Source organism: Balaenoptera acutorostrata, chromosome 4 (genome assembly GCF_949987535.1).
Source record: "Balaenoptera acutorostrata chromosome 4, mBalAcu1.1, whole genome shotgun sequence".
NCBI classification, from domain to species: Eukaryota; Metazoa; Chordata; class Mammalia; order Artiodactyla; family Balaenopteridae; genus Balaenoptera; species Balaenoptera acutorostrata.
In genome coordinates this window covers 70,403,813-70,547,164 of record NC_080067.1, presented here as the reverse complement: position 1 = coordinate 70,547,164, position 143,352 = coordinate 70,403,813, and the positions used below count along the sequence as shown (strand labels likewise).

The 143,352-nt window shown below is 44.1% G+C and overlaps 4 protein-coding genes and 1 pseudogene across 11 annotated transcripts; 4 read left to right on the top strand and 1 right to left on the bottom strand.

Moving 5' to 3' along the window:
- The first annotated feature begins 37,793 nt into the window (after positions 1-37,793).
- MASP1 (MBL associated serine protease 1) lies at positions 37,794-85,839 on the top strand. 4 transcript variants are annotated; one of them, XM_007195238.3, is made up of 11 exons: positions 38,018-38,154; positions 43,923-44,154; positions 63,245-63,422; positions 65,061-65,192; positions 67,367-67,563; positions 69,962-70,109; positions 71,426-71,544; positions 72,522-72,600; positions 78,819-78,956; positions 79,751-79,825; positions 83,357-85,839. In XM_007195238.3, exons 1-11 carry the CDS (start codon positions 38,150-38,152, stop codon positions 84,238-84,240), a joined length of 2,187 nt encoding a protein of 728 aa, XP_007195300.1. In that variant the 5' UTR covers positions 38,018-38,149; the 3' UTR covers positions 84,241-85,839. The 4 variants fall into 4 exon arrangements, with proteins under 4 accessions (XP_057401136.1, XP_007195300.1, XP_028017906.1 ...); XM_057545153.1 differs by lacking the exon at positions 43,923-44,154 and having other exon boundaries at positions 37,794-38,154; XM_057545152.1 differs by lacking the exon at positions 38,018-38,154 and having other exon boundaries at positions 43,912-44,154.
- A 2,976-nt stretch (positions 85,840-88,815) lies between these two features.
- Positions 88,816-93,777, top strand: LOC130708092 (mannan-binding lectin serine protease 1-like). Its single transcript, XM_057545155.1, has 4 exons — positions 88,816-88,863; positions 89,074-89,211; positions 92,347-92,460; positions 93,332-93,777. Exons 2-4 carry the CDS (start codon positions 89,106-89,108, stop codon positions 93,610-93,612), a joined length of 501 nt encoding a protein of 166 aa, XP_057401138.1. The 5' UTR covers positions 88,816-88,863; positions 89,074-89,105; the 3' UTR covers positions 93,613-93,777.
- Positions 93,778-95,294: 1,517 nt separating this feature from the next.
- On the top strand, positions 95,295-100,803 carry LOC103011323 (mannan-binding lectin serine protease 1-like). The gene is made up of 4 exons (XM_007195237.2): positions 95,295-95,349; positions 96,568-96,762; positions 97,360-97,459; positions 97,919-100,803. The coding sequence occupies exons 2-4, from the start codon at positions 96,709-96,711 to the stop codon at positions 98,107-98,109; spliced, it is 345 nt and encodes a 114-aa protein (XP_007195299.1). The 5' UTR covers positions 95,295-95,349; positions 96,568-96,708; the 3' UTR covers positions 98,110-100,803.
- A 6,470-nt stretch (positions 100,804-107,273) lies between these two features.
- LOC103005428 (elongation factor 1-alpha 1-like) lies at positions 107,274-108,925 on the top strand (annotated as a pseudogene).
- A 3,008-nt stretch (positions 108,926-111,933) lies between these two features.
- RTP1 (receptor transporter protein 1) lies at positions 111,934-128,032 on the bottom strand. 5 transcript variants are annotated; one of them, XM_057545702.1, is made up of 5 exons: positions 127,470-128,032; positions 127,146-127,199; positions 116,536-116,674; positions 115,655-115,980; positions 111,934-113,844 (listed from the first exon to the last, which is right to left on the bottom strand). In XM_057545702.1, exons 3-5 carry the CDS (start codon positions 116,668-116,670, stop codon positions 113,325-113,327), a joined length of 981 nt encoding a protein of 326 aa, XP_057401685.1. In that variant the 5' UTR covers positions 116,671-116,674; positions 127,146-127,199; positions 127,470-128,032; the 3' UTR covers positions 111,934-113,324. The 5 variants fall into 5 exon arrangements, with proteins under 5 accessions (XP_057401685.1, XP_057401686.1, XP_057401684.1 ...); XM_057545703.1 differs by having other exon boundaries at positions 127,879-128,032; XM_057545701.1 differs by having other exon boundaries at positions 127,594-127,647.
- Between the last annotated feature and the right edge of the window lie 15,320 nt (positions 128,033-143,352).

Genomic DNA, 143,352 nt, shown 5'->3' with positions numbered 1-143,352 from the left:
TGTGTCCTGAATAGGCAGGGAGGAGAGAGAAGGTATTTCAGGCTGGGCAAGGCTTGGCACTGGGTCCAGCAGCACTTCTCAGCAAGGGCACTAACCATTATCATAGACCAAGAAGGTCTTGATAGGTTTTTTTACCTGTAGCTGTGGGCAAGCTCCTAATGAGAAGGGGTCATGTTTGGCCACAACAGTGCAAATGGAGCAACAGTGTGGTGCTGGCTCTGAGGACCAGGTGGGGGTGAGCCCTATACTCATACTGGTCCCATGTGGTACATTTTAAAAGGGAGGAAACACATTCTCTTCTTTCTGAGACTGGTCTTATAGAATCAGAGTTCCTCAGCTCTGGGGGGCCCATAGAGCTCCTGCATACCAACTCTTACAAGTCAGAGAATGTCTGAGGGTGCAAGGACCTGCCCAGAGTCACTCTGCCATCTAATCCCACCTGAAGTGTGACCTTTTCCCTAACAGTACCCTCCTCTATTCCCTGATTAGTACACTCAGCGGCACATTGGAATAACCTGGAAAGTTTTAAAAATATTTATGCCTGGGTCCCACCCCCAGCGATACTGACTTAATTAATGTGGAGTGAGGCCTGGGTGTTGAGAGTTATCAACACTACCCAGGTAATTCTAATGTGCAGCAAAGCGTGAGACTCACAGCTCCATTCTTACCTTTAAACAGTCAACCAGTAAGTATTAGAAGGAAATGAGTGATTCAGTAATTGAGGTGTTAGCTAAGAATGCTATTCTCATTTTGATGAAGGATTCTTATTTTTCTTTTATACATATCTTGCTGATTTTCCTTTCAAACTCTGAAAGCAATCCACTTATTGCTGCAGTCCAAACAACACAATAAATATATTTTTCTATGATCTAAAACTAAACCATGCCTATATTTTCCCCTATTTATAATGATAAAAATGGTAACCTGCTCTTCGCCACATCATACATAGGAATCATTTTGCATTTGGGATCTAGCATAATATTGATTTATTTTTTATAGTCAACAATTATTAAGATATAATTAAAAATTGTCTCTCTGCAATAATTTTCTCTTGTATTCATTTTTCATTTTGCTGGACTATAGCTTTCAGAAATTCTTACAATAAGAGTTGTTGTACAGACTTTGTATTCTAAAATCCTTTTATTTTGACCTTACATTTTAATGATTATTTGGGTTGTTAAAGAATTCTAGGCTCAAAATTATTTCCTCTCCTAATATTGAAGATATTATTCCATTATCTTTTGTAGCCATTATTGGTCATCAGAAACTTGTTGTTTATCTGATTCTTCCTTCTTTGTAGGTAATTTTTTCTGAAACTTTTAGATTGTTTTTCCATTTGTTGTCCAAAATTTCACTAGGATGTGTCTAAGGTTGAATTTTTGTTTTGTTTCATTTACTCAGAAGCAAGGTGTCCTTTTTAAGTCTAAAAACATCTTTCTCCAGGACTGGGGTATTTTTTTCTACTATATTTTTTATTTTCTCTCTTTTGTTTTATCTGTTCTCTCCATCTTCAACTCGTATTCAATAAATAGATATTGGACTTTTGACTCTGTCTTCCACATGTCTTAACTTTCTCTGCATGTTTTGTCTCTTGGTCCTTCTGTCCTAAAAACTGGTGGAATTGCTCAGCTCCAGCTTACAACACATTCATTTTCTCTTCAACTATGTCCAGTGTGCTCTGCACTCATTGATTCACTTTTTCTTTCCAACAAGCGTATTTTATCATTTCTGAAATCTCTAATTGGTACTTTTTCATAACATCTTGTTCTTGTTTCATAAATGTAAATATTAACTACATTTTCCCCCATTTTTATCTATTCCACTTTCTCTTTCCTAGAGAGCTAATTTTTCTGTTTGTTGAGTTTTATTCCCTTCTTATACAATGTTTGTTATCCTTAAATCTTTAGCAATTCTTAGTAACGTGCTCAACTTTTATTAGAGATTGCCTTTAATGCCACCTGAGGTTGCATTTTCTTTACCAAAATCTGACTCTAGCCCTGTGGTGGAGGGGTGGGATGTGCTGTAGGCAATGAGTTGTGCCTGTGGCCAGACTTCTGGATGTGGGAGCACCCATTTGCTCCTGGTTGTCACAGGTACTGCCCTTCTTTGCAGCCCCAGCACTCAGAGGCTCCATCCTGATCTAAGGGTACTCACCCATGCAGCTTGCTGTTGGCTCACTGAAGGGAGGAAGTGGGGATGGTTAGCACTAGCAGTGGGTCTTGAGACCGTCGGGACCTGGGGAAGTATACGGCTGATGCTCACATAAAGAGGAAGTGTGTCTCTCTTTGAATTTTATTAGAACTGGGCTCAGAGACAGATGAGGAATATATAGACCCAGCCAGAACTTAACTCCAAGTCAAAAGGACCCCAAACACTTCACTGTATTTCTTCTCCTTATTCTAGGAATATATCTATATCTATATATAGATATCTATCTAGAGATATATAGATAGATATATATAGATATCTATCTGAATATCTATATAAGGTATATGCTATGTCTACAGATATATAGCTAGCTAGACATATATACTAAATATTTCTACGTATATATTTAAATATGTACATAAAGTGTTTTACATAAGACTTGGCACTCAATAAATGAGAGCTACTATAAAGAAGCATCATCAACATAATGTATTACTGCCACCAAAAGTCAATACTATCTGCTTATTTTCTCTATCTCTACTCGTCCTTTAAAATCCGATTTTGAGTTGGAATTGGTCTCAGAAGCCATTTACTTCAATCTCTTCATTTTTAAAGATTAATAAATACATTAACATTTTAAGGTTAATTAAAACGTTCTCATTGCAGAAAATATAGAAAATACAGAAAAAGTAAAATAATTTAAAGAAAAAACTTTTATCCATAAGCCCATCCCAGTTAGCACTATCAGCTCCATAATTTATGGACTGTGGCCCATGGAGGAGAAATGGTCAGCCAACAATCTGACCTGTCAACAGGTCATTGGCCGCGTGTCCTCCATACCCTCCTCTGTCCTTCTCCCTGAGACAGGAAGACTGTGCTTTGTTCTATTGGTTAGAGGAACACACAACTGACTACCTGCCTGGGTAGAGTTACTGTCCCACACAAGAACCCTCAGTTCTGCCTGCCCATGCCCTCTTTCCTGCCCATAATCACGTTGGTCACAGCAATGTCTTCCTCTTGAATTCCATGACCTCGAGGAGCTGAAGAAATCATTCGGCTCTTCGCTTGTCTTAAACTATTAGTGTGGCATATGTTTTGTTAGTACAGGTGTAGAGGTCATGCTAAGACCAGTCTGGGGGAGAGGAATGGAGAGAGCTGTGGGACTGTGCAGTTTTTCCCCTGCACCGCCTGGGAAACTCCTCTAAGAAGCTCCAATGTCACCTCCAACTTGAAGTCCTCCTTCCTCTGCCCAGGCAATTGGTCAGTCTCAGCTCTGCTCCTTAGCCGTTAGTTCATTTCTCCCTACAGCATTTATAGGGTATGTGTCTATAGGTCTGTATCACCTGATGGATTATGAATTTCCTAAAGACAAGGATCCAACACCTAGCACAATTCCAGGCTCATAGCAAGGGCTTCATAAAAGTCTGATGAATGAATGATTGAATGTTTGAGTGAATAAACTTCACTGAGGAGCTTTAGCAAATATTCCAGAAGCATTTTGAAATATTTGAAGAATATTTTGTTGAAATACAAAGAATGTCCCAAGAACAAGTAAGACAGCTTCACCTACCTTATTTAACATGATATTACCAATAGTGTACCATAACTAAACCATTTAACTAGCCTTCCTTCTATTAACATAGGCGTTTATTCCCTGACTTACCACCGAGTCAAGGGTGGAAAATGTGAGTGGCATGTACTCTAACACCATAATTATTGCGTGATTTTGTTCTACAGAATCCTAGAAGAGTACTAATCTATGTTCCTGAACTTCTCCAGTGTCAGGGATACACCTGCCCTCCAATTCACCCTATTTCAAAATCAGAAAAATCATCGTTTTTAAAGAAAGTATCCTAGGAGATAGAAAGAGATTTGAATTTTAAATTAAAGGTTTAGATTTGAGGCCCAGGTCTACTATTAACTGGCTGTTGTGTTCATCTCTTTACTATTCAAAGCCTCATTTCCTTATCTTGAAAATAATAATAACTGCCAGAGCAGGGTAGCGGTGAACACAAAGTGTGAAATGAATACAAAAGTATTTTGTGAACAATGAAACAGTGTACATGTTTAAGGGTGGAAAGGAAGGGAGGATGAGAGGTTAGTAGAGACACGGATATCTGTCTTAAATGAAAGAGAATATCTGTCAGAACAAAAGAGAAAAGATTCTTCTCCAAAGAGGAGGAAATCACTGGAATCATGGAATGCTGTGTTACAGGGGATGGGAATGCCTTGTTTACAGTCACATGGGGTCAGTGGAGAGAACAGTTTCATAACTACTGATGCCCCATCCTTCCTGCCTCCTTGCTCCCACCTTTCTGGTCTTGTCTCGAAGAACACAGGCTCTGAGATGCACTGCCTAGATTTGGGTTCTGACTCTGCCACCGAATGAACCCCCAAAAGTACTTCACTTCTCTATCGGTCACTTTCTTCATCTGTGAAATCAGAGTGATCATAATATCTCCACATAGGATCCTCCCTTCCCTGTTACCCAATTTTATTTCCACAGTCTATCATTACAACTTCCTTGTATTTACTGTCAACTCCCTTGCTGCTCCATCTCCTCTGTGTGCTGTACTCACTTTGCAAGATCACACCCTAGTGGATCGTAACTCTCCCCACACTCTCTGCCTGCCCTTCTGCAGCTGAGTGGAGCTTGAGAAAAATTCAGGACCACACTGACTGACCTGCCTTAGATGCAGGACCAAGGACCACAGGTGTGCCCTTAAGACTACCCAGCTGCTGCATTGTATCCCCTTAGACCACCCGCTCTCCCACCCTGCTAGAAACAACTTCACCACATCCTCCTCCTCAGTCTGCCTTTGCCCACACTCTCAGCTAATGGCCTTGCTTTTCACATCACTGAGAAAATAGAAGCAATCAGAAGAGTATTTGCATGGACTCCCACAAATCTATCTGTAAATCTGCCAGCATTTTCAGTGTTCTACCTTCCATTCTGTTACTAAAGATAAATTGTCCACCTCTTATCGAAAGCTATTATGGTTGAACTGTGCCTTCCAAAACTGTGTATTGAAATCTTAACCCTCAGCACCTCAGTGAGCTTATTTAGAAATAGGGTCATTGCAGATGTAATTAGTTAAGATGAGGTCATACTGGAGTAGGGTGAGCCTCTAATTCAGTACCACTGGTGTCCTGATGTGAAGGGGAAATTTGTTCACAGACACACACAGGAAGAATGCCAAGTGAAAAGGAAGGTAAGACCAGGGTGATGTCCCTACAAGCCAGGAAATGACAGATCTCCAGCAAACCACCAGAAGCTAGGGGAGAGCTTGCAAACAGATCCTCCTTCATAGAGCTCAGAAGGAACCAACCCTGCTGACACCTTAACCTTGGGTTTCTAGCCTCCAGGACTGTGAGAAAATTAATTTCCACTGTTGAAGCCACTCAGCTTGTGGTACTTTGTTCTGGCAGCTCTAGAAAACTACAACAAAAGCCAACCCTTCAGTCACCTAAAGTGACTAGATTCTACCCCGTTTAGAGTACCCTGAGACATTGGTCCAAAAGCATTTTTCTCCTATAGCGTTAGTTTTTTCCTCTCTACTGTATCATTCTCATCGGCTCCACACAGGCTGTTATTTGTCTGATTTCAAAAAAAAAAAAAAAATTGTGTTTTAACTTCCCTTGACCGTGCTTCCTCTGCCTTCTACCACTTCTTTTCTCTGCAACACTTTGCAGCAAAACTTCTTATGTTGATATACTCATTGTCTCCGATTCCTCTCTTATCTTTTCTTAAACACACTCAAACTAGGCTCTCATGCCCTTTACTCCGTATAAAGCGTTCTTGTCAAAGTCACCAACGGCTTGCACATTGCTACGCCCACTGACCAACTCAGTCCTGCTCCTACCTGAGCCACCAGTGACATTGGACACAGCAGATCATTGCTGCCCCCTCAAGGCACTTCTTCCCTTGGCTTCTGGGACTACACACTCTTGCCTTTGTCCTCGCTTTCTGACTGTTCCTGTTCATTCTCCCTGGGTGGTTCCTCATCTTCTCCCAGACTCAGGGCCCTGTCCTTGGTCCTCCTCTCTATCTACTACAACATACAGCCCCTCAGTGAGCTCATCCAAGCTCAAGGTTTAATTACCATCTATGTACCAAAGACTTTTAAATGTATACTTCCAGATGAGCCACTCCCCTGAACTCCAGGCTCACGTAGCCAACTGCCCACTCCAATAGCTATACCACAAATGTAACATGTCCCAAACTGAACTCCCAATCTTCCTCTGAAAGCCTGTTCACCTGCATTCTTCTCCATCTCGGCTGAGGGTAACTCCATTCTTCCAGGTGCTCAGGCCAAAACCTGGTATTCATTTTTTGTTTTTTGCTTTTTAAAATTTTTATTGGAGTATAATTGCTTTACAGTGTTGTGTTGGTTTCTACTGTACAGCAAAGTGAATCAGCTATACGTATACATATATCCCCTCTTTTTTGGAGTTCCTTCCCATTTAGGTCACCAGAGCATTTGTATTCTTTTTTAACTCCTTACTTTCTCTCCCGCCACAGATCCAAGAAGTCCTACTGACTCCACATTTAAAACATATCTGGAATCTAAACCTTTCTCATCCTCTCTGCTAAGCTATCATCATCCTTCACCAAGATTATTGCAACCGCCACCTAACTGGTCTCCCTACTTCTTCCCTTGCATCCTACACTCTATTCTCAACACAGCAGTCAGGTCCTGTAAAACATAGCTCACCTTAAGTCAAGTCCTCCCATGGCTTCCCACTTGATAAGAGAGAAAGCTGGGCCCTTCCAGTGGCCTCCTGGTCCCTTCATGGCCTCTGACCTCATCGCCCTCCCTCTGCTCCAGCCACAACAGTCCTTGCTGGTCCCAGAGTATCCAGGTTGTTCTCACTGAAGGGTCTTTGCACTGGAACACTGGTCCGCCAGGTGACCACATGGATAACTTCATTACCATCTCCATCTCCTCTCAAATGTCACTTCCTCAATGAGACCTACCTGGACCAACTATAAAATTGTGATTCCTGCTCTCAGATGTTCCCTTTCCCTCCCCCTGCCCCATCACTTCCTAGTATACAATATAATTTACTTATTCCTTATGGTCCTATATTTTCTGTCTCCCTGTACCAGAATGCAAGCTCTGGAAGGTAGGGGTTTATTTTTCTGTTTTGTTTATTTATAGATTTATTAAGTGCCCAATAAATATTTGTTGAATGAGTGAATAAATGAAAGGATGAATATAAAGTGTCTAGAATAGTGTCTGGTGCAAAACATGTGCTTAAGAATTATTAGCCATCAGTAATATTACCTTGCATTATTGAATGGGAAATCAGATTTTGCAGCAGGAAGATCTAGGAACTTGGCTGGCAGAGTGCCCCTTAAAGGAAAGACACTGGGTGAGGGGGGAAAACTTGCCAGTTAATGAAGCTTATCCAAGGCTCATTTATTTCCAGTTGACTTTGCATGGACTCTTTTGGTTTTCCTCTGACTGCTCTCTTGTGCCAAACTTGGATGAATCCCTTGGATCTCCCCTGGCAGGGCTCTGCTAGAATCACTGCTCTGTGCTTCTCAGGAGAACCTCAGGCCCAATTTAGCTAGCGGGAAACAAAAATTAATAACCTCAGAGAAATCTCAGCCTATCTTTGCTGCTACCTCATTTCCAGGATTTTTCAGTCTTTAAGAGGCTATAGGAGAATTAGGTCCAAACCCAACAGCTGGTAGTAGTTAATACTACTGAACAAAGGACACATAGATTCTGCCCAGCCCGTCAGACATTCCCATGGTCAGTAGAGAACACAAATGGTTTATAATTTTTTTTCGATGGAAGAGTTTGCCAGGGAACTGATTGAATGTGACTTAGGTTTTATAGGACCACTCTGGCTGTAATTTTTTTGAATAGAGTGTAGGGAGGAAGTAGGGAGAGCAAGTAGGAGGCTATTGCACTAATCCTCCTGAGAGCTCAGATCACAGTAGAGAAGTAAGGAATGGTTGGATTCTGGATATGTTTTGAAAGTAGAGTCCATAGGATTTCCTGACTGGTTGGATCTATGGTATGAGAGAAAGAGAGGGGTCACAAAGACAGCATGGTTTTGGGGCTTAGCCCCTGGAGAGATGGGAGCTGTCATAGCACGTCATGTGACCCACAGGACACTCTTGGTATTGAGAAGATGTATATGGCTGGGGGGCAGGCAGAGAAAGGGTTGCATTGAATTGTTTTATACACAAACACTGCAAATATGTCTTCTTTAAAGCAGACAGACAAATGTTCTTCAGTTTTTCCTAGAAAGAAGAGAGAAGGTTTTGTCCTCAGTATTCCTAATAATTAATTCCTCCTTTCCCTACTCTTTTTTTTTTTTTTAACTCTGTCCGGGAAAATTCATTTTCTGAATAATTTGCACAGAATAGAATAGCTCAAGTCTAACATATTGTTTAATAAAAATGCAACTTTAACAATGTCCACACATTCACACCCCTTCCTGAGTGAACTCAGACCCTCGACATGCAGGTCTTGTCTGAAAGCATCAGTGTTGATTTAAAGCCCACCCAGTGAGAGCAGTGGGTATTCAAATGACTGAGAGGGCTACTGGGGAGAGAGAGGGGCTATACTCTACATTTCTCAGCATTTGGGGTGAGGACGAGCCCCATTTTCTCGTCCAGAGTCCCCTGGGCTGTCGGACTTCTGCCACTACACAGTGTCAGCCTGCCCACTGACAACATCTCGCTCAGACGGAGCCTAACCCGGAGGAAAGGGCCTTGTTGGAGACGAAAGGGGAAAAGAGTGGAAATGAGGATCAAGGGTCTCCCAGCTCCCCATTACTAATATTAAACTATTTTGTGTATGTAACATATGACGTGGAAATTTGGGATCACATGGAACAGTAAGATCAAACGGAAACTTTCAACTGGTTGTCTTAGGAATCAGTTTGCCTGGGAGGCCCAGGGCACTGTGGGGAAGGACACATACAGACGAGGTACATGAGACTCGGGGGTGTCCTGGGGTGCTGCCCTGGCCAGCAGCGTCCCACCTACATTCTCCACAAGATGGCGCTTGTCTGCCCAAAGCTCAGTGGAGGACTTTGGATTTTGTTTGAATAATGGAGGCTGCAGTCCCATCCACTTATCTTCTAGGAGAAAGACTAAGAAGAAGGAATGCGGATGGGCAGGGCCAGCCTGGTTGCAATTTCCCACCAAGCAGGACTGAGGTCCGTCAACTCTGCTTGAAGGTAATTTCCTCATATTTGTGATGTTTGGAACCCTGAGTCTGTGTCTCCTGCCACAATAGGCCGCAAAACCATTCAAACAAAAACAGAAGGAAGACTGTATGTCAGCAGAGCACTTTGTAGTTAACACAAGGTGTTCGGGTATGTTTTATGATTTGATTTTCAAACTAGCCTGCACTGGGAATCCACATCTGTCTCATTCATTGTATCCACAGTGTTTGGAGCAGGGAGTGGCACATAGGCTCTAATGCATATTTGTCAAATAAATAAACCCTGTGAGGCCAGAAAAGGAATCATTATCCGCATTATATATCTGAGGCCCAGAGACTCACAGTTAATAAATGGCAGAGCCAGGACCAGACGGAGACTCCCACCCCAAGGTCATTGCTAGTTATTCTGTCCTCTGATGCTTCTAGGTCACTAGCCTCAGGAAACAAAGAACCCCAAAGCCGTGAGTGTGTGGAGCCGCTGTACAGTGCACAGAAAAGCAGGCAGCGGGGGTTTTCTAGCAAAGAGAAAGATATTCAAAGAAAACTCAGGACCAAGGTGTGGACACATAGCTGGCAAAAAGCTCCATGTCCTCCCTATGCAGCCAAGGTGTGTTCCAGCAGGCAGGCACTGGCTGGAAACGCGCAGCTCTTCAGCGCCCCCTGGAGCAGAGCTTGAGAATGCAGCCTTTTGCACGGCTGAAGTGCTCACAGGAAACCCAGATCCAAAAGCATTACGGTTATATCTAACTGATCCTTCATGGTCCGCTATTTAGTTATTAGCCATGGTAAGACTCAGGATTCATCACTCCTGCTACTTCTTCTCTGGGGGAAATAACCAAGAGTTTAGTCTTACCACAGATTAGAAAGCTAATGTGCGTAGCTGGCCACTGAGAGTGAATACACGACATTAGGTTCTTAAGGCTGAGAAGAACTCTGAGTGGTCCATAGTCTGGGTGCCTAGACACAAGGTCTGAGAAGCTGCTGAAATAACATGTATATTACGTGTGTTCTGGAGGACAGGGTCTATGGCTTCCATCAGATCCTCACAAGGGTCTCTGCTCCAAATCCAGCCACTGAGGATCAGAAGTTACCTCCTTAGCCCCCCAGCTGCCCAGCTTTGCTGAAAGCCCCAGGGATAGGGCATAGATACCTTGCAAGGCAGCCCATCCATTCCCTGTGATCAGTACCTACCCCCACAGAGAGTGAGGGGTGGGCAGGTTGTCCCACTAGGACCTGAATAAAACACCTCCCTCCATGTGTCCAGCACACGGGATCAGAACCAGAGCTGCAGCATAGCAATGCTGGGACGGCCTCGGAAGTATATCAGTAGGCATCACAGGGGCTGCTTTTCAAATATGCATATTTAAAGACAACTAATGACTAGTTCCCCCAAAGTGAGGGAGAATTCTTTTTAATAAGAATTGCTGCTCATATGTCTCAGAAGAGCCTCCTATATAGAAGCCAGGTCTGGAGCTGGTGGCGTCCATCAGCCCCGATTCTAATGGACCACCCCCAAGGTGAGGTTTCAGTGATGGAGGTAAAGCCCTAAGTTTGTGCAAAAATAGATCCTCTCCTGCCATCTGGTGTCTAACACTATTAATGCACCTTTCACAACATGCATTTGTATCAAGTTCCCATCTCTGATCTTTTCAAGGGTTTCAGAACGGAACTTAGTTTAAACTCCACCCTTTACTTACATGAAGTCTGGGCTCAGGAATTGTATAAGCATGTGTCACACAGCTTATCAGTGGCAGAGCTCAGATTGAGGCTTAAGCCTTTTCGCTGTCCTTCAGGAGCTCTTTCCCATCCTGCGCAATGTTCCGTGTTTAACCTTCCCTGTCACTTTGCCCTTTTCCTAGGACAGGAACTTTCCATCTGGAACCAAGGTCCGGGCTGACTGTTCTCCTCCACGCTCCCACAGCTCCCCACACTTCCCTCTGTAACAGCATTCTGCACCCAGATGATCCCCACCAACTTTTCTGTGTCCTTCACTCAACAAGAGGCCCTTGAGAGCAGAGACAGTTCACATTCCGAACACAGGGCCCAGCCTGGAGCCTAGCGCAGGTGAACTGATGAGAGAAGTCGCCCCTCACCCAGGTAAGCAGCACCCTTGCTGTACCTGTCATCACGACCATTGTCTTCCTGTTCTGTGCTACGGAACCCCATGCTCCTGGGGTCCTGAAGAGAAAGGACATGGGTCCCCTCGTGCAGAGCTCTGGTGGGTAGGAGGCCCATCCAGGACAATACTGAGTGAGGAATCTTACAGATGGGTGCCCTAAGGGCAAAAAGAGAACATGGTGAGGCTGTCAAGCTCAGGGCAGTTTCGGAGAATAATGTTCAAGGCAGTTTCTGAGACCTGAAGGTGAATTCAGGAGAACCTTGGTGGAGAGCACTTGGGCAGCAGGAACGGCCAGGCCCAGAGGTGTGAGCAGGCAGGTGTGTTAAGGGTATACCTGGAGTGCAGAGAAATTTGAGAGTTGTGGGGAGAAAAAGCCTAACCCAAGAGCTTCACAAGGGCCAAGTGACAAAGGTCTTTAATGCCAGGATCTGGGAGCTTAGCCTCAGTTTCCAGGGACGAGATGCCTGTGTAAAAGATTTTAAGGAGTAGAACAATGAGATGGGGTCTGGGCAGCAGTGGGATGGATGAATCAGGAAACATTAGATTAAAGAGTGTGGCCCAGGGGAAGTCTGTAGAGCTGCTGTTCTCACACTTCAGTGTGCTTTAGAATTTCTAGGAGAGACAGCTTGAATGCAGATTCCTAGGTGCCCTCCAGAGATTCTGATTCAGTAGATCTGGGCTAGGGCCCTGGAATTTGCACTTTCAGCAAGAAGCAAACTCTTTGGGTGCTTCTGATACAGATGGCTTAAGGGCACACTTGAGAAACCACTGGAGGAGAATGAGAGGAGGAGAGAGCAGAGGTCGGAGGTCAACATGTAGGGGATGGGAAGTGAAGGATATGAGATGCCTCCCAGTGGTCCTTGAGGAAAAACAGTTGGGGGACGGGAAAGGGAAGGGAGAAGCAGCGCCTGAAAAACCAAAGGAAGATTGCTTTCAGAAGGAGAGACCAGTTCCCCAAAACAAACTCAATGAGACAGTTAAATTAGGTATGAACAGAAAACAGGGTTGGTCAGATTTGGGCAACTATACGATCCTTAACGACTCCATCCAGCAGTGGTTTATGGAACAATGTGGGGAAAAAGCCAGACAACAGAGGGTAGGGATTCCCTGCAGAAGAGAAACACTGACACTCAGGAGATTTTCCTCCCTCCCTCCAGAAGCTTGACAAGGAAAGAAAATGAGAAAGGGGATGGAGAGTGGATGAGAAGCGACTGATCGTGCAGAAGTGTTTTGGTTTCAGATGGGAAAGACTGGGATACCTTTCAATGCCCTGGAGGAGGAGTGGGCTGACATCACGGCAGAGGGTTCCAGAGAGAGGAGTGGTTGGAGAAGGGGGCTCCCAGAGAGCAAGCAGCAGGTGAGGAGCCGTCCTGAGCCCCCAGAGGCAGGAAGAGAGGCCCTTCTTTCCTGAGGCAGGTGACGAGAGGAAGGGGAAAAGCGTGAGTGAAAATATGTTTGCAGGTCGATTAAGGGACAAAGGAAAACAAATCCCATAAATATGTAAACTCACCTTGTCAAAATCTGAGTTGATATATAAATCTGGGAGAAATAGTGAGTTTATTAAGTAACTGGATTAAGAGTCCAAAAGATGTTAAGAGTCTCGAGTGAAGAGCTTGAAACTAACTTCAACTGTGCAAATGTAAATTCTGCAGTTGGTTTAAAAATTAGCTTCCAAAAATACAAGAGGGCAACATGACCTAACAGCAGCCAACAATTTCAAAAAATTAAAATTGGTGATATTCTCCATTTAACTAAGAAGGATTATGAGGCTTTTAAAAGCTAAGAATTTGAAGTTATCACTGTGGAATCCCAGGGGTTTGCAGAGTTCTAGCCTGCCAACTCTTACTCCACCCCTTTCTAAAGGTATGAAGACAAGGAAGAGTGGGTGGTATGATTGTTGAGACAACTTAATCTATACTCTGCTTTATATATTTTTTGAAGTCATTCATTTGCAAACCTTGATATTTTAACTATAATTGGAAACCAATCTTCATATTCTATCTCAAATCTGATTACACTGATTTCACCAAGTGAAACTCATAAACCTCCCTTACCACCTGGGAGATCTTTGCAAGACTAAAGAATCCTAAAACTTCACCCCCTCGGAGGTCTTGAGGGTGAGGTGGGAAGCTGTCCATGAATCATCCTCATGAGCAGTTAGGTTTGGAAATCTTTGGATGTGTCTGATTCCCATCCTAAACTACTAAGGAGAGACAGAACGTTTTTCCTTGTGCTTCACGATCATTCAGAACTATCAGATTATGCCTTTGGTGAATATGACAAACTACATGCTTGAAAATATGGCTAATTATGGTCTACTAATGGCATTTGTTGGTGTTGAATAATGTTGGAAGACTTGCTTAGATTTATAAACTCCTTTTCTTAAAAAAGTTTAGTTTTCAGTATAAATCTAATCACTATATATCTATTCTTTCTAATCTTTTCAAATGACTAGTAATTATGAGTAGTATATCTATGTGCAATGATGCTGTGCATGTTATGAAGAGAGACAAATAAGACAGTAAGAGGTGGTTTGGAACTAACTCATCATACCCAAAGAACACATCACAAATGAACAAATCACGTACCATCTTTATCCTTCAAGTTTAATTTTATTAGTTGTCATGTCTCTTTGAGTTATAATTTACATATTATAAAGTTCACCCATTGTAAGTGTACAATCTGATGATTTTTAGTTAATTTATAGGGTTGTGTAACCATCACCACAGTTTCAGAACACTGCTGTCACTCCACAAAGTTCCCCCATGCCTGTTAGCAGCCCTACAGCCCAAATAAACCTCCGAGCTGCTTTCTGTCTCTAATGTTTTGCCTTTTCTAGAAATTTCATGTAAATGGAAACACAAAGTATTTAGTCTTTCACATTCGTCTTCTTTCATTTAACATAATGTTCATGAGGATCGTCCTTGTGGTTAACAAGTACACATAGTTCGCTCCTTTTAGCGCTTACATTTCAATCTAAGATCCATTTTTAATTCATTTTTGTGTATCACGTGAAGTAAGGGTGTAAGTGTATACATGTATGTATGTATGTCTGGATGGATGGATGGATGGATGGATGGATGGATGGACTTTTGCATGTGGATATTCAGTTGTGCCACCACCACGTAAAAAGGCTATCTTTCCTCACTGAATTGCCTTGGCACCTTGGTTGGAAATCACTTGACCATAAATGCGTAGGTTTATTTCTGGACTCTTTTCTGCTGTTCCATTAATCTACATGTCTATCCTTGTAGGAAGGGTAAGCATTGATTTGTGAAAACTTTGTTTCAGTTTTATATATTTATGTATATACATACATATATATATATATATATATACACACACACACACACACACACACACACACACACACTAGATTACTGTGTAAAATGTATTTCTTACTAAGGATTGTGGTAAAGATATTTTCTTGAAAAATATTTATCTAGGCATTGCCAGGTAATATTCACAACAAGATATAAAAAAGGGGTCCTAGAATAGTCTATCGGGATGCATAAGGATGGTGGAGCATGAGTGCAGCCTCACACTTCGCAGAAGGGGAAACTGAGGCCCAGGGGCGGTGGGAAGGAAGTAATTTACCCAAAGTTCCACCAGAATGTGACCCAGGTGCCCTTCCTGGAAGCCCCCATCTTCCCAATGCACCAGCTGTTCCTCCCTGTTCTTTGGCAACTGCTTAAGCCATTTCCACCCCGCCCTCCACCGAAGTCGTGCTGGCAGCAGCTGGCAGAGCCCTCGTGGCCACGCAGCTTGGCAGGAGTCTCCCTCTTTGCTCAGCCTCCCCTATGAGACTCACTAAAAACAGTCTCCCCAGACACTGCGCTGCCGGCAGGGCTGCCCCAGATGACTGTTCCCTGTGCTCCTGCCCCTCCCTTTCCAGGGACAGTGGGATTGGCTTTTCTTCAGGGACTCTTCTTAGAATGGAAAAAAGAAAGCCGGGCCATCGATGTCAAATGGCTCTTATGCAACGGCGGCATCTTGATGAGAATTGTGTAAATAACCCCAGAACAACATATGGATTGTATTTCCCTCGATTTACCCGGGAATGTAATAAGTCATGGCCATGGAGTAAGGCTGCTACCCGGCCCTGGCACTCGGAACACTGGAAAGAGTAGTCTCCCCACCCCAGGGACCTCTTAGCCGGGAACTCTCCTATCCACCTCAAGTTGCAAGGGCACCTGCCCTCAGCAAGGCACAGAGTGTGCTGAGTCACGCTGACAGCATCCCAGGCAGACCCTGATGCCCTCCTTCAGAGGAAGATTGTGCTTCCAACCACACAGACTGGGCAGAAGATCTGCTCATTAGCTCATTCATTCCTCCATCCATTCAGCTAGTATTTATTGAGCACTGTTGTGGGGGGCGGGCGGGGGGAGTAGGAATATCACAGCGAACAAGACATCACAGCCCTGCTCTCACGTCCAGTGAAAGGACTTTCTAGCACTCCAAGTTATCAAAGCTTTTGAATAGGGGCGAGTTCCCAGCAGAGGTTGATAGAGACTCAAGCATCAAATGAAGATTTGGGTGGCTGATTTCCAAGATTCCTCCCAAGCGCAAGGTTTCATGAGGTTTTAAGTTCTTGGAACACTGCCACTGCTCCCCTGCTGCCTGCGCAGGTATCTTTGGACGGCACCTGCAGAAGCTTAGACCCGGAGGTTTTTGTTGGAAGGCCTGGGTGGTTGCTGGAGAAGAAACAGTGGGTCCAGGAAAAGCAGATGCCCATCTTTCCTGCTGAGAAAACCCTTTCCATTCTTATTTTTATATCCTGTCTTCTCTGTTTCTTCAGAAGAGATCTGAGAACTTTCTCCTGAGTGAGGAGGATGAATCTGAAGAGTAAAACAAAAACACACAAGCATAAAAGTTCTGGACAAAATGTTTCCATTGGGGGAAACTCCATAAAGGATGCATAGGATGCTCTGCATTATTTCCTATAACTGAGTGTAAATCTACAATTACTTCAAAGTAAAAAGTGTAATTAACTCCCCCAAAACTTTTTGATTACTATACTACGCATATGTAAGATGTTACCTTTAGGGGAAAAGCAGTGAGGGATGTAAGGATATCTATACTTTTTTCCAACTTTTCTGTAAATCTGAAATTAATTCAAAGTAAAAAGTTTGAAAACAAGTTTTAAAATGCAAGAAAATGCTTTTGATTTTCTTGCATTTTAAAGGGTTGCGGACAGAGCACGGGGTTAGGAATTAGTAGACACTGACTTTCTGTGTGACCCTGGGCAAGTCCTTTCTCCTCTCTGGCCCTCAGTTTCCCCATCTGTACAGTGCAGGTGTTCCACAAGATGATAATGTCCTATCCTATCTATGGTCGTACATTTATGGTCCTGAATTGGTATCACTCTCACCCTATTCTCTTTACCCTTTCCCAGCCCAACCTCTCAGAGTCTCCATCCGTAATGCAGGGATAAATAACATTTACTTTTTAAAAAAATTTTAAATTAAAAGTGAAAGGAAACAGTGGATGCCAGGTACCTGCTTAATAGTAAGTACTCAGTAAATGTGGGGTTCCTACTCCTTGCCCCTTCCTTTCCCACAGAACAGAGCTCAGTCTCTGAGCTCCTCCCCCTTCCCCCATCCACCTCCACAAACCCCTCCCTCTCTATCTCCCACTCCCCACCCCATCTGCATTCCACTCTCCAGCCGTCTGCCTGTACCCACCCCCATCCTCCTCCGCACTCCTTCCTTCTCCCCCTCCTCCTCCCCGTCCTCCTCCTCTTCCCCCTCCCCACCATCTGTGCCTGGAACTAGCACATAGCCTTTAACCACACCCTGGGGGGCTCTCACTGTGCTTGTCAAGAAGCAGAGCTGAATACTCAGGTCCTCAGCTTCCTTTTGCGTTGTTTTCCTAGAACAGTGTTTTTCACACTTTGGGTACATCAGAATTACCTGGGAAGCTTCTTAAAACACAGATTGCTGGGGCCTGCCCCTGGAGTTCCCGTTCAGTAGGCCTGGTGCCAGACTTCAGAGAATGTGGGTCTCCAGCAAGTTCTCAGGTGATAGTGCTGCTAGCAGGGGTTCCCTGCAAACCCAGAGGAGAGCTAGAGGCCCCATGTTCCAGAGGAAAAGCAGACTTTGCCAGGGAGCTTGGCCCTAGGGGCTGAAGCCAAGGAGGAGAAGGAGATGCAGGCCTGACAGATGGGACGGGGTCTGATAGGAGATCAGGGCAGGGACCGCCCCCCCAGGAGAGGGGTTTCTCCAGCTTTTCCTCTTTTTTCTCCCTTCCCACCTGAAACGAAGCACTGCCCCCACTCCCTCACTCCCACCCCTGGGAAGTCTCCAGAGCCAGGTGAGGACGGGCCCAAGCTGAAGTGCTGACTGCCAGGGCAAAGGGAGGGAAAGGGAGCAGTGCGGGAACATCTCCAAAGCCCAGGACTCACAAGCTGGGAGGGGAGTGGAATGGAGTCCATTTCAGACAGGTTTGTTGGGGACGTGTTCCTGGTGGTTGGGGAACTGCGTAAGTAGAAGTTTGCCTGTGGCTGTATTTGTCAAGACGCCTGTGTGCTCTAGTGGAAAGTGAGGTGGGAGATGAAGAAGGAGAAGAATAGCTAACTTTTATTAAGTATTTAAGTAAGTGCCAGGGCCTGAGTAAGCACATTTTAGTCTCCACGAAGTAGGTATTATCCCCGTTCTCACATAGTAACTGTTCCTCAGTTATGCAGGTACCCACCCCAGCTGACGCCTGTCATGTCACAGTCAAACTGTGCTCTCTGCACTGACATGACCTCTTCGGCTCTGCACCCCCTACAAGCGGTGAGACTTTGACCAAATCAATTTTTCTGAGCCCCAGTGTCTCTGCCAGTAAAAAAAAAAAAAAAAAAGTCAATATTGAGTGCTCCCAAAAGAATTTTGAGGCACAGATAAAACATCGAGGTGAAATGATGGGGTGGAATGCAGGTAGCTGTGCTGTGTGTATCTCAGCCCCCCACCTAAAGGTTAGTAGCAATGACCCTGGCCTCTGACCTTCACGGGATAGCCACTTAGAGGTCTTACATTTGGTTCTGGGCACCACTGGGTTAACATTTCATCCTGTTTAAATAAACTATTACTCACCAGTGTAACTAATGTTTTATTATTACTAATTCCAAACCCATTACACTGTGGAGCCAGAGTTTAAAAGGAATTTAATTGAAGACCAAAACATGCCCAGTAGCACTGCCTATTTTATAAATAATTTCTGTTCCAAATTCTAACTTGGTGCAGCCTTTTTGGTATATTTCATTTTTCAGTGTGTGATATAAAATGTTTTCATTGTATCCCTGTGCAGAATCCTGAAACATTCATAAAAATAAGAACAAAAATAATAATCCTTCTCATTTTTATAGCATCAAATGGTAGGCTGAATGACCACTCATGTCCTCTTGTTACAGATGAGGAAACGGGCCCAGGCAAGTAACATAGGACGCTCAAGTTCTTAATGCTAAATCCATCCATCCAGGTAGCATGGGTGCAGACCCAGTGCTCTTTGTTTTGTCCATGCTACTTCCACAGAACATTTGAGAAAAGAGCATGCCACCCTACCCAGCACTATCAATGCAGCTCTCTTTTCATATGAGTGTGTATAGCCATCCACTGGGAAATGCTCCCTTAGAACCAACACCCATCCCAACCCCCAGCTGCTAATTTTATAGAGCCATTTCTCAGGCTCTGGGAATGACTTTGGGTGGCCTTGACCAACCAGCTGTGTTGTGGAGCTTTGTTGATTGTATTCTCTATAAGCGTGTCTCTGAGGAGTTGTATGGTTTCACAGGGCTCCAGGAGTTTCCTGTTAAGACCATTGTCCCAGAAAGAGTCTGGAATGACTTTCAAGTGACTTAATTTTTTTTTCTCAGAAATGTAAGTATGAGGCATTTCCTGGAGTGTGTACTTATATGTCCTCTATTTTCTTGATAGACAGCAGAATGTTGTGGTTAACATTAGAGACTCTAGAGAAATGTGAATGTCACTTTGTCACTTGTTGGGTGTATGACACTGGAAAACTTAAATATTTCTGATCCTCAGTCTCCAAGTCTGTATAATGCAAATAATAATAATGCTTAACTCAGAAGGTTGCTGGCATAAACTAAGTGCTTGATATATGTGAACTGTCATCTTAATTATGCCTTTCTTCACACTCAAAATAATATAGACCCTTCTGCTTCCATGAGAATATCTTTTTAAAACAAAGGCAAGGTGAAGAATTTTCCAGATATGTAGTTTTAAAGAATTCATCACCAGCAGACCCACACTAAAAGAAATAGTAAAGGAACTCCTTCAGGCAGAAGGAAAATAATGCCAAATGGAAATATGAATCTACACAAAGAAATGAGAGCACCAGAAATGACAACTACCTGGGTAAATACAGAAGATTTTTAAAATTATTTATATCTATTTTAAAGATAATTATCTGTTTAAATAAAATAATACCAATGTACCAAGGGTCTCAAGACACATGTATAAGGAAAATTAATGACAGCAATCATATAGTGACATGAAGGGGAAAGTGGAAGTACATTATTTAAGGTTCTTATAATACACATTAAGTTGTGTAATGTCATTCGAAAGTAGACTGTAATAAGTTAAAACCCCAAGCAACAGTAAAATAACAAAACAAAGAATTATAGCTAATAAGCCAACAAAGTAGATAAAATGAAATAAAAACAAATATACGAATTCTAGTCTAAATTAATCTGAAAGGGAAAAAAAAACAAAGAACAGATGGGACAAATAGGATACAAAGAGCTGTATGATAAACTCAAACTCAACCAAATAATAATCACATTAAATGTAAATGGTCTAAATTGGACAAAATTGAAAGGCAGAGGTTTTCAGATTAAATAAAGAAGCAAGACCCAACTATACGCTTTGTACAAGAAATGCATTTTAAATATAAAGATAGAAATAGATTAAAAGTAAAAAGGTAAGAAAAGATATACCATGCTAACACTAATTAAAGGAAAGTTGGAGTGGCTATATTAATGTCAGACAAGTAGATTTCAGAACAAAGAACATTACCAGGGATAAAGAAGATCATAATGGTAAACAAAAGAATTAATTCACAAAGAGGATATAACAATCTTAAGTTTACACATCTAATTACAGAACTCCAAAATATATGAAACAAAACCTGACAGAACTGCAATGAGAAGTAGAAAAATTGACAATATAGTTAGAAATTTTAACATTCCTCCCTAAATAGTTAATAGAACAGGCAGAAAGAAAATCAGTAACTATACTGACCACTTAAATAACATGATCAGCCAATCTGTCATTTGAAGACAACTCCATCCAACCACAGCAGAATATACATGCCTTTCAAGTGCATGTGAAATATTTACCAAGATGACAGATCATATTTCAGGGCTAAAACCAATCTCAGTAAATTTAAAATGATTCAAGTCATACAAAGTAGGTTCTCTGACCAAAATGGAATTAAATTTAAAATCAATAACAGAATAATTTCTGGAAAATTACCAAATATTTGGAAACCAAATAGCACATTTTTAAATAACCAGAAGTCAAAAAAATAAAGAGAAAATGTTAAATGAGTAAAAACAAAAACACAGCATATAGATATGTGTGGGATGCTGCTGAAGCAGAACTTATGGGGAAATTTATAGCACTAAAGATCAAACCAAAATTAAACTCAGAGTAAACAGAAGAAAGAAAATACTAAAGATTTGGGAATAAATCCACAAAATACCCAACACAGATATGTTGGGAAAAAATCAATGAAATCAAGAGCAGCCTCTCTGAGGAGGTAATAAAGTTGACAAACTTCTATATAAACTGGTCAGCACAAAAAGAGAGAAGATACAAATACCAAATTCAGGAATAAAAGAAGTGACATTACTAAAGATTTTACAAATATTAAAAGTACAATAAAGGAATACTACGATGAACAATGTTATATTCATAAATTTGACAACATAGATAAAATGGACAAATTCCTTGAAAAACACAAAAGTTTACTCCAGATGAAACAGATAACTTGTATAGCCTTTTATCTATTAAAGAAATTGAATTTGTAGTTAAAAATCTTCCCACAGAGGAGACGGAGGGGGGAAACTCAGGCCTACATAACTTCACTGTATTAAGAAACACTTAAGAAAGAAATAATACCAATTCTACGCAAACTCTTCTAGAAAATTGAAGAGAAGGGAATACTTCTCAGCTCATTCTATGAAGCCAGTGTTTTCCTGATACCAAAATCAGATTAAAATGTTATAAGAAAACTTCATACCACTGTCCCTCAAAATCATATATAAAAAAATTATTAACAAAATTTTATCAAATCAAATTCAACAATATACAAAAGGATAATATATCATGACCAAGTGGAGTTAATGCAAGATTAACTTTCTGGAAAAGTCAAGAAAATAAACCAATGTAATTTACCATATTCTTAATATGGTAAATTTTTAACATTGACATTTTAAATATTAAAAATTAAAAATCATATGATCGTGTCAATAAAGGCAGAAAAGGGAATTCCCTGGATGTCCAGTGGTTAGGACTCCATGCTTCCATTTCCCGGGCCTGGGGCTCTATCCCTGGTCAGCAACTAAGATCCCACAAGCCACGCAGCGTGGCCAAAAAAATTAATAAATAAAGACAGAAAAAACAATTGATAAAATCCAACAGCTATTCCTGGTACAAATTTTCAGCAAACTAGGAATAGACTGGAACTTCCTCAATCTGATAAAGAACAACTACAAAAAACCTATAGTTAACAACTAAATGTTGAAAGACTGAATGCTTTCTCCACAAGATCAAGAATAAAACATTTATGTTCACACTCTCCACCTCTATACCATATTGTACTTTTGGTTCTAGTCAGTGCAACAAAATAAGGAAAAGAAAAGATAGGAAGAAGTAAAACTATCTTTATTCTTTTGATGATATGATCATATATGAAAAAAATCTGATGAGATCTTAAAAAAAGCTATTAGAACTAAAATATGAATTCAGCAAGGTTGCAGCAGACAAAACCAATTTACAAAATCAATTGTATTTCTATATATTAGTACTAAGCAATCAGAAATCATAATAAAAATGTCAGATACAATGAAATCAAAATTTATGAAAGACTTAGAGATAAATATGACAATAGGTAGACAAGAACTATTTGCTGAAAACACATCATTATTGAGAGAAATTTTTAAAGACTTATATAAATGAAGAGATATACTGTGTTCATTTAATATGAACACTCAATATTCTTAAGATGTCAATTCTCCTCCAAACTGATGTATGGATTCAACATAATCCCAATCAGAATCATAGCAGGTTTTCTGGTAGAAATTGACAAACTCTTACTAAAACAACTTTGAAAAAGAACAATGTTGGAGAGCTAACACTACATATTTCAAAATTTTTCTAAAGCTACTGTAATTAAGACAATGCGGTATTGGTATAAAGATTGACAAATAGATGAATGGAACAGACTGAGAAACCAGATATAAATCCACACTTATAAGGACAACTGAGAAAGATGTAAAGGCAAATCAGTGGAGAAAGGATAGTCCTTTTAACAAGTGATGCTGGAACAACTGGATATCTATATGTAAAAAAATGAACTTCAATTCATATCTGTGCCATATGTGAAAATCAACTCCATATGGATCATAGACCTAAATGGAAATCATAAGATCATAGACCTAATGTAAATCTAAATCTAAAATTTCTAGAAGAAAATACAAGAAAAAGTATTGAGACCTTGGTGTTATGGACTGAACGTTTGTATCCCCCAAATTTCATATGTTGAAGCCCTACCCCCCAATGTGATAGTATTTGGAGGTGGAGCCTTTGGGCAGTAATTAAGCTTAGACGAGATCATGAGGGTGGGACCAATGATTAGATTAGTGTCTTTATAAGAAGAGACACCCTCTCTTTCTCCCATGTGAGGACAAAACATGAAGGCAGTCTGCAAACCAGGAAAAGGGCTCTCACCAGAAACCAAATCTGCTGGCTCCTTGCTCTTGGTCTTCCCAGCCTTCAAAACTGTGAAAAATAAATGTCTGTTGTTTAAACCCCCCAGTATATGGTATTTTATTACGGTGGACACTTGGGTTAAGAAAAGATTTCTTTGATACAATACCAAAAGCATGATATATAGAAGAAAACATTGATAAATTGTACTTTATCAAAATTAAAAACTTTTCCTCTGCAAAAAACATTAAGATAATGAAAAGACAAGCCATGGACTAGGGGAAAATATTTGCAAATCATGCATCTGATAATGGACTTGTATATATAATGGACTCATATATAGATAACTCAATAATTAGAAAAAATTATTTCCCATTAATGGCTTCCCATTAAGCCATCCTGTGGTATAAAAATTGTAGGGAGTGGGAGACTTTTTAAATGTTTTATTATGGAAAATTTCAAACATACACAGAATTAAAAAGAATTGCATAAAGAACAGAAATAGAGACTTTTAAGGTAAGATCCTGCCTCTACTCTTGCCTCCCTCTTGACCCCCCCTAATTCTCAGTTTCCTTATCTCTAAAGTGGGGCTAACAATACCTTACTTGTGAAGACTGACTGAGATCATGCATGTAATGTCTGGCACATAGCTAAGGCTCAGCAAATGGTCAGTATTATTACTCATTAGGCATAATCCCTCCATCACTGATTCTCACTTCACTTTTTGCCATTACTGTAGCTCTTGTTCTTCCTTCAACCTATTGAAATCCTACTCATCTTTTTAGTCCCATCCTGAAGGCCACTTTCTACGTATACATTTCATGATCCTCCTACCCTTACTGTCTAATTATATTAATAATAATTACTATCAGTTGAGTCTCCACAAAGGGCCAGGAGCTTTGCAGGTGATTTATAACATTACCAAGGATTAATTACCAGTCCTATAAATACCCAGATACATGTATATTTTATACTTTACTCCAGAGAATATCAACTTTCATTAGATTCTCAAAGGTATTACTCATTCAAAAGACTTTAAGAACAACTGTGTCCTTGAAACAATATGTAAAAAAAAGTGCTATCATTTCTCCCGTCTTATGGGGAAAACAAAACAAAATAACTCAGGCCCCAAGAGTTGCCATAGCTTACCCAAATACCCTCACTGTCCTGGTGAGTATAAGCGTTGAGTATCGTGATCTCCTGCTCAACTATCAGGGTCTGCTGGCATGTCTCCAGAAGAGTCACCCTTATTCACAGTCAGATATGGGTAAGGACAGATGGTCCATAGAGCTCTGTTCCCCTTCCCTCTTCAGCCCCTTCATCGGGGGGCTGAAAATATTTTGAGGCCCACCTTTTAAAACAATTGTCCCAAAGATACCCAGCTTTCCTGACATGCTTTTTGTGAAGTATTTCGGGTTTTAAAATCCTGCTTTGAGAAAACAACTGTGTTTCTCTTTAGTCAAAGGTGGCAGTCTTCAGAGTGCGATATACAAGATAATCTACTAGGATGTAGGAAGGAAATAATTAGGAAAAAAATTTTTGGACATTTCTCCAGCTGTTCTTCTATCTTCTTTTTTAGCAGCTTTATTAAGATATAATTCACACACCATCAGCTCACCCATTGAGAGTATATGATTCAATCGTTTTAATTATATTCACCCCCAACCCTAGGAGACCACTACTCTACTTTCTGTCTCTATAGATTTGCCTGTTCTAGGCATCTCATATACATGGAATCATACAACATGTGGTCTTCTGCGTCTGGCTTCTTTCACTCAGCATAATGTTTTCAAGGTCCATCCATGTAACTGTACTCCATTCCTTTTATTACCTAATAATATTCCATTGTATGGATGTACCATATTTTGTCTATCCATTCACCAGTTCATGGACATTAGGGTTGTTTCCACTTATATACTATTGTGAATAATGCTGCTATGAACAGTTGCATACAAGTTTCTTGGTGGACATATATTTTCATTTCTCTTGGATATTACTGTGTTCTTTGATCAATATAAATGTTATGTGTTCAATTTTGAGAAAAGAAAACAATAGAAAAGTAAACATGATTCTTTAAGGGAATTAAATTTTTATTTCTTCTTTGGCTTTCCATGTTATCCCTCTCACTCTCTCGCATTTTATTGACTTTTATTTAGCTCTTTACATGTCTTCCTGACCGCTGCTTACTCCTGTCAGGGATGCTGTGAGGAGAGATGAAACATTTATTATTGAGTAACATTGAAGTGCTAAGCACTTCACGTTTAACTTCATAAAAACCTATGTAAGGTTGGTGCTGTTAAACCCATTTAAGGATAAGGAAACTAAGGCTCTGAGATTATAACTTGTTCAAAATCACCTAGTGATTAAGAGGCAGATGTGAGATGAGCCCACTTCTATTGGATTCCAAAGCCCATGCTCTTTCCATAGATCGTCTACCAGATGAATATTTATTGAGGTTTAGAGGACAGATCTTGCTTCTCACTGAAGACACCAAAATGGATGTATGGAGTGAGAAAAATAAGAAGTGAGGGATTATGCCAAGATTTTGATGAGAATACATGAATGGGGTATGTGGGAGGTGGAAGGGATGGTAGAGGAATATAGAAGTAGAACCTAGTTTGTGGAAGAAAGGTGTTGGTGAGTGTTCAGTTTGGGACATATGGAATTTGAGGGCATCATTCATTCAGGTGATACTTAATTTGAGTGGCTTGTCTGTGCCTGGCATAGTTCAGGATGCTGGAGATACATTGAAAAAAGGCCTAGCCATGGTTCCTGCCCTAATGGAGATTGTGGGCTTAGTAGGGCAGACAGACAAAAACAATTATAACTAAGTGTAATGGGTGTCTTGATAGAAGTGAGGAGAAGGATTTAATTCAGGTGCCTGGAGAAAGTGATTCTATGAGGCTCTGGGGTTAGTAGAAAGAAGTTTAAATTGGCTGTAGCTTGGATAAACAATAAGGTCCTACTGTATAGCACAGGGAACTATATTCAATATCCTGTGATAAACCATAATGGAAAAGAATATGAAAAAGAATGTGTGTGTATGTGTGTATGTATGTGTATATATATATATGTATGTATAACTGAATCACTTTGCTGTACAGTAGAAATTAACACAACATTGTGAATCAACTATACTTCAATAAAACAAATTAAAAAATAATAATAATAAAATAAAATAAAAAGCAATTGTGGTTCAGGTTTGTTGTCTTGTGACAACTGAACATTTAAATTAGCACTGTGGTTTGGCCAGAGAGAATGTTGATGGCCCCAAGGCCCATGTGCTTCAAATGCCCCTGGCCTTCAGCCAAGCTGTGCTCTGTACTGGGTCTGGCTGGGAGGTCTTTTCAGCTTTTTTCCAGACTTCTTTAGTTCCATTAAAGTTTTCTGAGCCTGGGGGTGGCCTGAGAATCGGGCGGCCTGGGTTCATTAGGTATTGTAGCTCCTGGTTATCCTCCAGTCTCTTGCCAACTCGTTTCCAGCTCCCATACTGCTTTCAAATATGAATTTGTTTAAAAACGCTATCTGATCATGTCATTCTCTGTTTAAAAATCTTTTCTGTCTCCCTGTGGTGTAAAAATTCAGCACTCCGCAACCCTTTCAAGACTCTGGGTGGGATCTGGTCTGGGAGTTGTTGCAAAAATTTGAATTTTTCAAGCTCCCATGTGACTCTGTCATCCATCCAGAGTTGAGAATCCCTGGCCTGCCTAGTAGATTTTCCACATCTAGTCCGGCACGCAAGGCTCCTTACACCCTGACCCCTGCTCACCTTCCACCTCTCTTCCCCATCTCAGTAAATGGCACCAACACCGTCTTGAGTCAGAATTCTGGGAGTTTTCTTTGCTGTCTTTCTCTCCCTCAATTCCTCACTCTCAATTTATGGCCAGGTTCAGGCTTTTCTTCTTACAAAATATATTTTGTCTTTATCCTCTTGGCTCCATGTTTGCTTGCTACCACTCTGATCCATCCAAGCATTCTCTCTCCTAATCTGGGCTTTATTCATAAAATAAATAAATAAATAAATAAAAATTGTATTTTAGTGCTTCATTGCTATAAAAGGATTCTTTATTATATATTCATTATTATCTTAGTTTTTAATTCTGATTTTAAAAGAATTAAAATTAAAACATTTTCATGGGCCCCGGGCTGCGTGCCCACTGTGCCTAATGGTCCTAACTACTGCAACAGCCTCCAAACTGGTCTCCCTGCCTCCTATCCTCCAAATCCATTTTTCTCACAATACCCAGAGTCCTCTTTTTTTTTTTTTTATTTCTCTCCCTGGTCTTCTTTTTATTTATTTATTTATTTATTTTGTGTGTGTGTTAGTTTCTGCTTTATAACAAAGTTAATCAGTTATACATATACATATATCCCCATATCTCTTCCCTCTTGCATCTCCCTCCCACCCACCCTCCCTATCCCACCCCTCTAGGTGATCACAAAGCACTGAGCTGATCTCCCTGTGCTATGCGGCTGCTTCCCACTAGCTATCGGTTTTACATTTGGTAGTGTATATATGTCCATGCCACTCTCTCACTTCGTCCCAGCTTACCCTTCCCCCTCCCAGTGTCCTCAAGTCTATTCTCTAGTAGGTCTGCGTCTTTATTTCTGTCCTGCCCCTAGGTTCTTCATGACCTTTTTTCTTTTAGATTCCATATATATGTGTTAGCATATGGTATTTGTTTTCCTCTTTCTGACTTACTTCACTCTGTATGACAGACTCTAGGTCCATCCACCTCACTACAAATAACTCAATTTCATTTCTTTTTATGGCTGAGTAATATTCCATTGTATCTATGTGCCACATCTTCTTTATCCATTCATCTGTCGATGGACACGTAGGTTGCTTCCATGTCCTGGCTATTGTAAATAGAGCTGCAATGAATATTGTGGTACATGATTCTTTTTGAATTATGGTTTTCTCAGAGTATATGCCCAGTAGTGGGATTGCTGGGTCATATGGTAGTTCCATTTTTAGTTTTTTAAGGAACCTCCATACTGTTCTCCATAGTGGCTGTATCAATGTACATTCCCACCAACAGTGCAAGAGGGTTCCCTTTTCTCCACACCCTCTCCAGCATTTATTGTTTGTAGATTTTTTGATGATGGCCATTCTGACTGGTGTGAGATGATATCTCATTGTAGTTTTGATTTGCATTTCCCAGAGTCCTCTTTTATCCTTAAAATCCCCTACCTAAACAGCTCTGACCAGACACTAAAGGTTTTGCTTATTGCAAATATGAATAAAGCCTCTCACCACATCCTCCATACAAGTAACTAGTTGTGTTTGGTATATTTCCTTCCATGCTTTTTTCAGTGATATATGGAAAATACATGCAAAATATCTATGATATGTGCAAAATATGTATTGCTGGTTGAGCCTATTGCTTTTTCATTAAATAAATGGTATCCTAATGCACATATCATTCTTCAGCCTGCCCTTTTCACTTAATAGTAGACCTTGGAGATAAATCCAGGTTCATGCATAAAGATCTTTCTCATCCCTTCTAACTGGTGCTCTATGTTTCATAGAATGACCATATTATATTTAGCCATTACTTTACTGATACCCATTTTTCACCTTGACAACTTATGCTACAATGAACATGTTTGCAAATGAATGTTTCCCTAGGAAGATATCTTGAGGTAAGATTGTTGGTTTGTAGGATATGCAAATTTTTATTTTATTAATACCCCCAGATTGTACTTCAAGTAGCCAGGCCACTTTATATTCCCACATGCATGGTACAAGTGTGCTTATTTCTCCACAATTTCACCAACACTAACCAGCTCCAACATCATCTAGTAACTCTTTCTGAAAGGGCCTGCGAATGGTAGGCTTTTTAGAGTCTGAAAATGTCTTTATTTCAGCTTCATTTACATAATCCTTCAGCTAGTAGAGAATGATAGGTTTAAAAGTATTTTCCTTTTGTACATGGGGGTATTCTCTATTTCCCTTTTGTTTCCAGGTGGCTGGTGAGAATGTCTGAATGATAATCTAATTTCATTCTTTCTCTTTGGTAATTTTTAAGATTTTAATTTTATCCTTAGTACACTGAAATTTTGCTGCAAGAAATCTAGGTCTAATTTTATGTATCTCACTTGGGCCTTGGTAGATCTTTTCAGTCTGAGAATTCTTGTCTTTTCTCAATTCTTACAAAACTGAGGCCAATATTTCTTCAAAGGTTACTTCCCATACCCCCTCTTTATTCCATTTTTAATGAAAATTCTATTAGACATATGTAGGACCTTCTGAATCCATACCCCCTTTATTTTTTTCATACTTCTGATCTCTTTATCTGGGGGAATTCTTTAGCTTGATTTTCCAAATCATTAATTAATTCTTCATTTTGACCATTCAGCTGTTTATACTTACAATTGCATTTTATTTTTAATTTCAATAAATATATTTAATAAATTATATTTAATAAATGTAAAATTGTTATTTTAATTTCATTAATTATCCAATTGCTTCTTTTTGCATTTCAACCTGTTCTTGTTTCAAATCTTTCTCCTCTTCTTGTATCATAGATGATATCCCCTCCTTTAGCTTTATGGAAACAGCTTATTTTAAAATCCTGTTCTTATGGTTCTATTAACTCTATTTCCTTCCATGAAATCCTTTTCTTATTGAGTTTATTACCCCTTTTCCATACACAGGCTTTGAAAAATATTTGTTGATTCTTGTTTGGCAATTTTTCTGTGGTGGTGATTCTCACTCCTTCCCCAGTGACTTCACATACAGCCCTGTCAGCCCCCAGCTTTCCAGCGGGACTGTGAAGACTTCCCACATGGTCAGGATGGGTTCCCACTGTGGGAAACTCACTGCCATAGCTTCTCATCTACCGCCCTCCTTTTGCAGACTTTCCCACTTCCTCATCCGCAGGAAATAGCTTTTCTTGATTCTGAGTGCAGCTGTTCATTTATTAATCTCATTTCTATATCTTTATTATTTCTATGAACTGGTTTATAAAAATGGGGAATTTCCACATGTGTGGAAGTCCAGGTAGCGTAGTCCATCACTGTGAAATCACCAGCTGTTCACTAGCGAACTTGTACTCATCCTATTCAGCTTAGATACCACTTCACCATGACTTTGCTAACCACTCGGTATAAATTAAGCCCTTCTATTAGCCTCTCTCATAGAACTCTGCTCTCTTTCTACATGGCATTCATCACAACTTATAATTATAGACTTAGTTGTGTGTTTACCTGTCTTGATGCCTTTTTAAAAATTTATTTAGACATCTATGTATTCAATAAACATTTATTGAGCCAAAGGTACAAAAGATATTGTTCAGGCCCTCAAATTATTCTGATGAAAGGATGACACAAGTAGACAAAAATTTGCTCTATAATTTGACACATACAATTTAAAGTATAATTTAAAGTTTAAGTGTAAGGAACAAAGGTAGTGTTTACTTCCATGTTGAGTGATTGGGGAAGATTTTCCAGAGAAGCTGATGTTTAAGCAAGATTTCCTATGATAGATAAGAGGAAATTCTACAGACAAATGAGGAAGAAAATAGCATTAAAGACCAAGAGAACCAAGTATATCAATACATACAGACATGAGAGAGCATGATAAAATCTGGAATATGCAACTAGTTTGGTACCAGTTCTAGACATAAAAGTCTGTATGTGTAAGTGTGCTGGTTGTAGGAGAGAATATAGAGGTGAAAGAGCAATCCCATATAAGAGTATCGTGTCAGTCAGAATAGGCTAAATTATCTGCAGTAACAAATAATACTAAAAGCTCAGTGGCTTCACACAGCAGTTTCTTTCTCACTTATGCAAAGTCTGCTGTGGGTCCAGGCCAGGGTAGCTGTCCTCCACATGTTGGCTCAGCACTGCAGGCTACTTCAGTTTCACTGCATCTCATGTCAACATTAAACTTCAGGGTTCAAATGCTATTCTAAGTTATTTTTATTTTATTCTGTAAGCAAAGGAGTGATCTGAAAGGTTTGACAAAGGGAGACAATTAATGAGACTTGTGTATTTATAAGATTGGTACTAAGGGCAAAGAAACCAATGAGAAGTTGTTGAAATAATCCAGTGAGAACTAATGAATCCCTTCACTAATGCATGGGCAGTGGGGAATTGAAGTTATGCGTAATGATGGATTTGAAAGATACTTATATGTAAACAATAGGAGTTATTGATTGATGGCATATGAGGAGAAAAGGAAAATATAAATCAGGGATGACACTCAAATATCTGGCTTGAATTTCTGAGCTGATGGTAGTTCATGGACATCGTTGGTATGAGAGAATGAGCAAGTCAGGAATAGAAAAATAATGACCTCTGCCCAGTGGAACTTTCAGATGGAGGCGAGAACAGACATTTGATTTGAGGGTGAGGAACTATGGGAAGACATTTAGACTAAAGAAATAGATTTGCTAGTGATCAGTATGTAATGATATTTAAAACTGCAGTGGTGGGATGTATGAGAAATATTCAGGAAGAATGGTTAAAGTTGAGCTTCTGAGCTTCATGGCTTCAGGAGAGCCATCAAGTCCCTGAAATTATATGCCAAAATTCAAGAATATGTGCCTATTTAAATGTTTCTTGGAGGAAGGCTCATTCCACAAATGTTTATTAAGGTCCTACTTTGTGCAAGTCAAAGGCATTATTGTTGGTACTGGGAATAGAGCAGTAAACAAAAAATATAAAAATACTTGTCCACTTGGAGATTGTGTTATTCTAATGGGTGGGGAGCAAGCAACAAACCAATAAAAACTTAAAATAAATACCATCTTAGCTGATGCTTACTGCCATTAAGATAAATAAAACAGGATATGGGGAGAGCAAAGCTGGGTGGAAATAGAAGTAATAGAATAGATTGGCCAGAAAGGACCTCACTGAAAAGGTGACATTTTTAGAAAGAATTGAAGTGAGGGAGTAAATTACGTGGCTTTATGGGGGTATTCCAGACAGAGAATCTAGCTTTCATTAGATTCTCAATGATTCACCGGAAAGATGAAAAATCATTCCTCTGAAGTAAGAAGAGAGTCAAGAAACTGGTAGAGACAGAAGGATCCACACAGGAGTGCTGGTGATTGGTTGTGGGATTCAGAAGATATAAAGCCAAGAGGATCTGATAGACTGGAAATGGAGTGGTGTCAGAGGACTGGATGTCTTGATGAGGTTGAAGTCTAGGGTTATTGAAGGAGTCAAAGACTTAGAAAGATAAGAGATGGTGGTCAGAGAATGGGCTGTTACAAGTTTAAGGTTTCAGAGGTGGATGTGGCTTTAAGTAGAGTAGATGGTTACAATGAAATGGAAGAAGTCATCATTGAAGTGAGGAGAGCAAGCAGTGAGAGTCCAGTGTCACTCAGGATGTCGGGAGGAATTGGGAAGGAGAGATAAGCATGGTGCCACATGCCTAAGTTCCTAATGAAAGGAACAGAGGATGGGACCAAGAGATTGGAAGGTGACAGTAATAGAGATGAGTAGGGTGTGCCAGAATGGTAGAAGAGCAGGGGAGTTTGGAAGGAGGGTGGAAAGTCATGGTCATGGAAACAGCATTAGGGAGTTAGAGAAGTGATAACACTGACTCCCCTGATCTGAATCCTGCCTTTCACATGGTCTAACTTCAGCGGTCCATTTGCTTCTTAAGGCCTAATTAATCCTGTCCTATGGCTGAATCTGCTTGGGCCATGTAGTCTTAGCATCTGAGGAACTTCTGTGGGAGGGGAGACCTAATATGAGTGAATAGCAACAATAATTGGTATCAAATGGATTTAGGTGAGCAAAGGTAAGGGAGATGGGGATGCTGTATTAGCTTCCTAGGGCTGCCGTAACAAAATACCACAGACTGGGTTACTCAAGTAGTAGAAATTTATTTTCTCACAGTTCTGGAGGCTAGAAGTCTAGGTGGTTTCTTTTGAGACCCCTCTCCTGGGCTTGCAGATGGCCAGCTTCTTACTGTATCCCCCACATGGTCTCCCTGCTTTCTGTGGTGTCTGTATCCTAATCTCCTCTTTTTATAATTAGATTAAGCCCATTCTAACAGCCCCATTTTAACTTAATCACCTTTTTAAAGCTCTTATCTTCAAATACAGTCATATTTTGAGATAGTGGGAGTTAAGGCTTCAACATATGAATTTGGGTGGGGGGTATAATTCAGCCCATAACAAATGGTCTATGTCTCAAGTACTTAAGAACCCCTGAATTCTTCCTTACACGTAGCCTAGCTCCTAAGAATGGCAGAACAGAAAAAAAGAAAATGTCCCCAGGCCCACCTACTGCCTCACTTCTTGCTAAGTGAGGAAAATAAACTCTGTTTCAGCTTTAGTCAAGGTGTCTCTTATTACCTACCAAACAGAACCTTAACTGACCCAGTATTTGTTAATTCTGTGCCTGCAGTGCTTGAAATCAGCTTGACACCATGGTGGTATGTGCTCATGCTTTGGGAGAACTTCTGTAAGAGAGCCTGTATTAGTTTGCTAGGGCTGCCGTGACAAAGTACCACAGACTAGGTAGCTTTAACAGCAGAAATGCATTTTCTGACAGTTTAGGAGACTAGAAGTTCAAGCCCAAGGTGTTGGCAGGTATTTTAAGGAAGTTCAAGATCGAGGTTGTTATTCTGAGGTCTCTCTATTTGGGTCACAGGTGGCCACCTTCTTGCTGTCTCCTCACATGGTCTTTCCTCTGATTGTATCTATCTTAATCTCCTCCTCTTATAAAGATATCAGTCATATTGGATTAGGGCCCATCCTAGTAACCTCCTCTTAACTTAATCACCTCTTTAAAGGTCCTGTCTCCAAATAGTCACATTCTGAGGTACCGGGTTTGATATGTGAATTTTGAAGAGGTGCAATTTAGCCCATAAGAGAGCTTAATAATTTACTTTTTGAATGTAAATTATTTTCCCCTTCCCTGAAATCTTGCAGTCACATGACAGCATGGCTCATGGATGCTCAAAGTCCACAGGCAGGATCAAGGGGCTGCAGATGAAAGAGCCCTGGATTGAGGGTCAGGAGTCCTGGGCTCTAGATGTCCATCATCCTCTTGCTGGCACACTTAGTCTCTCTGAACCTCAGTGTCCTCAGCTGTAAACACACGTGAATATTACATGTTATGATGTATATGAAGGTATCTGGCAGATACTAAGACTATATCATCAAATCTAAGATGCCATTAATAATAAGATGCACCATTATAAGTACCCAAAATGACAAAATCGTCCATGGGAGCTTTTAAAATTTCAGATGCAGGAGCCCCACCCGAGATTCACTGAATTTGAATCTTCTGAGATGAAGCTCAGGCACTGTTTTTGTTTTTTGTTTTTTGTTTTTATTTCCCATATTATTCTGATGATCCGATAGGTTCTGAAGCCAGGGTTTCCAGCATACTGTCAGCCAATGTGTTGAATAACCTAAAATTTAATTCTAAGGTGTAATCTTTGGGGCTATTTATCAGTTCTTAGATACTCTATAGGAAGCCTGGATTTCACACTTTGCCAACAAAAACTCATTGCCCAAATATTTTACATTTTCCAGCGCATTCATGGAATTCCAGAAAGTCTGGGCTCAGGAGTTGCATATAATAAATACTTTGGTAGAACATGTAAACCAAGCCCAGTTCTAGTTGTAGGAATGCCGTAGTATTTACTCTCTTAGTAGTAGCTTTCTGATCCCTTTCCCTGACTATAAACGAGATGTTGAGCCCACATCCGTCATTCTACACTTCTATGATTCTAATTGACATACTGTTAGTTCCTTATACTCATATGTTAACCTTTTCGTCAACATTTTAAAAAACGAGTTGAATCTTCTTAAAAATTATCTTTCTGAATACCTGTGATTGAATCCTGAGTAATGTAATGCTATTGTGACCACAGATAAAGCAAGTGTCAAGATCAGAAGGTCACTCTGGACTCCTTGACTCTCTTTACAGATCATTAGCAATTCACCTCCCCACCTCCACTGCAATTTCCTAGTCCTCACCCCCACATTTATATGTGCTCCACGATCTCAACGGACTCCTCTCCCCTGATTTTATAGCGGAGCAAACTGGGGTCACTCCTTCCCCTCCTCCAGCAGAGAAAGTAGGTGACTTGCCCAAGGTCCCATACGAGTTAGCCTACTCATGTTGAGCCTATTCCTAGACCACTGTCTTTTCCATTCCTCCCACTCCCCATGATCTATTCATGGCAGTTTTTATCAAGAGGTCAGGAAGGTGTCACCAGTGCAGCCCAACACAGTGGGAAACTGCCCTGAATCCCACCCAGATCAGTCCGGAGCCACAGAGCTCCCGTTATCATGCAGATTCCATCTGAGCCTTGGCTAACTCCCAGGGAAGCACATATCAGCTCTGCTGTATATTGGCAGAACTTTGGCTCAGAACATATTTCAAATGCCTCCCATTGAGCACTGGCAGCCTTAAAGAAACATGGCCAGGAAATTATTCCAGGAGGCTCAGTGACTCTATGACACTTTGCAAGGAGAAGCTGATGGCTTTCCCTCCCAAGCTCTCCCCTCTGTGCCCAGAACAAATGACTGCATTTCTCTGGATGTGCCCTAAATTAGGAGAGGGTCAGCTCAGCGGCAGTGTTGGTGGAGGGATTGTCTTTAGTGGGCAGGCCCTCTGCAGGGCGCGGGATGCTTCGTGCCAAGTTCTTTCTCCCTTGGTTTTAAAACCCTTGTATACTCCAAGGGAAATGTAGTCCATGTGTTTCTGATTCATTTGCACTTAAATCATTAAAATGTTGTGTGAGAGTTATTTGATGTTTGAGGAGCCTGTGAGTCTTCTTAATGGGTCTTTTAAAGGGATTTTTTCTATCCTGCCTAACACAGAAATTTTTAGGCTGTTTTGCCAGAACGGTGCCTAGGTTCACACATATTCTCTCATCTCATATACTTGCACTCACATTATCAAACACAGCCTCTTAATAATGTCCAGATTAGCAAAGCTGACCTTTAAAAGTGATAAAATAGAGAAACTGGAGAGAAAATGGAGCCAGGAGAATTTCAGCAAGATGCAAGGCACTGTTCCCCAAAATGTGCCAAAGCAGTGTTATCAGAGGGTGGAGAATGCATGTGTTTGCTGCCTTGGTTAGAATGGGTGGGAGCCCTCTCTTGGGTACACTGAACAGCTAAAAAAAGGACAAGGATAATTTCCTTTAAGTCTCAAAGCAACCCCCATTTTCCAGATGAGAAAACAGGATCAGAGATGTTAACAATTGGGCCCAAAGTGCACAGCCAGCTTGGATAGAAAGGGAAGATTATAGCCAACTCTAATTGCTCTTTTCAAAATGCCCCAAACTGAGTTTCTTTGTGAATGTGGTGTGTATTTGAAATGTCGTATGCACTATAATATTCTAGTGAGAAGCAGTACAGTATTGTGGGTAAGAATTCAAATTCTTCCCCTATCACTTTCTAGCTGTGTGATCTTGGGTAACTTACTTAAACTCTCTGGGCAGTTTCCTCATCGGGAAAATGGGGATAATATTACTACCCAGATACACAAAATGTAAAGATGATCAAAAGCAATCAGTACATTACTAGAACAGTACCTGACACACAGTGCTCAGTAAATGTTAACTGTTTGCGTTTACCGTGGTAGCAGTAAGGAGTAATAAAGGGCTGGATAATCCAGGCAAATTGTGTACCTCTCTATGCTTCAGTTTTCTTATTTGTAAAATGAGTATAATAGTATGATCCTCACAGGTTTGTGGGAGTAATTGAGATGATGTTTGCACCTAGCCATGTGCCTAACACAGAAAAGATTCTCAGTAAAATCTACTTTTTATACCCAGATGTCTCTCTGCCTATTCAGGACTGGTGGTCATTGTTGTGAAGAAAGGTATTTTCTTCTAATTCAGCTCAGCTTATATCTGATGCTGCTTTTCTCCACAAACTCCGGATCTAGCCACCTTTACAGGCCCAGATCTCTCTACAGCCATGGGATGCGGGGCTTTCTGTGTGTAGTGGGTCCTCCCCGGGCTGTACCAGGCCTCTGAATGCTCTGAGTTGGTAAACAGCACAAGCCTTGCTTTTAAGTGGCGAAGAACAACTAACCAACTGCAGCACTGACTGCTCCCTCGCATAACGGGCCAGCCGCTCTGTTCACAGGAAAGCCTGTAGTTGTTTGCAGACAGACAAGCTTTGCGATTCGGATCTATTTTCTTGCCTAGTGTAGATGTTAGAATTGCCCTCTTAGTTGATCATCCTGTTTAATTGGTGTCCTTTGCCAGTGTCCTGTACACGAGCAGAAAACTATAGCCATCTGGCAAGGGAGACGGAGAGATCAGACTTTGTCCCCCTCCACCCTCTACATACACACATACACACACACAAACACACACACACACACATACACACACATATACACACACATACACACATACACACACACACACACACACACGGTGATACAAATACCTATTTGAGCTGCTCAGTTATTCTCTCTCAGGAGCTGGAAGCAGCCGTATGGGATGAAGGAGGGACCTGGAGGAGCAGATCTTTTAAGGAAGAAGACAGATTCTGTTCTGTCAGGTTCCTCTGAGTGTGTGTACGAGCAAGTCAGAGAAGAGAGAGAGGAGAGAGAGAGGAAAAGGCAGAGGGAGAGAGGGGGAGAGGGGATCTGTTGCAGGCAGGGGAAGGCGTGACCTGAATGGAGAATGCCAGCCAATTCCAGAGACACACAGGGACCTCAGAACAAAGATAAGGCATCGCTGACACCACACCGGGGACGAGCTCGCAGACAAGTCAGGCCGGGGGGACCAGGCAGCCAGGAGCGCCCAAGGCAGGAAAATGAGGTGAGTGCCAGGGCAGGAGTGGGCACAGGGGGTCCTTCCAGGGACCAGGTGCCAAGTAGCCCTGGAAGGTCTGACCTTGTCTCTGGGCCGACTCACCTGCGTGTCCTGCGGGTGGTTCAGGGGCTTTTCATCACTCCTTGGGGCTCTGAGAAAGGAGACAGGCTGGGGCCTTCCCTGGGACTCCGGAGACATGCAACTTGAAACGGGAGGCTGTGTGCAAATGCCCCTGACGCCGCTGGAACTCAGATTTCTCCCTCTGCCAGCGTAGGGTGCTGTCTGCTGGCCAATGTGACTTTTCATCTGGTGCCCACAAGGCTGAGTTTTTGTTTTCCTCCTTTGTAAAGAGCATTGCTTTATCTCTTCCAACACTTTGTGAGTTAGATATGTGTTTGTGTGTTTATTTGTTCTGACCGGAAAAGAAACCAGATTCCCATAGCTCAGCTCTGTGGCTTCTTAAACCTTCAGAAGTTTGCTAGTTTAAAACCTCAATTTAGAAAACTAAAAACCTGTCCCCGTTTTACATTCCACTATAAATTTCTGCATTTCTTACTGAAATCAGAGGCCGCCAGTGGCATGAATCAGGCTATGAATTGCACCAAATGGCTCTTAAAGGAATATTACAAATTGAAAAAAAAAAAGGTCTTTGGAGTTCTGAAACTAGGACTTTAAATTCTAATTGTTTCCAAGCTCTTCAATATTTCCCATTCCTCAGCCTATACTTAGAGTTACTTGATGCTTGTTACCAGACATTTCTTGTAAGTTTTTCTCTCCAAGTGTCAAAATCCAACCACCATAATTACTTTTACTACTTATAAGTGTTAATACTGTTAAAAATACAAAAAAGAAAAAAAAAACAACACTCTGCAGATGTGTTAAGTCTCTAAACATCTTTTCCCGTTAATTTTCTTCTCAATTGGAAAAGAGTTTCTATTTGTTTCTCTTCTGCAAAGTCACCTAGCAACTTTTCAGGGTCTGGGGCCAATGAGGGGCTTCGGGCTATGTTAACTCTTTGAACTCAGATTACCTGCGGTTTAGAGAGATAATCAGGTCTTTAAGGTTAATCCAATCATTCTGTTCTTTTTAAATCCATTGTAATGTTAAACCTGTTATCTAACTTCATTTTCCTTTCTCCTAAAAGAGAGGAGATTTATGCCCATCTACATGGAATGACAGTTTGATTGATCTGTCCACTATTCAAATCTCACCCTACCACCCAGTGACCCAGCCATACCAAACTACAAGGCAAACTGATGATCAGTTCTGTATCTTTGTGTTTGCTGATCCCTTAAGCCAGAATAGCTCTCCCTCTTATTTCCTCTATTTCTAGAGGACCCGATTGTTCAAGCTGGCTCATACATCACCTCCTCTTCCCTGCCCAGTATCCCCAGAGTCAGCATCTCCTCCTTTGTGATATCTCTGTCCTTGGGAGCTACCTTTCTTAATACCTCTTTGTTGAAATGTCCACCTCCTCTTCCAAGACTGAGTGTTCCTTAAGGAATAGGATCTATGGCATGTTCATCTTTGTACGCCTAGTACCTAGCATAATGTCTGTTTCCTATTAGGCATGCAATAAATATTAGCTGAATTGAATTCAGTTGTTCAATAGCAAAACTACTACTGGAAAAGTGCTCTACTAGAAGTCTATAAAAGGTCTTCCCTCACATAGACACAACACTTCAGAGTTTGCAAAGCCCTTTCATAGGCACTGTCTCATCTGGTCTTCAGATTTTGGATGAGGTAGGATTTATGGAGAAGTGAGGATAAAAGAGTTTAGCAACTTGCCCAAAGCCACACTGATGATCTTGAAAAAGCCCAGACCCAAATTTGGATCTTTAGGCTCCAAGTTCAGGATGTTTTTCTACTATATTTTGCCAGACTCTCAACCAAGTATATTATTCTACACCAGCGGCTCTCAATCCTAGCTGCACGTTAGAACCATCTATGGTGCTTTAAAAAATGTCAGTGACCAGGCCTCACTCCAGACCAATTAAACTAAAATCTGCTGGGGAGGGGCTTTGGTATTAGTTTTTTGTTTTTTTTTTTTTTAATTTTCACATAAAGCTATGGGTTTTTAAATTATTTTTCACAGGATTAATTGCTTTGGCCAGGTGCCTGGGCATGATATGGGCATGGGCCCAGCATCCTCTGTGAGCTTTTGTTATTCCCTTCTTCTGTTGAAGCTAATTCACCATATGGTATTGGGCATGACATGTCACCTCTTGGGGTATCCTTTTCGTAATCTGTCAAGTAATCTGACAACAGTCAAAGGGATCTATATAGTCCGTTTCAACTCTTCTACCCCAAAACAGTCTTGGTGTAGTGTAGGTTGAAGTGAGGAGTGAATGGAAAGGATAGAAAGTGCTACTCATTCCACAACCATGGATATATGCCGGCATTTTTTAAGGCATTCCTGAGAGCTTGCTCCTACAGTAGAGCTTAGGAACTCCTGGCGTTATATATTACTTTTGACATTTCAAGCAAATGTAATTAAACTTTTTGATTAGTTGGAGAATAGATAGCAGGTGTCAGAATTTGTACAGCCGGTGCCTGGTGGATAAGAAGCCAAAAACATTCAGAGAGTGTGATGGGAAATGAAAGCCGCCACTTACATTCTTTAATTTGCAGCCCTGAAAGCAAGCAAGCAAGCATATGCTCAGGCTTATTATGTGAAAAGAGAGATTTGTTTCATATGTTTGAAACTGTTTTGAGATGCAAACAAAATAGAACAGAAAGCTTCACAGGCCTTCCTCCCACGATGACCAGTTGCCTACTACACATGGTCCTAGGCCTCTGAGGATAGATGGAGCCGTTAGCCTGGGCCAGCCCTTGACAGAAGCAGCATTAGGAAGCTCAGAGTCTCCTCCATGTGGTCTGGAAAAAGCAGATGTGGAGAAAGTTGACCATTCAGCCTTACATAATCTGGGTGTTGCTATTGCAGGGAAGTCCAGTTGGGGATCCAAAGCTCATTCCTAACCCCTGCTTTTCGGGAAGCAGCATGATGGAGTAATCATAACTAATGTTTGCCTAGGGCTGGACAGTTAACAAAGTACTTATTTTCCAATCTTCCTTTATTCTGATAGCAGCCCCGGGCGATGTCATTATTATCACCAATTAAAGAATGAAGAAACTGAGAGGGAGACCTTACGTGACTTCCCCAAGATGGGTCAGATAAATAAAGTCAAAGTCTGGACTTGAATCCAGCTCTTCCAACCTAAGACCAATGCTCTCCCCTCCCCAAGCAGAACTGAACCAGAACTCCTAGCCCAGGTACCATCGGTATATTTCCTCACTTGAAAGTGGGGCTGCCTGAGCCCTGCAAGCCATAGTTTCTAGACTCAAGCTTTCCTACTAGTTCACGGGAGAGCTTGGACCTGTGCCTCCCCTTCTCTCTCCTCCACAGATTGGTTTATAAAAATATTGACCCTGGCAATTGGATTAAAACATTTTGTTTCCTTCGTTGCATCTCACATGTTGCTATTGCAGAGGCCTTGGGAAAAATTTAAATAACTCTATTTTTTTTTAATTGAAAAAATAGCACAAGGCCCTTCTAGACACATCTGAACATTTTATATACACAAAAGTAAAATTAAAAACACTCATATTACCACTTCAGAGATAACTACTGTTAATATCCTACTGACACCCTTCTAGGCCATTTTGCACTTACGTATTTACCTTTTATGTAAATATTATATAAGACAGCTAGATAATGTCATTGTAGTTATCTCATTGTGTTTACACACTCAAAAATTCATATGTGTGCATATATAAACATATGTGCATCTGTTTACCGAGCAGGGTGGGGCAGCTTGGGGAGAAACAACTTCCTGATTAGCCAAATTGTAACTTAATCTTAAAACGCTGGTATAATTTCCCAGAAGTTATTTTTTAGGCTATATAAGACTCTGACCCCACTTTCATACTCTTGTTCATTCATTCATCATCTGTTATATACCAGGCTTTATGTTAGGTCCTTCACATACATCATCTCCAATGTTCATGTGAGCTCTGTAAATTAGAGATTATAATCTTCATTTTACATTTGAGGAAACCTGAGCTCAGAGACTAATTACCCAAGGTTTCACAGCCAGTAAGTAAGAGAACTGGGATTTGAACCCAAATACACCTAACTTCAGGGGCTGTACCTAAAGCAGTGCTCTAATTGGAAGCATGTACAGGGAGCTGGAATCTGGAGTGAAGGATACTCTGTGGTATCTTGGGAAGCTTTGAGCTGGATGGTGGGGGATAAATAAGACAACCAGGTGAGGAATGAGCAGGGCATGTACAATGGGACCAAGGCCTGGATGGGCATGGCATGCTTCCAGAATGATCTGCCTCAGCATGGCTGCTATGAGATGAAGCTGGACAGGTAAATCAGCACTAGATCGAAAAGGGCTTATCAGCCATCCCGGTAGCAGATGCTTTGCCCTGCAGGCACAGTGGAGCAGTGTGGACACATCTGTGTTTTAGAAAATCAAATTTGGCGGAAGATTGCTGAATGGCATGAAGTGGTGGCCAGGGAGATCAGTTAGGATGCAATAGCAACAGTCCAGATAAGAACATTTAAATTAATTGACTGGAGAGAAGCGGAGGGGTTCCCAAAACATAGGAAGCAGAACACATAGTATTTAACGGAGACGTTGATGAGCCAGGTTTGGGATGTTTGAGTTCAAGGTCCTTGAGTCTCACAGGGGGAGCAATCTATTAGATGCCTTGGTTGCGTTGCATACTGACCATTAGGTTTTTGACAAGCCTTGGACATTCTGCCTCATTATTGCATCAGCCACTTTGGGTGTATTCTGCAAGTTTTGTTGAATTTCCCGTGCCCCTTATGCAACTCTTTTCACAGTCCATCATCTCTCATTCCTGCAGCTGGAAATAAACTGTATGTTTTTGATCCTTTTATAAAAACACTTGCCAAAAGGAAAAACCTTGTTTTGCTCATTCCTTCTTAATTCAAAATTTTGCATTTCTTGATTGATTTTGTTAAATTTGTTTTAGGTACTACAGATCCCATCATTGAGTATAAGTCTTATCTCAATATTACCATGTTACTATTACTTACTTTTTAGAAAATTGAATCAAGAGTTTATGATTCTTAAATGAAGCTGAGCTAAAGAAATGATATCAGCTTTTACCTAACTATGAAATTTATATTTTCAACCAAAAAATAATATGCCTCAGAGTCCCAAATATGGTATTTTCTGGGAAAGTTTAATACTATTATCAAATCTTTAAAAAGAGCACAACTGGAAGCAACTTTTATTTATTTATTTATTTATTTATTATTTATTTATTTATTTATTTATTTATGGCTGTGTTGGGTCTTCGTTTCTGTGCGAGGGCTTTCTCTAGTTGTGGCAAGCGGGGGCCACTCTTCATCGCGGTGCGCGGGCCTCTCACTATCGCGGCCTCTCCTGTTGCGGACCACAGGCTCCAGATGCGCAGGCTCAGTAGTTGTGGCTCACGGGCCTAGTTGCTCTCTGGCATGTGGGATCTTCCCAGACCAGGGCTCGAACCCATGTCCCCTGCATTGGTGGGCAGATTCTCAACCACTGCGCCACCAGGGAAGCCCCCTGGAAGCAACCTTTAAAATCAAGTTACCCCTCCAGTATTATAGGCTGGGTAAGCAAGACCCATAAGGACAGAGTAATTACAGCAGGTCAGTGGCAGAGACATGCTGGGAACTTGGTCTCCTGGCTATTGATTTAGCTAAATGGCAAGGACCCGTGTCTGTGAATGTAAGTGAATCCATTCATGTCTTTCAGGTGGCTCCTTCTCTCTCATGCTCTGTGCTTCTCCTTGTTGAAGGCTTTGGCCCACGTAGTGGAGCTTAACAATATGTTTGGCCAGATTCAGTCGCCTGGCTATCCAGACTCTTACCCAAGTGATTCAGAGGTGACGTGGAATATCACTGTCCCAGAGGGATTTCGGATCAAGCTTTACTTCATGCACTTCAACTTGGAATCCTCTTACCTTTGTGAATACGACTATGTGAAGGTGAGACCCCTGATGTTCCCTAATTGGGCCAGATTCTCTACGGGAGAATCTGCTGGGAGTTTGAGGTGTTTAGATGAATTAGATGCTGTGTTTACCACCCAGGCTGGCAGTCCAGTGAGGGAGACATACAGTGTTATAACATTATGAAGGAGGGTTGGGGGTGGCATGCTAGGTGCAGGCTGAGTAGGAAGACCTAGAAAAGACCTTGAGGGAAACTGAAACTGGCAAAGTGTGACTCAGCCAGACACAACCTTGCCTTTTCCTTTCTGATCTCAAAGTCTTTAACGTTTCCACTAACCTCTGCTTCCAATGTCACCTTTAATTCAACAAGCAGAAAAGGGCACAGACCCCAGAGTCAGCATTAATCAGAGTAAGCTAGCATTATATCCAAAGCTGAGGCATTAGAAAGCATTGCCCTGTTCCCTAGGTAATGATCAAGTGTTTGGGAAGTGTAGAGTATGCCGCAGCGGAGAGTAGGAGGTGAAGTTGGAAGGTTGGAATGGGGTGAGATTCTGAAGCACCTTGAATATGATGCTAAAGAGTTTGGATTTTATCAACAAAGAGTATGGGCAACAGTGGGGGGTCACTACACAGATGGATGTAAAAAACAAATGGAAGAGGAGCAGAAAATAATTACAACATCAAAACAACATTTCCCAGAATTTAAGGAGAGCCCACAAACAATGCCATGGGTGGGAAGCTGTTCTCTTTTAAAAGTGGAGCTAAGAAATGTTAAAGTACTTCTGAGAGATGACACTTATTAAGGTTGTATCTGGTTCAAAAAGATGTGGAGACCTAAGAACCTACTTTATAAGCTCTCTCTGGCTTCCTGGAAGAAGTTCTCATCAAACCACTCTAGAGTAGGCTTTCTATATTTTTGGTATTAGTATAGTCTCATTTTTCCACAGCCTGTAATTCAACAAGAGTTAACCTTGTATTTACCAGAATGTTTGATCAACAGCAAAGAAGTGAGTTGACAAGGTGATTTACACTTAAAATCTCATTCAACCTTTAAAACAATTCTATGAGACAGGTACTACTATCCCATTTACAGGCAAAGAAACAACCCCAAGAAGGTGAAGCAACTCACCCAACGTTGTACAGCTAGTAAGTGATGGATCAAGATTCCAAACCCATGTCTTGTGACTTTCAATACCATGTTCTTTTGGCTCCACCAAACTGCTCACAAGCTGTACTCCACTGAGCCCTAGGATACTGCAAGGGCTGAAAAGAACAGTGGGATGGGGTGGGGCGGAGGCCTGGTAAGTGGGGCTGTGAACCCCTACCCTGATTAACTCATTTTAAATGGTGGGTGTTGCTAATTATATATGTTGGATATGCATCCAGTATCCCATTTAAAGCACATTTTCTGTGACTGAAAACTTTCTAAAATTGGTGCTCCATGACACAGTTTTTCAATTTTAGCACTATTGACATTTTGAGCCAGACAATTATTTGCTGAAGAAAGCTGTTTTGCGAATTATAGGATCTTTAGCAGCATCTCTGGCTTCTACTCATTAGATGCCAATAGCACTCCCACTCCAGTTGTGACAACCAAAAATGTCTCCAGCAGTTATCAATATCCCCAGGGGAGTAAAATCTCCCCATTTGAGAACCATTGCTCTCTCTATGTGATGCTGCCCATCTTTGAATGTCCTGTGCTAGAAACTGTGAGAATTTAAGGACACAAAAATCTAGTCCCTTAAAAAGAGAGATGAGCCTAGAAAAATAGCCATTGCACAAGATGAAAAAGAGTAACGACAATAAAAGATTGACAAAAAGAATGAGAAAAGGTAAAACTGGTTGCTCTAAGAGATGATGTGGCTTGGTAATCTAGATTGACATACAGTTTCTATAAATTCATTAAAAATGGAGCCAACTTCTCAGACTTGCAAGGATCAAGCAGGGAGTATTCACCAAGATCCTAAGTGTTCATCATCCTAAATTGAAATTTCTAACAAACAGGTTAGTTATGTCTTCTAGGACATAATCTAGCCTTTGGCAGAACCAAACTCCAGGATCCCAGATGCATTATGGGTAGGGGACATTAGGTTAGCAGAGTCCCCCAGCCCATTCCCCTAACTAATGCTCGCCATACAACCATGGTATCCTCAAATATTTAGGTTGGAGAGTGCACTTTAGCAGAAGGAAAATGACCAAACACTGGCTTAATAGAAGAGTAAATTCCATAGATTTAGACAAGGCTAGATGTGAACTTCCTAACTGCTTTTTTCTCTACTTTCAAATATGTCAACCATCTAGAAATTTTGCCAGCGGGAACACTTGCCTTTATTAGTAGCTGAGGCCTCAAGACCACGGAAATTAGAATTTTTTTCTTTAGCTGTGACAATGACTTATTTTCATTATTCCTCCCTGCCTCCACCCTAAGAATTCACTCTCAATTCATATTCAATCATTTCTCACAAGTTTTCCTCTTACTTAGATGGATGCCAGGTTTGACCTTGTTAGGACTCCTTTATCGAGATGATAAACACACAATAGAGGATTTAACTCATTCCTTTGCCCCCAAATAAATTGAGTCTCCTGGCAAGGCAGATTAAAGAGTTGACATCAGCTACATTTTGTAGTGGAAAAAAATGATACTTTTCAAGGGCAACAATAGACTGTGAAGACCTCTTCTGACCCTGAATTAAGGACACTGAAATACATTTCTACCTAAAGTTTGGCCTTTCTGGTTGGAGAATATTTTGGAAATTGATTGATGGTTTCTGTCTAGGGTGGTGAGATACCTTCCTGAAAGCCCAAGGAGATGGGACTGGGCCCTCTGGAAGGGCAGCATCATCCTGGTTTCTTGACTGGGATTCAGGAAATGCCTGTTCTAGTCCCAGATCTGCCACTAACTCCCAAATGATCTGGAGTAGAAAAGACAATCTTTTAGCACTCTCTCTGCTCCAAAATTAGACTTGTGACCTCTGAGCATAGCAAAGAAACAGTCTGTGTGAGGCAACACAGAGACTGAGCTGCCTACCTGAAGTCCCCAACAGTCCTTGCTTCTCTGATTCCAACACATTTTTCCAGTTCCTTTAGAAGAAGAGATTAACATATTGGACAGAGAGGTATTACTTTGCTTGGGCTTGCACAGCTCACTTCCTTCCAGAATGCCATCCCAGCACTAGCATTGGCCTCCCTGCAGAGGTTCTAGCAGCCATGGGGCCTGAGCAGGCCTTCCTTCACAGGATGCTGCACCCTGGTCAGCTGATGACTAGTGCTCACGTGGAGACAGGCCCTGTGTCCTTGCCCACACGTGCCCGGCAGAGTTCCCCTCCTGGACTCAAGAACTCACAAGATGTCAGGCCACAGGGGCCCTCTGGAGACCCACTTAGTCCCATGTCATTGTTGTTTTTCAAATATTTTCTCCCTAGTGGACATTTTCTTCTTACAAATCTTCTAGTAGTCCTGATATAGGAAACAGAAGTGAGGCTGCTAGGGTTGAAGGTGGCTCAGAAGCTCACTCTGCTCGCTCAACCTTCTTGGTCCCCCTGAAGGTCACACCTTGCAGGAATTACAGCTTGAATACTCCTTAAGTTCCCAATTCAGGGACAAGACTAGTACTCTCGCCTGTGAACCCTAAAACCCAGAAGCCTTCAACATAGAGTCGAAACCCGTTGACTTTTTCTAATTGTGTTCTCTCCCTAACCCTCCACCCCCAGAATATGTGGCTTTCCTGGCTATGAATGAGAAGGAGGCTCTTCCCTTTTCATCTGAATGAAGCATGAGCATGCCAGCCTTGTCACCCTTGGATAAGTCAATACCCCTCTAAAAAATTCTGTCTTTTCATCTGTTCCATGAGGAGTAGAATGAGGTAATCCCTAAGGTCTCTTAAATTCCAGAATTTTAATCTTCTTTCTCCTTGCTAGAGCTTTCCAGATGACCCCCCCAAACCCTCATTATCCTAGTTAGGATAATGCCAGAAAACGGTAATAATATGTTACAGCGGCCACTTCTTGAAGTTCCGTGGCCATAAGCACTCCATTAAGAGACTATAGTCTGCTGGAGTTGCCTTAGTGACGTGTCATTTGAAGAGAACTTGTAAATATATCATGCCAGTGCTGTCCTTTTCCAAGGAACTTGGAATATCACTCATTTCCGTCTGATGGGATAATATCCCCTGTTTTGAGGCTCTTTCATTCTGTGACTGAATTCCCCTGGCAGGCCTGGGAGTGGGTTTAAAGGACCGTCCAGTTCACAGGAATCCTTTCAGCCCAGCCCCAGTCCACAGACTGCCCTTCCCACCCTGGCCCATCAGGGCGATGATGACGGAATTGCTGACACTGCACATCAGCAGCTTGAAGAAGGGCAGGACCCCAAGGCTGTGGTCTGGATGCTCTCATTTTATGAAAATTCCTCTCCAGCCTGGCTTCCCGCAGTCTTTGGTCTTCAAGGCACATGCACATCTGCACGACAGGATTTGCTTCCTTGGAATGTGGCTGCAATATGTGGATTCCTACAGTGCACAGATGAGACATACGAATCACAGCTGGTTAATGCTGTAGGCGAGGGGCAGAGCACAGACACTGGCCAGGAAACTGGAGGCCTAGATTCTTGTGGCCATTCTCTACTAACTAAGTAACCCTGGGCAAGTGATTGCTTTTAGAGTGGACTCTTTCCTCCTCTCTCAAATACAGGGAGTTGAACCAGATGTTCTCTAAGGTCAACCTAGCCCTGATTTTCTATGTATCTAAGACCTCAGGAATCATGGTTCAACTTCATGATCATCATGCTCAAGCCCTGGAAAGGGCAATTCATTGGCCAAGGTCACACTGGGACCAGAATTTATATCTCAAAACTCTCAGCCTTTTCTTTTCTTCTTTTAAAAACATTAAGTGACAGTGGAGTCCCCCATCTTATGGATGCTTAGGTTTTTAAGTGTAATGTAAGGCAAATATTGTCTATAGTCAAACTTACTGTCTTAAATATAGTAGAGCACTGTCTTTTAGAATGTCCAGAAGAGACTTTTTTCCCAGAAATGCAACAAATTATATAGTTCCTTTAGTTGAGCATCAGATGAAGTAGTTTGACTTGTGCTGAGAAATGAGCCCTGGAGCTATAGTTACTGAAAAAGGTACTCAGAAACCAGAACCACCAAGGGAACAGCAGATTCACACATCTTATTTTCAAGTTCACTTCATGGTATCTGTTCACTGGAAAAGGAGATAATAAAAACCTTCATTTGGTTTTTTTCTCTTTCTCTCTTTTCCCTTCTTTTATTGAGTGCATATAGCTCAACTGGCATCTGTTAAATGCTCATATGACATAACACCACTTTTCTCCTCTTAACTCTATATTCTTGATACAGTCAACATTTCTTCCATTCTCTCCACTTTAGCCCTTTAGTTCCAGTTCTTATTCCTCTCACCTAGTTTATTGCAATACCATCCTAAATGTCTACCAGCTGTGGGTCTCTCCCCAACCAGTCCACCCTCTACATGTGTCCAGAGAGATCTTCTTAAACATTGCTTTGATTGTGCAACTCTCAAAACCTTTCAATGGTTCTCCACTGTCTATGGAATGAAGTCCAAGAATTTTATTGAATATCTACCATAAGCTGGACACTGCACCAAAGACAGGCCCCATGAAGATGGGTAAGACAGTACCTGCCCTCCGAGAACTCATGATTTCATAGTGTGTCATAAGACAAGTATATAATTAATAAGCTAAAGCTGGGCAGAGTAACACAAGAGTATGGGGCAGTATGTAAGTTGTGGAGTGATCCTTTCTGTGTGTTCAGGAAAAGCTTTGGAAATAGTTAATGTTTGAGATAAGTCTTGAAGGGTGAAGAGGAATTTAACAGTGTAATTCCCTAAACTTCTTGATTTCCCTAAGCTTCTTGATCTCCCTAAACATCGGTTTTGTGATTGGTACCAAAAAAAAAAAAAAAAAAGACTCAATGATACAGTACCTTGCTTGCAGTTTATGCAAGGGTTTAAATGAAATGATGGCTGTGAGTGGAATCAGTACTGCAAAAGGCAAACATGTTCAATGGTTTGGAGTTCAGGCTCTAGAGCCACTCAGACCTAGAGTCAGGTCCTGCCTCCACTATTTATTGTAAAATAGGGATAACAGTAATGCCTATCTCTTGGGCTTATTGTGAATGTCAAGTGAGGTAAATGCTATATTGACTTATGTCCAACACCTATGTAATTAGTTCAGTAAGCATTATTATAGTGGTAATGATGGCAAGGGTGTGAGCACTAAAGTGCCTGCTGGTATCACCAGATGCTCAATGAGTGTCAGTTTTCTCATCTGCTCTGACTTTACCACTAACTGGCTGTCTGTGACCTTGCACATATCACTCAGTTTTACAGGCAATTTATGGAAAAGTACGCTGAAAGGACTAATCAAATGCAAGAGGTTGTTTATTTCTCCTGTGTATTCATTTGTCGTAACCCAAGGTCGTGGCACTTTCTGATCTATTGCCTCCTTTGATTCTCGTGGACTAGGGAGAGCCGGGATTACTGCACCTAATTTACAGGAAAGGACGCTGAGCATCAAGAGCTTAAGTGCATTTATCCAGCGCTTTAGAGCAAATCCAAGTCTCAATCCTTGGTCTCCTTACTCCTAAGTCATGATTGTGTTTCTCCATTTGGCCCTTCTCAGAACAAGTTTTATCCTGGTAGGGATTTCAGGATTTTGATATGCTTCCTGGCTATAAGAGAAATTTAGTAAAATCTTGTAAAACTGAAGGACCTTGAGGGTCCCTGTGTTGTCTAGATTTTGTTAAAGAACTTTCTCTTTTATTCTGACTTTGAGAGAAAAAAAAATTTTACAAAAATAATAAAAATGGAGTCTGAGCTATGAAGGTTGGGAAAGTGCTCAATTTTATCTGTTTGTGGTACACAAGTCTAATGGTAAACTCAAGGACATTGCACTAGACTGTCAGCCCCATGAGTTCAGGGCCTATGTCTGTGTTTATTTCTAGTAGTGAGCACAGCCCTGGGGGCAGAACAGGAAAAAGCAAAAATTTCCTGGTGGTAAGCATAAAGGAAAGGGCTCTGGTCTAGAGATCAGCCACTGACTCCTGTTGAGACATTGGGCAAGTCACCTGTCTGCTCTGGGCCTCAGTTTCTCCATCTGCCCAATGAGGAAATTGGACTGGCTGGCCTCTCTAAGCCCTTCCAGCCCTGATGCTCCCTTCCCAGGCCTCCCTGGGTCAGTCTGCATCCTGCTGTGTAATTGACAGATAAGTCCCTCCCACGGCCCTGCTCCAAGACTGACTCCTCTGACCTCCGGCTCCTAATTTCTGTGCAGTGCTCTGTGTTTACTCTGAACGTGCCGTCGACCTTCAACTACTGCCGAAGCTCTGTTCATTCTCTGGGAGTAGACAGGAGGCCTTGCCCCTGAAGGAAAAGAGGAATGGGTAAATGTTTCTCATGAATTTCAATTGTATTCCCTAGTGGAATTCTTCACTCCAGAGATACCAGGTTTCCAAATCCATTCTAGCTGATTCAGAAGACTCAGGAAGTGAAAATGAACTTCAGAAAAAGTGTGACAAAAGCTTATTTTATGAAGGAAGTACAAACAGCACAGGCTCTGGGGTGATGGAAAACAGAAGGAAGATCCCCAGCGCTGGGGCAGAGCACAGGCTCTGGGGCAAGTGGGGGTGAGTGTGAGATGGGAGTGCTCTGGGGAATAGGTGCCCCGGTGTGCAAATCTGTGTGCTTATGTGTACACAGGCTGCTCTCAGACACACCTTGGTAAAAAGCAGGGCTTGAATTTGCTTTGATGTACTCATAGGAGAAAAAGTAGGGAAGGGGAGGTATTCATTTATTCAACAAATATTCATTGAATGCCTACCATTTACTAGAGCTTGGGGTATAGCGGTAATCAGGACAGAAATGCCCGTCGGCTGGGTGCTTACATGACACTGGGGGGAACAGACAATAAACACTAAACACAATCCACAGGTTAATTATATAATGAGTAGTAAGGTGATAGGCAAAGAAGTGAAACAGAACAGGGTAAAGAGGATCCACATGAGGTGGGGTGCATGTTAACACTGAAATATGTTGATCAAGGTGGTCCTTGTTGAAAGGGTGCCATTTGAGCGAAGACTTGAAGAAGTTGAGAAAGTCAGCCATGTGGCTTTCTGGGGAAAAGCATCCCAACCAGAAAGAACAGCCAAGACCTTAGTGGGAAAGTGCCTGGTGTGTTTGAAGAACAGCAAGGATGGCAGTGTGGCTGGAGCAGGAGGGACAGGGATGGGAGATGAAGACAGAGGTACAGATGGGAGCCCCATCACCAGGGGGCCTGGGCAATAGGGTCCCTGCTAAATGCTCACAGGCAATGGCAGACTTTACAAGCTGCTTTCCCACCCATGTGTCATTTGACCTCCTGACTCTTAGAGGATAGAATTAAGGTCCACCTAGTATGTTTGTGAAAACTGAGGCTGAACCCAGTGGTGCACTTATCAATGATCAACAACCTGGTCTGGACTGGGGGGTGGGTTGGGAGGGCAGAGAAGAGATACCTCGGTAGCTCTCTATTCACCACTCAGATATTCTAGACATTAGTAAACTCAAGTGCCGAGATAATAGTAAAATGATAGAATAGTTAGGAGATGATGAGTTTTTATATAATTTATTTCTTTTTAATATAATTTATTTAATTGTAAATTTATGAAACAGTTTTGCACGATGGCTGTGTTTAACAACAGCATCGCAAAAATCCCTGAAAAGTTGACAACTGGCCCCTGTAAGTTGGTAAGAGCCAGCTCCAGGGCACCAGTGCCTGGGGAGGTTAAAGTGACACATGTGAGTGACAGGGCGGTGACCAGAAGTCAGGTCTTTTGGTCCCTATTCTAGCTGTCTTGAAAATTTTCCAAGATTTGAGGATGTGCATTCGGGCTGGGGCGGGCAGGGTCCTGGGCAGCGGCGGAGGGACATACCGGCTTGCACATTCCTGGAAAGTGCCTGGAGACGCTGGCCCATGGCGGGTCCCTTCTCTCCGCTCAGCACTTACTTAATCACTGCTTTCACCCCAGTGCTGACTGTGACTGACCTGGAGCCAGGCTGCCTCTGCAGGAGAAGAACACAACAAGGCTTTGTTTTTGCCTGTCCCCAGGCTATTTTCCTGTCCTGAACCTTTTGGGGCTCAGCTTCCCGGTCCCACAGGGTATTTGCATGTGAATGGGCCTGGCTCTGAAGTCACAGAAGGGGTGGATGGGGAGTCTAAGCCATTCACGGGCCAATGAGAGTAAAGTCCTTCCTGGCCCCCCTTCCCAACCATGATTCCCAGACGCTCCCACCCACACCCGCCAGCCCTGCCGCACTGAGATGCCAGGCGCCTCCAGTTTCCCACCTGCGGGATGCTTGCTTCCCAAGCTCGCGGACACCCCTCCCCAGCCAGCTCTTTCTTCTCCCTGTGCTCTGCTGCCTAGAGACCATCTCCCTTTCTGCCCGGAGCCCTCCTAGCAACTGGGCAATCCTCCTGGTAGCAGAGGGATGCGGGGACTCTAACACCTGCCAGCTGGGTCTCAGGTCCTCACACTGTTAAAGGCGTCTAGCATTTGCATGTACACAATACATACCTTCCTAGGGGCTTACCCAGCTCTGTTAGGAGGTTTTTACTCTGACTAACAAATGTATAAGAACACTTTGCTAGGACTATCAGTATATCTGGGCCCTGATGGTGGCTCTGCCATTATCTGGCCATGTGACTTTCAACCAGTTACTTCACTTCTCTGAGCCTCAGTTTCCCCAACTAAGAGAGGAAAATGATAGGTAGCCTTTAATGTCCTTTCTATCTCTGACCTTCTGTGGTCTTGTAATTCCAGTTGCTGAACAAGGCTGGAAGTCAGAACATCTGGATTTTTATCTCAGGTCAGCTACTCCTAGGCTATGTGACCTTGGAAATTCATGTCACCTCTCTGGTCGGGGAATCACAATGTCTACCTGAAGTGCATTCATTACAAGACTGATATCAGAAGCAAATAAAATAAAGAAGGTGAAAACACCTTGTCAACTGGAAATTCCACATGGGGGGGGAGTGGGAATTATTACTATTACTACCACTACTACTACAATTATTATTATTGTTATTATTATTATTATCATCATTATTATTTTATGGCGAAACGACTTGATCCAGGACTGAAGCAACAACCTGCAGCCCCTCACAAATGTGGCCAACTTGAGTCTTAACCCCACGAGCTGTGCTAGTTTTACTTACATGGCTTTCAAGAGCTTCTGAAATGCAATACGCACATACACACACACACACACGTCTCCTTTTTTTCTAGACCCAGGTTCTTGTCTGGCATCTGGTACCTTTACTTTGCTCCTTCTCATGATCTTTAACTGCAGTTTGGGCACCTGGATAAAGTAGCAATTTGAGCTGTTAACCCCTGGCCTAGTCCCTGGAGGGTGACAGACTTGCGGTGAAGGCGACCACAGGAGCACAGAGCACTCACTTGTGAGGCAGGGGTCCTGGGCCCAGGGCTGTCACTGAATCATTGGCCTAAATTCACACACCTAGAGAAATCCTTTGAAACACAGGAAAGTAAAGGGATTCCTGGACTTGATATTATTCTCTTGTGGATGGAAGCTTTCAGAGATCCCTTAAATTACTCTGGTCCTCTCTTATAAAATTAGGATACTACCTTTTCCATGTCACCCACCTCCCAGGACTGATAGGAGGCTTGTAAAGTTCAGAGAGCCAAAGGGACCTAAGATGCCACCTGCCAAATGGGGAGGCCAGGTTGCAAGGTCTCCCTAGGTTCCCTGCCTGCCCCATCAGCCTCGGATCTGGGGGACTCATAAAAAGAGATGTCTGTGCTGATGCCCCCAGTGAGATTAGGAATGAAAGAGTGGAACCAGGAAACAAGAGGGTATCCAGGGACGGTTTCAGTCTCTTAATTCTTCTTCAAATATGTGAAATTACCTATGCCCCACTTAGCTGGGAGTCCAGAAAGGTGTCACCTCAGTTGGCTGAATCTCAGTGGTCCTGTTTTTCTCACTGATTTACTGAGTGCTGACTATATTTCAGGTAACTTTCTAAATATTTTACATATATTAACTCATGTCATGTTCACAAAGTCCTATGATTTATAAATACTATTATTTTCACTATTTTACAAGTGAGAAAAACCTATATACAGAGTGTATTCAATTCCTAGGGCTGCCATAACAGATTGCCATTAACCTGGTGGTTTATGACAGCAGTTTCTTCTGTCACAGTTCTGGAGGCCAGAAGTCTGAAATCGAGGTGTCAGTGGGGCCATGCTTCCTCTGAAGGCTCTAGGGAAGGATCCTTCCTTGCCTCTTCTAGCTGCCTGGTGGTTGTTGCCAGTCCCTGGCATTCCTGGCTACGGCCGCATATCTCCAGTCTCTGCCTCTGTCTTCACACTTCCCTCTGTGTATGTCTCTGTGTCCAAGTTTCCCATTTCTTATAAGGACACCAGTCATTGGGTTAGGGTCCACCCTAATCCAGTATGATGTCATCTTAACATAATTTCATAGGCAAAGAACTATTTCCATATAAAGTCAAGTCCAAGAGTTAGGACTTGAACATATCTTTTAGGGAATACAATTTAACCTAAAACACAGAGAATTTAAATAATTTTCCTAACATCTACTAATTGGTGAAGACTCATGTGCAAATTATATAAAGATGAGATTCCCACATGATCCAGTCTCAGTAAAGGGTTACATCCAAAAAAACAGAAAACTTACACAATTGAAAGCAATTCACAGTTTGACTCACTCTCTTGAGAACCAAAAAAGGGCAGAGATGTTCTTACACAAACATTCTTAAATGTTCAATCCTCCATGCCACCTCTCTCCCTCTCCTCTTCTTTCCCCTAAAGTCTTCATGAATTTCACACCAAGGATCTCTTCTATCTCCCCTCATACCTCCACTTACATCCCATCCTCTGGGTCCCTCTTGGACTTGACAATCACAAAAACTGTTCCCTGACATGAGACCCTCCCTGCCATGTACTGCCATATGTGAATTTTAGTTGTTCCGAGTTTCTTGATTGTTTTCTCAGAATTTTATTTTTCACCGTATTGTTTGTGTGGAATTAAAGCAAAAATTTTCACCTCTTTTTCAGCTTTGTTGGGACCCAAGGGCTAGAAAAAAATGAGAGAAGGAAGTGAGAGATTGATGAGGGGTCTCCATACATGACCATGAGGAAGGGAAGACTCAGGTGGTTATAAGAGATGGAGAGACTGGAAACCAACCCTGAATCCAGGCTGGTTCAGCTGCCCCACCTGTGTGCTCCCTTTGTTGGTTGACCTGAACCAACTGATTTTATGCCATTGGGTAGAAGCTAGAGGGAAGTAGCTGTGGGCCCAAATTTCTTTTTAAAATACTTTTAAAATATAAAAACAGGAAAAAGAAAAATTACCTATCATTTCACTAGCCATTGTTGTTCACTCTAATTCCTTCCACTTTTTATTTTCAATGTATACTTTCAACATAGTTATAATTACATCGAATATACAATTTGTCCTGCTTTTTCACTTAGTATAACCTACTAAGAATGTTTCCAGATCACTGAAAATTCTCCATTAATGCAATAATTAATAGCTGCTTAACTAAGCTAATGCTAATGCAACAGTTCCCCTAGAATTGGGTATTTACATTGTTTCCAGTTTTCTATTATTATATATAACTGCTAGAAACATCATTGTTCATAAGTTTTTTCCACAATTGGAATATCTTCCCCTAAATTATATTCCCAGATATGGGGCCAAGGAAGAACTTTCTAAGCCAAAGATAATCCAAAATGGCCTCATCTATCTTGGAAGGTAGTGAGTTTCTCATCTCAGCAACTGATCGTGAAAAGGTGGTGTGAATTTTTCAAGGGTGTGGTAGAAAAATAAGAGGTTAAATGAGGTAACTTTCAAGGCCCTAAGACCCCATGAGACTGTAATTCTCAAAATTTCAGTTCACAAAGGTCAGTGTCTCTCTTTGTCCCAGATTACTTCCTTACTCCCTATAACATGTCTAGTGCTGTGTAACAAACCACTCCAAAATTTAGTAGCCAAAACAATATCCATTTTATTTGCTCATGATTCTGTGGTCAGAAGTTTAGGCTAGACTTGGCAGGATGGTCCTTTTGCTGGATTTGCCTGAGGTCATTCCTGTGGCTCCAGTCTGTATCAGTCAGAGTTCAGTCAGAAAAGCAGAACCTCTGTGAGTATTGTGAGATAACAGCTATTTATGGGCATTAGAACTCATGTAATTATAGGAGAGGCTAGGAAAGTAAAGATCCCAGCTTCTCATAGACAGAGAGTTGGAGGACCACAGACAGTTCACTTACCCATTTTCGTGAAGCCCTGGCATGGGTGGAAATATTGGCATCTGCAGAGAAATCTGAGAATTCAAGCCTATTGAAGAAGCCAAAGTTGGGCCATGAAGGGGGAGCTCATGGAGAGAAGTCTATGAGAAGCTGTTGGCTCTGAGCAGCTACTACATCTGTGGGGACACCTGCAAGCCTCTGGTGGGCCTGGGCCACTGTTAGTCATCAGAGCCAGAAGCGGGAAAGAAGAGCTGGATGCAGAGAGGAGGAGAGTGAAGACAATTAGAACCTATTGGCACATCTACATCTGTCCATCTCTGTATCTGATCATAAAACAACCTCCAGAGAGTAAGGACTATTGCCTTCCAAACTCACACAAGTTCCTCTTTTGGCCAACAGTAACCTGGAACTATAGAGAGAAGGAGATTCTGGGGAACATGGTTCCCAGGTTAACTAAATTGACAGCAGGACAATTCAGCACACTCCCTGAATGTCTGCCTAAATTAAATCTGAAAAGCTCTTCAAGGGCCCAGAGAAGATGTCAGTGGGGCTCCAGGATGAAGCTTGGGGACATCGACAAGCAAAGCTCTCAGGCATTTGGGCTTATAGGACGGCCTCTTTGTTTTTTTTAATTGAGCTATAGTTGATGTACAATATCATATAAGTTACAGGTGTACAACACAGTGATTCACAATTTTTAAAGGTTAAAATCCATTTATAGTTATTGTAAAATATTGGCTATATTCCCTGTGCTGTACATATATCCTTGTAGCTTATTTATTTATACATAATAGTTTGTACCTCTTAATCCCCTACTCCTATGTTGCCCCCCCTTCCCTCTCCCTACTGGTAACCACTAGTTTGTTCTCTGTGTCTGTGAGCCTGTTTCTTTTTTGTTATATTCACTAGTTCATATTATTTTTTAGATTCCTCATATAAGTGATATCATACAGTAGAGGACAGCATTTTTTGTTTGCCTCATGTCTTAAAGAAGCATGAGCATTATTGACTAGGGAATCAGGATGCTGCATTGTGAACCTGAAGCCACCACTCACTAGAAAATGACCTTGCTTGATTCATGTAAATCATCTGGGCTTCAAGTTTCTCATTGGGTGGCTGTCAGTGTATTTGTTAAGCTCTGGTGAGATAACCTTATGGACATGTGGAAAGCAGCCATAGCTGTCCTCCCACAGAAATTTGACCAAGTTTTCTGCTGCTCTGCCTTAGCTTTGCCTAGGAGGTTTGTGCTGTTTCTACTAAGGTAGAAAATTCATAGAAAACAGGCTTTGGCTTCTTTTCCTTAGATCTCTCTCCCCTGCTCCCTGTCCTCAATAGAACCCCTTTTCTGCATCAATAGAACCCCTTTCCTACATCAATAGAACCCCTTTCCTAGGTGGTGGTGGGAAGGGAGGGGCAATTGAGACTCCTAATGCCCCTGGGACTTCGCTATTCCCTCCGCCTAGATGTCCTCCCCTTTGCCCCCCAAACCCTCCACCTACTATTTCTACCTGCCTAAATTCTACTCACCTTTCAGTCCCCAGATCAAAGAACATTTTCTTCTTCTTAAGTGTTCTCTGATTCCTCTCAGCTGGATGCAATATTTTCCCATCTTATAAGCCCAGGGGCTTCCTAGCTTTCATTGCAATAACTACAATCTGGTGATTCCCTAACACATACATATTTGAGTACTTATTCGCCTACAAAATTTTACATTCCCAGAGGCAGGGGACTTCCTTATTAAGCACGTGCAACAAATAAGTAATTTTTGACATCCTTCACATTATAATGCAGACAGAACTTGCTATATAAATATTTGCTGAGTTGAGTTGAAAGAAAGCAAGTTGAGGACATGCATCCATGTGTTGGTGCCCTAAATCACAATAGTCTGAAAGGACATGGCTGCCCATAATAAGAAGTAGAAAAATGAAGAGTCTGTGATCCCCAGCCAGATGGTTCTCTATTATTACGAATTTTGTGTTTTCATTTGATAAGGTATTTCCCTCCATCATGTTAATACGATGACCCTAGAAATGGGATAGTCTGAACAGAAGCCAGAGCTCAATCCTCCATCTGTACTCAGAAGTCAATGGTTTTTGTAGAATTTTACAATCATAGCAAGGGCTGAAGATATTAAGTAGGGCCAGTGACCCCTCTGTTTAGGTTATGGACAGAGCTGTCACTGAGCCACATCCTCTCTGGGCGACAGTCCATGCACCGAAGATAAAGTTTCAAGAGCCCTTGAGCCAGAAAAGTTGTTTGGCAAAGTGCCTATGTCTTTTGCCTTGCACTCTCTGGGTTGGTGGGTTCCTTTCTCCAGGGTCAAAACAGTTCCAAAAACAGAACAGGTATCAGGAAATCATGATTATCTCTCTACTCTTGAGCAAGTCACTGCCCCTCTCTGGACCTCAGTTTCCTCTAGAAGGATGGGGATTGAAACAGCTCTTAAGGGTCCCTCCTTCCACGCTCTGATATTCCAGGACTATTCGGAGCTGCAGGCTGAATTCCCAGGGCCCTTGGGCCTTTTCTTCCCTGCTTCTAAAGGTATATCTGGCTCAGATTTCCCCATGGGTCTCAGCTGGGGCATGCTTACCTGTCCTCTGGAATAGTGAGGCTCTGCAGGTGATGATCGTTTACCTGCCATCATAAATGGTCCTTAAGCCTGGAAGTTACAAGGAGGGAGGTTGTTTATCACAGACTTTCATTAGGTCTCTCCCTAATCCAAATTATATCTGGCTGGTTTCACTTGAAAGTGTCCATGCTACAGGTACTATAGAACCCCAGAGACCTTGGGAATACCGAATTAGGAAGGAGGCTGCTGTGCCTGGAAGTGTTAATGCTCAAGGCATGACTCTTCTTTAGTAATTGATTCTGTATCACATGGTTATAGACCACAAACAAGTTCAAGTTCATCAAGTTCTTCAGCAGGAAGCAATCTGTGTGTTGAAATTCCTGCTCACCATCCTCTAGTTGGTTTATTTAATGTATGGATATGATGACTTGTTAGAATACTAGTATGTCAGGACTGGAAGAGAGTGTAGAGCTCAGCGAGTTGAAACCCCTAGTTTACCAGGTGGATAACTGAGAGCTACAGGAGTCAGCCATATAACAGTTTATGGTGGAGTCAGGAATAGGGCTCAGGACCTCTAAATGCCAGGTCCATACACTCCAAAGCAGAGGTCACCAAGATAGTGCACTCCAGCTCATGCAGTTACTCATGGAAGAAGCCTTCTCCCAGGCCCTCACTCTAAATCTATTTCATCTTATTTTTATTAAGTTTAATGATAGCAGCTTAACTGGTTTCTATTCTACAACATATTTCAGCTAATAAACTGATTTTAAAACAGTGAATAAAACATTACATAAAGAAGACATAAGAATTGCAAAGGCATAATAGTCTGGGGACCTTCAAAGCAGGGCAAGCAACATTACATAACTCAATATCCCTAAGATAGTTGATGTTCATAACAATGTCCCTGGATCACCAAGAAGGATTAGCATGTTTTACCTGACAAAGCAGGGATTTGAATAAAGCACTTAAAAAGCATTACACCCCCCTACCCCCCAAAAAATTTTTTTAATCATAGCTAGGTAAAAACTTCAGCTACCTGGAAAACTCAGATCATCAAAACAGCAAACCAGCTGTGATGTTCAAGGAAGTGACATTTCAGCTGTGTGCAGATAGGCACATTCTATAGCAATAAGGCTGGTGTGAGTTGGGCTAGTATCTGCAGAGAAGAGGAAAAAATAGCAAAGCTATGATCTCATCTTCTGTTTACACTTCAGTTCCCAAAGTTAGTGATTAATTGTCCTAGTGTTTTGTTGCCAGGGCAAATTGTTTTTCTTTAAAACTCCCACTTATTTTAAATAAATAAATCATTAGTTTCAAAACAGAAGTGTCAAATGTTAAGATACTTCTGACATACTAAGATAATGAACAAAACAATGAATTCATTAGAAGCTACTAGAGATAGGCAGCCTTTGAGAACTTTCCTTTGACTTTGAAAGGCAGCAGAAATCATTCTTGGTCAGAGATTTTTCTCATGCATCTTGGTTAAAATACCAATCTAGAGGTTGCAAACAGAAACACTACCTTAAAAGGATCGCGGTAGGTGTAAATGATAGAGTGGTAGGTAGGCCAAGTATTGGTAGTCAAATAAATATACCAACCAGCTCCAGCACTGTGCTTCCCAAACCAAACACACAAATTCTGCTTTAGGCAATCAGTTTAGAATCTCTCCTTGGGTCTCTGAATTTACCCAGGGCCTCAGACTCTTGCAAAGTAGAGAATTCTTTACCAAATAGGCAATATTTGCATCTGAGTCTTAACACAAATGCAACTATTTCTGGGTGACTCCAGTAGTTTCTGTATTATTAAGACTACCTATTAAATACAGTCCTGATTACGTCTTCCCTTTACTCACAGAATTGAGTCACTTGTTATTATGTCATTCAAGGTCAACTGTAATCTAGTTTCAACTTATTCCTCCAAATATATCTCCTCCTACAATCCCCACAGTCACCTTGGCATCTCATTGTTCTCAGAATAGGTCTTGCACTTTTAGTTCTTTTTTTTTTAAAGATTTATTTATTTTTATTGATTAATTGATTGATTGATTGATTGCTATGTTGGGTCTTCGTTTCTGTGCTAGGGCTCTCTCCAGTTGCGGCAAGCGGGGGCCACCCTTCATCACGGTGCGCGGGCCTCTCACCGTCACGGCCTCTCCTGTTGCGGAGCACAGGCTCCAGACGCGCAGGCTCAGCAATTGTGGCTCACGGGCCCAGCCGCTCCGCGGCATGTGGGATCCTCCCAGACCAGGGCTCGAACCCGTGTCCCCCGCATCAGCAGGCAGACTCTCAACCACTGCGCCACCAGGGAAGCCCTTTAGTTCTTAATGACAAATATTTATTGGGTAACTGCTATGTTCTAGGTCCTGCGCCATGCACTGAAGATACATCTATAAAGAAAAGAATCTGAAAAAGAATAGATGCATATATATGTATAACTGAATCACTTTGTTGCACACCTGAAAATAACACGTTATTAAGCAACTGTACTTCAATAAAAATAATAATAAATAAAAAGCATATGCAATTTTTTTAAAACTTCCACTTCTGATACAGATATTGTATCATTTTATAAATAAAGCTCAGATATATCAATAAACGAGTAATTAATTAAAGTCTCACTCTCTTGCAGCATACATTCTAACAGGGATCCTTCACCTCTCTCTGAGCGCATCCGCAATGAGACACTTGTCACACTGTATGATAGCTCTGTCTCTGTCTGTTTTCCTCCCCCTGAACACTGCCTCCCCGTGACAGCTCTGTGTCTTACTCATCTCCCATCATCCCCACCCCACGCTTTGCTCTGTGGCAGGCACACACTGAATGTTCAATGAATGACTTATATTGTGTATAAACTTTCTTTTCCTGGCAATGTAAGTTCCTGTTGCATATAGAATCTATCTGTGAGATTATCTAGCTCTTCTTATTTATTTATTCTATTATCCAATGTTAAAATCTATTTATTTTAACATTGAGTTATTTTTAACAAATAAGCCATTTTGTTGTCAACAGGAATGACAAATGTCAAGCTACTTCTGATGGACCTAAACAAAATGAGTGAAACAGTGGCTGGACGGCCACATTGACTTAACCTGTAATGTGTCTTTCCTCAAATCCCAGAATCCCTAAACCCCTTTCTCTGGCTTTCCCAGGCTGCCTGGTCAACTTGTGGGCAGCCCCTCTGTCTTTTCTCCTGGAGACCAGCAGAGAAGCTAATTTGGGAAGTTGCTCATCTTGTTCCCTTTCTCTTTGACCCTAAAGGTAGAAACTGAAGACCAGGTGCTGGCAACCTTCTGTGGCAGGGAGACCACAGACACAGAACAGACCCCTGGCCAGGAAGTGGTCCTCTCCCCTGGCTCCTTCATGTCTATCACGTTCCGCTCAGATTTCTCCAACGAGGAGCGATTCACAGGCTTTGATGCCCACTACATGGCTGTGGGTAAGTTAGAGAAGTGGGTGGCTCATCCCCAGGTCTCCCTTTCTCTCTCAAGATTAAAAATGACTTGTGCTCCCTTCTTTAAAATGAACACCTTATACTCACCACATAGATTCTACCAGTAATGTCTTACTATATTTGCTCTATCACTTATCTATCCATCTATCTAACCTCTATCCATTAATTCATCTTTTTTGATGCATTTCAAAATAAATTGCAGACATCAATACTCTTCTTCCTAAATACTTTAGCATGCATATTGTTTATCTAATCTATTCACATTTTTTTCTTTTAATGTAAAAATTTACATTCAATGAAATGCACAAATCTTAAGTACATTTAAGTTTTCAAAAATTTATATTTGTGTGTAACACAAACCCCTAAAAAGATGTTGAGCTTTATCATTAACCCAAAAAGTTCCCTTGTGCTCCTTCCCAATTGCAACCTACTCCCACCTCCTTTAGAGACCACAACTGTCCTGATTTTTTTTCCACCATAGATTAGCTTTACCACTTGTAAAACTACATATAAATGAACACATACCGAATATATTTTGTGAGGTGAGGATTCTTTTACTCAGCATAAAGTTTTTGATATTCATTCATGTTGTTGCAATGCATCAGTAATTGTTTCTTTTCCTAGCAGAATAATTTTCTATTGTATGAATACATTGCAATATATTTATCCATTCTCCTATAGATGGACACCTGGGTTCTATCCATTTTTTGGCTCTCATTAATAAAATTTCTATGAATGTTTTTGTACAAGCCATTTTGTAAACATGTTTTCACTTCTGCTGGGTATATATCTAAGAGCAGAATTGCTGAGTCATAGGGTAGGTGTATGTTTAGTTCTATAAGAAATTGTCAAACTTTTTCCAAAATGTTTGCACCATTTTGTATCTCTCCACCAATGTATGAGAGTTCTGGCTGCTCCTTATCCTCACCAACATTTGATGTTATCAATTAAAAAATGTTTAACCATTCCGTGGGGTATGTAGTGGTACTTCATTATGGTTTTAATTTGCGTTTCCCTGGTGCCTAGTGATGCTGAGCATCTTTTCATGTGCTTCGTGGCCATTCCTGTATCTTTTGGGAAGAAATACATGTTCCAATTTTTAAACTGGGTTGAGACCATACATATTTTTATCCTTATATTTCCAATGCCTAGGATAGGGCTTGACCCCCATAGGGACTTAGAAAGAGAGAAGCAGCATGGAGGAGAGGTTAAGAGCCCGGATTCCAGAGCCAGCCCACCTTGATTTGAATGCTGACTCCACCACTTAACTCTTGGTGTGACTTGGAGTAAGTTCTTTAATGGCTCTAAGTCTCAGTTTCATCATCTATAGAAAGGGGATCATAATGGTCCTGCTTGCTATTATCACAACTGTTAGAGAACAGTGGCACCACCACGAGTCAGGTTGCCTGGGTTTGAACCAGGCTCTCTGTGATCTTGGGTAAGTCTCCTCATTTGTAAATGGAGGTGATGGCTACTTATGGGCCTTCGGTGAGGCTTAAATGAGGGAATGCAGGAACCGCCCAACACAGTGAGTGGCCCATACTGAGTGCTCTGTAAATGTTGGCTGTTGTCTTCACCATCACACATGAACTGGTTGACTGAGAGGCTCTACCTGCCCCGCAGATGTGGACGAGTGCACGGAGCGGGAGGACGAGGAGCTGTCCTGCGACCACTACTGCCATAACTACATCGGCGGCTACTACTGCTCCTGCCGCTTCGGCTACATCCTCCACACAGACAACAGGACATGCCGAGGTGGGGCCCAGCAGTGATTCTGTGCATCACCATTATGCGCCGTATTTTCCGATAAGATTAGGGGAGGCTCAGAGGAAGGACAGATATGCAGTAGGAATGATTTAAAATGAAATCAGAGAGCTGTGCCTCAGATACCACAGGGATAAAGATGCTGAAATGCCCACCAGCCTGGAAGTCGGGTTCAGGTTCTCAGAGGACCGCATTTCAGAAGCCCTAGCCTCTAGTCCGTCTTTCTTCCTGGGCAGCAGGAATTTCTGCTCTTTAGTCCCGATTTCCCCTTCTACTGTAAGTAACTGGCCAAGTCAAGGGAAAACCCAGGTTTCCCAGTCCTGAACCATGAACTAGGCTTCACCCACCAGGTCCTTTTTTCCTGCTCTTTCATGGCCCCTCAAGTTCCTCTGTGATAGAGAGAACCTCAGTGCCAGGGAAAGAAGAGGGAAGAGAGAGGCAAAGACAGAGATGGCAAGAAAACGTCTCATTCCTTCTAGCTCCCTTTGCTTTCACCTCTCATCAATGTGCCTTCTCTGCCACAGTCTCCAGGCTGAGGCAGGGGTGGAGAAATAGGAGGACTCAACCACTTTCCATGAGGACCTCCTGGCTAGCAGGTAATAGCCACATAGGAAAATGGTAAAATGTAGTAAGTGCTGTAAAAGAAGTGTGGACATGGTACCATCAGACCTGAGTCTGCACAGAGAAGTGAGCAAGCACTTCTCAGAGATGGTGCCCTTGATGAAGGAGAAAGAACAAGGAAAGGAGGGCACTCCAGGCAGAGAGAACAGCTTCTGCAAACATTCAGAAGCATGACAGAATTTGGAATGTTTGGGGAATTGCCAGTAGATTAGTATGACTGCAGGGTAAGGATCTGTGTTTTAGAAAGATCACTTGGAAGCTGAGTGAGGGATCATTGGAGGAGGGAAAGGCTGGAAACAAGAATTTTTTTCCTTTCTCCTTCAAAAACTTCTACTTACTTCCAAATAAAACCCTATAGGACCCATCAGTACAAAGCAGGCACATACAGGAGTTTTCTTGAAGAAGGTTGTATTTTCCATGGTTTTCATTCAGTAAGTATTTGTTGAGTATCTACTATGTGCTGAGTACAGAGGGGCTAAGAATGAGCAATGTTTCCCAATCCTGCTTTTCATTTTCACTTCTGCCCCCAGGAGCCTTTTTAAACATTCTCTTCCTAATTGCCTCACCCATGAAATTTTAATACTATAGACATACTGTATATATGCTTATGCACTGTATGTCTATCTGTGTATTATGCATAAAAAGAGTAACAACTCCCCCTCCCAAAGAACCAGTTTTGGCCCCCTTAGGGGCGATATTCTCCCCATGAAAGTGGTTGGTGTAGAAAATGAAAGCTTCGTGATTCAGAAACGACTCTAAACCTTGTTCTGCAGCTCATAGCTGTGGGACTTCAGGTTAGTCACGCCCCCTTTCTGGCCACAGTTTTCTCGTTTACAAATAAGCAGGATAAACAAAGGCTTAGGAAGAATTGTCATGCCAGATCCAGGATGGGTTAGCCCAAGGACAATGGTTCGGTGGCAAACAACAGGGCCTTGGCGGGGCTCAGCCATGGCCGGGATCCAGGACCCTGGGTGCTGGGTTGCAGCTGTGGTGAGGAACAGAGCAGAATCCCTGAGCTCAGGGAACTTACAGTCTAGTGGAGACAGGAAAATCAACTGACAAATATATTTCATACTGGCAAGCAGTGGTCAGCAGCATGAAGAGAAACAAAGCAAGACCAGGGCCAGAGAGTGAGGGTACGTGTGAAGGTCCTGTGTTATATGAGGGATCATGGAAGGCTTTGAGCAGAGACCCCATGGAGTCCTGGGCTGAGGGGAGAGCAGGACAAAAGAAGACCAGACTTTCTCCCGGACCACTCCATCTCAGACCCCTCCAGCCCCCCAAGAAGACCAGAGAATTTGACAAGAAAGCTTATCACACTCACTGCCTTTGAGTCTTGACTCTGCAAATTACTGGGTGTGTGACCTTGGTTAAATCACTTCCTCTCACTAAACTTCAGTTTCCCCATCTGTAAAATGGGGATAATGACTCCTTCCCCACTTGCCTCTCAGGACCACTGGGAAACTTGTACAGTAGCAGATAAGAAAGGGGTTGCTGTGCCCGTGGGTGTGGTGTGCCACTTTGCTCCGGTGTGTTTCCCACAGTGGAGTGCAGTGACAACCTCTTCACGCAGAGGACTGGCGAGATCACCAGCCCCGACTTCCCCAGCCCTTACCCTAAGAGCTCCGAATGCCTCTACACCATTGAGCTGGAGGAGGGTTTCATGATCAGCCTGCAGTTTGAGGACATTTTCGACATTGAGGACCATCCTGAGGTGTCCTGCCCCTATGACTACATCAAGGTAAGAAGACAGTGGGCATAAGCCCTGGGAATGCTGGAAAATCTTGGATGAACTGGGAAAATTGACATTCTTGGCCCTCCCTTCTTCCAGGAGAGGGGGCCAAGCAGATTTCTTCCTGAAAATAATTATTTAAAATAACATCTACCAGCTTAATTGGATCCAGTCTAGGAATCTTCCCTGATTCCAAACTAGCCCTTTGCCCACCTGCAAAATCCCTTCTGCCAGGTAACATAACATCATCATGAAGTAACACCAGGGTGAAGGTCATGGGGACCATCTTAGAACTCTGTCTACCACACATCATATCCTGGGAGCTATGCTATGAGCCTTATCCAGGCACATAACCTCTTGGGGCTTCACTTTTCCCCCTTGCCACAGTAAGGCTGGCAAGATGAAGATGTACCCAGGATTATAGAATTCATCAAATGAGGGTTAAAGAGTGCTGGTCCTCAGAGGTGGAAGGAGAAAGAGTTAAAGGCATAGGCAGGACCGGGCCTGGGAGCTGGGAAATCCGGACCAGCCCAGAATGCGTCTTCCCTTCTCTCCATCCCCGATGCCTCCATCTGAGTCCAAACCCTGCTGTCTTCCGGTAAACTGCAAAGCTACCTGGCGGGTTTGCTGGCTTCCACTCTTGCTCTACACGGTCCGCTCTCTCATAGAATCCAGGGTAAACTCTATGAAAGCCAGGTTACATCAAGATTGTATTTGGAGTAAACATAAATTCCTCAACACAATATGGCCCTTGCCTGCCTTTCCTACCTCAAGCTGGGCCATTCCCTCTGTTCCAGCCCCACTGGCTTACTTCCTGTTCTTTTATTTATTTATTTATTTTTCTTTTTTTTTTTTTAACATCTTTATTGGAGTATAATTGCTGTACATTGTTGTGTTAGTTTCTGCCTTATAACAAAGTGAATCATCTATATGTATACATATATCCCCATATCTCCTCCCTCTTGCATCTCCCTCCCACTCTCCCTAACCCACCCCTCTAGGTGGACACAAAGCACCGAGCTGATCTCCCTGTGCTATGTGGCTGCTTCCCACTAGCTATCTATTTTACGTTTGGTAGTGTATATATGTCCACGCCACTCTCTCACTTCGTCCCAGCTTACCCTTCCCCCTCCCAGTGTCCTCAAGTCTATTCTCTAGTAGGTCTGCGTCTTTATCCCTGTCCTGCCCCTAGGTTCTTCATGACCTTTTTTTTTTTAGATTCCATATATATGTGTTAGCATACGGTATTTGTTTTTCTCCTTCTGACTTACTTCACTCTGTATGACAGACTCTAGGTCCATCCACCTCACTACAAATAACTCAATTTCATTTCTTTTTATGGCTGAGTAATATTCCATTGTATATATGTGCCACATCTTTTTTATCCATTCATCTGTTGATGGACACTTAGGTTGCTTCCATGTCCTGGCTATTGTAAATAGAGCTGCAATGAACATTGTGGTACATGACTCTTCTTGAATTATGGTTTTCTCAGGGTATATGCCCAGTAGTGGGATTGCTGGGTCATATGGTAGTTCCATTTTTAGTTTTTTAAGGAACCTCCATACTGTTCTCCATAGTGGCTGTATCAATTTACATTCCCACAAACAGTGCAGGAGGGTTCCCTTTTCTCCACACCCTCTCCAGCATTTATTGTTTGTACAGATGGCCAACAAACACATGAAAGGATGCTCAGCATCACTAATCATTAGAGAAATGCAAATCCTTCCTGTTCTTGATACTTGCCAGGCTCTTTCCCACCTTTGGCCTCAACCTCCATATAAGTTGTTTTTGCCGCCTGGAAAGTATTCTTCCCTCCTCTTCCAATGACAAGCTCCTTCTCATCCTACATATTTCAAATCCAGTGTCACCTCCTCAGAGAGGCCTTCCCTGACTTCCTATTTAAAGTTATTATCTATTATATTAATGATGAATTATACAAACTACATAGATTTTACTACATAAATCATAAACATATAGCATATATTTATATTATATATGTACATCATCCTGATTATTTTTACAATGCTTACCACAGCCTGTAATTATTTTGTTTATTATCTATTAGTCTGCCCCAACTAGGCTGCAGGGTCTTTGCGAGCAGAGGCCTTTTCTGTCCTGTGCACGTGGACAGGGCTGTGCTCCTTTCTGAGCCATAATATATTCATCTATGAGCAGAGGATTATTAGCCTGCCTTGTCCACTTCCAGGGTCATTGTAAATTGTAAATGGGAGAGTGGTGATGGAACCCTTTGGTGAGTGGTAATGCCCACTAAAAATGTGAGTGAACACCATGGGCTCACATCGAAGCTTCCAGAAAACCCCCGGGTGCAGTGTAGAGACAATCCCTGCAGCAGCCACTGCCACTCAGGTGTGACCCTGCTTTTTCTCTGTCTTGCCCCTCACAGATTAAAACCGGTCCAAAAGTTCTGGGACCCTTCTGTGGAGAGAAAGCCCCAGAACCCATCAATACCCAGAGCCACAGTGTCCAGATCCTGTTCCGCAGTGACAACTCAGGCGAGAACCGGGGCTGGAGGCTGTTGTACAGGGCAACAGGTAACATGGCCTCTCCTCTCCTGGGTCACACTTGGCTCCCATGCTCAGACCTCATGGGGCAATGGCCAGGTGGTGAGGGGGAGCAGGCCTGGGGCTCCTCCGGGGATGTGGCAGAACTCCCACCTCTGACAGTGAGCAGCTTGGGACCGAGGCAAATTCTCTTTGCTGACTCAGTTTCCCATCTGTAAAATGGGCGCAAAGATAGCAATGATGGTGGGTTTGGACTAGATGTAGATTTCAAAACTGGCTGCACTTCAGAATCATATGTGGAGATTTAAAGAAAAAAAAAAACTGTTTCCTGAACTTCACTGCTTCACACTGTGATTCATTGGGCGTGGGGAGGACCCCTCCAGTGCCAGCCCTCCTCACGTCTGGGGCAGGAATTTGGGTGAGAGTCTGTAGCTCAAAATGTTTCACCATGGCCGTTTGCCTCCATGTGTCCCCCAGACTGACAAAGCCCGCCGGCCTCATTCCCCAGTACCTCAAGGCACCCAGTCCTGGTCCATACCCTGCTGGAGGTATTTGATCCAACGGGCCTGCAGTAACTCGAGGAAGAAGGGGGTAGACATCAGTGACAAGACCACAGCTGTGTGTGACTAATCCAGTTCAGAGACTATCCTGGCCTTGCCTGCATCATCACATTTAGTGCCTGCTTGTGGGGAGAGGCAGGAAGAGGATATTAACAAAGGAGACTTTGTCCAGGAAAGAGGAATCCTATCCAATTTAGCCTTTTGAAGAGAGGGCTCAGGGGCATATAATCACAGTCTCTCTAACACTTTGAAGAATGGTCTTGGGAAGAAAGAGTGGGGTCATCGTGCGTGGCCCAAAAGAGCAAACTATGCCCACTGAGTAAGAATTACAAGGGTATAAATTTCAGTTGAATATGAAAATTCTGTTCCTTTAATCAGAGGAGGCTAGTATGAAAGATACAGGTTGGGAAGTATCGAGCTCCCTGTCCCTGTAGGAATGCAAATAGATGTCTGAGGTCTACTATAGAAGATGTAAAGGAAACATTAGACAGGAGTTGCACTCAGTGACATTTAATGTCTTTTCCAACCCTGAGTTTTGATGAAATCATCTGGCCAACCACTTCATTTTACAAATGAGGAAATAGAGGTCCATGTTGGAAAGTGACCTGCTCAAGTTTCCAAAGTAAGCGTTCTTCAGGGCCTGGTAGGTCCAGGCCCCCATAGCCTGGGGGTATGTTTTTTGTGTGGCTTTTCCACCTTCATCAGGCCTTGCATTCTAGGGAATGGCCTCTCGTGACCAGACTTTTCTTTGTTTTCTCACCTTCTCCTTTCATTGTTCCCCACCAGGGAATGAGTGCCCCAAGCTGCAGCCTCCTGTCGATGGGAAAATCGAGCCCTTGCAAGCCAAGTACTTTTTCAAAGACCAGGTGCTCGTCAGCTGTGACACAGGCTACCAAGTGCTGAAGGTACAGGGTCCTGCCGGGGGAGGGAGGTCATCCGGGCCAGAGAAAATCTCCAGAGCCTCCCAGGGCAGATGGGCTTCTAGAGCTTGTCCTGGTCCCACCACAGTATTTCCTAGCTTCTCCATAAACCTCCAAACTGCATCAGAATTTCCAGTCTTCTAAAAATTCAAAGTGTGTGTCCCAGACTCTCATTTCTGAAAGTGACACAAAAGTCAGAGCAAAACATCAAATCCATTCAGCCCGATAACCAGTACAAACAACATTAACAAAGTTTGTCAGGCTTTTGGGGGGAACCTGGGATAGAAGTAGAGATTTTAAAGGTGGCAGGTGGGCATTGCTTGCTCTCTGAAACAGTCGTTCTCCTAGGAACCCCATGGTTAACTTAAAAACAACAACAACAACAACAACAACAAAAAATCACCTCCCAACCCCACCTGAGATCAATTCAAGCAGAATCTCTGGGGCGGGGCCCAGTGACTGTTCTCTGTTAAGTTGCCTGGGTGCGTCTGGTGTGAGCCAAGCTAGTGGACCGCTGCTCTCGGGGAACAATAATCCAAGTGAGGACCCCACGGCATCAGCACATCACTTGTTAGAAATGCAAAGCTGTGGTCTCCAGGCCAGACCCACTGATTCAGAAGGGCCCAGGGACCTGTGCAAAAGCCCTCGGGGACTCAGGGGTACTGCTGCTCACTCAGGTGTGAGAGCCGCTGCTCTGAAGGAGTCACGGGTCCAGGTTTCCCTTCAGAGACAGCCTCCCGGACCCCTTCTTGCACGCAGTCCTGGCCTGTCTCCAGCGTAGGAGCGGGGGGATAGGAATTCAGCATCTGTCTTCCCCTTAGCTTCAAGCCCTTGGAGGCCCACGGTAGGGAAACCTCAGGGGAGGGCAGCCACCTTTGCTGTTCGAGCTGCTTTCACTGGGGAAAACCCACAAACCCCACCCCTCCTCCTTCTTCCCATACCTTCTTCATGTTTCTTCCCAGGATAATGTGGAGATGGAAACGTTCCAGATCGAGTGTCTGAAGGATGGGACATGGAGTAACGAGATTCCCACCTGTAAAAGTAAGAACACACCATCGGTTGATTATAAGGATCATGAGCTCCCCAGCACGGGTGGGATCCGAGCAGAGCCCACACAAGGGGGGGAATCCTGGCAGATACACTCTGAGCCCGTTAAGGGGGAATTCCACAGACACATCGGGGTTGGACAAAAGTTTATTAATGTTTCTTTCAGCAATAAGATGTTAGTATTCCAAAAGGACCTGTGGGTCCCAGTTTGTTTTCTAAATACTAATTTTACCTCTGCCTGCATACAGGTTGCCAAATTTGCTAAAGGAATAGCTTGTTTCCAGGTTCGAAACTAGCTCTGGCAATTGCTAACTCAGGAAACTATTTTGGCACTGGTGCCCAGAGCGCAGTGACCTTGCCAGTCTTTACGTGGCCATCAGCTATATCCACTGTCTCCTGGGACAGCTCATGAGCTGGGGCTGTGCAGGAAGGGCTGTGTGGTCAACACAGTGAACCTACGTGAAGCAGGGGGTCCAGTTCTGCACTGGTTCTTGGGACCCGGAGTTCTTGCCTTGGCTCTGCTCCTAACCCACGCTGTGACCAGGGACAAGATCCTTCACCTCAGCTATAAAGATTTTGGATTAGCTTTAACATTCTAGAATATATCCCACTGGCTCGGAAATAATGTAATCCATATAAATCACCTAGTGAGCTTTGTAAAAATACAAATCACCAACCACCACGCCCTCTGCCCCTAACCAGGTGATTTCAATGCAAGACTTGTAAGGACCACAATTTTAGAAAACTTATCTGTGGCAACGGTGATGAGAGGAGGCCTGATGACAGAGAGGGAAGGAGAAAAGAGGGAGGGAGGGAAAGAGGATATATTTTCGAATGGAGAGGTGAGAAGTCAAGAATTAGGGTGGGTCCTGCCCAGCCCCATTTCATGACCTCATATAAACTTTAGAGTGTTGTCCTCTTCCCTTCTACTAAATGGCTCGGGTCCAGTAGGCAGGCAGATCCACTCCCACTGCCCCAAGGGGACACTGTCAGGGTGGTGCTCCCTTGAGGCAAATCCCAGGCATAATTTTGGAGCAGAAAGTGCTTGTTTTCAATTTTCTTTTCTATATGATGAAGAGGCTGGAGCCCAGTGTGGGAAATGGGTGCACTTTATGGCTGCAACAAAAGGTCTCAACAGACATTTACTGGACGCCTGTGCAGAGGTCCACAGGGACTTCAGATGGAAAAGACAAGGCCCAGGCATTGAAGAACTAAATGCCAACACACACGTCTGCCACCTCCTCCAACACGTGGCTCGTGTGTGGTGCTGTGACTAAGTTCTGTGTGAAGCACTTTGCAGAACAGGACAAGGAGGCGCTCTGAAGGACAAGGCAGATGATGAGGGGTAGAGAGGACAGAATGTTGCTTTGGAGACAGGAAGTTCTAGATTCAAATCCAGACTCCACCAGTTAAATAGGCATGAGCAGTTGACTGAGACTCATTTGGCCTGAGTTTCCTGCATTCTTGATTGTTCTGTGGACTGAGTTAATGTACGTATCATACCCATGGAGCACCAGGAATAAGTAAAAGCTCAGTAAAAGCTTGTTTCTTTCCCCTACCCAACCCCCTCATAGGAAGAGGTTTGGTTTCTCTCATTCATACTCTTGGAAAGTAGGAAACGTTGGTAATAATTTTTTGTCCCTGATGAAACACACACTTTTTATTGATAGAGTAAGGCACTAATGTATCTGCTGGTGCTCTTTTATGTGACGTATGCTAGTATACAAAGGTATGCTGTCATTTTGTACTAAAGAAAAGAGGAATTTTTCCTCCCTAATATGACCTGGTTCTCCCAGCATAGCCTGAGTCAGGACTATTAGACTCCCCACTCAGACACACCCGGCATCTCTGCTTGTTCACTGAGTAGGTACTTATTGAGTACTTTTGTCCCAGGCATGTGCTGGGTCCTAGGCGAGATGCAAAAAAGACAAAAAAGACTGAGAAGTTGTGAGTCCCCAGGGACTGTGGGGAAAGGGGTTGGGAACAGACAGGAAGTGTGCATGTGCAGTGAAGAAACTTGCACCAAAACAGGAAGTGGGAATTATGGGCTGTGGTTCTGGCCCTGCTGGGTGACCCCAAACAAGTCCTGCTCCACTCTGATGCCATCTGCCAAATGAGGGTTTGGACCAGATGAATGCAAAGCTTGCTCCACGGGCAGAATGTTATCATTGCCATGAGCCAGGATATATGACTGTGCAAATTCTCAGAATGGTACGCATTCCACAATCCCAAGCTGTCCTTCACACTGGCTGTACCTACACTATGCATTCTTAATCGATTCTGGTGGAGTGATTTCTGTATTTCCCGCAGAAACTGTTTCTGCTTTGCTTGCTAATTTTTCTTTCTCTTCTTTTTCTCTCTCCCTCCTTCTCTCTGCTTCCTTTCTCTTTACCTCCTGACCCCTCTTTGATCTTCATCATGGTGGCAGAAACGGAAATGGATGTGGAGAGCGAACCTGAGTCAGAGCAAGTGGCAGAGTGAATGGCGGGACCCCACACAGTGCAGACATCCAGGAATGGACCACTCACAAGACCCCTGGGTCCCAGAGCTCCTCCATCCCTCCCCATCCTGCCAACACTCCATTTCCCATTTCAGTGCGGATTAGAATGGATGCTGAACAAGGCAACACAGGCCTAAGCAGCTGAAACCGCGGCGTATATAACAACTCTCCTTTTGAGGGTTCACCCATCATACAAACATTATGCTGAAAAGATAATGAAAAGATAATGGGGGATTTTTCTTTTAGCACTTCTATGTGGACTATACTCTTCTCAAAGGAAAAATGGCTTTCATTCTAGAGACATTCACATGGTCTTAGGTGGACCAGGTCAAAGTGGGCCCTGATTTCCACTCCACACTTCAAGTTTAAATGGGCCAGAATGCCTGTGGCTTTATGGCTTTAATATTTGTCCCCATTGCTACTTTCTTAACAACCATGAGTAGGTGAAACTAACAATAACTCATATAGCATGGATTTGTAGGAAACCTAGACCTATTCTCATGCCCAGGAGTTTCTCTTCCACCTATACCTAACACAGGGCTGAAATTCCATCATCAGAAGATCTTTCCTCTGGGGTTTACAAACTTTGCATTTCTGAAAATTCCCTAATTAAAGTTTTTCAAAAGATAGGTATCACGCTTGAAAGCAGCAGTCCTCAGCTCTGGTGCCATGGGACATCAATGGGTCATAAATAATGATAAAGAAAGGGCTGTGGAGGGTGGGAATCTCTGCTTCAGCCTGAACAAAATCTGGGTAGACATATCAGAGCACCCCTGCATTACATTGTGACTGCTCAGTCTATTTGCTGATTGAATGGCCTCTTGATGAAGGCAGAATCCTGCAAAGTCGGACAATGAATGGTCCGGAGACTGCAGCACCATCCTAGGTCAAGGGTACCCTTGAGAGAGGAGATGGGGCAATCACTAAAGATAAGCATCAGTTGAATCAATATTTTTAAGACCACAAAGTATAACAGGTCTTGTACTCAGTGTGAGAGAGGGGATTGTAATTTAGACAGAAGATATGATATAAACCCAAATAATTGCAGTACCAGGCAACTTAAGATACATGCCTCAGAGAGCAGTGAATAAACGGCCATGCAAGGAGAAGTGAGGAAGCAGCCCTATCCAATTAGAAGAATGAGAAAAGCCTTTCAAGAGGCAGCGATGTTCGATCAAGGACTGGAGGGCGGCCAGAGCATGAACCACAGGATTTCCTGTGTAGGGAAAGCAGCAGCACAGTGAGGGGTGTGTGACGCTGGAGTGCAAGAGCACCACAGGAGGGACGAAGATGAAAGTGGGGTGGGGCAGGTCAGGGGCATGCCTGGGACCTGAGGGCCAGGTGAGCTGATTGTGTGTGGTTCCCTAGGAAGCCCCAAGACTGTGTCAATGCATCCTCAGGGCGGCAGGTCAAGAAAGACATGTCTGAAGGAAAGCAAATGGCAGGAAGAGTGACAGTGGAGACAGGGTGTGGGTGGCACAACCCAACCCAGAGACTGATGAGAATGGGAGGCCAAAGGAAAGGGGAAAGAAAGAGCGTTTTGATCCCAGAGTGTGGAAGTGGCCAGACACACTTTAGAGAAGATGATGAGACCCTTTCCCAAGCAAAGAAGATGGACTAACTGAGGAAGCAGGGTCTGGATCTAGCATCTTGGATTGTGGCAGGCAGAACTCAAAGGGCCTTCCGAAAGGGAAGCTGTCTCTAGGTCCCAGAGACACATGGCTCTTTGCCTGCCAGTGTAGACTTGGGGAAAAGGTTCACCTCTTCCCCACTCACTATACCCAAGCTGAAATGACCCTCTATTTTCCACTATCTGTCACACCCTGTGTCTGGTTGTAAAACCAGCTTCATCAGTGGGCAAAGTTACTTCTCTGGAGTAAAGTGAAAGCAGGCCCTCTGTCCAGACAATCTCTCTGCACTGGTGCTGGCTGCGTACAGGCTCTCAACGGCCTGACCACCTAGCCACGTCTACGACTGACCCTGGAATCCTCCACCCAGAAGTAGGTATTAGGTCTTGAGGATAATTTGGGCAAAATAAATTGCTAGACCGAAGTTAAGGGACTCAAGAGTAATACAAAGATCCAGGCACTAATCAATGGTATTTCCTAAAAAAGGAAGAAAAATCTGCTTAGAGACTCTGCAGGAAAATACTTTTAAAATTGTTGATAGCTTTAGATAGTAAATATTATTGCCTCTTGTTATCATAGTGCTGACCCTTACATGCTTTCTCCTCAGAGTAGAAGGGTGTCTCTACCTTTGGGAGATCAAAACAAATGGGAGCGATTTGTCCAGGGGGATTGGAGGCCAGGAAACAACACTAGCCAGTTCTCTTGGCGTTTGCCTTCCTTGTAGACAGGAGGTACCTACCTGCTTTTACTCCCATGCTTCATCCCTCTCCTCCACCCTGAAGGGTCTTAGAATCATCTGTATTTTCAGTTAGATAACTCTCCGTTCAATCAAAAATATAAATTTGGAGTCCTAAATTTAAAAATCACAATTTCTGAATAGCATCTCAGAGGTAAATTGCCCCTATCTCTGTTTCCCGAGGTGACCAGGTAAAATTCAGCAGGAGGGAAACTCTGGCTTTAGAATGTGATCCTCTGAAATTATCAGAAGATGGACAGCTAATGTCCACCATTACCCAGCTAATATTGATTATAGGCCGCTTTCACTAGAAAACAGATCCTAAGGACCTTGAGTCTGGTTTACTTAAAAAAACACTGAGTTCAAGGTCAGGTCTAGTTCTCTGACTGTAACTCACTATGTGACCTTAGACCAGTCAAGTCTCCCCCCTGGGCTCATCTTTAGGTAAAGATGATGTTCTAGGTTGCCTGACTTCAGGTTCCTTTCCACCTGCTAAGTTCTCAGTCCTCTGGGATTCTTCAATTCTGGCAGAGGCTGTTAGAACTAAGATGAGGATTTCCTTAGAAATGAGCACCATCTTCTAACAAAGGCCCCTGAAGAGACATAGACTAATTGGGTCCTCAGCCCCCGACCTGGCTCCTGGCAGACTCGTGCTGGCACCTCCCCTAAGCCTTGGCTGGACTGGCAAGCTCTCCTAAGACCACCTCCGAGGAGCAGGCATCTTTGGTCTTGCCCTACAGCCAGCCCCAACGTCCAGCCACCGACAACCAGAGAAAATGAGTAGGTGAAGACTAAAAGTTGGTCCCTCCTGACCCCCCTTCTGCCTTCTGTGCCTGCAGGGAGCCAGCAGGGTGCGGCTGTGTACTCATGCAGGAGCTGGGTTTCTTTTTGTTTGTTTGTTTTTATGCCAAGCTCCAAAGTGAGCACAATAATTGCTCTTACTCAGCATGTGGTTGGGTCTGGAAGAACTGAAGGTTCTTTGGTTCATGTGAGCCAGAATTTTCTCACTGAGACGTGGGCTTCATGCTTGGACAGAAGAGGATAAGAGGATTGCACAATAGAACTGGAAGTCAAGGAAAGGGCCCTGGTGAGGAGAAGACTGGGATCTGCTTGAATCTCAGCAGACTTGCCCCTGCCCTGGAATTGACACCAGGCCAGGTGAGTTGACCACACAGTACTCATAGATGGGAGAGACCCCAAATGCAGGGCCACCATTTGCATAGCCTATAACGTTGCTCTCTGGAGTTGTGTGCAGTGTACAAGCTGCACATCGTATGAGACATGCACCAGATGGCCCCAAGAAGAAGAGGAAGGGGTGATTGAGGGGTCTCACTCTCTTCTCTCTCAGTTGTGGACTGTGGAGCCCCGGCAGAGCTGGAAAATGGGCTGGTCACATTTTCCACCAGAAACAACCTTACCACATACAAATCTGAGATCAGATACTCCTGCCAGCAGCCCTACTACAAGATGCTGCACAGTATCACAGGTGAGCCTTCCACGCTAAACCAGCCCACTCCCTCCTCGCACGCTCCGGGTCTCAGGGTTAGGCTGGGGGCTGAAACAGCCAGTCTGTTGGTCATGGTTTGGGAGGAATTGGGAAGAGAAACCCTTGGAGACATGCCTCACCTCTCCCTGCCTCAGGCCTGCACCCCGAGTTAGGCTGCATGACATCCCCGTACCCACACAGACATACAGCCTCTGGCAGAGAAGGAACCCTCAAGGAGATGTGAAGGCCAGTCAGTTCTGCTTCCACCACAGACTAGCACTAAGAAAATTATCCTAATTTCTCAAAGCCTCCAAGTCCTCCTTCCAGAAAGGGAATAGTGGTAGCGCTCACAGAGCTAGCGTAAGCCTCATGAGATGGTGGGCACAAGTGTGGTTTATGAAAGGGTTTGTTAAGTGGAGAAGCGGGGGCAGGGGAAGTGCGCCACAGAGAGCTGTGTGACTAATGATGAGAGGTGCCTTCCAGGGGCTGGGCGGGGCCCTGACAGGCAGGAGTCAGATTGCTCAGAGCCTTGGACACCATACTGAAGAGCATCCTGTTTATTTTTGAGGCCAGTGGGGAGCTATTGTGATTTTGAGCAGAGATGAAACGATTCCCAGTTTAGAAAGATGCTTCAAGTTGCAGACAGGACTGGCTCAGAGAGAACGGCATCAGAAAGACTCTTTGGAAGACTTGCAATGATCCACAGCAGAGGAGTTAAAAACCCGGATCTATTTTCCATGTGCTATAAATCACCTATGTTCTCCTTCTTCTTCAACCTTTTCTCCCTCTCCCAGATGTATATACGTGTTCTGCCCAAGGAGTCTGGATGAATGAAGTCCTGGGGAGAAGCCAGCCCACCTGCCTGCCAGGTACCTCACCCTCAAGTTCTCTGCCTCAAGGTCTCCCACGCCAGGCCCTCGGGCCACAGGTGCTCTGGCTGTTAATGGAGTAAGGGGTGGGGGTGGGGGGTCATGATGCTTCGATTGATTTTTAAGAGATAACGTCAGAAGGTCAAAGGTCAGAAAAGCCTAGCCTCACATCTTCTCAAACCAACCAGCCTCTATGTTCAACCTGTTCTGTCACACCAGGAGACTTCTTGCCTCTTCTCTCTGCAGTTCTGCACCCTTCCCACCAGGTTTTTCATCCCACACAGTTGGTGTTTGCACTGGCTGTGCACCAGGAAAAGTGAGAAAGTAGACACCTTGTCCTCAAGCACTCACTGTGTTTCAGAGGAGGTGGAAATCAGACAAATACCAAATGACCATAGGACAGAGCAACAAGTTCTTCCAAAGAGCAATGCGCTCAAGTCTTAGTGACTGCTACCTCCCCCAAGCCTGTCTACTGACCCCACTTTAAAACGAACAAAGAACATTGTGGTAATAGGAAATGTCCCTGGCCATCACAGCTGCTACGAGTTCCCAGAGAAGGAAGAAATTCCTGCATGTAGTTGTCTGGGAGTAAAGGGATGGGGACTGGTTAGGAAGACTTCACTTAAGAGGGCTTTAAGTCTAAGAAAGAACACAAAGAATTCGTGAGGAGCTGAAACAGGGGAAAGGCCAACCCGTCCACACTCCGCTGATCCCCATCATCTCAGGTAGGCTTAGCCAGGAGCACACCCAGGGGCCACGGCTGGAGAAGCCTCAGAGAAGATGGGGAATGGTGGAGCTCTGGCAAACTGGAGGCCAAACCCCCATTTTGCTAAAATACTAGGGGGGCCAAATAAAACGGCACTGCAGGTGGATTCCATCCCGGGCAGCCATGTTGCGGTGTCTAGAAGGGGAGGAGGCACTGAGCTGGGAGTCATGGGCCCGGGTCTTGGTCCCGCTGTTGTCTTTTCCTAATTGCAAGCTTTGGTAGGTAACCTCACCTCTCTGGGGCTAGGATTTCATACCTCAGAAGCGAGGGAGCAGGACCAGGTGATCCCTGACATTCTATGACTCTTAATGGTCATCGTCCTCTAGATTCATACAAAGCATCTTGGATACAATGAGTCATGAAATTCTTTTAACACCTGGTATTGAGCAGAACATCGTGTATCATTGGACCAGGCCAGAGAATTCTAAATTCTCCCCCACTAAAACACTGAGATTGAACCCAAAGGCAAGCCAGAATGGAGAAAGCCATTTCATCTGGCATCATAATATCCCACCTTTCCAAGGAAACTGTTAAGAAAATATTATTTGCCCCTTATTTTACACATGAGAAAACTAAGGATCAGGGAGGTGTAATGATTCATCCAGGGTTACCTACAAAATGTTAGAGGCAGAACTGGAAGATGGACCCAAGACTTTTGATGTCAACACAAGCAATGCTGAGCCGTTCATGACTCTGCCATCCTCATGAACCCAGAATTCTCAAATATCACATTTCTGTTTTTAGGGCCCTCCCTCAGTACCTCCAGTCTTCTAGAGCCCAAATCTGACTTCAGCACAGCTGAAGCTCTAGTATTTCAAGGTGAATCATTTGCCTCAGGAAAGACTGGATGGAGAACAGTAGCAGCCTAAAAGAATGGCCCCATTTCAATGAGCACTCTCAAAGGCTTGCTGCATCATTCAACCTCTTGAAAGGACAAGAGCATATCAAGAAGAAAAACAGACTTTAGTGGAAAAAAATGAAGCCAGAGTCCAAAGAAACAGGCTCCATTTCTGGCTCTGCCACTAATGACTTTGAGTATGTCACTTGCCTTCTTTGAACCTCAAGTTTTCCATCTGTAAATTAGCTGTTCTCCAAGCTTCCCCCACTCAGACACTCTGTGACCTGGAGTATGCCACTGGCACCTTCGTGGGAAAAAGGCACCATTCAGTGCTGGCTTTGCTGTGACCATGGACTGAGCCACAGACATGTCCCTCACCAGATGAGGGCCTATGAGCACTCAATGAGCTGTTTTGCAGGGCCAGTCACAGACCTGCCTGGAGAAGTCACTTTGTAGGCTGCTGCTTATAATTGGGAGTCTGGCCTTCAGCTCTGAAAGGCCTGCCACAGACAGTTAGCAAAAACCAGCTCACGTCTGGCCTGGGGTGAACAGCAGGTTGCCTCAGGATCACGTAAGAAGCATTTGGCATCCAGAAGAAGAGCATCTGAAAAGCATTAGGTTGCTGGAAGCCTGACCTCTCAGAGTTGCCAAGAAAACTCAAATGCTCCTTGGTCTTTAAAGGACTGCTGAAAGTATTCCAGGCCAAGGGGTGTAGCCTGGTAATTTGCAACCAAGAGGAGGTCCACGCTCATACCAGGCTTAGCCCCCAGACCTAAGCACCCTGCTGGGAGGGGCCCTTGGGAACTTGTTCTCAGGCAGCGGGGGGCTGGTTCTGAAGACCCTCTGCTCATGGGCCAAAGGCGTTTGGCTACAGGAGGCTGGTGGTGCATGTGCATGCTCAGGGTACAACTCAGTAGAACGAAGTTTGATCAGACCTTTCTTCTTTCCCTGAAGGTACTACGGGGTTCCCGGGTGCAATGATGGGTAGAGCAGAGCCTATGCATCATTGCTTGTAGATTATGCCACCTTTCCCTAACCTTGGATGCCCTGGGCATCCCTTCACATCATGTGTCCTTCAGGCCAGAGAAGAAAATCTTTGTATGTAATGAGGCACTGTGGGATACAGGGATAAGACATTCATCTTAGAATCTAGTTAAGCCCCTGCTACTCAACTTAATAGCAATGTGACTTTGGGCTAGTCATTTAACCTCTGGAGAGTTCTACTCACCTATAAAATGGGGGTGACCCGGGCAAATGAAATAAAAATCAAAGGAATTTGGAATTTAAAGGATCCTTGGAGATCATCTTGACCAACTGCCTTATTTAGCAGATCAAAAATTGAAATCCAGAGAAGGAAATTTCCTTACCCAGAGTCACACAGGACAGAGGAGAGAAAAACCAGTTCAAGGCCCCAGGTGTCTCAGTTCCCGGTCCAGTGTTTGCTGTGACCTGCTGGACAGTATTTTAATTTCCTTCCGTCTCTCAAAGCCATTGACCTGTGGTTTTCAGAAGTTTTCTAAGTACCTACAGCATGGACCACATCTGGGTTCTGAGATGGCTTTCTAGGGAAGAAAGGGGCAAAGTAACCACTGCTAGAGATAATCCTGGCTAAAGATGATCCAGGCCACAAGTGATCTTGGCTGGAATGGTTCAGGATGGTGAAGGCCCACATATAAAAAGGTCTGGTCCATAGACAGCCCTGGCTGCAGAAGGGTCCAATTACAGATGGGCCAGACTAGAAAGACTTAGGCCAAAGATGACCCCACTTGGAGCTTCCCCAGGCTAGCATGGCTCTGTCATGTAGAGTAGGGTCCGTGGTGGCATAATCTACAGTGGGTGAGATGTGCATTTCTTTCAGAGGGTCTTTCCGCCTGGCTGACCTGACCCGTCTCTGTCTCTTGTCCCCGCCCCCTCCTTCTCCTTACAGTGTGTGGTCAGCCCTCCCGTTCCCTGCCAAACCTGGTCAAGCGGATCATCGGGGGCCGGAATGCTGAGCCCGGCCTCTTCCCATGGCAGGCCCTGATCGTGGTGGAGGACACCTCAAGGGTGCCCAATGACAAGTGGTTTGGGAGCGGGGCCCTGCTCTCTGAGTCCTGGATCCTCACGGCAGCCCACGTGCTGCGCTCCCAGCGCCGAGACAACACGGTGACACCGGTCTCCAAGGAGCACGTCACCGTCTACCTGGGCCTGCACGACGTGCGGGACAAATCGGAGGCTGTCAACAGCTCGGCCGCCCGAGTGGTGCTCCACCCGGACTTCGACATCCAGAACTACAACCACGACATCGCTCTGGTGCAGCTGCGGGAGCCCGTGCCCCTGGGGCCTCACATCATGCCCGTGTGCCTGCCGCGGCCCGAGCCCGAAGGTCCGGCACCCCACATGCTGGGGCTGGTAGCTGGTTGGGGCATCTCCAATCCTAACGTGACGGTGGACGAGATCATCAGCAGTGGCACGCGGACCTTGTCAGACGTCCTGCAGTACGTCAAGTTACCCGTGGTGCCGCACGCCGAGTGCAAGACTAGCTACGAGTCCCGGTCAGGCAACTACAGCGTCACAGAGAACATGTTCTGTGCCGGCTACTACGAGGGTGGCAAGGACACGTGCCTGGGGGACAGCGGCGGCGCCTTTGTCGTCCTCGACGACTCGAGCCAGCGCTGGGTGGCCCAAGGCCTGGTGTCCTGGGGGGGCCCCGAAGAATGTGGTAGCAAGCAGGTGTACGGGGTCTACACCAAGGTCTCCAACTACGTGGACTGGGTGTGGGGGCAGATAGGCTCCCCGCGGGGCCTGGGGGAGCTCCAGGTGGAGCGGTGAGCTACCTGGCGTCCTCGGGGCGCCTGCCCTGGCCAGCCCGAGCGAGGCTGCACCGCACGCTCCCAAACACGGCACGCTCCATGTTACTCACGTGACCGGTGGGATGGACCACGCTGCTCCCACCCTCCCAAGACAGCCCCTGGGACCCTGAGAGGCAGCAGTGTGGTACAGGAAAAAGGCCCTGCACAGGAGACCTGGGTCGCTGGCCCTGGGCGAGTCCCCTCCCCTCTCCAGGCCTCCTTCTCCCCGCAGTACAGTGAGGGAGCTAGACTGGGGCCAGTACCCCCCTACTCCTCTCCCGAGTGCTTACCCCAGGGGCCTCGTTCACTCCTAGTCATTTGTCAAACCCAGTGGTCCTGGTCTCACTCTTGGTGTAACTGAGCTTGGACCTGACGGTTAGAAAATGTTTCCTTGCCTTGAGCTAAGTCTGTGTATTCTCCCAGCTTTGCCCTCTGGGTACGTTCTAGCAGAAAACTCCTCAGGTTTGGGGAGACAGGGATGACACCCCGAGGCCCCTCTGTCCCAGTGTAATGCCTTGTGGTACTTTTGTCCCTGGGTTTTCTCTCCCAAAACTTCTTGCAGTCCAAGCCTTATCCCTTCTGTTCCCTGTTAAAGGAATTTCAAAGGACAAAGAGAAAGCTGGGGAGCTCTGTGGTGGCTGGGGGGAGGAGAAGGGCAGCAGGAGACTCCCCAACCCCGTTAAATTCCTACCAACAACTCAGAACACATCATTGGGACCCATACGTCACTCCCGAATACCAGCTGACCACATGGGTGTCCACACCTGACACTCCAGACGAGCACGAAGCAACCTTCCAGCCTTGAAATGTGTCATCTGAAAAGGCTACCTGAGCCTCAGCCTCGGGCGTGGAGACTCAACTGGATTGCTTGGAGAAAGAGAAGGCTCACACCATGCTCCGCTGTGCCTCTGGACAGGGAAACAGAAGAAGGAGGGCTCAGGACATAGGAGTGACCCAATCCCACCAGACTGCCCAGCGTGTCTGCGGTCTGAGCTCTACAGAGAACACACCCAGCGTGGATGTCCAGAGGGATCCAGTCCTCCAGTTTCCAGGAGCCAGAGCCAAGAGAAGCAGGGACTTGCCCGTGAAAGACAGTGAGAAGAGAGGGAGAGCCCGGAGTCCTGGGTTCTAGCCCTAGCTCTGCCCCCAACTGGCTGTGTAACCTTTGACAAGTCACTTTCCCTCTCTGGGCCTCAGTTTCCCCATCTGTAAAAGGAAGGCATCAGATCCCCCTCGGGGTCCTTCCAGCTCCAGCGTTCGGTGCTTCCAATGCCAGCAGCCTCTCCCTGGCCCTCACAGGGCTGATCATCCTCCTTCTCCCCAGGCTCGCTCTCCTGGGGACTCTCCATCAGAGAAAGAAGAAGCCCTGAGAGGGATTCCAAGGGAACAATTGGGAAGCGTCCACTTTTCCAATCGGGTCCTGGAAGCACACTCCTATGTGTATGAACAGTGCATGTAGAGGATACTGTATTTTGTATATTTTATATCACAAGCTTCACTCCTCTGTAAGTTTCCTCTGCACTCCGTTTCTCCCGTCAGGGGACTAAAGTGGAAATAAACCCTCTGTGGATAACCAACAGCCTTTGTTTTGGGGTTTGGTTATTGTTGATGTTTGTTTGTCTTGACTTTTTGAAGAAAACCTGGCCCCTCATTAAGACAAAATCTCTCCCATTGCAGGAAAAGTACAATTTTTGTCACCTGGACATCTTCCAAGTAAGGGTGATGAGGAATGGAGTTGGTTATGGACATGTGTCCTCTCGAAGGCTGCCCGTTCCATCACGGAAGTGCCTGCCATTTAATTCCTTGAGTTCAAAGAGCTCGAATGAGCATGCAAGGCAAGACCGTGTGCACCTAGGTCTCACACAGGCAAAGGGAATTAACGGCATTAGAGGAGTGGAGATTGCAGTACTTCGGGAACTTAAGGAGGGGGAGGTTCATACAGCTGAAGAGGATCTGGATAGCTTTCCAGAGAGGTTACAAAGAACGCACTGGGAGATGGGAGAGAAGGGGAGAGGGGACAAAGATCAAGCAGGAAAGTGTGCCCTGAGTAGAGTGGGGGCAGAGGGGATGAGGGGAAGGCGGACAGAGCCTCGAAGGTCATTCTGTGTTTGTGCTCTGTCCTGTAACCAGTGATTCTCTAGTTTGGGGTATATCAGTATCACCTGGGGTGCTTGTTAGGAATGCAGGTTCCTGGGTCTCACCCATGGGAAATTCTGAATCAGCAGGTTGGAGCGCGAGCAGCATGCTGTGAAGAGTGGAGGGGTGGGGGGAAGGACTGAGCTAGAGAGAGCAGTTGGGAAACTGCAGCAACCGTTCTGGAGAGAGGTGGTGAAAACTCCCGGGACCTAGGGCGTTACACTGCAGATGTGGGCGTGACACTGCAGATGTGGGCGTGACACTGCAGATGTGGGCGTGAGGGAGTTTGAAAACATCTAAGTAGTGTATTGGGCAGGGCTTGGTGAGGAGGCATCGTGTGAAATAGTGCAGACACAGAGGTGTGGAGTGACACAAGCTAATCTGTCAGTGAGGGCTCCCCATACAATGCGCTCCTAGTTTGCCTTTGTTTGGGGTTTGTATCATAATGAAACTGTCATGCTTTTTACACTATTGAGAGCTAAAAGAATCTTACATTATGCCTTATACTTTATATGTAGCTGATTTCAAAGATTATCATGTCTTGTATTCTATTACATTTCAGAGTTTTACTTTCCTCTAGATATTTGGACTTTATGTTGTGACATATTGAGACACAGGTGTCATGAGGTTGCATGGAGAGCACATTGTGACATTACTCTCTGCTTCTTCTGGTGACTTTTTTTACCAGTTTAGTGGCTGATTAAATACGGGTGTTGAAGAAGAGGGAGGCAACGAGGATGCAGTCCGTGCAGACATTAACAGACATCTGGAATAACAAAGGGGAGACAGATGGGTGGTGAAGGGTGGAGACCGGGACTTGGGTTTTCTGTGCTTGAGGAGTTTATATGCAATCCAGCTGGAGACGTAAGGATCAGTTCAGAGGAAAGGGCAGATTAGAGACACTGATCTGAAATTCATCAGGGTCTAAATGGTATGACGGCATGGGAGGAGATGGCATTATCTACTGGAAGAGAAAAGAAAAGGGGGCTGAGGACTCAAAAAGGGAAACACGAGCATGGACGGCATGGAGAGAAGAAGAGAAACCCCAAGAAAGAGACAAGAAAGAGGAATCAGAAACACAGGAAGAGAGGAGCTTCAGAAGCCAAGGAGGGAACGTGTCAAGAAGGATAAAGTGATCAACAGTGCAAATGACCCAGGAGAGTCCAGAGGACGCTTCCAGGCTGGACTTCCCTGGGTGCTGGGACCCGATCTCTACTGTCAACTCTGAGAGAGGATCCAGGGAGCAGGCCCGCGCTCATGCTGAAGTCCTTAACCCTCCCTCCCTCTTACTTTATCCTCCTCGTCCTTAATCCTCCTCCTCTTCCTCCTCCACCACCTCTTTCTTCTCCTGCTTCTTTCCCTCTTCTCTCTCTCTCTCTTTCCCCCTCCCTCCCACACCCTCCCTCCTTCTCTTTCTCTCTCCAGCTTCTCCTAGGTTTTTATCTCTTTCCTGAGATAGCACACTGCCCTTACATCCTCCCATCTCTGTGGTTTATATGCTCAGTTCTCCAGGTTTTGCTTCCTTGAAACCTACAAATCTTTTATTCTTACCACAGAGTCTGACTCTTCAAATGAGTTTGTATTTCCAGACTTTGGCTTCTGCTTTGCTCTTCCAAAAGTCAAAGCTGTATCCAGCCTCACCTAAAATAACAGATGCTCCAGCTTTAACAGCGGGCAGCCACAAGGCGAGGAGATTTCCTAGAGATGAAGAATACGTGAGATAAAATTTCAGAAATAGTGTTCTCCTATACATGTGAATATCATCTTTGAAGTTCCAGTTATGGGCCCAGAGTCATTCTGTCTCCATCTATGATTACAGACCTATTAAATATTCAAATGGCCACTTTATGTCCAAGTTTGTGTGGAGCATGGCACTTTCTTCTTTTGAATCCACCTCCAAAGGACAGGGAAGGATGTGGATACAGGGTGTCAACTCCTCTTTCCAGAAGCTTGACTATGGAAGAGAGGAGAGGGAGAGACTGTGGAATGAATGAGAATCAGGGAAAATGGAAATTTGATTTTTAGGATGAGAGGTCTTGATCATGTTTTGGAGGCATAGACAAAGGAGAGATGCAAGACAGAGGAGAGGGGTGCGAATCCTCAAAGCCAGGTCCCCAAAAGTTTGGAAGTGAGGAGATCCAAAGCCCAGAATTAGTTCTGAAGAGAAGAAAGTTTACAGAGGGAGCAGATGGAGAGGAGGATGTCTTTTGGTTTGGTTTGGTTTGGTTTTTCCATTAGTAGCAAGTTTTTCTACAAACTTTCCATGAAGTGATCTTTGGCAAATCTGGGCTTATAGCCAGCAGCTTAGCAACCCCAGCAGAGAAGGACCTTCTAGCAAAATTCCCAAGGCAGGCTTTCATTGGCCTGGCCAGGTTTACATTCCCATCTCTGAGCAATCGCTGTGACCAGAGTATAAGAGGCTTTCATTAGTCAGGTCTGGGTCACATTCCTACCCCTAGAACCAGAGGTAAGATCATTGCAACTCAGGCTATATGGACAAGAAATGGGGGAAGAGTGGGCCCCAGAGGAAAATTGGGGTGCTGTTACTGAAAGGAGCAATGGATGCTGGGAAATCAAAAATAACAGATGTTCCTAACAGAGGGTGATGTGCTAGTAGCTCTGGCAAAGGGCAAGATGGAGCCCAGAGTGTGATCTGTCCTCCCTCCCTTGGCTGCAGTGTGTGGGATCCCCAAGTTCTCCCGGAATCTGATGGCCAGGATCTTCAATGGACACCCAGCCCAGAAGGGCACCACCCCATGGATTGCCATGCTCTCGCACCTGAATGGGCAGCCCTTCTGCGGGGGCTCCCTTTTAGGTAAGGAGAAGGTGGAAGGGGTGGGGAACCCAGGATTAGAGGGTAGGGTAGAAGGAAAGGGACCTGACCCTCTTCCTGGAGACTGACAAGATTTCTTCACTGAGAATCTTCCACAGTAGTAGCGGGACCCAGAAGTACAAAGTGGTAGAAAGAAACCTTAGCTGGAGCCAGGAGACATGTGTTCTGTTCTAGCTGGCTCCTTCAGCCAACAACACTTCCCGCGCCCTGGTCACTCTCTGGCACTGAGGAGGGTGAGGGAGTCAGACCCTTAAACATGGATTACAGCACAAGGCACTTACATGCGGCTCAAAGTGAGGGTGTGCCAGCGCCGTGGGACCAGGGGAACCAGGAAACCCACCCTGGAGGAGTCAGAGAAGGGAGCTTTACAAAGCCTTGAATGCCATGCTTGGGCATTTAGATCTTATCTTGAATGCTGCTCCAGGTTTATAAGCATGTTCTGGAAAGTTCTCTCCTGAGACAGCATGGATTGAAAGAAGGGTGAATCTGGAAGCCAAGAGTCCAGTGAGGCAGCTATAGTGCAATAGTGGGGAGGGAAGTCATTAGCCTCAGAAAAAGGACAGGGGATGAGGAATAGAAACGAGGCAGATTCAAAGCCATTGAGAAATAGGATTGTCAGAATTTTGTAATGGACTGAACGTAATTGGGAGTGGGAGCAAAGGCAGGGAAGAAATGATTGATGGCTCTTCCTGCCAGTTTAGTCCAAATGATCTAAGGTCCATCCCAGCTCTGACATCATAATAAAAATTAATAGCAATCTAGAGTCCCCCTGACCCTATCACAGAGGAAGAAGGCATGGATGGGTCCACTTCTGCCTGGGCAGCTCTGGGGCTGCCGGTCTCGCCTCGCCCTGACCCACCCTCCTCCTCCAGGGTACACTCAGGTGAGGACAGCTCCCAGACCGGGATTCCCGAGGGGAGGCGCAGGCTCTGGTGAGACTGCAGTCTGGACATCCCGAGATATGTGAGATGGTGACCCAGCAGAGGGTCTGATCCTTATATTCCCACAAACACAAAGATGAGTGGTCTCACCCTATGGGGCCTCCCAAAGGGGCACAGAGAGTGAGCACAGGTTAAAGGGGAGCCCAGTGGGGAACAGGCAGGGGAGAGGACCAAGAATGAGAAGGGGCAGAGAGACAGAGAGAGGGGTTAGAAGGACAAGGACAAAGACAGAGAAAGAGACAGAGAGACAGAGGGCGTATGAGAGAACTAGAGAGGGAAGGGAAGAGAAATTAAGGGGAAAATGAAAGGAAGCAAATACAACCAGAGGAAGAGAAACTGGTGGGGCATGAGACGAGACAGAGAGAGAGAGAGAATTGTGAAAGGCATAGAAAAGCAGGGAGGACCCAGAAAAGAAAGCATCAGAAGAGAAGCAGAGAGAGGGGAGGAGCCGGCAGGGAGAGCAGAAGGGAACAAAGACATTTCTGGTTTTCTTAGAATGTAAGTGAATAGATGGATTACTGCCCACGGTTTTAAGAGTTAGATTCGTTTTCTGAAGCCTTGAGTGTTTCAGTTCAATGATGTTCAGCACTCACTTGTGTCTACTGAGTGTTTATTCCCACTTCTGTACCCTCAGCCAAGCTACAAGATCTGACTTACTCAGCCCTCCCCACAGCTCTCCTTGTCTAGAATCTCTCTCCTCCTCTGTTGTCTAGTTTTGTAGAGGGAGGGAAAGACAGGAGAGGACAGAGGAAGCAGGGAAGGAGCTGAGGGACAGACAGGAAGCTCCCGCTCAGTGCCCACCCTAAAGCCTGGGTTCTGGCTCAGGGACTCAGTATTTGCAGAGCTGCGAGGCAAAGCCATGTCTTTGGACTCACCACTGCATACCCTAGGTTCATCTAAATGGCCCAGAGCCCCGCTCCAAGGCACGCTCCCTAATCTGGGTACCTCATCCCACTTTACCTACCTGGAAAATTAGCCAACAGCCCCTGGCTGTGGACAGGTATCAAAAATGCCACCAGGGAAAAGAGGGTGGCCTGTGCGGAGCTCTATCCAGAAGCCAGTAGCCAGAGAACATAGCTGCTCCTGAGAGGGCCCAGTGGAGCCTGGGACCTGCTCCAGAAAGGGACTCTGCCCTGGACTCTGTACTTGGCCCTGATACCCCACCCCAAAGCCCTGGTGCCTTTCTTTCTGCTTGGCTCAACCCAGCATGTCTCTGGGCTCAGCTATTTATGGGTTTGTCATCTGTTCCACCTTAAGGATGAACCGAAGCCTGACCCTATATTGAGCAAAGGGCAGGAACCTGTCCATCAAGGGAAAGAGACAGCCAAGATGCAAGAGATGTGCTCAGCTGACCATCAGGAGACCCAGGGTCTGGCCCTGGCCCTGCCACCAACCTGCAGAGTTGCCCTAGACATCCTTGCTCTCCTCCAGGCCTCAGAATCCATGTCTATAAAATGAGAGGTTTGGATCAGAGCAGTGGTTCTCAGCCCTGGGGGCAGTAGAATCCTCTGGGGGCACTTTTAAAGTGTATTTGTACCTGCGCCTCACTCCCATGACATAGATGGTCTGGCTTCAGGCCCAGGTACTATTTTTGGTGATTTGTTTGCTTGTTTGTTTTTAATTCCCCAGGTGATTCTAAATGTGCACCCAAAGTTGAGAAGAACCACGTACAACAGTGCTTTCCAAACTTTAATATGCATAGAAATTACTTGGAGATCTTATTAAAATCCTCAGATTTTACTACTGAATGCAGATTCTGATTCAGTAGACGTATGGTGGGGCCTGAGTCTGCATTTCCAAGAAGCTCCCAGGTGAGGTTGAGGCTACTGGTCCAGGGACCACACCTTGAGCAGCAAGGCCTGAGGGGCAGCCAGTGAGCAAGAAGTTTCTTGTGGACACCTTGGGCTGTCCGGAGCTCACCAACCCCATGGGTTTAAGGGAGACCTGAAATCATCTTTAAAGCATTCAGTTTTGGCCTAGGTTGGATAAGGCAGATGAAATCACAGATTCGACTCCCCATTTTCAGATTAGGATCATATGAGTTTCTGCCTTGGGGCTGTGAAATGCAAGGGACAGGGGTGCCATGGAGAGGAGAGGTCTGAAAGCCCTCAGCTTGAGACTGTGGGAAGCAGGATGGGGCCGTGAGGACAGAGTGTGTGTACAATTCTGTTCTCAGGCTCCAAATGGATTGTGACCGCAGCTCACTGCCTTCACCAACTGCTGGATTCAGAGGAGGCAACCCTACACGGCTTGGACTTGCTCAGCCCCTCTGCCTTCAAAATCATCATGGGTGAGTGCGGAGCAAGGTGATTCCTGCAGCCAGCTGTGGTTCTGGGGATGGGGTGTGTCCACTCACTCACTCAATCATCAGGGAAGGTGCCTGGGATGAAGGAAGAGTCAGGACTGGAGGCCAGGGACCTGCATCTAAGCCCAAGGCTGTGATTCTCAGGTGGTGGGACCATGAGCAGGTCACTGAAGGTGAAGCCTCAGTTTTTATAGTAAAGAGCCCCATCTGGATAATTTCCAAAAATGCTTCAGGCTTCTGTGAATCCATGGTTTCAAGTGGATCATACACAAACAATCCAAGCTTCCCCTCTCCTTTGTAAAATCAAGACCACCAGCTGATTCAGTTTAGTTCACCACATATTTTATGTCCTGACACTATGCCAGGATCTAACTACACAAGTTCCTGCCCACAGGGACTTAGAGTCTAATGAAGGAATAGAATATGAGCACAGAGACCTCGAATATAAAGTAGGAAGCAGTAAGTTCTATAGGAGAGGAACAGATAAAGGGCATGGGAGTTCGTAGGGAAGAGATTTCTAATTGAAGAATCTAACTCAAGACTCTGAGAGGTTTCATGGAGGGAGGCAACACATGACCCAGGCAAGGAAGGCTTGGACATATGGCAATGGGCACTGGAATGAGTATTATAAGGCAATGGGATCAGGTCATGAAGAAAGACAGAGGTCAGAGCCATGAGAATATGTGGAGAAGGGCAGGTAGGATGGGATGCCTTGAAAAAGGTAAATGAAGGGCAGTATAAGGGTTAAGGCTGGGAACATGGGCTGAATGGGACAGGGGCTGACAGGAAACAAGGTGTGACCTTATCCTCTAAGCTTGCATTGCCCTCATGCCTCACATGCCTTCTTCTTGCCCAGGCAAGCATTGGAGGTACCGGTCAGATGAGAATGAACAGAGTCTCAACGTCAAACAAATCTTCCTCCATCCCCTGTATAACCCCAACACATTTGAGAATGACATGGCTCTGGTGGAGCTGTTGAAGAGCCCGGTGCTGAATGACTTTGTGATGCCCATCTGTCTGCCCCAGGGGCCATCGCAGGAAGGTACCACCCCCACCTGTGATTCCACCTCTGCAGAGCACCTGGTGCCTCCACAGAGCCTTCTTCTCCAGCATTGCTCGGGCTCTGGTGCCAACTGAGCCAGCTGACCATGTCTGTGTGATTCCTCAGCTGCCTCCCCTAAAACAGCTGAGTCAAAACTGGTTCCAAGGTAAACAGGCAGGCTTGATCAGTACTGCAAGCACTATATCAGTCAGGGTCCAGATAGGAAAACAGAAACCAGACCAGTTATTATATCAGAGAGAATTTAATATAGGGTATTGGAGGACTGGAGAAGTAAAGGGAGATGCTGAGATAATAGAGATAGCACTTGCAGGAAGAAACCACCACTCCTGGGGCTGGAGGAACAAAGAGAAGAAGTTGGAGATATAGAACCTAGAAGCTTGACAGGGGCCTGTGAAGCAGGAACTCAGACGCTGCAAAAGAGGCCCTGTGCTGATGGTTCCAGGGAGAATAGCTGGAACCAGCCGCCGCTGCTAGGGTGAGGAACCATTGCTAGGGTGATGCCAACAGGAATGGCAAGCCTTCCTGGAAGTGCCGCCTATTTTCAGGAACGCCCCCTGACAAAGCAGATCTGCCACTTCAGAGTCTCATTCGCAGCATCACGAAGCAGAGCGTAGAAGGGTACGTTTGGAGCTGAGAGACAATAGCTTAATCACCAGCACAGGCTCAAATCCCCATGCTGCCATTTCCTGGTTGGGTGACCTCGAGGAAGTTGCCTAACCTCAAGGCCCTTCCCTCTACACTGGGGATAATATCCCATGGGTGGTTGTGATGTTTAAATGAAATAATAATCAAACATATCCAACATAGAGTGAGAGTCCAACCCAGGGCAGTTGGCTTTTGTGTCATCCTGTTCTAAATTCAGTGGTGCCATGGCACAGATAATAACCTCCTTCAGTTCAAAGAAGTTATTTTTAAAAATGGCTGAGTGGAACCTGAGAAGTATTCAGGGGAAGTAAGCCAACAGGAAAGGTACAGGTATGGCTCTGATTCATCAGATGCCATGCGCCTACCATGTGCCACTTGATTTACATTAATTAATTTATGTACTACTTATAAAAGCCTTGTGAGGTGGTATTGTCCCATTTTCCAGATGAGAAAACTGAGGCTCAGCAAGATACAGGGACTTACCCAAGATTCAGCTCATAAGAAGTAGATCTGGGGATAGAATTCAGATCTTCCAACTTAAAGCCCAATGTTGTTTTCAGTATCCAGGCTCTTTTACAAACGAAGAGATAAGTGTTCTATCAGTGCTCAACCCATTTCCACACTGCCTCGAGATCTGCCAACTTCATAGACTTCTAGGATATCAGAGCTGGGAGGGGTTTTAGAGAATACCAAGTCCAGCCTCTTCATTTTATGGATGGAGAAACTGAGGCTCAGAAGGGGAGGGAACATAACATATTGTGGGCTAAGCTGGACTTTATATTTATTCAGTTATTTATTGAGCACCTACTATGTGTCAGCACTGCATGACACATAGGCATGGCGATACAGCGCTGAATAAGATAGATGAGATTACTGCTCTCATGGAGTCTAGGTTCCAAGCTAGTTGGGACTAATGCCTAAACCTCTGTCGTGGGTAACCTCCAACGCAGCAGTCTTCCTCCCCACCATGCTGCCGTTCTCTGAGGGGGCAAACTCAGCCCTTCCTCCACAGGCAGAGGATGATGGGGCTGCAAGATGCTACCCTCTGAAAACCCCACAGACAGCCTCTCTGCTCTCACTGTGACTTCTCTCCTCCAGGGGCCATGGTCACCGTCAGTGGCTGGGGGAAGCAGTTCTTGCAAAGGTTCCCGGAGACCCTGATGGAGGTGAAGTTCAATGTATACCCTTCAGAGGGTGACACCTCTGCCCTGCATTGGACCTTTCTGCACCATAGTGCGCATTAGGGGGTTAGAGGCTTCGGCAGGGGGTGGGTGAGAGAGGTACCAGGGGCCCAACCTCACCTTCAAAGTTAAATGAGACTGAATCCCAACTAGTTTGATCTGTTTGTTCTACATGTCATAGAGCTCTAGTCTCTAAACATTGCTTAATGTTTCTGTAGCTTATTAAAGTCTCAATTTATGGAAATTCTTCCAGAAAACAGCCGGCTTGGACACCCCCAAAGGTGATCCATCTATATACATCATGAAGATTCACATAACAGAGTAACCAAGAATGGGCCAAGGAATGGGCCTTGAGAGCTGCAGTCCTTGCAGCAATGAACTTGACTGATGCATTTAGAAGTTTACATTCTTGTCATATCAGAAAAGAACACTGAACCAGGAGTAAGGAGCCATGGCTCCAAGTCCTGGCTCCTAGTCCTGGCTCCTAGTAATCTTAAACGAGTCATCTTGCCTCTCTAGACCGCAGTGTAGTATCTCAAGCTGCAAAGTCAGGGGCAACGCTAGATGTCCTCCAGGAGCTGCCTGGCTCGGACATTACCAGGTTCTACGACTGCCACAGCTAGTCTCTAAACCCTTCAACATGCATTATTTTAGCGTACTTTAAAATTCTGGATTGGCAACAGCAATTTAGCCCTTCAATCATTAACTCTAGAGTGTTTATTCGGTGCCTCCCGTGTACAAGACATTGTATTAACTACTAGGTATGCTGGGAGGTAAGAGGACAGATCTGGCCCCTGGCCTCCTTGGGCTTACAGTCAGGTGGGATAGACAGAAAGTAGTTATCAGTGTGATCAGTGGGATGAGGAAGAGGTGCAGGATGCTCTGGAATGTACAGCAGGGGCTCTGACCTTGTCTTAGGGGCACAGGAGGGCTTCCCAGAGGAAGTGACACTTAAATGATGCACGAGCGATGGATAGAGGTCAGTCAGGCACTCAGCAGCTTGCCGAGGACATGTGCTCACGACCACCCTGCCTGACTTCCTCTCCCCACTTCTCTGGGAAGGCCACGGCCCCAAAGAGACCTGAATGCCTCTGGTCCCCTCCCAGCAAGGGCCAACAAGAGTTGTGCTTTTGGGGGCGGTGTGACCCATTCAGTTCTTGGTTTGGCTGAATGAGACTCATATGTTTCCTCTTTTTATTCTAGACATCCATTCCAACGTTTACCCCCAAGCTGAATCAAGGGCAATAATAATCACAGTACCTTACTTTATGTATCAATGTATCACCTCAATTCAAAATAACATTTCCTGAGTACTGACCATGTTCCAAGCTATGTGAGAGAGAAATGGACAACATACAGACTGAGTGTCTGGAGGCTCACACTGTGGTGGGGGAGAACGTAAGTGAATGCTTGCTGCAAGGTGAGCCTCACTAAGGCTACACCACCTACTATTTATGCAGTGTTTGTAGTTTACAGAATATCTGCTCATTCATCTCCTCTTTGCGCAACAACTCTATGCAATTAGTATGTCAAATATTGTGACTCCCATTATTCGGATAAGGAAACAGAGTCTCAGAGATCTGAGAAAACAGTGATGAAGGCTACGTGCCCCAGGTCCCACAACCAATAATGGGAAGAGTGAGGAAAAGAAGACTGCCCATAGGTTTTGCATACACTGCCATATTTGAGATGATACATGTGCTAGGCAAGTATTATTATCTCCATTTTACAGATGAGAAAACTGAGGCCCAGAAAGGGCAAATGACCTGCGCAAGGTCACACAGCAAGTTCATGACTAAGACTGTACCAGAACATGGATCTCCTGATTCTGCATTCAGTGTTCCTTCACCTGTACCATAGGTAGTTTGTGAGGCCAGGCCTAAGGCAGACCCAGGCTCATCCAGGAAGGGGATGGGGATGAGTCAGCTCTAGAGGTGTCAGAGCAGCAGGGCTCCTCAGCCAGGGGTGGGGACCGACAGTGGCCTTGTGTTCCAGATCGAAATCCCAGTTGTTGACCACCGCATCTGCCAGGAGGCCTACACCCCACTGAAGAGGAAAGTGACCAGAGACATGATCTGTGCTGGGGAGAAGGAAGGTAAGTCAAGAGGCCGACGTACAACAGGGCACCACCAGTCAGGGAGGGGAGCCGAGCCTGGCAGTGGAAGGACTGGAGACCTTGGAGCTGGCAGGTTGAGTAGCGGCGTAAAGGGAGGAGTGAGGTGGGGGAGAGGGAGGACGGTCATGAGAGGAAGGATTCCACTGAAGAAGCTGCATCGGAGAGAAGGGGGCTAAGTAAGGAATTTCCATAATTCCTTTCTCCCAGCCCAGCTCTTGCCTTATGAAATGAGAGAGTCCTAACCTGCACTTATTAAAATCACTGAGGTCTGAGGAGGTCTGACCCACAACAGCTGAGTCCAGGTCTGGGTCCAATGGTCTACTGCGCCCCCTGGTGCCTGATTCTCTGAACTACAAGGCAGTTGTGGAGAGAAGGCAGCTTCTCTGGATTTGGGGCTAGGGAAGGAGACACTTTAACCTGCCTCACTTCTTCCTCTAGGCGGGAAGGATGCCTGTGCGGGTGACTCTGGAGGGCCCATGGCGACCTTGGATACAGAGAGAGGCCAATGGTACCTAGTGGGCACAGTGTCCTGGGGTGTGGACTGCGGAAAGAAGGACCGTTACGGAGTGTATTCCTACATCTTCCACAACAAGGACTGGATACAGAGGGTCACCGGGATGAGGAATTGAATTCGGTTCCTCACCTGTCCATGGTCGGTCAGCAGCAGAGGATAGTTATCTGATGCAAGATGCCCCTTGCCCTACACGCACCTCATTCGGCCCATCTATTACTGGCCAATAAAGGGGGCATCTCAGCCCCCTTCTCACTCTCTTTAAAGAAGCAGAGTAGCAGGGTGGTCAGAATCCAGGTTGTATCACCTACTAGCTTTGTAACACTGGGCAGGTGACTTCACCTCTTGGAGCCTCAGTTTCTTTGTCCATATTATGGAAATGGCATACCTTACCTACCTCATAAAAGTCTGATGAGGATCAAATTTAGTTAATATACATATAGCACGTAGCACAGTGCAGGCATAAACTAAGTGCTCAATAAATATGACTTAGCAGAAGGCCAGTGTGTCTACCAGGCACATTACATTCTCTTACAAATCCTGGCTGGGCCTTAGGGCTGATCAGTGTGCCCCGCTCCCCTCAACCTTGACCATCTCCTTCACCTGCCCCCGAATACTCCATGCTTCTTTGCTACCATGCATTTCCCAACCCCAATCCCCACCCCTCCCCATAAAAGGGTAAAAGAGACAATGTTCTTAGTCTATGGCATGTCCCATAGTGATGCACTTACGACCATGAGCTAGATACCAAACTGTGAGAGTGCCTGAGAGAAGCAGGCACTCTCACAGGGTGGGGAGATTGGGAATGGTGAATTAGGAAGTCAGACACCAGGTTCTAGAACCAACTCTGCCCCCAGCTCCCTGTGACTCTATGCAACTCCCTTCCCCTCATCCCAAAGGACCCTCCCAGCTCTGACAATCTAGGATCCAATGAAGCCATTTCTCCCTGAAGAGATGAGTTAAAGCCAAAATAACCGAAAGGCAAAAACTGCCTTAGGTTCAACAGAGCTTTGTTGCAGACCAAACACTGCTGCTGCAGCAACACCCACCCCTGTGCACCACACCCTAGTTCCCAAGGACGTAGCCCTGGCAAAGTGCTAGCCAAGGGGCCTTTCCTTATTCCTAAGCAGAGCCTCTGCTCTAGGCACTGGCCTCCTTTTCTTCCTGGGAACCTGAGTTGCACAAGGTAGGCCCTGGGAGGCTAGACTCAGGCCCCTGCACTCTCCCTCCCTGTGTCCACAGCTGACCCCAAGCCACCATTCCCCTGGTTCCTCACCCCTGTTCCTCACCCTGAACACCCCAGCCCTGCAGCGTCATAAGTGCTTCCCAAGCAGAATGCCTCGCCTCTCCAAGAGCCACCTCCTCTCTCAGGAAGCTTCCAGGGACCTCCTCCCCTCCAGAGCTCTGAGATTTAAGCCTTTCAAGGGATCAGAAGCCCCAAGTCCCTGGCTTCTGTTCTATCAAAATTGGTCTTCATGGGAGATTTCATTTCTCGACCTGCACTGCAGCTGCTGGAGTCATTCAGGGTCTCCTGCTGAAGGAAGATGAAACTGAGGAATGAGAACTTATGGACACTAAGCCGTAAGCTCACCACTCAGGGACGGCAATTCACAGCCTGCTTTTGATTCTCTGAGCAAGTCATTCTACCTCTCTGTGCCCTGCTGTTTATTCTCTAAACAGAAGATGACAATCATACTCAATCCCACCAGACATTTGTCAAGCAAACTGGAGCTCTATTTCAGACACCAGAGAAGAACTGCAATGCAAAGTTTTGGAACTACCCTAAGGCATTCCAAACACCATGCCTTCCAATTTCACAGCAGTGCCTGGGTGCCCCCATGTGCCAGGCTATGCTGACCGCTATGCGGACCACCAAGATGAGGGGAACATGATTCATACCTTCCAGGAGCTCCTACAGGAAGAGCTGACACATACACAAGTGTCTATCATGAACAGAATGAACCCCACCAAGTGCTATGTGTCAGCACAGCGCAGAGGTGAAAGAAAGGCCATTCTAGTATGGAGACGTTGGAGGAGGGGGCATCAGAAAGGCATCCCAGAGGAGATGGTGTTGGAGCTCAGCCTTGAAGAGGGTGGGCATTTCCACAGGTAAGACAGAGGGAGGCCTTCCAGGTAGAAGGACAACAAGAGCTCATGTCCACTCAGGCTTTCCTCAGATTACACTCTCTTCCCTCACAAAAAAGACATGTCCAGCAGACCAGTGCTCTGACTCCGGGATCAGAGCCAACATCTAAAAGAAACTTTCTCCTTAAAATCAGACAACCATGAGACTTGAAGCAGCCTCGGAATTTGTGTACAAATACTGACTTCTGGCTGGACCCAGTTTATCCTGTTTATTCCCCCAATTGCAATTTCATCCTGATTCTAAGGGATGTCTAGATGTGCTGCTGGACTTGGGCTTACCCTTGATCTACAAACATTTACTAGATATACCAGCCCCCGCACTGATGCTAAGGTCCAAGAAAACCAAACGTCTCACAGAGTCATAGAAGCAGAGGGTTGGAGTGTCTGTTAGGACCATATTGTCTAACTCTATGACCTCATTCTTGAACATATCTAAAGATGGGAAACTCACTACCTCCAAATATAGCCAATTTCAACTTCAAAACGTGCTCTTAGAAAGATCTCTTCTATACAACCAAAATCCACCTCCCAGAATATACTTAGCATATCTAAAGCTATGATTCCGTACCATGAACGTTGTTATCAGCAATAATGATCATGTGCCCGATTTCATTAGAAACAGAAGCTGTTGCTCTACAACATGTGTAGCTGTAACTACACATTACTTCCAATAAAATCTGTATTGAGTCAAAGCATCCTGTTTGGCTTGTATGTTTTTCATGTACTGATAGTTCTGGTGAGTTGTGTTTTCGTTTATCAACATTTCTCTGTATCCAATTAGGATCCCTGACCCATGAAGAGAGAGAGAGAGATTATGATGGGAAGATCAAATTATCGATACCAAAGCACTTCTTAGGCTTTTCAGGTCAGTTCTGATTAAATACCTTGTTCTGCTGTTCCTGTACGTTATCAAAATATCCCAGGATGCCAATCTTTCAATATCCAAGTTGCATTTCTTGATTGTCACCCACACCCGGAATAGAAAAAACATTTTTTTTCGGATCGTGTGTTCAGTTGTTTGGTTCAGAAAATACGGCACCAGGTCTCTGAGTGGCCTGCTCTGAGTTGGAGTATGTACTTTCCTTCTGCCGTGAGTCAACCTTATTCCCAGGCGGCAGGAATCAAAGAATCAGCAACACTAAGAAGTCCTTCAAGTAAAGGTAGGCAACAATCTTGGAAGGAAAATCTATACCCCTCACGCAGCAGAGACAGTGGCCAATCTGGGTCTAGTATGGGACTTGAAATCAAGAGACCTAGGTTCTAACGCAAGCATATGTTGACTTCTTTATCCACTTAATTTCTCCATCCATAAACTGGCAGAAAAATCTTTGCCCTACCCCTGTCTGAGGGTTGTTGAATCAGATGAATTAGCATATAGGAAAGAACTTTGGAAACTAAATTAGCTCAAAATGAAAAGGTCTATGGGAAATAATCACTAAAATACTTTTGAGTATTTACCATATGATTGAGACCACACTAAGCTCTTACACAATTCTCTAAGTTAGTCCTCATAATAACCTATGACAAAAGTACTATTATTATCCCCATTTTACAGCTGAGCAGACTGAAGCACGGTGAGGTTAAAAATGTGGCTCTACCTAGACACAACAACACCCCAGTAGCAATGAGCACACGTACTGTCCAGATTTTGGTTTCTAATACTATTCTCCAATAAAAGAAATAAGGGCTCCTTGAAGACATGGCTGATTCTAGGACCAGGGCAGGAAATACACAAGATGATACAAAAGTATCTGGTACCAGAATTTAAGTAAGTCACACAATGATGGGGGTGTGTGACACAGGAACCAACAGGAAGAGCTCCAGTGGTAAAAGCTGGTATAATTTGAGCAGCAAAAATTTTTTTTTTATGAATTTGTTATTTATTTATTCATTTATTTATTTTTGCCTGCGTTGGTTCTTCGTTGCTGCACACAGGCTTTCTCTAGTTGCGGTGAGCAGGGGCTACTCTTCGTTGTGGTGCGTGGGCTTCTCACTGCGGTGGCTTCTCTTGTTGCGGAGCACAGGCTCTAGGTGCACGGGCTTCAGTAGTTGTGGCACGCGGGCTCTAGAGCACAGGCTCAGTAGTTGTGGCGCACGGGCTTAGTTGTTCCGCAGCATGTGGGATCTTCCCGAATCAGGGCTCCAACCCGTGTCCCCTGCATTGGCAGGAGGATTCTTAACCACCGCGCCACCAGGGAAGTCCCCGAGCAGCAAAATATTATTGGATTATTACTCAAAGTATAAAATAAATACCCGTAAATATATACTTATATGAATAAATAATTGAATAAAAAAATAGAGGAGAATAAAAAATAATTTATGTAAATACTTTGCCCTAAAGGAGGTGGAACATAGCTCCCCATCCCTTAAGTGTGGGCTGCATATAGTGACCTCTTTCTAAAGAGTACAGTATGGAAATGGGGTGAGGGGAGAGCCACTTTATAGAGGAGAAGCCTGACAAAACGTTGCCTCAGCCACACGAGCACAGTTAATATCAACAGAGATGAGTCACACTGCTAGTTTGTGACCTTGATATGCTGTGATGAAAATGTTGCTGCACCTCTGTGTTCTACCTCCCCAGATCTCATAAGCCCACTCTAATCCTGAGAAACATATCAGAAAACTCCCAACTGTGGGATATTTTACACAATACTTGACCAACACTCCTCAGAACTTTGGAGATCATCAAAAGAAAGAAAGTCTGAGAAACTGTCTCAGCCAAGAGGAACCTGTAATAGGTTGAACTGTATCCCTCAAAAGATATGCTGAGGTCCTAACCCTCAGTACCTCCAAACAGGACCTTATTTGGAAATAGGGGCCTTGCAGATGTAATTAGTTAAAACAAGGTCATACTGGAGTAGGTGACGACTGGTGTCCTTAAGAGAAGATGAGACACAGAGAAACAGACACATGAGGGCAGAACACAATGTGACGATGGGGGCTGAGATTGAAATCCCACAGCGGCAAGCCAAGGAATGCCAAGGAATGCCAAGGAATGCTAGTTTCAGCAAACTAGCAGAAGCTAGGAACACACAAGGAAGGATTATCCCCTACAGGTTTCAGAGAGAGCATAGCCCTGCCAACTGTGAGACAATACATTTCTGTTGTTTTAAGCCACCCAGTTTGAGGTGCTTTGTTATGGCAGCCCTTTATGGAAACTAATGCAGAGCCTAAGAAGACATCTTTAGATGACATCCTGGGACAGAAAAAGGACATTAGGTAAAAACTAAGGAAATCTGAATAGTTAAGAATAATATATCAATACCGGTTTATTAATTGTGACAAATGCACCATACTAACATGGGATGTTAATAACAGGGGAAACTGGTGAAGCGTATATGGGAACTTTCTCCATCATTTTCACAACTCTTCTAAAAATCTAAAAGTATTCTAAAATTAAAAGTTTGTATTTAAAACAATGTGACCTAAGATCTTGTAGCCAGGAGATTAGGGGCACTGGGATTTGAAACCAGTTCTGATGGACTCTGGAGCCCAGGCTCTCGCCCCACTGGTTCTATACCAGTGGTTCTTGAACTAGGCAGCACACAGGAAACTCCTGGTTTAAAATTTTTTAACCACCTTAAAGAAATACTGATGTCTGGTTCACAACCTCCAGAGACTCAGATATAATCAGTCTGGAGTAAGGCTGAGCACTGGGGGCTTGGGGGTGGTAGTTAAAATTCCCCCAGGTGATTCTAATGTGCGCCCAGTTTGAGATGCACGTTTCCAGGCTGTCCTGCTCATGTGTGACCCCTGAAGAATGCTGGGACCCTTTATTTCCCAAGCTGGGGTTTTTTGACCCAGGTCATGCTGCTGGTGAGAGGCGGAGGAGAGGCAAACACCCTGCTTCTCTAGCCCTAGATCCAGGAGTTTTCTGCGACTCAGCAGCAACACCGTCACTAAGACATTTCTACAATAATGTCTTCCTGGCAAGAGCAGTGCTCTTTTACTTTGCAGTGGTAAACTGAAGAAGGGGAAAGCATCCCAGGCATGGACAATAGCATGTGAGAAAGCAGGGGTATGATAGGGTGTTTGGGGGAAACTGAGTGATTTGGTGTCCCTGGAGAGCCAGAGAAATTGGGAGAAAAAAGAAGAGCATCAGGAAGTACTGACCTGGGATGCTCAGCGTGGTTTTGGGAACGGGGAGACACTTGAGGGTTTTAGACCAAGGAGAGACGTGATGAGCTTTACCTTTCAAATCACGCTTTAGTGCAGAGAGTAAACTGCGGGAGAAGAGCCTAAAGGTAGGGAGACTCAGTATGGCTTCCCAACCACAAGTGAGGCACCCTCTGGTCCTGAACAAGGGCAGGCCCGAGGAGAGGGAGGATAGGAATCGGCTTCCAGGGGCTCTGAGAACCTAGGGCTGGGCCTAGAAGAGCCACTTGGAAGAGATTCAAACCTCTGTTCACATTTGAGGGTGAATTAGTAGAGAGTAGAGGGGGAAAAGGGCAGGGACCAAAACCTGAAGGCAGTAACTGTTTTCAGGTCCCTGGACTTTCTGGCACTGGTGCACTCTCCAGAAAGGAAGCCAGGGCATTCTCTGAACTTGAGGGAAAGAGACAAACAGGGCCTTTGTGACCACCTCCTGCGTCTGGTATGTGTTGGCCTTTTTTCAAGAAGATAAGGAAAATGTCTTTTGTATGCAAAAACACAGGCTCAATTCCCAGCAGTGAGCTTCTGATCACAGGAAAAGGAGCCGGGACCCTGCTAATATTTAGGCAAAGGCTCCTAGGGAGGCGTCTCTGAGAAGTGGGGTGTTAGGACAAGACAGTGTTAAGACAGGGGAAGATGTGTCGAGCCTGGGTGTTGCCCAGGGCGAGCATGCAGGATGATGAACAGATTAGTGTGGGTGGGAACAGATCTTACCCTCCAACATCCTCCAGTCCCAGGGGAAGTCTCTGCAAAGTAACATGCCAACAGGCCAGCACCAAACAGAGCAAGCCCCGGGGATCCAAAGGGTACAGTGTAGATGCAGTCCAGGTCCAAGGTCTTAGATGATGCTGACCTATTTTAAAAGTGAGGACTCTCACCTCCCATTCAGCTGTTTATCCTGTGACATTATTCCATCTTGCCCATCTCCTGGGACTATCCAGCTTATTTAATCCACGTCCACTAAACGCTCCCATGTGACCCAGACTTGCCAACAGGATCCCAGACCACAGAATCCTTCCTTTAAACAATTCCAACAACGGCTCCCTTTGCTCTGAGTTTGCCTGTCCAAGGCCCAAATCCATATTGGCGGTCTAGGCCTCCCATTAAGTCTTTTTATTTCAGTGTATTTCATCATTACGAAATACTTTAAACATACAAAACAAACAAGATACAAATCCACATCCTGCTCAGACCTGATGAAACAACAGGGGACGCAGGGGACATGGACAGGATTCCAATTCAAGGAGTAAGTTGGTACCATGAGAGAGAAGGTGCTTTGGATGCATGGAAAGAGTTCTGAACCCTGACCCTGAAGACGTGGGCTCCAGCCCCAGCTCTGCTGCCTAATGGTTCTGAATGCTCAAGTGGATCATGCTCTCTGCTCAGTTTCCACAGTCCCCCTCGAGTTTCTCCTTCTTTCCAACCTCTATACATGGCGAGCCCCAGGGCTCAGTCTTTGGGCCTCCTGTCTGTACTCTCTACCCTCACTCCCTGAGTAATCTCATCTAAGCTCATGACATTTAACATCATTGAAATGCTAATGACTTCACTTGCATCTCCAGCTTGGTCCTCTCCTCTGAACCACAGGTATGAATATTCAACTGCCTTGGCATTTCTCATGTTCAGTGTCTAAGAGGATGCCCAAAAAGCATCTCAGACTTCACGTGTCCACAGTCAAGCTCCTGTTACGGCCCCCACGTCTGTTCCTTACACAGCCAACCCCATCTCAGAAAGCGGTAACTCCACTCTTCCAGTTGACCTGACCAAAAATCTTGGGGCGTGTTTGATTCCTCTTTCTCACACACCACACATCTGAGTCATCAACAAACCCCCTCAGCTCTATTTTAAAATACAGCCAGATTCAATCCCAGTTGCTACCACCCTGGTACAGGTCCCGACCCAGGAACAGGCACCATCCTCTCTTTGCTGAATTGCTGCAGGAGCCTCCTAGCTAATCTTTCCTCTTTCATTCTTGTCCCTCTATGGACATTCTCAACACAGTGACACTAAATTGGATTACATCACCCCACTGCTCAAACCCTCCAATGGCTTCTTGTCTCATTTAAATCAACAACCAATGTCCTCATAATGACCTATGGCTTATATGCTCTGACCCCCATTCCCACTTAGTAATGACTACTAAGCCTGAACTGCATTCCAGCTGCATTGGCCTCCTCATGGTTCAACATTCCAGGCTGCTCCTACCTCAGGGCTTTTGCACATGCCCTTTGCCTTACTCAGTTCCTTCATCTTTTTTCAAATGTCACCTACTTAGTGAGACATTCCCTAGCTACCTAATCTAAAATTGTAACTCCATCCCCTGCCCTTCCTGTCCCCCTTGCCTACTTTATTCTTCTCCTTAGTACTTAACACTATCTAGTATACCACACAGCTTACTTATATTGTTTGCTGTCTAGTTTTTCTACTATCCATAAGGTCAGTGATTTAGTCACTTTGCTCTCCACTATATCTCTAGCACCTAGAACAATGCCTGGCACATAATATGTACTCAATAAACATTTGTTGAGTGAATAAATCTTGAAAATAGGGAATATCTTATTATGTCCTCAAAATAATACTGTAAGCCTATTAAGATGGGAGTGAAGAATTATTGGGCTTAGAAGTGAAGGGATACGACACAGACTGAAATTCCAACGCTACCACCCAAGTCCTTGTATAAGGGGACACCTCTCAAGATAACTGCCTTTCAAAAATGTGAATACCTTTAGAGCGAGGTTGAGTCAGAGTAAGATGTATAAATCAATTTGCTCCAGAAAGGAAAGGAAAGGAAGATGCTATGGACATTCAGATAAGAAGGTCCAACCCCAAGCTGACCTAGGCAGACTGAAATCTTGGTGTAACAACTAGATGGCCTATTAGAGGGGTCAGGGTCAGGGCACTATCCCAAATGCCCGAGGCTTAGCAGCTTTTTTGCAACGGGTTTGCCACCAGGACACAGGTGTCATGAAAACCACCACTAAACCTAAGCAAAAATGGGAAAGGAGAAGACCCACATCAACATCATTGTCATTGGACATGTAGATTCGGGGAAGTCTACCACTACTGGCCATCTGATCTACCAATGTGGTGGGATCGACAAGAGAACCATTGAAAAGTTCGAGAAGGAGGCTGCCGAGATGGGAAAGGGCTCCTTCAAGTATGCCTGGGTCTTGGACGAACTGAAAGATGAACGCGAGCGTGGTATCACCATTGATATCTCCCTATGGAAATTCGAGACCAGCAGGTACTATGTGACCATCATTGATGCCCCAGGACACAGAGACTTCATCAAAAACATGATTACAGGTACATCCCAGGCTGACTGTGCTGTCTTGATTGTTGCTGCTGGTGTGGGTGAATTTTAAGCTGGTATTTCCAAGAATGGGCAGACCCGTGAGCATGCCCTTCTGGTCTACACTCTGGGTGTGAAACAACTAACTGTTGGAGTTAACGAAATGGATTCCACTGAGCCACCCTACAGCTAGAAGAGATACGAGGAAATTGTTAAGGAAGTCAGCACCTCCATTAAGAAACTTGGCTACAACGCTGACACAGTAGCATTTGTGCCAATTTCTGGCTGGAATGGTGACAACATGGTGGAGCCAAGTGCTAACATGCCGTGGTTCAAGGGATGGAAAGTCACCTGAAAAGATGGCAATGCCAGTGGAACCACACTGCTTGAAGCTCTGGATTGCATCCTGCCACCAACTCGCCCAACTGACAAGCCCTAGCGTTTGCCCCTCCAGGACATCTACAAAATTGGTGGTATCGGACTGTCCCTGTGGGTTGAGGGGAGACTGGTGTTCTCAAACCTGGCATGGTGGTCACCTTTGCCCCAGTCAATGTGACAACTGAAGTGAAGTCTATTGAAATGCACCATGAAGCTTTGAGTGAAGCCCTTCCTGGGGACAATGTGGGCTTCAATGTCAAGAATGTGTCTGTCAAAGATGTTCACTGTGGCAATGTGGCTGGTGACAGCAAAAGTGACCCACCGATGGAAGCAGGTGGCTTCACAGCTCAGGTGATTATCTTGAACCATCCAGGCCAAATCAGTGCTGGATATGCACCTGTGCTGGATTGTCACACAGCTCACATTGCTTGCAAGTTTGCTGAGCTGAAGGAGAAGATTGATCATCGTTCTGGGAAAAAGCTGGAAGCTGGCCCCAAATTCTTGAAATCTGGTAATGCTGCCATCGTTGATATGGTTCCTGGCAAACCCATGTGTGTTGAGAGCTTCTCTGACTATCCTCCTCTGGGCCATTTTGCTGTTCGTGACATGAGACAGACGGTTGCTGTGGGTGTCATCAAAGCAGTGGACAAGAAGGCAGCTGGAGCTGGCAAGGTCACCAAGTCTGCCCAGAAAGCTCAGAGGCTAAATGACTATTATCCCCAATACCTGCCACCCCAGTCTTAATCAGTGGTGGAAGAACGGTCTCAGGACAGTTTGTCTCAATTGGCCATTTAAGTTTAATAGCAAAAGACTGGTTAATGATAACAATGCATGGTAAAACCTTCAGAAGGAAAGGAGAATGTTTTGTGGACCATTTGTTTTGTGTGTGGCAGTTTTAAGGTATTAGTTTTTAAAATCAGTACTTTTTAATGGAAACAACTTGACCAAAAATCTGTCACAGAATTTGAGACCCTAAAAAAGTTTAATGAGGAAAAAAAAAAAAGTCTAAGCAGCAGTTTTTTTTGTTGGTTTTTTTTTTATATATATACAATGTTAACTACTTGTTATTTCTATTTATTTATTTATTTATTTACTTATTTATTTTTGGCTGTGTTGGGTCTTCGTTTCTGTGCGAGGGCTTTCTCTAGTTGTGGCGAGCGGGGGCCCCTCTTCATCGCGGTGCGCGGGCCTCTCACTGTCGTGGCCTCTCTTCTTGTGGAGCACAGGCTCCAGACACGCAGGCTCAGTAGCTGTGGCTCACAGGCCTAGTTGCTCCGCGGCATGTGGGATCTTCCCAGACCAGGGCTCGAACCCGTGTCCCCTGCATTGGCAGGCAGACTCTCAACCACTGCGCCACCAGGGAAGCCCTAAGCAACAGTTTTTGAGCAAGGTCAGAGCTAGCAGGGAGCCTTCAGTTCACCTTACCTCTTTGCTTTACAAATGAAGAAACTGAGACCCAGGGGAAGGGAAAGACTAGATCATCCAAGGTCAGCAACCTACATGCCTGGATATTGGCTAAGCCAGGGCTGAAACCCAGGTTTCCAGCCCTCAGGCCAATGAGATTTCTATACCGCAACCACCAACCCACCAGGCCTCACAAGGCCCTGTCACAAAAGAGCCATACAGCAGGCGGATTTCACTTCCCTGATGCATGTGGCAGTACCCACGCAATGCCGAAAATGATCCCAAAGGAAATTTCTTAGCTGGGAGTCCTGCAGAGAACCAGAATGGGACTTGGAAAAGAACTAAATTCCTTCTGGGATATTCAGCCAATGGGAATGGAGCCCAGAAATCACTGATGTTTTCTGTTTGGGGAAATTTTTTAAATAGCTATCTTTGAAGAATGAAAAGTGGCTACCATGCTGCTGGGAAAATGAAGTCATTGTTTTGCAAGATATATGAGGAGAAGAAAAGAAACGATGCTACATATATTAAAATAAACTAGTTCTAACTCTTGGGCTGGGAAGTTAACCCTTGCCTTCCATTTTTTTCCTAAAGTATTTACCAACAGAACTGAAATCACAAAGAGAAAGCCCTTCAGGACTCAAAGGGGAGGCTGCCAATTGAAAGGAAAAGGAGAAGAAAGAAGAGGATGAGCATTCAATCTCATCAGAAAGAAGAGAATGAATATGGGCTTTGTATCTGGAACGTCGCAGATAGTGTATTATTTATTCCTTACAATAGCCCTCCGTGGCAGATCGATTATTCCCATTTCAACGAGGAGGAAAACTGGGGCTCAAGGAGCTTAACCAATTTGCCTAAGGCCATACAGCTAGTAAGTAGCAAAACTAGGACTCAAGTATTTCTTAACCCCAGATTTCATGATCTTGCCTTACTCCACGCTGTACAGTGCAGCTCAACTTTCGTACTTTCTCTAGTACTTCAGTTTCTTCTCCATAAAATAAGGGCATCAATCAAGACATCTCTAATCTGTCTCACAGCAAATCATCCTTAGCTGGTGATCTTCTGGGTTTGCAGGACTCCTGAGACCCAAGAAGAATTCTCCCATTGGGCTGTTCCTCCGTCCTGCTGAGTTTGAAGGAAGTGGAAGTGATCAAGGCAGCACTTCTTGCTGACCCTACACTAAGGATTGCAGCCTCTGGAACACCAATTCAGTGCCTGTAGGTCTCCTCCTGGCTTGAACGTCAAGACCAATGCACAGAAGCACCAGTGGGAGAGGCCTGGGATCCTGGAATGTCCCTGAAGAGTTTATTTATAAAACCTAGGGTACATCTAACAAGTTCATCATGTGGCATGTGGCCATGTGTGCAAAGAAAGAACTGCCCTAGAGAAGCCTTTGCCAAGACAAGGGCTAAGCTGTGAGCAAGCCTAGCAAGTATAAGGGACAATAAGGGAGACGGAGGAGGTGTTTGTAGATTGTAGACATCTTCCTACAGAGCAGGAAGAGGCTTAATGCTTTAGGAAAGAGTTCCGGAGTAAACCCAGTCGAGGGTTGGACCCTTGCTCTACCACTACCTGGCAGTGGGGACTGGAGTGATCCAGTCGTGGATCACTTCCAAGCTGTGATCACACTCTAGCAGGGAGTATAGCTATAGACAAGTAATTACAACCAAGCTTGATAAGCATCTGGCAAGGGTGGCGGAGCTCAAAATTGGAGATTCTCAGAGCAGGATAAAGCCATGCAGCAGGCGGTCAGGCAGGAGCAGGGAGGTTTGAGGGAGGGTCAAGACCCCAGGGAGTGAGTGGGAAGCTGTGCCCAAGTCCTAGAGAACCCAAGGCAGGTCATCAAGGAAGATCTCTGGGCTCATTATTAGCAGCCTGGCTGCAGAAGGAAGCCTATTCCTCAGTTAGGAGGCATTACGCCAGGCAGCTCAGGTGGATCACCTGGGGGTCTCATTCTAATTTCAGATGCTCAGGCCCCACACCCAGAAATTCTGATTCTGCTGGTCTGAGGTGGTGGCTGGGCACTGACATTTGTTTAAAGGCTCCCCAGGATTTCTAAAGTACAGCCAAGGCTGAGAATATCTGCAGTAAGCAGAGACCTCTGAGAGACACGGCCTACCCCTTAGTGCCCGCTGGATCCCAGCACCCAAATCAGGCCTTGCCAGAGAGGAGGCACTCAGGATATGCCTCCTGGATAAAGGAATGAATACTTGTGTACATGAAGCAAAGGAAGTCACCAGCCAGTTACTAGAATCAGAGCAAGGGCAAGAGTAAGACTAATCTTATGCTGAGTCCCGTGGATGGCTGACCAAGGGCTGCCTGAATCCCTCCTGACTGTGTACACGGTTGGCCCAGACCTTGAAGCTGGAGCTAGATCAAGCTTTATATGGGGACCCCAGAAAGGGGAGAGAGGGGATGGGAGGGGGTGTCCAGCAGCCCATTACAGATCAGGGACACTGGTGAATCCCAAGCACACAGTAATGACTACTAAGCCTGATTGAAGAAATCCCATCTTTATTAAAGTACTCTGTCTTTATGTAAGTGGCCCTCCTCCCTCCACCACTACAGATGGTGGGTGGTGACTTTCCATTAGAAAGGGGAGCAGTGGGGGAAGAGGAGGAGTCAAGTTATTAACAAAGGTGAGGTGAATGAGGACCCTCAAAAGTACAGGGTGGCGTCCCACTTCCTGCTTTCTGCCTCCCCTCCCCAAATCACACTCTGTACCCCTACCATCAGAAAGTCTCCTCTCCTCCCTTTCTAAACCATATGGCATCCCATTTGAAGGCGATTAGGATTCTCCCACATATCTATGCACTTCTCTAGGGCAAAACACTTCACATCTTTCATGCTCCCCCTGTTACTAATGGCCCCCCATCCCTGTGGTTCTAGGTGGACAGCTGATCTTTGGTGAGACGGCCCATGCCTGGCCCATATGGGAAAGCCTCTCAACGAGGGTTTCAACAAATAGCCCAAGAAGCCAGGCCCCTCTTCCTGTATTCTGACCATCAGAACCACTGAGAATCAGTCCGACTTGGTCCCTGAACTCTGAAGACTCTTCATTATAATGGAGAGTCATTATATTTGTTTCCTAGGGATTTTGTGCTTTTCTTCTAACATTCTACCTTCTGAACCTCTCCTAAATTCTCTGATGGTTCATATGCAGTGGGTGGGAAGACTAGCTCTATGGCACTATGGTGCCACTAGCTCTATGGTGCTCCAAGCACCATCTCTGCACCAAACGGGCCCCAGAATCCACCCTGAGTGGAAGGAAGCCGGAAACTGGGAGTGTGGAAAACAGAAGCAAGGGACCCCGCATACCCAGGAACAAAGGGGAAGCTTAGTGCCTCCACCTCTCTCCCTTCAAGAGGAACCTCTGCTGTGTGCATGGAGACAGAGCTATGGATGAGACTCACACACTAGGCAGAGGCTAATAATGTAAGGCTGCAGCTCCAGATGTGGGCAATAATGAGGGGTAGGGCTGGGTTAATGAGAAAGCAAGGAGGAGCTCATTGCTGTGGAAAAGCCCCTTGAGATCACACCTAGTCCTGTAATTTTCAAACTTTTTAAATGCAGTTGGACCTTTTTCATACAAAACTCTTAAATAAACTCCATCTAACGTGGAGCTGCTCTAGAGGAGGAGGTAGGAGGTGGGGATGGGCTGTTTGACCACGATGAGAAACCCACTCGCTCACCCCTTCCAAATCCAAAAGCCCCGAGGCACCTATGCAGAACGTTGGGGTCCTGGGCCTCACTTTGAAAAGCCAATGATCTAGCCCAAACCCTTACTTTTATAGATGGAAAAGCAGGGTGATTTGTCCTGGGTCCCCACTGAGTCAGTGGTGGCACCGGCGCTATAACTTATCCCCACTCCCAACCCAGGTCTCTCTTCACCCCCTCCCACCAGTTGGCTGGCCTCTCAGGCCTTGGGCCCCTAGCATCCTCCTGGTCCCAACCAGGGAATCTTAGACGGAGCTGTGGAAGGAGAACTGCAGGTAGATGATCAGCAGCAGGACCGTGGCCCAAAACAAGCACCAGGGGATGGAGCAGAAATTGCAGCCAGAACCCGCCTCGGCCCGCGACTTGGTGGGGCTGGGAGCCCGGGAGAAGGTGTAGGTTGTCGCCTCCTCCTCCAGCAGCTTCTCGCTGGGCTTCCAGTGCACGATGCCCTCCTGGCAGGCCTCGCAGAACTCGCCGCGGTGCCGCCGGTTGTCTTGGCGGCTGGCCACGTGGATGCGGTACTGGCCGCCGCGCTCCCCATAGCACTGCTCGCGCAGGCTGGTGATGAGGTTGTCCACCAGGCTCTCGATGTTCTCCTCCAGCATGCTCCACTCGTCCGGCCGCGCCGCACCGCACTCGTAGCACAGCTGCTTGAAGACGCGCATGCGCACCGAGCCCGCCCGCTGGGCGCGGTCCAGGTGCATGTGGAAGAGGATGACCACATGGGGCGACTGCCAGGTGTGCCAGCACCAGGAGCAGTGGAACCTGTGGAGACGAGGAGAGGCAGGAGGAGAGGACGGAGTGGAGGCGGTGGAAACGGATCCAGGAAGGAGGTAAGGGGCGGTAGGCAGAGCCTGGAGGTAGAGGTGTTGTGTTTACGGCCCCCCGGGTTCATTAGCTTTCCCCAGGCGGCTTCCCAGCCCGCCCCCTTGTGTGCTCTGCTAGGAGCAGAGTAGGCGCCTCAGGAGGCAGCTGGCATCCAGCAGCGCTCTGCCATCACTGGGCCCCCCTCTGTGCTCTGCAGAAGCCTCCGTGCCCTCCATTTCAACGCCCTCAGGCCTTGCCTTTGGGCCTTTGGCTCTGGGCACCTTTCCTCATCTGTAAAATGTGCACGTTGCACTAAAAGAGTCCTTCCTGCTCAAATATCCTTTGAGTCTGATAGCAGGGATGGCCCGCACCACAGAGAAGACGCAAGCTCCATCCACACACTCTTACCTGTCAACACTGACTATGAACTGGCTAGACCCAAATCCAGAGAAAATGACACCCTTATCAATTCTCAGCCTCTAGGCCGGTGCCAGGATTAGTGTAGCTGAAGGCCTGGAAGTGGAGGCAGTTCACGCCCAGAGTGAGCTAACTGGGGCCAGCTGGGGCTCTCAGGTCATCAGCCAGGTCGGGAGGATGCACAAGCCCTCCCCACTCAGCCCCACACACCTTCCAGGTCTTTGAGAAGCTCCTGGGCCCTGACAGCGAGTGTCCAGTCCTTTGCCTCCCTCCCATCAGCTGGTTAAGGGGCTCCACATTTCCATTCTCATCTCTTCTCGTTTACTCACACCCTTTGGGGACTGTTTCCCCTCTCCCAAACTAGACTACAGAACTTGGAATGGAAAATGTCCAAACTGGAGGGACCTTAGAAATCACCTACTTAACCCTTTGTTTTACTCTGAGGCAAAGAGAGTAAGAAAGCTGTATACACAGTGAGCTAGAGGCAGAGCCAGTATCCAACACCTAACAGGGGCCCAGTAGATGTTTCTTGAATTGAATGAATTGAACTAAGGAAGGAAGGAAGGCCTTGCTTCTGATCCCCAGGCTGCACCACTCAGCCTCCGAATCTTATGTCCCAGAGGTAAGTCTTTACATAATCCACCCACGGACAAGAGTGCTGGAAAGTCATCTCAGACATTACTGTGCATATGAATCACCTAGGGACCTTGCTGAAATGCAGATTCCGATTCAGCAGGTCTAGAATGGGGCCCAAGATTCTGCATCTTTAACAAGTTCCAGGTGATGCTGCTGATGCTGGTCATGAACCGAGAGGCAAGGATCTATGCTAACCCCTCCTTCCACAAGTGGGGAAAGTGAGGTCCAAGAAGGAAGCTGAATTTCTCAAAGGTCATAAAGAGTAGAGCTAGTTTCCAGCACACCTCACGTGTTCAATATTTTATATTAAGTCAAGCTGAATTAAATAGATTGAAACTGAACTGTTCCAGGACCGGAACATAGGTCTCTTGACCCACAAGCCCCCCCTTCTGTTGGCTTTCAATTGTGTTAAGAGGTTATTAAAATATAAAAATATGTAAAATACCAGCATTTAGAACTAATAAATATATTCCACCTCTTTCTCCAGAAGGGGAGACTATGACTCAGAGAGGGAAAGTTACCAGGTGCTCAGCGGAAGAGCTGGAATCAAACTTAGGTGTCCCAACTCCCAGTAGCTACTCTTTCTCTGCCTCCCAGTCTGCACTGGGCCAACAGCGAGACTGACCCCTAGCACCTGGGTTCCCCATGTTTCTGTCTTTTCTTGGAAGGTGTCCCAGGGGCTGCCTGCAGGACCCCTACTTCCTGGGCTACTCACCTGCCTGAGGCATGCAATTCCAGGTACTGCTTCCAGCCTGGGGCTAGCACATTGTGTTTGAGGTTGGGATCGATGATGAGGTCCCAGCTGTCAGCCGGCTTTGCCTCCTCCATCTTCTCGTAGAAGATTTTCTTCCATTCACCTGTGGTCACACTTTTACACATGGTCTCGTCAGTGGCGAGGGAGGGCAAGCTCCACTTGAGTGAGAACACGGGAAATGAGGGCAGGTGCAAGGCAGGGCAGCGCAGTCTCCACGGTCTAAAAATCCTCATCAGTAGGACCGGGAGGAAGCAGGACCCAGCTCCCTCCTTTGTCCGCAGTGGAACCTGTTTCCCCGGCAACCAGGCAGGGAGCCAAGAGACAGAGGTTGGGAAGGAGGGAGTCTCTGAAGGGGTGTTTCAGGGCCCCCAAACTGAGGCTGCAGAGGCAGGGTTTTTGGATCTAAGTGACTCTAGATAGGGTGGGGGGCCTGAAAGGAGGCTGAGCTTCAGACCATCTCACTCTGGCCTGCCAAGGGCATGCACGAGGACCTGGGAACTGGCTCAGCTTTACCTTGTTGCCCCTGGAGGTATCATCAGCATCTGGCTGCTATGGTAACCATGATGCCTTAGGGAGCCAAAGAAAAATAAGGGATGGGAAGATGTAGACCTGTTAATAGATGCAGCAATAATAATAAACCCTCTTTCTGCACCCTCACCCATCTTGTGACCAGCACTTTGCCATTTACGAAAACTACTGGAGGTCTCTTGACTCACAATTGTTATTGCCACGGTACAGATCAGGAGACTGGGACTCACCTAGCTTATAAATGGCAGAGCTCGTAGCCAAATGCAAGCTATTGAGCCCCTACCGATTCATTAATTCATTTGTGTCAAACATACCCGTGTGCCAGGCTCTATATATGCCAGATGGTTGTAACTGGGTATGTACCCAGTAACCAGAATGCAATAGGATCCATGCTGTGACAGCCATGTATAAGAGCAGCCACCTGTGCACAAAGGTGGGAGCCATTGCATCAGCCTGGAAGGAATAGAAAAGATAATTTTCAACTTGATTATAGAAGAGGAACATAATATCCACGGGAAAAACAACCTTTACTATTGGTGCCTCTTTGGCTATTTTTTAATACATTATTTTTCCTTTATAAAAGTCATACAGGTTTATTTTAGAAAACTTGGAAAATATAGATAAAATAGGGCAAAAGTAAGACTCTTCCTAATACCCATGCTCAAGATAGTCACTGTTAATATTATGATGTACACACCCTGCCTGCTATTTTCTGTACATGTATGTGTGTATGTATATATGTGTGTATGCATGTATGTGTATATATACACACACATTCTACATAGTACACTGTGATCTATTTTTTAAATAACAATATATCACAAATATTTTTCTAGATCATTTTCTAGGTCTAGGTCATTAATTATTCCACCTTGGAGGCTGCCTATATGCTGTTATATGGTTGGGCATAATTTATTTAGGCAACCTTCTATTTGGGAGCATTAATTTTTTTCAGTCTCTCACAGTTACACTCTTGCTTCCTATTTGAGTAAAACTTATTGCTGAAGCTCATGGACCTGCATTTCAGGCATCAGAGATGATGCTTCCTGCAGTTGGAAAACACACTCTTGACTCTACTCCCTGCAGAAGCCTGCTGCGGCTAGCAGAATCTGAGCAGCCTCTTCAAACAGTATTCACTTGCAGACAGCCTACAGATTCTGAGGTTTAGGGATGAAAAAGAAGGGCCTAAATCTCCCATCTCATTCTGGAGACTATCTTCCAAGTTCTCCTCCTGCCTCTGCATGAATGCTTGATGCCTTAGCATCCTTTATTATAGCCTCAGTTTATTCAGATTGGCAATGGGATAAAAAAGAGGCAGCGTCTCTAGTGATTAAAAACAGGAGTTCTGGAATTACTTGCCTGGGTTCTTTTTTTTTTTTTTTTTTTGGAATGCTCTTATATCCTCATAGGTAGCTATTCTAATATATTTAATATGTATCATTTCAAAATGTATGTTGATGTTTTATGTGAATATTTTAATTTGCATAGTAACAGCAATCACTATATAGCACATACTAGGTATCAGGCATTTTTCTAAGTGCTGTATACATATTAATTGAGTTCATCTTAATAATAATCTCTATACATAGGTAATATCAGCAGCAGCTCCATTTTGCAAATACGTAAGCTAAAGCAGAGAGATTAGATAACTTGCCCAAGATTCAACAGCTAATAATGAATGGAACTGGGATTTGAACCTAAATGATTGTTTCCAAAGCCCCAGCTTAATCACTACACTGCTCAGCGTAGAACATCAAAACAAAACATTTGCTAAATAAATGTGTCTTTCTACCTTCTCATCACTGGATATGGTCATTCCAGACTCAGAGAATTGAAATTCATATCCTTTCGGCAAATAGTTCAGTAGGCCATGCTGAGGCCATAGCCCCTCGAAAGAGAAGTGAGTGTATTTAACCCACCAGGTTCCCTGTTATCACTGCGGATGCCTCCTTTTCTGCTGAGCTTCGTGGAGCAAGTGTCCACAGACCCCTGATGCCCAGTGTAAAGATTTTAGAGCTGAAAGAGAAATTCAGCTTGAAATCTTACCAAAGGAAATACAGTGCAGAAAGCCATCTTTAGGAGCACCATTCCTGTGAAGCTGTAATCATTTGATGACAGGCACCCAGCTTCAGTGGAGAGAACACTGAACTGGAAGGCAGGATATGTCAATATATATCCCAGCCCTGCTACTGGCTGGCTTTGTGACCATGGACAAGTCACTTCTCTTGGCCTCAGTTTGTTCATTTGTTCGATGAAGAATTAGACTAGATGGCAAAGCTGAGGTCCCCTCTGGCTGTAGCCATGTATGAATTCAAAGAGCTTTATACTTAGAAACCTGAATCCTTGGAGGGCAGGAGGTCGGATGGAGGCCACTGGATGGAAGCGGGATGCTTCTAATGAGGCATTGCAGGTAGTGCCTGGAGTCGGGGTCTGTCTCCTTGGGGACTGCTACATAGTTGAAGATCTCTGGGGAGGTGTCACTCCACTAGCTTTGTACCGGACACAGTAAGGACAGAAAATAAATCGGAGCCACTGAACGTTAACACTAGAAGGGATTTTAAAGTTCATTAAACTTTTTATCCTTCAAGTCAGTATTCTTGCTTCTGAATTAAGGCAGTCAATACTCAGAGAAGTAAACTGACTTAACCAGTCTCAGAGGTGTGATGCGAGCTGTCTTACATTGCAGCCACAGGCCAAGGAGAGACTGGAAACTGAGGACATTTCCAGAAAGTATGTAAAGCTGATAGAAGCTTTTAGAACTTGCCCTGGAGCCAAAGTGTATTACCCAACACCAGGAACAAATTCTCTAGAAATATTTTGCAGTCGTTGCTACAATAAACATCATGATGAAAAACAAGAACACAGAAGGTAAGAATCACCAGAGGGGTGTGCGTGTGTGCGTGCGCGCGTGTGAGCGCACATGTGTGTGCATAACCAGCTGATACAATTCCCATTGGCACAAATTAAGTTTAATTTTGAACCTGAGCTTACTATGCAGAGAGCAATGTAATACATCCTTCTGTATAGCAGAATGTCGTCTCTAATAAAATCATATTTTTATCAAGACAAATAACCCTATGGTATTGCAACTTGCTCTCTATCAAATGAACTCTGATGTCATGATATCCACAATTTAGAGATTGCCAATCTGTTATTGACAGGGTTCTTAGACTCTTTAATCAATAGAAATTGATAAGAGGCCAAATGAGAAATTCAGGCAAGGCTTTACTTGGACTTGTGCTGCAGCAGGAGGGAGTGAAAACAAGTAACAGGTTCCCTTGCTCACTCCCTGAGGGGGGCAGCGAGCTGGTTCTTTATGGGGCGAGGGTAGGGGTGCATCCAGGGGTCACACCAGAGGGGTAGCTTAGGTGGTTTGCCCACCCCTTTGGTGGTGTTGAGTGCAGGGGGCATGCACAGTACGCTGCTTTTGCTCTGGACTCCTCAGAAGTGGCAGTTGGGTTTTTAGTCTTTTTGTATCTTGTTGTTCATAATTTGCCCCAACTGCCCATGCACGCAGTTATTTTTAGTCCCTTATAGTTTCTTCATATTTTGTTGCTTGAGGAGACATTTGTCCAGGTGCAAACACTGCAGCAGAGGGTCCCAGGTCCCAGCCTGTCTCAAATCTAGACATCTTTAAAGCCAATGGCCTCACCTTGGCCAGTTTCTTAAAGTTTGTGATCACAATTTAAATCCATAAAATGGTTTAAAACTAAATCCCCAACTAGAACATAGAGTGGTAGGGGAAAAAAGAGAGAAGAGAAAGAAAACCATGTCTCTAATTTGTTATTTGGCTCAATAAGAAATATTTTATGAAGTTTATTATTCTATTATTGCTTATCAAAATGTTATAAAAAATAAGCATTGTCACTCTTGAAACAATGCACTAGTGACAAGTGATTCTCAACCAGGGACAATTCCATATCCCTAAAGGGCATTTGGGAAGGAAGGGTATGTTTGGGGGTTGGATCAATGACTAGAAGTGTCTGCTGGCACACAGTGCCTGGAGACCTAGGATCTAAATGTACCTGACAGCTCCACAACAAAGAATTTTCCTTCCCAGGAAGACCTACTTTTGCTGAACCCAAACAGTAAGCCCCTCCATGATCTGTTGATTTACTGGTATAAAGAGCCCAGGTAGTAGTCTCAACTTCCAATTTAATGAAACCATTGTTTTCTTCCTTGGTGGAAACATTCCTCCCTTGGGAACCAAGACGTCTACACCAGCAGAGTCCAAAGTTGTTGGAGATAGGAAGCAAAGAATAAACCAAAAAAAAAAAAAAAAAAAAAGTAAAATCACTACCATCAGAGGTAATTTTGAGAGAGCTTTTCTACCTCTGAATTCTTGGAGCTGAGGAAAACAGCACCAAACCTTGGTTGTCCCCACTGTTCATTGGGGCCAGCTGCTTCAGAGTGATGGGAGATAGAGTAAAACAAATGAACTCCATGAGTATGAACCCATTGCCAGATATCATTTGCTTTAAAATCAGTTCCTGGTCAGAAGGAATGCTATACAGAATATCACAGTGGCAAATAAGTTATTCCCTAAGTTCACTGCTGAGTGTCCAAATGACAATAGCAGAGATCAACAGTGACCCCTTGACTGGGACATGATTCCACGGGGAACCAGCCAACCACCTGGTAGCCGTTTGATTTTATCGGACCATTTCCATCAAGGAAATGGAAATGGGCAGAACTTTGTTTTCACTGGAATATAAAATTATTGTGGATCTAGGTTTCCCTTCCTTCTTCACAATGCTCTGTCATTTGCAGACTTTCAAAACGCCTTATTCACTATTATGGTATTCCTCAGCTGCTGAGGCTGCCTCACTGCATGGTGGATGGTTTCCAAGAAGGAGCATTCCAAGAGGAAGGAAATGGAAGCCGTCAGTCCACTTAGGGCTGGGTCAGAAATCCTGGAACATCACTCCCATCATGTTCCATTGGTCAACGCAATCACAGGGCCAGAGTTAAGGAGCTGGAAAATAAACTCCACCTTTTTTTTTAAATTGAAGTATAGTTGATTTACAATGTTGTGTTATTTCAGGTGTCCAGCAAAGTGATTCAGTTATATATATATATATATATCATATATATATATATAATATATATATATATGATATATATATGCACATTCTTTTTCAGATTATTTTCCATTATAGGTTATTACAAGATATTAAATATAGTTCCCTGTGCTATACAGTAGGTTTTTGTTGTTTATCTGTTTTATATATAGTAGTGTGTATCTGTCAATCCCAAACGCCTAAATTATCCCTCCCCCACCCCTGCTCTTCCCTTTGGTAACCATAAATTTGTTTTCTATTCTGTGAGTCTGTTTCTGTTTTGTAAATAAGTTCATTTGTATCACTTTTTTAGATTCCACATATAAGTGATATCATATGATATTTGTCTTTCTCTGATTTACTTCACTTAGTATGATAATCTCTAGGTCCATCCATGTTGCTTCAAATAATGCCAATAATGCTGGCATTATTTCATTCTCTTTTATGGCTGAGTAATACTCCATTGTATGTGTGTATATATATATATATATATACATATATATATATATATATATATATACCACATCTTCTTTATCCACTCATCTGTCGATGGACACATAGGTTGCTTCCATTTCTTGGCTATTCTAAATAGTGCTGCTATGAACATGGGGTGCACGTATCTTTTCAAATTAGAGTTTTCATTTTTTCCAGATATATGTCCAGAAGTGGGATTGCTGGATCATATGGCAACTCTATTCTTAGTTTTTTAAGGAACCTCCATACTGTTCTCCATAGTGGCTGCACCAATTTACATTCCCACCAACAGTGTAGGAGGGTTCCCTTTTCTCCATAACTTCTCCAGCATTTATTATTTGTAGACTTTTTGATGATGGCCATTCTGACTGGTGTGAGGTAATAACTCACTGTAGTTTTGATTTTCATTTCTCTAATAGTTAGTGATGTTGAGCATCTTTTCATGTGCCTGTTGGCCATCTGTATATCTTCTTTGGAGAAATGTCTATTTAGGTCTTCTGCCCACTTTTTGATTGGGTTGTTTGTTTTTTTGATACTGAGCTGTATGAGCTATATGTATATTTTGAAAATTAAGCCCTTGTTGGTCATACTGTTTGCAAGTATTTTCTCCCATTCTGTGGTTGTCATTTTGTTTTGGTTTTGTTTATGGTTTTGTTTTGTTTATGGTTTCCTTTTCTGTGCAAAAGCCTATAATAAACTCCACCTCTTGAAGGGGAAGTGGCGTATACCTACAGGGAGGACAGGAATTGGTAGTGGCCACCTTTGCAGACTATCCACCAAAGTGCCCAATCGTTTGTTCTTATCCTCCAAAGCTTAGTGTCTTGAAAAAGCTATGTCAAATTCTATGATGTAAGTACAGGTTGACATTATTTTGCAAAAAAGGAAACTAAAGATCAGAGAGGCAAAGCAGTCAAATAGTAAACTAAATCCAGCAAGCCCAACCTCAAAACATAACCAGAAAGAGACAGTAGGGCTGCTCACCTTGAAACCCAGTAAAGGAAACCATCGCAAATACTCAGCCCACTACTACCACCCACCCCTGCCTGCCCTATCACGATGTATAGGAATCCTTTCCTCTCCTTCCCCTCCTGCCCTCACTACTACCACTGAGCTTCTCTTCTAAGCTATTGCTCAATTTTGTGAGTCCTGTATGCCACTATCCTCCAGGGCACTATCAGAGGACAGGGTACAACTTTCTTTTACTTTTCCATGAAGTCACCCATCAGTCCACTGAAAATCCATCTAGGATGCATGTCTAGAACTTTCCCTTCTCTCTCTGATCTCCCTTCTGATGAGATCAGGCACTTTCAGGGTGGTATGGCCATAGAATCTGATCTCCCTTCTGTCTTCTCCTCTTCTGCTTTCTCTTCAGGGACCTGATTCAGTCTTTAGCGTGAAGCATCTACAAGCAAATAAATGTTCCTTCTACTAATAGTGACTACTTACCATTGCATAACTTTGATTCATTAGCAAGGTTTCTGTCCCTTCATTCTCTTATATCAAAGATCCTCTACTCAGCAAGGTAAAGGAAGAAGGAATGGAGGGAATGGAGGAGAAAGAAAATTCTATCATACCACATACTATCCTCCCTCCAACATGACCTTTCCAAGAAAAGCCATGAAAGGAGAAAATATGGTTCTCTCCTTTGGAAGCGATGGGAAACTGCTCTGGACAGCGAATGTGTATTTCACAGCAGCCACAGAATAAACCTGGATCACAGTTACATTCAATTACTTTGGCTCAGCCTCTACCACATGACCTGAAAAGACAGAAGTGTATATAGAACAGAGTCAAGGAGTGGAAGAGGTCTGGGAGTTTAGCTAGTCCAACCCTGATCAGATGTACCAGTGACTCTGATTTATCACATGTGAGGCTTTACACAGACATAAGATGATCAGTTTTTAACTTAGTGTGAAGGCAACTCTTAGCCCAGAGTGAGGAGACCATTCACTGTCTGTCTTCAGACAGACCCAGTGATCCAGGATTAGGGTTACTACTGAAGTCCAAGTAATCACAGAAGCCCATTGACTGTCACGCAGTCACCCAGCCTGACATGAACAACCCCAGTACCATGGAGCACACTCTCTCCAGAGGCAGCAGATCTAGCTAAGCTCTGGCTGTTGGAAAGCTCTTCTTGGCTGTATGCCAACCTCTCACTCCCCGAAACCTCAATTCACTGCCCCTTGCAATGTGGAGCGCTTAACAAAGTCCTAGCCCACCATAAGCAGTCGATAAATTAACTACTTTTAGAGGGGAGGGGAAATGTGTTATAGTTTTTCTGCTGGAAGCCTCTATTTAAATAATTTGTAAAAATCTATATTGTCAGAGCACCACTTTTTTTTATTCTTTAAACTTGAAAGCTTTTATTAAGAATACCTTATATTGAAGCTGAAACACAACTTTAGGGGAAAGAGTATTATTTATTCTATTCTCTGACATAATTTTCTGTAATGGCAAAAGCAAAACAGTTCCTATTTTTTCATCGATGTATCATGGAAACTTTCAAGCACATATAAAAGTGAAAAACAACAACAACAAAAAATGGAACTCCATGTTCCCATCACCCAGCTTCAACAACCAGCAGGCTTCTGCCATTCTAAAACATTTTCTTTAACATAATATTTGAGATTTCCTTCAAAATATTATGGGTGGTGGTATAGATGAAACATGATTAACCACGAGTTGATCATTTTTGACTCTGTGGGTACATGTGCATTTATTATACCATTCTCTCTACTTTCTTATGTCGAACCTTTCCATAATAGAAAGTAAATAAGCATTTTTTCTTTTGCTCATCGTCCTCTTCTAATTTTTTGCTTTGAAACCATGAACCCATGCTTCTTGTAACTTGTAACTGTAGGCGTCTAGTTTAAGCCTTTGTGGTCTGAATTTTTCCATACATCTTCCTATCACTATAATGACAACCTTATATGTACAAAAATAGTCTAAACATGTTCCTCTTGTAGCCTCAGATGCACTCACCAACAAATGTCTATGTTTGAAATACATGGTGTATACATAACATGCAGGTAATTAGCAGTTCTGTTATCCAGAGGCCTAGCTTCTCAGGACAAAAGACTTTTCTGTTAAAGGAGTTAAACAGTCTTGATGAACCAAAAAAGTTAAATTTCCCTTCATTCAACATCCATCCATTGAGTAACTCTTATGTGCTAGATGCTCTAGCATGTAGGTAAAGTAACATGGCTGTGGGACACAAAGACAAATTACTCTTTACTCTCTTAGACCAGTGTTCAGGTGAATTTTATAGTGTTGATCAAAATAAAAGACCACAGGGATCCCCAACATCTAGAATACTGCTCAACATGTAGTAGATGTTCAACGTCTGTTGAGTGAGTGATGTATGAGCGCATTGCTGGATATCAGGTTATAATCCCAGCCACTTAACAATGACTTGGTTATTGAGAGAAGACTATTGACCTCAGTGGAAAAAATAGGAAGAATTTACTCTCCCATATTCATCTTTCTAGGTCCTCAGTTTTTGATTGGCTTTGGTTTGGAGGTTAATTTGGAAGTTTATATGTAACTTTTGGTTGCAATATTTGATTTAGGTGAATGGAATTGGAGAGTTATGTGCAGCCTGCAAACAGGACAAAGGAACAGTGAAAAACCCAGGTGCATCCTTCATAGCCAGTCACACTGGTTAAGTCTACTGTCTTACCAAAAACTGCTCTCATTTTCTCTTAGAAGCCAGTATTGATCTTTCAAGGGTCTAAGTTAATTCCTTTGTAGATCTGATTCAGGAGCAGAAGAGTAAAGGGGTCCTCACTTCTTTGCCACTTGGGAGCTGAGAATCTTCAGACTCTTCAGATTCTCTCTTCAGTGTCCCAGAGGAGTTATTTTCTTCCCTGGGACCAAAATCTAGGCCCAGACTGACTCCTCGAAAAGAGTGTGACTCCCATATGAATGAGAGAGAGAAAAGTTCCAGGGAGAGAGAGCCCTTTGCCTGAGATGGGAACAAGATATGCTTTTCTTGGGGTTGGGTGGCAGGATGTTTAGTACCAGACACAGATAGGAAGAGAAGTAGGAAAGGGAAGCCTGAGGCAATAGACCGGGACTGGGAGACTGGCCCACAAGGCAGGTGTGAGGCCAGCCTTCCTGCCAGCTGTCTGGGGCACCAGCTCCGGAAGCTGCATTTCTCCTCTGTGAGCTTCCAGGAGCTTCTAGGAGCCCTGACAAGCCCCACCAGAAGGAAGATGACTTTCACACCAGACAGAAGACCAAAGAGCCTGAAGCCCCTTTTCTGAGTACCCGTGGGGAACAGGTCCAGAAGACTCAAACAGATGAACAACTCAGCCCAGAACTAGCCAAGTCTGCACCAGAGTAAGCTCATGGGTCATAGTGACCTGGGCATCGCCCAGGCCACTTGTGCCTGACTAGTCTTAAGACTTTGGCATCCATAGCCTTTTCGATTTAAGTAGTACCTTTACTATATATTTTCTTTGGACTCTTTGCCATTGTTTGACTGAATTGCACTTTAAACATCTGCGACCCATGCTTCTGGAAGCAACTGGCGTCTGGTCTGATTATGTGGTGCCACCCACCCCTGCGTTTATATAAGGCCTGTCTTAGGTGTAAATATATACTCAGTACATGTCTACATACATAAACTCTCAGAAACTACGAGAGAGAGAGAGAATTAGCAAGAACTGTGGAATGAATGAGAGCAAGGAAAAATAAGGGGTCTGCATTCTGTCACTGTCACTGACTTGCTGTGTGACCCAGAGAAGCTGGTCTCCTGGTCCTACATTTCTGTGACCTTAAAACTGGTAGAACTATACCACATGTCTATAAGTTTCTTCTTTGTGCTAACAGTTTATGGACCCACAGTTATATGAAGCACCTATAGCTTTGGCAAAGGCAGGATTTCCCTCTTCAAACCACCCCCACCCCCGCCAGATACTCAGAAACATACATAAGGAGCTACTTTCTAAAAAAATTTTTTTTTCATTTGATAAAGAATATGAATGTTTATAAACCAATATTCAAAATAGCTGCACACATCTGTTTTTCACTTGAATGAAAAAAAAATCACATTGTGACAAATGTTATAACCTAAACTTAAAATACATGAATATTAACATTTACTAATATATTTACACATTTTATTTACATCATCAACAAACGTGATGAAAAACAGCATATGTTATTATTTTAACACAGCAGGTTTTGACCAGTCTTTGAAAATTGATCCACGAATGTGCACTGCATTTGAATGAATAGATACGGCTATGCCAAAATTTTTCTTTATGAAATATTTTCTGAAGAAATAAGGACTGACGGTTATTTAGAAAAACCCCTCAAATTTTTAAATAACCAAAGTTATTAAGTAAGCACCCCGTCATCCAGACAGCTCAAGGTTATATCTTTACCTGAATTGGTGTATCTTCCAGGTTTTTTCTGATTCCAAGCAAATTCAGCAGAGTCTACAAAAGAAGGATGTACAAGTATGGAAATCATCCCCCGCCTCACACTTGAGGGCAACATCCCAGGGTTAATTACTCAGCGTGGCACTCAGGTTCACCCATGACCTGCTCTCTATCTAACTCACCAGACACAGCTCCCACCACATTATCCCCGCTCAACCCACCTGGCCAATGCCTCTCTTCCCAGAACAGGACCTGGAATCCCCCCTCCTCTTTTGTTCTTGCTGTTTCTTCTGTCTGAAATGCCTTGTTCTCAGAGAACCATCTTACCCAGCCTGGTATGCTTGCTCCCCTATACTGCGGCAGGGGCGGGAGTTCCTATGTTCTCCTTCACAGCCCACATTTTCCCTACTGCAACATTTATAAGGATTGTTAGCATTTACTGAGCACTTACTGTATGCCAAGCAGGCACCCTGCTAAAGGTTTACATTTTACTCTCATATCAGTCCTATAAAGTAAGCTCTTGTTTTTCTCCCTTTCATGGATGACTCAAATAAGCCTTGAAATGGTTCAACATCTTGCCCTGAGTCACTTGGCCAGCAGGTGGTGAAGAGGAGATTTGAAGTCTGATGGCAGCGCCATCACAGTCTCTTAACCACTGTGCTGGGTAATGGCAGGATGATCTGTCTTCCCCAAGAAAAGAGGAGCTCTCTGAGAAAAAGTTCCCCCTCTGACTTACTCACTGACATGTAAAGTTCAGCATCTAAGAAAGTTGGTGTTGAATGAATGAGTTAAAATCCTGCCTGCCCTGGGAAGATTCCCCACTGTTCCCTGTGAGAATATGCTCGCTGTCTTCTAAGCCACTGCAAACCCTTTCTGGTGCCTCTGTTACACTTGCCATGTTATTTTGAGTGTGAGCGAGCTGTGACTGTGACAGCAATTCTAATAGTTCACAAGCCCCTTAAGGGCATGGCTGTGTCTGCCAGAACCACATGGGCTCAGTGCTCTTGTCTGGGAATCCAGGCTGACTCACAAGAGGCGAGAAGGGATCTGCTGGGCCCCAAGAAATATGTCTACACTTCGTGCCCTCAAGGACCTCCACTCCGATAGGAAAACTAGGACACACATTCTTGGTCCCCCTCTAACCTCACAAGAGAAGCAAAGAAACACATTGCAAACTTACTCTCCACTTGCTGAGTAACCCATCACTTAGAGACTGTCAAGGGCTTGATTATCTCATTCCTGCCTGAGGTAAGAAGCAGTGATGTGTCCCTTGGGTAACATTATTTGTAGACATTTTATAGATTACTGAGCTAAGTAACTCACCAAGTGGAGGGGACATTTGCTAACACATCAGACTCTATCACTGTTGTTCTGGGCTCTGACTACTGACTGTCTCTGCATCACGTGGGCTGGACAATGACGCCACAGGTTCTGACATCCCAGTCTCACAGGAGATGAAGACCAGATTCTGGAGTCAGCCTGTTTGCATTCAAATCTCAGCATCACTTCTTCCTAGCCGGGTGACAATTGGCTAAATGACTTGATCTCCCTAGTCTCAATTTTCTATCTATAAAATGAACAGAATAATAGTGACCACTTTATAAACTTGTGAGGAATAAATGAGGTAATATGTTCACAGTGCTTGGAATAGTATTTGGTACATAGTAAATGTTGAATAAATGTTAGGCATTATTATATCACCTCTGAGCTGGAATGGGCTTTAAAGTTCATCTAGGTCAACTGCCAATTCCAAAGAATCTTCTCTCTAATCTTGTTTCTATCTTCTTTTTGAATACCTCCTCCTATAGTCAACTCACTACTTCATAACCTGCCTAATTTTGAAAAAGCATTGTCTTCCATTAAACTCTTTCTTTCAATGAGCTGAACCATCTGTTTTCCTGTTTCATCCATATGGTGATCTTAGGTTTGCCTTCTGAACCCACATTGATACCCACTGCCCCCCACTTCCTGGCACCCTTCAGATATTTAAAGGTGGCAACAGTTATGATTCTTGGAGCTTTCCCAACCCTCACTTCAAGACTGAAGCCTCAGAAAATGGCTCTGTGAATAAACTTCTATTAAATACAAGATGCTAAAAGTCTTTGGGGAACACCTCCACACCTGTAGCTTCCTGATATCTTCGAGGTGTTAATATATGAAAACATCTCCAGGTCAAGGTCCCTTGGGCTTCTCTTCCATTCCATTCTTTTTTTTTTTTTTTTTTTTTTTAAATTCTCTGTGTGCTCCATTTTATCTTATTTTATTTTTAATAAGAATTTTCTTTTTCTATTTATTTATTTATTTATTTATTTATTTATTTATTTATTTATTTATGGCTGTGTTGGGTCTTCGTTTCTGTGCGAGGGCTTTCTCTAGTTGCGGCAAGCGGGGGCCACTCCTCATCGCGGTGCGCGGGCCTCTCACTATCGCGGCCTCTCTTGTTGCGGAGCACAGGCTTCAGACGCGCAGGCTCAGTAGTTGTGGCTCACGGGCCTAGTTGCTCCGCGGCATGTGGGATCTTCCCAGACCAGGGCTCGAACCCGTGTCCCATACATTGGCAGGCAGACTCTCAACCACTGCGCCACCAGGGAAGCCCTCTTCCATTCCATTCTATCCACTCTATGCTTTATCCAAAGTAAATGTCTTTAAAGGGCACTTACTGTGAGAAATTAGATCTTCTTTATTCACAATCACCTGGGGCTTGAAGACCTGCAAAGACTTAGAGTGCTTCCAAACAACTCCCTGCCTACATTCTTGCTACCTACCCCTCATCTCTACCTATCAAAATCTGGCCTATTTCTCAGGCCCAGTTCAGTGCTGCCTCCTGCAGGGAACCTTCCCACATCATCCCCCAAAGATGATATCTCCCTTTCTTGGTCTTTTTCTTACTCCTTTGTTATTTTGGTCATTATCTCTTTGTACCTTGAATGAAGACCAAACCCACGTCTGATAACTCTCTGTCTCATTCATCACTGTGGCTGCAGAAGAAGGAGCGTATTGGATGGCTGAGGGTAAAACAGCCATATTATGTCTGTCCCCAGGATATCACTCCAGCTCTCCACCCAAATTCCCGACTCTCTGCCGATGCTCCCATCCCTCAACTAGGAATACTGGAAATGCTGATGGCTCACTGGGACTTGCCCTTCACAGTAGGCTCCCAAAGGCCAATGACTAGCTGATTCAAGGATCCAAAGACCTGCCCCTTCCCCCGGCCTGATTTGGGACAACTCCAAAGGGCTATCTCACTTCCAGAGCCCCCCATAGGGTAGACTGAGGCTCAGTTGCAACCATATCACATGTTCCTTTCTTGTCTATCCAATTCTGCCCTCCTCACCTCCCTACAGGTGTAACTCCTGAGAGCACTTCCCAATAAACTCTGCACACAACTCTCCATCTCTGAGCTTGTTTCCAGGAAACTCAATCCAAGGCACGCTTGGACTCTACATAGGGCATCACCACTGCCACACACCTGATGCATCTTGGCTTCCTTAACAAGTGAACATAGAGCTAACGGAATCTGATGTAAGATGTGAACTTAAACTCTGCAAAGGAGGGAGACACAGGAAGAGAGATTTCCCCCATCCCAGGTGGCTCAGGGACTGAGAGGACCTGGAAGTTCAGATCCCAACACGCCTCCCATGACACAGGATGGAGAATGAGGGGAAGAGTTAAAGATGCCCACCATGTCATCCTTAGCAAGGGCTATGGAAACTCAAAAGGATAACTGGAAAATAGGGAAAATGAGATGCAGAGGGAGGAAGAAAGGGAGAGAGGACATGTGGAGAGGGGTAAAGAGAAGAGAAAAAGTATGGAACAGTGAAAGACTGGGAGAAACAAGGGAGCCACAGGAGGAAAGAAACAGAGTTGGAGGAAGAAGAAGGAAAGCAGATTGCTCTAAAGCATGCTTTTGCTTCCTATAGTAACTTCTCTTAAATTTGTACTTCCTTTGCAGCTGTAGAGTATTACTATGCTTTTTTGTGGCTTAATTGTTTTTATAGATTCCATTTGGATTGTGTTTTTATTTCTATTTGGCTTGATTTGGGGTTTGTTCATTTGTTCGCCTATTTGCTCAAATTTGAAAGAAGATCCATGAAGGCTCAACGTTTTCCAGCAAACAGGTGGCACGGATGCCCTCTTTCTATGCCTGCCTGGGTTCCCCTCGTTCAGGTCACACCCTGGAGGGAGGTGATTGTCCTATAGACAGGCATCAGGAGTGACTCATTCAGACTAAGAAGGAATCTTTCAATTCTTCCACTGCCCATTTGTCTGACTGTGAAGGGGAGATAACTTTGGACCACCTTAACAGTCATTCATTAAACAGCGCTACAACCGAAAGAAGCACAATCCGAAAAGGCAATGGAAAATAATTTATATTTTTATTGACATTTCTCACAGAGGTGCCAGATGGGGAATTACGTTGTATAACACAAAGCAACATGTCCTAAACTTTCTTTTCACCCATCCATTTCCCATTTACCATAGCATATCCCTCTAAAATCTTTTTCTTTTTCTTTCTCTGAAGCAACATAGAAGCCTGTCCCTTACTGGCTGTCCTGAGTGCCTCCTTCAACAAAACCTGGTAACTTACCCCCTCCTCCTGCCTAGATCTGTTGAGTTCCTTCCCAGCTGGCCCTATGCCCAATTTTTTTCCAATTCTCCCCATCTATTACTTCTCTTGGCACAAGAAAGGCATGTGTGGGGAGGGAGGGATAGGGCAGGGCTGTCTCAGGAAACAAAGCCCCGGAGTGCACTGCCCCCAAGGCTCTGCTTCTACGTCTGGTTGATTTTATATTTTGTGCCAGGAAGAAACTAACACAGACACTTCCTCTGTTTCCCTCCCACCCAGGGAATTGCTGTCCAGTGGATGTGATGACTTAGAGATGAAGGGTTGTTATGGCCTGGAGAGAGGAACTGCGGGAGGGGAGTGTCAAATCTGCTTTCCAGCATTATCATGGCTAGTTCTGCTGTAATGTTTCACAGGTCAAAGTGAAAAGTTTGTCATTTTAAGCCCCTCCACATCTCACTTAGTGGTAAATTTCCCAGACACTAGCAAATAGTCCATCACCATCCTTAATTCCCAGTGCTTTTGCAGTTGTGTCCTTTGTGGTTTTTTGTACATTTTGGTGGGAAATATGGAGATGGCATGTCAAGGATGGTTAGACTGGTGCTGTCTTAGCCATGTTCCAAAACGGACAGTTGGTGGGCAGCACGAAGGGTGGATTGCCATGAAAAGAAACAGCAGAGTGGCTGCTTGAAGGCCATGGTCCTAGTCCCCCCCAGGAGGAGTTGGCAGGAAGCACAGTGGTTAAGAGCATGCATTTTGTAGTCAAAGAGACAAGGCTGAAATCAAGGCTCTGCCACTTACTACGAGTGTAACTTGGGAAAAGTTTATATCCTCTAAAGCCTGTTTCCTCACTCGGCTGATTTGGGGTGGGAGGTGGGGACAGGATAATGATTCCTACCTCACAGAGTGCTTGGGAGCATGAATGAGATAAAATACATGGAAATTTTACATTCACTTTTAAAACATTGAACTGAAACTAGCGGTAGGCAGAAAAAGGGAGAGTTGCCTTCAGGGTAAATGCCAATATCAGTGCAATAATCCAGAGCTAAACTTTGAGCAAAAGTAAAGCAGAATGAACCCAGGTTCCCAGATGGAGCTTGGGACAAGGAAAGAGGCTAAAGCAATCGCAGATCTGTGACTTCCCCAGCCTGCTGCAAATAGTAGTTTAAAAACTAAACTCTCTTTTTTAGTTTTTTTTTTTTTTAAACTAAAAATAGAACTACCATATGACCCAGCAATCCCAGTACTGGACATATACCCTAAGAAAACCATAATTCAAAAAGATACATGTACCTCATTGTTCATTGCAGCACTGTTTACAATAACTAGGACATGGAAGCAACCTAAATGTCCATTGACAGACGGACAAATGGATAAAGAAGATGTGGTACATATATACAATGGAATATTACTCAGCCATAAAAAGGAATGAAATTGAGTTATTTGTAATGAGGTGGATGGACCTAGAGTCTGTCATACAGAGTGAAGTCAGAAAGAGAAAAACAAATACCTTATGCTAGTGCACATATATAGAATCTAAAAATACTGTACTGATGAACCTAGTGGCAGGGCAGGAATAAAGACGCAGACATAGAGAACGGGCTTGAGGACACAGGGGGAGAAGGGGAAGCTGGGACGAAGTGAGAGTGTAGCATTGACATATATACCTACCAAATGTAAAATGGATGGCTAGTGGGAAGCTGCTGCATAGCACAGGGAGATCAGCTTGGTGCTTTGTGACCACCTAGAGGCGTGGGATAGGGAGGGTGGGAGGGAGACACAAGAGGGAGGGGATATGGGGATATATGTATATGTATAGCTGATTCACTTTGTTATACAGCAGAAACTAACACAACATTGTAGAGCAATTATACTCCAATAAAGACAAAACAAAAAACAAAACTAAACTCTCTGGAAGAAAGAATCCTGAATTCGGGCCCCAGGTTTTCCACAAATGGAGATCAACTAAATAGAGGATTACAAGAATGCTACCCTCAGGGAACGGGTTCCAGTCAGCCCTCAAGGCCATCAGGGACAGGCCCAGAAGGCTCATTTTCCATGAAGGAATCCTGTGCAGGGCAGATGTGACAGCTCCTCGGGCATTGATCGTGGACAACCTGACTTCAGGTGCTTTTAGGATGACAGCCACACTTGCCAACGTTTTGACAACCTGGCCTATCCTGTTTAGCTAATACACTGGCTGTGCTTAGAGTCAGCCTTTATTTTCTGTTGCTATGGTTTTTTTCTTCTTTTTTAGAAATTTTGCCAGTGATTCATATAGTTTCATTCCAGAAGAACTGGATTCAAGCATTAGGGTGTAAGTGGACATCTGGTGTCTGGTAGGACTCGGCCTTGCTTTATAGGTCTGCTCATAATTAGAAAGAGACATACCTACATTGCAAGTATGTGGATGGGTTTCAATTAGTACATAGCTGGTCCATATATATTAATTCATACATAACTGATTTCACACTGACAGCCAACCTAAATCTCAATCTAGTGTTATCTGTAAACACATTAGGTGTTTACATTATGAAGACTTGGTGCTATAGTCCATAAAGGTCCATCTCTACATGGCATTGTGTTCAAGATGCATATTATGAGAGCCAAATAAGAAATTATAGAAGAATTTTATTCACTTGCTTTTCCAAAAGGAGACAAAGTGGTCAAGTTCACAAACTTTAGCAACACTTCTCATATTCCTATTTCATCCCTTCCACTTAATCTTTGTGTCCTCTAGCACCTCTCATTTGCTACCCCCATCTTTCCACCACATTGCCCATCTCCAGCCTCTATAGCCTCAGTTTTCTTATGTCCCATCCCTCTACTTTTCTCCCTAGGTCATTTCTTTTTGCCGTAAAATCCTTCTTGACCCATCCTCACAAAAGTGTAGAAACTGGACTGGCAATGCCAAGTTTACAGTGCAAGGGATGGGGAAATCTGGGGGAGTAGGGAAAGGTTGACCTGGTAGTTATGGTGTTGGCTTTGGTGGACTGGGGGGGGGGGGAGGGAAGTATATAGATAATTCCTGGTTAATATCAATTTTCACAACAGAAAATTATGCCTATAAATGATAGATATACATACAATCATAAATTTATTGCCTCAAAAACTATTATTATAATAATGAAAATAAAAATTAATTTATGCCCCCAAGTTCTTGAAAAAAGTTTAAAATAGCATTCAAAGATGCACAAAATATTACAATATTTTCTGTATTTTAAAACAGCCAAAAATATATAACAGAATAATATATGCATTTCCCTTCAACCCAGCAATGCGAAGTTTAGAAATCTAGGCCTAAAATATAATAGCAAAAATAGAAAATGGTATACACAAAAAGTTATTCACTGCAACATTATTTTTAGTAGCCAAATATTGAAAACAACCTAAATGCTTACTAGTAGGGTGCTAGATGAATAAATATGGAACATCCACCCAATGGAGAACTATGGAGCTGAACAAAGGAGTGAGGATTGTCTCTATAGACTGTTATCATCTCCAGGATATACTCTTAAAAAAAGAAGAAAAGAAAAAACCAAGGGGCAGAGCTACATATAGAGTTTGATCTACCTTTGGTCTAAGAATGAGAGATAAATATCTGCATATATTAAAAATAAATGGAATAATAAACAAATAACCAAAGAAAGTTCTTGCCTATCAGGGAAAAAGGGAACGGGATGAATCAGTCACAAAAAGAAAGACAACCAGGTGTTATGTGCCTCTTGATATAATGCTAGAGGAATTGTACCACAGTAATCATGAAATATTCATGTCAAAAAATTAAATCTGAATCGGATCAGGCCTCAAGATAGTGTAGAGGAAATGTAAGGTATGGGGGAATATCTCAAACATTACTACAAAGATGCTATCAGCAAAGTCCAAAATGTGGGAAATCTTACAAGACACATGATTTTTTTCCCCCAAATAAATAGCAAAGGAAAAGTGAGGAAGGGGTAACTATTATAAATTAAAAGAGAATTGAGATGTACAATCAAATGTGATATGTGGACCGTCTTTGGATACTGATTGAATTAAATAGACTATTAAACATATTTGAGATAACGTGAGAAATTTGATTATAGATTGAATCCAAAATTTTTAGAGATGCATACTGAAGTATTTAAGCTTGAAATGACAAGGTACTTGGGTCTTGCTTCAGAATTCTCCAGGCATGAACCAATAATGCAAATGTGACAAAATCTTGAGCACTTTAGTCTGGGGGATGGACATGTGGAAGCTTATTATACTATTCTCTCTACTCTTAAGTGTGTTTGGAAATTTCATACTAAAACATTTTTAAATCAGTAAAAACAAAACAGGGGGTAAAAGAGAGTAAACTGTAAGAAGGATCCAGGACTGGAGTTGGTGCACAAATGAATTCCATGTACTCCTACACACGTGTTACAGGTGTGGCCACAAATCTGGCTCAGTGTTTGTAGCCAACAATGTAAAAAGGAAATAGGAAGAGTGGGAAGGTTCTCAGTGTCTACACAGCAAAAACAAACCAGATATTCCGGTAGAGCACCATCCTCGCTGCTGAGTCCTAAGCAAAACCTCTCCTATGGGTCTTCATTAGAGAGCCACTGAGAAATGCCATGAAAAGCACCATCCTCAACAACACATTCAAAACAAACCCAGGAAGGATTCCCTGGGGCTGTGACTGACCTCCCGGGCCACGCTTCCCTTCACTATCGAGCTCTCTTAGTTCTGTTAGACTGTGACTCTCAGAGACAGCTAGAGCTCAGGCCAGAGAAGCAGTGTAGGCGTATCACCCACGCTTGCACTCTGCTTTCTCTGAAATGTTCTGGACCGAGGATGGCTCTCTGCTCTTCCCCTTTGGGAAGTCTCTGCAGAGCTGGGAGTTGGCCCTTTGTAATACTCTCTGAATGAAAAAATGAGGACCGGGTTATTAAGAAGCCTCCTCAAGGGCTCACATGCCCTGAGCTATTGATTTCTCAGTGGTTTCCAAACTAAGCCCCGTTTTACGTTGAACATGATCTATACCCAGAGTAATGTGTCCAGCCATATTTTCTGTCTTTAAAAATACAATTAAGATTCTGCCTCTTACGAGATACTACAGAATTCAAATCTAAGTGGACAAATTTTCACCGAACTTAGATAGTATATTTGAAATAGTCCGATCTAAATTAGAGGCTGTGTGGTATATATAAAAGTTACAAAGTTTCCTGAGTGATAAAGGGAAGAAACAGTCATCCTTCAGGGTGGCTGAAACAGAAGTATAATAAAAAGTCATGATGAACACTAATCTGGAGAAGCACACCGTGCATACAAAGACAGAGAAAACATTAGTGTCACTCAGAAATATGACAGTAATTTGGAATGAAAGGTACATTTACTTAAGGATGATTGATGATGTTTCCAAGAAACGCTGGACAGGTCAGCCAGATCCAAACTCTTCACTTCCTGAACATGACCTCTAAATCCACACCATGCCTTTGACTGTGCTCTTCCCTTCCCCCAATTTTTCCTTAGGTGAGGAAACTGGCATCCTGGCATTTTTCCTTAAATGAGGAAACTGGCACCAAGCAACTAACCAAGGTCACAGAGCTATTACAAGGCAGAACTAAGATTCAGACCCTAGATCACCTGACTCTAAGCACAACACTCTTTACACAAAACCAAGACAATTCTGGAAGGAGAGGGCTTGAGGGAGAATGAAGACAGGAGGGTGAGAAATGCTGTACAAGGTAAAAGGGGCTGAAGAGAGAGTCAAAGGGCATCCAATATTTTGCCAAGTCCCAAGTTATGAAAAAGCCTCAGCAGCATTCCCCATGAGTCAGGACCAGGGATGCTTCCTGAGGGAGTAGGAAAGAGGACCGGAGAGCAGAGTAACACAAGCCTACTCCAACTCCCTAAGTTGGACCCAGTGATGTGGCCTCCCTTGTCCACTTTTTCCCGTATCAGTTCCGGAGTCCACCTGTCACTGGCCGTTGAGGGGTTGGAGCTCTGATATATCTGCCCGCATAGAATCGACCCAGAGCTTTCCTATCCTCTGTAGTGGAGTGGGGGCTCTGGAGGGTGGAATCAGGAGCGAGAAGCCTGGATAGAGTCTATTTGCCCTGTCTGCTTTCCAAAGACTACAGCCAGGCCCTTTCTGATGTCAGCCAGGCTTTCTGAGAACTTCCGTCCCCCTCCAAACACTGAGGACTCCCTCTTTCATGGTTTCCAGACATGGCCCCTCTGCTCTTCAGTTGCTCAGCAATTTTCAATCTGTGTCCTGTAGCTGGGCCCCTATTACCCACCAACTGGACATTCAGCCCTGCCTCTGCTTCTAGAATCAACCTTTTGCTCTTTTGGAAGCAGGGCAAGGTTGGCGGCGGGGGGGAAATTTATAGAGGCTTCTACATTATTTCAAGTAATAGAAATTCTATTACTCAATATAGTATAAGCAATTAAAGGAATTTACTTAAAAGTCAATCTTTTAGGTACCTTCAACCAGGGCTAGGTTGAGTTTCAAGAAGGCTTGACCACGTGGCTCAACAGAATCATTGAAATCCATTTTATTTTGCTTTTTCCCTTTCATCTTTCTGTTCTATCTTTTGGGGCAGGAACTTAAACTAAGTCTGGCTGCCCTGGTAGTTGCAAGATGCCTGCCAGCATGAACCAGACAATGTATGTTTCTTTTTTCACATCCAGTGGAAGAAAAAAAGCTTCTTTCCCCCATCTTAGAATAATGGTCCTGGCCCCCACTTTGATTAGACCAACTAAGGCAATCACCTACATGATCCAATCACTGTGCAAAGGGGCTGAAATTACACCACTGGGAGTTTCAGTGGTGTAAACTTTTGTTTGGCCCAATCATGGCCCCGCTCTGGAGCTGTGGGAGATAAGAGATGTCAATCCTGCTCAAACAGCACGACTGCTACCGAAGTGGGAATGGAGGGATGCTTAGAAAGAACCTGACAATGTACACAACAGTCTTCACAACTGGCTGGGCCACAGTCAAGTCCTTCTGTTTTATCTCCGATCTTTACTCCATAGCCACAAAACCTCTCCTTTTGATATACCCCAAGAGATATCTGTTGGGCCTTTATATCATCTGGCTGCAGGACCAAAATTCTCCAGGCTACAGATTTCCTCCCAGGGCTGAGGTTTGTAGTTCAGTGGTGGGGTCAGTAGGGGGTTTGTTATGCCTTCCTCTCTCCTTGTGTTCCAAAGTTACTCACTCCCTCCTTAGGGAAGTGTTACAGACATTTCAATAACTACATGGGTCAGCTAAGAAATTATTACTTCCCTTATTCCAAAAAAATATTAAAGCAGTTTTTAAAAATAAATAATGCAACAATTAAGCAGTAAAAAATTACATTAAGTAGGTGAGAAAATGTGGTCAAAGAAAAATGTCAGAAAGTGTTGGGGTGGTGGTGGTGGTATGAATTGGGAGATTGGGATTGACATATATACACTAATATGTATAAAATGCATAAATAATAATAACCCACTGTATAAAAAAATAAATAAAATAGAATTCAAAAATTAAAAAAAAGAAAGAAAGAAAATGACCTTACAAAGTTACAAAGCAGACTACTGCTAGATTCCAACAGTAAGAAACAGTATGTTAAAGTACTTTGATCAATAAAGGCACAGTAAAATTTCTCTTGTCAATGTTGAGATTAAGGATATAGCTATACCCCCCTATTTTTCCAGATAGTCACAACATAGTTCCTTTTAAGTTGAGAAAAAGTGTTATGGAATTAAGAAAGCAGAAAAATAAAGTTGTGAAGAACAAAGTCAAAAAAAAAATTAAGAATGAAAAAATAAGATGAAACAAATCTATAAGGTTATTAATTTTGTGTTTTAAAGGAGATTGTATGCGAAATCACAGCCATTAATTGGTGCCCCCTTCTGAGCCAAGCCATCACCTAAGCAGATGATGTCACATATCTGGTCAGTACTCTGTCTCCTAGTGATGCAAAATCTAGGGTGACTGTGTTTCCACTTACCTTTTAAGCCACTTAGATGCAAAAGAGAAGACTTCTTTAAAACTTTTCAGTGATTTTCCTGCCAGCAAACCATGGAGACTTTTTTTTAAACTTTTTTTCTCTTTGCCTACCTATAGTGTAGCAGATATAAATTCAAAAGACACAGACGCCTTCTGAAATATTCATTAATCTTTAGTAAGCTCAGCTTCTTATAAGCATGGATTGCATTTCTTAAAAACATCTTGAATGTCATCATTCAAAATCTCTACATCTCCCCTTTCTGGGCTTAAGTCAGTTCTTCCCAACCAAGCTTCCATCCCATCACCCCTACTGAGGTCATCCTTGCCAAAGTCACCAATGACTTCCCTCTCGGAAAAACCAGGTGTCAATTCTCAATTCTCGTTTTACTTGACCTCTCAATAGCATTTTGGGGGGTGGGGGAGGGCAACGTATTACTTTCCTTTTTAAACTACTTTTAAAAATTGACTTCTGGGATATTAAACTCTCTTGCTTTCCCTTCTTCCTCACTGCCCATTCCTGCTCAGTTTCCTTTGCTGGCCTCACCTCGCTTCCAGCTGTCTAAATGTTGAGTGCCCCAGAGTTTAGTCCTCAGCGCTCTTTTCTTCTACTCTCACTCCTTATGTAATCTCATTCAGTCCCATTTATTCCAGTGATGACTCCCACATGTATACCTCTGGCCCTAATCTCAATCCAAGACTTACTTACCACCTGTCTATTGGACATGTCCCCTTGGATGTGTAGTAAGCATCTCAAAGTTAATGCACCCCAGCAGAACTTTAGATGTGTCTCTCCCCATGACCACTCTGATCTCCACCCCTCCACTACCAGCTGAGCCCAAACTGGGAGTCATCCTGAACTCCTGTTGCCCTCATTCCCCACATCCAGTTCATCAGCATGTCCTGTGGGGTCTGTGTTCAAAATACACCCTAAATATGACCACTTCTCACAATGTCCACCATTTCACCCAGTCCAAAGCTATCCCATTTCTGGCCAGGATTTTTGTAATAGTTTTCTTTTTTACCACCCTGCTTCCACTTTTATCCCCTTAGAATCAATTTTCTGCCCAGCAGCCAGAGTGATCATTTCAAAACGTAAATTAAATGATATCACTTCCTGCTTAAACTCTCCAATGGATTTCCATCACTCTCAGAGTAAAATCCAATTTTCTTACCACTACACCTATGATGTCCTACCTATCTCTCCACCTCATCTCCTGCTAATCTCAACCTCCCTCCTCTGCTTTCATCAAACTGACCTTCTCACTATACTGCAAGCATAACTAGTTCTTTCCCTCCTCAACGCGTTTGCCTTTACAATTCCCTTTACTTAACGCTCTTCCCCTGGACCCTCACATGGCTTGCTCTGTTACATCACTCACATTTCTGCATGTTACCTTCTCTGAGTGGCTTTCCAAGAATCAGCCCGTTACCCTCTATTTCTTTACCATTAATTTGTTTTCTTTTTAATACTTGTCACTAACTGGTGATAAAATAACTATTTCATAGTTATATGCCTGTTTGTTTACTGTTTTTGTTTAGTTTTGTATTCTAGAGCCTAGATCAATGTCTGGCACTCAGTAAACATCAGGTAAATAAAAGAATAAAATACCTGTTGAAATGAATTTTCCCAGCCTGCTTTCAGAGTAAGACTTGGTATCTGAGTTAATAACACTGCAAAAGATATCTTTTTGAAAAACATTCTTTTAGATGCCTGAGCACATCCCAACTATATTTGGCAAATCTATTTATGCCAAATTCTTTTCAGTCTTGGTGACTCAAACCTCAATAGAGTCAGCACTGAGCTTGGTGCTGGTGGTAATAAAAGCCTCTCCCTCGGTGGATCTCTTTGCAGCTTAAAGGTGTGGTCTCCTCAGCCCCCAGGTGTAATTTGAGCAAGCTGGCCTGGTGAAACTCTTTAGGGTTTTTGGAGCTCTTTGTTTGCTTGTAAGGAATAAGAAAGGATATATACAATGTTGTCGTTATAGTTGTTGAAAGACACCAGAGGGCAGCAATTCCAGCTCTTTTTTTTTTTTTTTTAATTTTTATTTATTTATTTATTTATTTTTGGCTGTGTTGGGTCTTCGTTTCTGTGCGAGGGCTTTCTCTAGTTGTGGCAAGCGGGGGCCACTCTTCATCGCGGTGCGCGGGCCTCTCACTATCGCCACCTCTCTTGTTGCGAAGCACAGGCTATAGTCACGCAGGCTCAGTAGATGTGGCTCACGGGCCTAGTTGCTCCGCGGCATGTGGGATCTTCCCAGACCAGGGCTCGAACCCGTGTCCCCTGCATTGGCAGGCAGACTCTCAACCACTGCGCCACCAGGGAAGCCCCCAGCTCTTATTTTTAAAGGCAAAACAAGTATCCTGATAACTACAATTTGATGTCAGATAGTTGGATAAATTTCAATATGTTCATCCAATGAGTAATAGGCAGCAATGAAAATGAATGAACTATAGCTACAAGCAGCAACACTGATAAATCTTACAAACCTAATGTGAAAGAAGCAAGACATGAAAGAATATATATGGTATGATTCCATGTGCATAACATTCAAAAATAGGCAAAACTAAAGCTACATTGTTTAGAAGGCATACATAGGTGGTCAAACTATAAAGAAAAGCAAGGAAATGATAGTCACAAAAGAGAGGCTTGTGAAGACTGAGGTGCTCATGGTCAGGATGGTACATACTGGAGGCTATGAATCCTAGAATTAATCTATTTTTCACCTTTGCAGAAGTTACATAGGTGCCCAATTTATAATTACTTGCTAAACTTTACACTAATGGTTTGTGTCCTTCTTTGTACATATGTTTACATTTCACATTAAGGGTTTTTTTTTCAACAAAAGGAAAAGGAAAGAAAGAGGTTAAGAATGTGAGCAAGAAGAGAGAAACACAGAGACAGGTAGAAAGAAACAGAGATTAAGAAATAAAGTAGCAAAGAAAAGCTTGAAGTTATAGAAGAAGACAGACACTGAGAGAGGGGATAAAAAGAGAGAAAGAGAAAAAGAACCAGGAAAGTCCAGAAAGAAATTTTTAAAGGAAGTAGTGTGAGGGAGAGTTAGTAACAAAGGTCAGTAGGAGAGGGGGGGAAAAAAAAAGAAAGGAGGGAGAAAAGATGAAGGGAAAAACAGAAAGAGGTGAAGAGGGTTGAAGACAGAAAGAGTGTAAAAGAGGAAAACACATAGTTCCTGGGAAGAAATAGCGAATCCAGAAGAACAAGGGGAATTGCCCTTGGCCAGGTGAGGGGTTGGGCAGTCAGCCCTGAGACCTCAGGGGGGCTCAGTCTTGTAGTGGGCTGCAACTAGAATATGATGGTGGAAAATAAAGATACCAAGAGACATTCGATGTCAGGAGAGAATTTTTTACCTGTAGATCTGTGGACAGACAGGGCTGTGAAAGGCAGGGCTGGGGCCAAAGCAGGGATGATGACCCTCAACGTCCATCAGAGGGATGGACTCAAGACTTCACAACTGCCCATCTTATTAGAGACGTTTATGTAAACCCTATTCTCTCTCTTTTTGCCAGCTTTCAGATTTAGTCTAACTTCCATTCCTCTCCTCCCCCACCATCCCTGCACCCCTGGTTACTTGGCAAGAATCCTGGGCTTCAGTGAACCTGCCGGACATACTGCTAATGCCCTAGAGACATCCTTGGTCTCCATGTTGGGGAAACAGTTGGGACAG

What these genes read in the sequence shown, in the direction of transcription:
- MASP1 (XM_057545152.1), top strand. Translation starts at nt 43,912, where the DNA reads ATGTCTTTCAGGTGGCTCCTTCTCTCTCATGCTCTGTGCTTCTCCTTG. An exon ending in GTGAATACGACTATGTGAAG is followed by an intron (nt 44,155 to 63,244) that starts GTGAGACCCCTG and finishes TTGACCCTAAAG; the next exon opens with GTAGAAACTGAAGACCAGGT. An exon ending in GATGCTGCACAGTATCACAG is followed by an intron (nt 78,957 to 79,750) that starts GTGAGCCTTCCA and finishes TCCCTCTCCCAG; the next exon opens with ATGTATATACGTGTTCTGCC.
- LOC130708092 (XM_057545155.1), top strand. Translation starts at nt 89,106, where the DNA reads ATGGCCAGGATCTTCAATGGACACCCAGCCCAGAAGGGCACCACCCCA. An exon ending in CTGCGGGGGCTCCCTTTTAG is followed by an intron (nt 89,212 to 92,346) that starts GTAAGGAGAAGG and finishes TTCTGTTCTCAG; the next exon opens with GCTCCAAATGGATTGTGACC. An exon ending in TGCCTTCAAAATCATCATGG is followed by an intron (nt 92,461 to 93,331) that starts GTGAGTGCGGAG and finishes CTTCTTGCCCAG; the next exon opens with GCAAGCATTGGAGGTACCGG.
- LOC103011323 (XM_007195237.2), top strand. Translation starts at nt 96,709, where the DNA reads ATGGACAACATACAGACTGAGTGTCTGGAGGCTCACACTGTGGTGGGG. An exon ending in ACACTGTGGTGGGGGAGAAC is followed by an intron (nt 96,763 to 97,359) that starts GTAAGTGAATGC and finishes CTTGTGTTCCAG; the next exon opens with ATCGAAATCCCAGTTGTTGA. An exon ending in CTGTGCTGGGGAGAAGGAAG is followed by an intron (nt 97,460 to 97,918) that starts GTAAGTCAAGAG and finishes TTCTTCCTCTAG; the next exon opens with GCGGGAAGGATGCCTGTGCG.
- RTP1 (XM_007195239.2), bottom strand. An exon ending in ATATAGAGCCTGGCACACGG is followed by an intron (nt 115,981 to 116,535) that starts GTATGTTTGACA and finishes CCGGGGAAACAG; the next exon opens with GTTCCACTGCGGACAAAGGA. An exon ending in GAATTGCATGCCTCAGGCAG is followed by an intron (nt 113,845 to 115,654) that starts GTGAGTAGCCCA and finishes TCGTCTCCACAG; the next exon opens with GTTCCACTGCTCCTGGTGCT.